The sequence below is a fragment of the Haliotis rubra genome, unplaced genomic scaffold, assembly GCF_003918875.1.
Source record: "Haliotis rubra isolate DU_JTF1 unplaced genomic scaffold, ASM391887v1 Scf125, whole genome shotgun sequence".
Lineage (NCBI taxonomy): Eukaryota > Metazoa > Mollusca > Gastropoda > Lepetellida > Haliotidae > Haliotis > Haliotis rubra.
In genome coordinates this window covers 1,606,800-1,745,692 of record NW_025765170.1, presented here as the reverse complement: position 1 = coordinate 1,745,692, position 138,893 = coordinate 1,606,800, and the positions used below count along the sequence as shown (strand labels likewise).

The 138,893-nt window shown below is 39.4% G+C and overlaps 2 protein-coding genes across 6 annotated transcripts; one reads left to right on the top strand and one right to left on the bottom strand.

Annotated features, from left to right (window-relative positions):
- The first annotated feature begins 21,470 nt into the window (after window positions 1-21,470).
- Window positions 21,471-34,310, top strand: LOC124266362. Of its 5 annotated transcripts, XR_006895747.1 has the most exons (8): window positions 21,798-22,007; window positions 23,541-23,680; window positions 24,276-24,377; window positions 24,808-24,898; window positions 28,204-28,312; window positions 29,676-29,763; window positions 33,796-33,867; window positions 33,923-34,310. XR_006895747.1 is itself a non-coding variant. In XM_046701175.1 (6 exons), exons 1-6 carry the CDS (start codon window positions 21,554-21,556, stop codon window positions 29,714-29,716), a joined length of 534 nt encoding a protein of 177 aa, XP_046557131.1. In that variant the 5' UTR covers window positions 21,471-21,553; the 3' UTR covers window positions 29,717-29,721. The 5 variants fall into 5 exon arrangements, 4 of the variants coding, with proteins under 4 accessions (XP_046557131.1, XP_046557130.1, XP_046557132.1 ...); XM_046701175.1 differs by lacking the exons at window positions 21,798-22,007; window positions 33,796-33,867; window positions 33,923-34,310 and adding an exon at window positions 21,471-21,601 and having other exon boundaries at window positions 29,673-29,721; XM_046701174.1 differs by lacking the exons at window positions 21,798-22,007; window positions 33,796-33,867; window positions 33,923-34,310 and adding an exon at window positions 21,471-21,647 and having other exon boundaries at window positions 29,673-29,721.
- Window positions 34,311-36,923: 2,613 nt separating this feature from the next.
- LOC124266340 (adenylate cyclase type 2-like) lies at window positions 36,924-138,596 on the bottom strand. The gene is given in 28 exon segments (XM_046701142.1): window positions 36,924-38,656; window positions 38,958-39,333; window positions 40,096-40,220; window positions 41,177-41,291; window positions 41,962-42,063; window positions 43,289-43,435; window positions 44,240-44,392; window positions 45,500-45,587; window positions 45,975-46,150; window positions 46,842-46,912; window positions 48,386-48,514; window positions 49,576-49,661; window positions 50,122-50,289; window positions 52,411-52,494; window positions 52,896-52,951; window positions 53,761-53,910; window positions 55,530-55,668; window positions 56,142-56,170; window positions 56,172-56,301; window positions 58,284-58,411; window positions 58,750-58,861; window positions 63,563-63,699; window positions 64,388-64,537; window positions 65,022-65,330; window positions 66,448-66,597; window positions 82,049-82,304; window positions 86,626-86,715; window positions 138,244-138,596. Coding segments are annotated over 25 exon segments (3,216 nt in total). The 5' UTR covers window positions 82,196-82,304; window positions 86,626-86,715; window positions 138,244-138,596; the 3' UTR covers window positions 36,924-38,656; window positions 38,958-39,198.
- Window positions 138,597-138,893: the final 297 nt, after the last annotated feature.

The window sequence follows — 138,893 nt, the reverse complement described above, 5'->3', positions numbered from 1 at the left end:
AATCTATAAGTTTCACTTTCCACCAACTGCCAGCACAAACGTCACATCCATATCGGACAAATATGTTAAACATATGAATACTTTCATTATCAACAATCAAATGTCTTCTTTCAAAACTATTTCAGTAGTTTATATCCACCATTGGAACTGACAAACATGGGCGTTGTTTTGGAAGTGGTTTATAAACCCGTATTAAACCGGTTTGAAATTCATACAAAATCCTGTTAGATGAATATCAGTCCTGTTGTTATTTGTAATAATATTAGTTGTGTAGGTAATAAATAACGATGGTGTTTGCTGAAAGTCGGTCTCACAGCAGGACAGACACCAAACGCGGTAAGCCATTGATTCCATTTGTCGACAACCATGGGGTGTTTGTGTGTCAAGTCTAAGGCTCCCTGTACTAAGTCCCCAAATGTATTATTTCAGGATCTCGTTGTCCATCAGGGTGTTAGCGCGATGACCATCTTAATTACAGTATTGGATTACGATAGTGGAACTCAACCGGTGACAATACCTTGATGCACGCGTGGTACAATTACACTCCATGACAAAAAGACCTTACCATTAGTATAATGTTTACAGAAAATTAAAACTTCACCCACCCTGTTTAAGTGAAAACGGTATGCCTGATCAAACGCGTTTGCTCCCACTGCGACAAAGATCCACTGAAGGTCATTAGATATTTATAGTTATGCTTGATCTGGTCAACTTAACGTTAACGCATGGAATGCTATCGATGATCCTCTAGTATCGCTGAAAGGCTGTTTACCAAACCGCAACACACTACTCTCAGTCTAAATTCACATCAAACACAAGCCTGTATAAACATGCTACACTTTAAAATGTGGACGTAGATTCAACAACGGTATATTTTCTTCGACACCAAGGCGATAGCGTGAGGCTTCGAATTAGAAAACACACAGCTATCGAATCGTACGAAGGCATTATTGTTACTTCGTGATTATTCGTATGTGTGTGATCATTAAGCTAATTACAAACCAAACTTCATTATGAATAACGTGTTTACTTGACCTTCTATTTCTGTTTATTCCAGAAATGACACCATCCGTAAAAATAAACTTGATCACGTTTTCTATTGTGTTCTGTGAAGTAATCATAAACACACGTTGTCATACATGAATAACGAATTAACTTGACATGTATCGTTAGTTATTATAAGAATGAGACCATCAGTACTATTAATCACATTTTTATATATCTTTTCTTTTAATTATCCGCAAACAATGCGTCGTCATGAATAAATAAGGAATTAGATTGACGATCCGATATGTTTACCGTTACTTATTTCAGGAATGACGCCATCTGTAATTTTCCCCCGTTTTTAAGTACGTTAGTGTTTTAAGTAAACAATGAATCATCAAGAATAAATAACCAGTTAACTTGACATGTTTATCATTGTTTGTTACCAAATGACACCATCAGTAAACAAACTACATTGTTGACCCATTACCGCTGGCGAGATTCTCTGTACATAGAAATATTCTCGCCTTTCAATCGTTTTAATATGTGCCAAAGTGAGTTGTGTTGTATTTATCTTAGCATCTTTTCCTTCATATTAAACTTATGTGCATTATGACAATGACTCTTGTTATATATGCGTACGTTTCTGTGGAAATGATTACAGCATTTTGCATTCGTATTTACTTCACAAAAACATTTCATGTGGCGTTTTGATGATGATGATGATGATGATGATGATGATCGGACTGGTGCTAACAAACCTGTAAACGTAATCAACAGGTACTGGGATTCGAACAGAGGGTCACGGGTTTCTGTTCCGCTCAAAGGACGAAACTCTGCACTGCGAATAGCTCCCACGACCGTAAGCTATGAATACACAAAACCATTTAGAGTTGCTGAGTGGGTTAGATGGCTGACTTTGTGTGCTTGCGCTGGGACTCAACCCAACAAAAGTAGTAGAATCTGTACTTTATGGAGAAAGCGTGATCCCAAATATAACGTGTCACATTTGACCACTTTCTAAATGGCATCTTGTATTCAAAGGAACCATGGCTAGAACACTCAAGTTGGTTTACAATTATACAAACATTAGAGCACCGTTAGCAGCAAGAAACGTATGCATGTACCCGCTTCAGAGACAATGGTTACAGGGATGTCATGAATGCTCGTGGAGCACAATGTCGTTGGTGTTTTTGTCGGGATTTAATGTTTCCCAAGTGAGTTGACAGCGATCTTTCACGAACCGAACCTTTTGTTGCAATTATTCATAACGTGCACATGCTTGAGATGGCAGGATAAATGTACCATGACAAAATGTCTATTTCCACGCAGCCTGACAATGCCCCCTACGAGAGCCATGGCCAGCTGCTGTCTCCAATACAAAGCATTGCTAGCTTGTTTTTCACAAGTGACCTAATAAAAAAACATCGACACCACTATCCGTTTATTTCCCAAGGGTATGATGAACTGTAAACAATGGATTACTTGGTTCACAAAATGTTATAGGTTGTTTAGATGTGGTCAAACGTTTTAGGATCAATGGATGAATAATGTATGGTGAAAACTAAGTGCCGCTGTACAAAGTGATGTCAGCGCTGAGTTGATCGTAGCTTGTGTGACTTCACATAGACGATTGTCGCCAAGGGCTTTGTTTGTTTGTTTGTTTGTTTGTTTGTTTGTTTGTTTGATACTGCACTCAGCAATTTTACAGGTATTTGACAGTCGAGTGTGGGTCAGACAACCCAGTGACTGCCGTCATGAACATCGATCTACGCAGTTGGGATCACAGGGGCGTGTCACGCTTAGAAACAGCGTTAGAAAGACATATAGGTATATAGACCCTATCCTAGTACTATATAAAAGCCATGGCTCTCGTAGGGAGCATTGTCAGGCTGCGTGGAAATAGAAATTTTGTCATGGTACATTTATCCTGCCATGTCAAGCACGTGCACGTTATGAATAATTGCAACAGAAGGTTCGGTTCGTGAAAAATTGCTGTCAACTCACTTGGGAAACATTAAGTCCCGACTAAAACACCAACGACATTGTGCTCCACGAGCATTCATGACTCCGCTGTTTCTAAGCGTGACACGTCCCTGTGTACATTTATATAGTACTAGGATAGGGTCTAAGTACCTATATGTCTTTCTAACGCTGTTTCTCTCACTCACCAGCACTGAAAACGCACCAGTCTAAAATTGTCCATATTTTCATCAAGATGAATTTCAGCATGACAATTATCAATGAATATTACTAACATGAAGTCACAGGGCATGTCCAGTTGAAATATTCTTTCTAGAAACGAGTTCCTGTTCACAATATGAAACTCCAAAACGCAACAACATGCATCCACGCCTTGAAATAAGCGACTTTCGTTCTGAAATTATGCTGACTGTGACCTTAAAAGCAGGTGTATGAGAAACGATTCTCATTTCTTCACTAACGATTGTGAAACGAGGACAGAGATGCCGGAGATAACACCTCAGGAAAGAGAACGTGCACTAGGCATGATTCAGGTTGGCACCAGCAGCAGGGATATTGCTCGACGACTTGGATGTAGCCACTCCACCATCGTTAGGCTTCATAGACGACATCAGCAGATAGGCAGGACCCGGGACCTTCCACGACCTTGGCAGCAACGTGTCAAGACGCGCAGTCAGGATCGCCATATTGTCCATGACCATGTCAGTGATCGAACGCTGCCGGCTGCCAGGACTGCTGCACTAGTTCAAGGTCGACGTGGGATCATCAGCGCCGACATCGTGCGACGTAGTCTACACGGTCCCGGGCTCCATGCTTGACGTTATTACATTGGACCAATCCTGACTGACAGACACCGTAATGAGCGTACACAATGGGCTAACAAGAATGTTCAATGGAGGTTCAACAATGACATGGTGTGGTATTCACTGACGAGTGACGTTTTCACCAACGTAATGCTGACGGCCGATTATGCGTTTGGCGTAGACGTGGTGAACGTTATGCTGATGAGTGTGTGGTTCAGACAGACTGTTGGGGTGGTGAGAGTATCGTTGTCTGAGGTGAAATAAGTTACAATCACAGGACTTCCTTTATGTATGTCAAGGGAGAGTTAATGTCCTTTACTACCGTGACCAGATTCTTCAGAATCACGTCGTACCATTCTTCAATCACCACCTAGATGTCCATACTTTTCGATAGGACAACGCACGGGCTCACACAGCTAGACTTTCCACGCTGTATCTGGCCCAGCTACACATCCAGGTTATTCATTGGCCGCACTGTCGCCAGATTTATCCGCTATTGAGCACTTGTGGTACGAAATAAGTCAACCTCTTTCGCGGCGACAACAGATGCGAAACATCCGGGAACTTGAGGCTGCCCTTCTGCAGGAGTAGAATGCCATTCCCCAGAACACTATTCTGACGCTTATTGACTCAATGAGACGTTGCACTGCATGTGTCAATGCAAATGGCGGTCACATGCGATATTGACTTTTCGATTTGACCCCACATGTGTTTGATCCTTTCTGACTGTGAAACAATTAAATGAATGAGCGTTTTTTCTGTGTTGTCGTTTTTGTCAGTCGTCCATCAGTTATGATCCACTAAGAAACTATCAATTGCATACACGTGCTTTTAGTAACCTCAACTTATGTAAGTGGTGTTTTTTTAATGCTCGTGAGTTATATAAAGGTGAAGCTTTTCTAAACAATCTTGATATCCCAAAATATCAGATCCATATAACATTATTGGTTGTATTTGCGAATCAAAGAGTTTAGAAATATTTTAGGGGAGATAATTCAAATCTTATATAAAACAGACGTGACGTTGAATAAGGCTTTCTCTGCTCTTGAAACTATATCTTCAATGCTTTTAGAAAAGTTCATTGTGTGGGTGAACAAGAGACCAAGATATTTATAATGACTATTAATCTTAAGATGTATCCCATTTGATACCCACTTTTTATTTACGGATAACGACGCGCCCTTTCTGAAAATGACAATATTTGTTTTGTCGTAATCAACCGATATCTTCTATTATTTTGTGTAACGTCAATTAACAGCATTTACGGGCAATAGGGCCGTTGTTTTGCCGATCACATTTTATTTTTATTCCAGCTATATGACGACGGTCTGTAAATAATCGAGTCTGGACCAGACAATCCAGTAATCAATAGCATGACTATCGATCTACGCCTTTGGGATACGATGACATGTGTCAACCAAGTCAGCGAGCCTGACCACCCGATCCCGTTAGTCGCCTCTTACGACAAGCATGGGTTACTGAAGATCAATTCTAACCCGGATCTTCACGGGAAACTATGCAATTATGAGAATAGCAAATTGTTTTCAGATTGGCCCACATGACACTCACTTATAGGATGATTTGTAACAAATTGTCAAGAAACGGAGATCAAAGATGGCTGGCGTGTGCCCCTCCTAGTCACCCACCCCTATGCCTTCCCCGCGACCAACTCCCTCGACACAAACACTCACACACCGGTACCGGACCAAAATCACTTACGAGGTCCGTGGTGAGACTGCCTTATTACATCCAATTTCAGTTGCATTCAACTGAATCGCGTTAATAATGTAAAACATGGATGAGTATCTCGCTGACATTAAGTACACGTTAATGTTTAATGCTAACGTTGTCCCCTGTGACTTTCACCGTTCACTTGAGCCAACGGCAGAATAAAACCCCACTTGTTATCATCAGGTGTGTTTCAGAAAGCGGTAAGATAAATTGAACCCATGGTGATTAGCCCTTATATAATGTATGTGAAATCGATTTTGTTGATTGTTTCGATTTCCATAAGAAATTACTTTTAGAATGTATTATGCAATTCAACATTCTGGCGCTCATCTTGTTCCTTTTGCGGACGTCATGGAAATGAAATTCTAGTCAAATGCAACGGTGTTTATGTAGTGTACAATGTTTTGTGTAATATGCAGCGCTTTGTGTTGTGATATATTAACATGACAAAGGGAGACAAGCCGTGTTTCTCTGGGATTTCCCTTGGGTTATCAGGCATCCCGACACTGGTACACATGCATTCTTCAGTGCTGAGTACATAGACGACACCAGTGGCCGTATGCACATGTCGGGCGTAGCTAACGTCAGGCGTAAGACACTACGTCGGGCTTAGCAGCGCCCTCCTCTTACACGTCATGCACAACGTCGGTTAGCCTAGGCGTTGCTACGCCCCGCTTAACGGATTTACGTCGAGGAGCAGTGAGCTATTTTTAGATTTTCGAACGTTTTTAAACCACTGGTAAAAGGCGCGAAACAACTTCGCGGTACATCCCTTTCAGCCGTAATCATGGAAAGCCAAAGAAAACCGAGAAAACCCAACTTTACCGATGGATCCTGTGGGGGGAAAAACATGGACTTTCAAAATGGGCTTCACCATAAATGTCGCCATATTTTACACATTACGAAATCACGATTCACAGCGTTATTTGGTGTATGTTTTCAAATGTTCAAATCGGATTACCACTCAGAAGTATTGAATTTCAAAAATAGCATATTACTGATCACTGATATTAGGTTTTCATGAAATCACTAATGATAATTCTGAAAATACACTTACACGAACGCCGAAGTGCGCTTTCCGTCATATAATTGGATAGTGTACGCCAATTACATCACGTATATATCATATTCAGCTGCGACAAATGCATCACTGAATTCCCCATACATTTTAGAATCAAATTACAAATGGGCTTTGTCACCAATAGCAACTGTCTTGATAAAATGAAACGAAAGATATTGGGTCTGAAAAGTCCAAACGAACGCTGTGCTCGAAAGGCCGCGCTTGTAAAGAAAGAAAATTCCGATTTTACACTACTAGCATTTTCCGACATTCAGCCGTCTATTCATTGCTTGCAATGGCTCAATAGCTTTAGAATATGCATCGAAAGAGTATCGTAGCAAGAAATGGGAAATTAAAAACAGATACAATGCAATCATTTGATATTTCATAAGAAATTGTCGAAGTTTCCGTGCAGCGTGACGCCATGACTAACGCAAAATCACGCAGAACGACAAAGGTAATTATCAGCATTTCTGGCTTCTTCTCTTACTTACAATGAAAACGATAAAACATATAACAATACACAGATAGTCAGAATCATTCTGATTACTTACATCTCATATTTTATAAACGAACGATCCCTGAATTAGGGAATGGTCCTCGCAAAATCCTGTGTACCCTTGTCAGGCCGCCATTTTGTAAGATATCAGTCATCGGTAGTGATGTCATACGTCAACATTGTTGTACATGTTAGGCATTTTCTTTGAGGTGAAGGCCGGTTGAACAAGAGTAAACACAATCGCCCTATCCTTCCGATCACACTTTCAGTATTATGACTGACTGACTGAGTATGGTTTTACGCCGTTTTTAGCAATATTCCAGCAATATCACGGCGGGGGACACCAGAAATGGGCTTCACACATTGTACCCATGTGGGGATTCGAACCCGGGTCTTCGGCGTGACGAGCCAACGCTTTAACCATTAGGCTACCCCACCGCCCCTTCAGTATTATGATGTATGTTTTGCGTATCGTTCAGATATGTTTTCATCAAACTAATTTCTGTATATACATTTAGCCTTGTTCAATACCATATTATACGTGGTTCTAAGATGCCTAGCGGTTAGAACAATCGAAAAAAAAATACATTATCAGACAATAAAGGTATAGTTTTTTGATGACGTAACAATTGAATGACGTTATCCCGTCACTTCGCCATTCTAGTGTGCCCCCTCGTAATCGAACCATTTTACATTACGTCACAATGTAAGCGACGTCACGATGCATGTCAGTTGTCATCGCCTCGTACGGCCTCCTACAGTAAACTACACCGTTGCATCCAGTTTCTTGGTTTGCTGTTGCTTCACGCAGCTAACATCACTTTGGAAACATTACGTTTATGTTTTACGACGGTTAAAATGTGTCATTTCGACTCACAAGTTTTCAGCGACACGGTAACGTTCGTAATGTTTACATTCCCACAATGCAATTGTGGAATGTCGCTTGACTACTCAACTTCCTCTGGATGTACTGATCTAAACTTACGCTGGTAGTAGAAATGCAACTTTCATATTGCCCCATATGGTTTACGTTAATGACAGATGTAATTAAAATAATTCAGAGAAGATTTTTAATCCGAACGTAAACCGCCATCAAACTGTTATCATTTGTTTTTTCTGGTAACGTTCGTCTTAACGTAGGGGGCAGACACATCAATAGAACAGCGCGCCAGTTAGCCCTGTGCGAGGATTCTTAATTTAGGTCACCGACACCGTCGTTTGTTTTCTGCCTTTAATTAATCGTAATTATCTTTAGAAAGTATTAAATTAGGCATCTTAGAAAAGAAATACACTTCGCAATACGCAAGCGTCCTCGTGCTTTAACTATAATAGTTCAGGGCAAAAGTGTGTTTTATTACACTATACATGGTGGTAGAGCGAAGTGTATTTCTAAAATATAGGGTAGGCGGGTTTTTTTATTCTTTGAAAGTTTTTGATTGTTTGAATAATATTTACATAAGAAATTGATACATTTATTATAGTACACCATATTTTAAACCTTTACACAAGTATTAGAAGATCACACGTAGCCATAACTGCAAAATATTTGGGTGTTGTGAAATATTATTTTTCATTTACGTTAAATTGATGCCAAACAGGTGCGCGTGCTGCTCACAATAAGATACGCAGTCAAACCGTCTAATTGTTGATATATTCGGGACACTATGTAATTGGTAAAATCATTCATTTTATGTTTTCTCTAAAGAGTGTTAAATTCTGACATAGAAGCCGAGACCTTTTATACAATTAATGGAAATTAGGTAAGATATATACTAATCAGCAAACCAATGTCGTCTTTTTCCGACGTCGCAAAATGCATAAAACAAGCAATGACGTCAACTAAATTGTTGGATTATTATCAGTAATTTCATTACATTTAAAGATATGGCTAGTACTCCGTTAATAATGATGCAAAATTAGTCATAATACATCTACACAAACAGGAGAACATGGGAATCTAAGAACTAACTTACATATCGGATAGGGTCATCCAAATCCAATTCTTAAGTAGTACATTGCCATCTTTTCTTATTAATTGTGAAACTACCAAAACGTATCAGCTCACATTGGGGAACTTTGAATTGGAATAGTTTGATTCACCGTGAACACAACATAACGAAAATATAGCGTAAGTATCCACAACAACTTTTCTCCAAGTGATCTGAGTAACATTGACCTAGTGTTAAGCATAACTCAGTTATGCCCCCTTATCTTTTATACGTGTATGACCTCTCTGTCGTCAGTTGACGTCATAGAAGAAAATCCATTTTTGACACTTATTGCGAGTCATTTTTAATGTTGAGCGTCTAACGTTATGCATTAGCACATAAACCCAATTCATATACACTCATGTCGTTCAGATATCAGGCTGTATTTTCTTCGCTCACACTTTCTGTAAAGATGCCAAATTAAAAAAATCGTAGCAGAGTGCTTTTATCGGTGCACGACAAAAAGCGGAGAAATTGACAGTTAACGCGTAACAAAATTTTAGACAACATTTAGCAGTGTCTATTTCTCAAACCGGCGAGGTAGTCGCACTTATATTTATACCAACGGATATAAATTTAAATATTCTACATTTCTGTGTAATTTTATGGCCGTACGCAGATCCAGGACCACGCGAGCGCAATTCTCGCACAACGTTCACTTTTAAAAACTTTTGAAAATGTGCGCCTGATAAAAACTCGGCGTCCAGTGCCTCCATTACAAGGCTACGCCTGCTGGGTAGGTGGCGTAAATATAGAGCGCTACGACTGGCGTAACTTTAACTACGTCTACTATGTGCATACCGGTTTAACGTTACGTCCGGGCGCACATTTTGCTTACGCCCGGACTAGAATTTACGCCCGACATATGCATACTGCCACAGGTGTTACGTTTTGTTGGTTACTTGGGGAGCATGGGGAGTTTATGTGTTGGTTACATTGACAACATGAGGAGTTTATGTGTTGGTTACTTTGACAACACGGGGAGTTTATGTGTTGGTTACTTTGACAACATGGGGAGTTTATGTCTTGGTTACTTTGACAACATGGAGAGTTTATGGGTTGGTTACTTTGACAACACGGGGAGTTTATGTGTTGGTTACTTGGGGATCATGGGGAGTTTATGTGTTGGTTACTTTGACAACATGGGGAGTTTATGTGTTGGTTACTCGGGGAGCATGGGGAGTTTATGTGCTGGTTACTTTGACAACACGGGGAGTTTATGTTTTGGTTACTTTGACAACGTAGGGAGTTTATGTGTTGGTTATTTTGACAACACGGGGAGTTTATGTTTTGGTTACTCTGGGAGCATGGGGAGTTTATGTGTTGGTTACATTGACAACATGGGGAGTTTATGTGTTGGTTACTTGGGGAGCATGGGGAGTTTATGTGTTGGTTACATTGACAACATGGGGAGTTTCTGTGTTGGTCACTTTGACAACATGGGGAGTTTATGTGTTGGTTACATTGACAACATGAGGAATTTATTTGTTGGTTACATTGACAACATGGGGAGTTTATGTGTTGGTTACTTGGGGAGCATGGGGAGTTTATGTGTTGGTTACTTTGACAACATGGGGAGTTTATGTGTTGGTTACTTTGACAACATGGGCAGCATTTGTGTTGGTTACTTTGACAACATGGGCAGCATTTATGTTGGACACATTGACAACATGGGGAGTTTATGTGTTGGTTACTTTGACAACATGGGGAGTTTATGTGTTGGTTACATTGACAACATGGGGAGTTTATGTGTTGGTTACTTTGACAACATGGGGAGTTTATGTGTTGGTTACATTGACAACATGGGGAGTTTATGTGATGGTTACTTTGACAACATGGGGAGTTTATGTGTTGGTTACATTGACAACATGGGGAGACGTGTTGGTTAACTTGACGACATGAGGAATGTATGTGTTGTTACATTAACAACATAAGGAATGCATTTGTTGGTTACATTGACAACATGGACAGTTTATGTGTTGGTTACATTGACAACATGAGGAATGTATGTGTTGTTACATTAACAACATAAGGAATGCATTTGTTGGTTACATTAACAACATAAGGAATGTATTTGTTGGTTACATTGACAACATGAGCAATGTATTTGTTGGTTACATTGACAACATGAGCAATGTATTTGTTGGTTACATTGCCAGCCTTTATTATGAGACGATCCAGTATCGACGAATGGAAAAACACAATGTAAGCATTAAAGGGAAGAAGGGGTGTGATAGCTGCAACCCATGCTTGTCGTAAGAGGTGAATAACGGGATCGGGTGAGCAGGCTCGCTGACTTGGTTGACATGTCATCGCATCCCCATTGCACAGATCGATGCTCATGCTGCTGATCACTGGATTGTCAGGTCCAGATTCGATTATTTATAGACCGACCCCATATAGCTGGAATATTGCTGAGGGCGGCGTTAAACAACAAACAAACAAAAAACAAAACCGTTGCCCGACATTGAAACAATGTGTGAAGTAGACCACGGCAAGGATAAAGCATGAGAAATTGTGCCGTTCATGCGATGTAATCTGAACACTCATTGGTCAGAGAGACCCTGATTTCCTTCTCGCGAGAACCAGGCTGTGGTTTGATTGGTTGGGTGAAAATAACCGTTACATGTGGACTACATAGCGGCTGTCAGTTGTCACGGTTGATGAATGACTGTAGTGGCGACACTCATAAAGTATTGACGATGAAGTTTTGTCCACAGGAGATTCCCAAAGTAAGTTCGGCGAGTACGCTGAAGGAGGAGACGACGGTGGTACGTCAACCACGTCGTTCTTACGTAGAGAGCAACGCACGTCGTCATGCCTGACTTCTCCTTTGTTCGACATTGAAGTTCTTTACTTTGAACACAGATTCAATGAGGAATTTTGTACTTTCCTTTCCGCCCTAAATTATCATTCCTTCGTGAAATAAAAGAAAGAAGAAAGTTACCTCCACCCCCGATAGTATTGAGAATACTTATGGTCTAAAAAAAATTATAACCGAACCCACAAGGATATGATAAATTTGAGTAAGTGAGTGAGTTTAGGTTGTTACGCCGCAATATTCCACCTACTAGTATATGGCGGCGGTCTGTAAATAATCGAGTCTTGACCAGACTATCCAGTAATCAACAGCATGAGCAACGATCTGCGCAATTGGGAACCGATGACATGTGTCAACCAAGTCAGCGAGCCTGACCACCCTATCCCGTTAGTCGCCTCTTACGACAAGGATGGGTTACTGAAGATCAATATTCTAACTCAGACCTTTACGGGTACATAAATTTGAACACAATAATTGCCCTGACATTTGTCTCAAATACACGTTCAGGTGTCCTCGAGCCCTTTGTAGTGATCATTGTCCTGCGTATGATTCTCTATGTGAAATGAGACCCAATCTCATGATATCTAAAATAGGGTATAACAATGGCGTTGGGGATTAAATATTGAGGGATTAAACAGAAGTGTTAGCAATGTAGACTCGAGCGCCATTTTGTCATCTAAAGATGTTGACAAAGCAACAGGAAGTACTCTCTCCTTCATCACTAATGCATGTGACACTTACATGCCGAACAAAATTGTAACAATTAGTTCGAGAGATACAACATGGATAAACAGTAAAAAAGTACAAAAGTTATTGCGACACCGAAGGTGCCAACACTTGAACGCAAAACGTTGAAATGTAGTTAGAGACTGGGGAAGCAAGAGACACTTTATATACAAGTGAGAGTGAGTGTGGTTTTACGCCGCTTTTAGTAATATTCCAGCAATATCACGGCGGGGGACACCAGATATGGGCTTCACACATTGTACCGATGTGGGGAATCGAACCAGGGTCTTCTGCGTGACGAGCGAACGCTTTAACCACTAGGCTACCCCACAACCCTTTATATATAAAGTGACATCGGCAGTTAGAAATGCTAACAATAGTAAAAGTTGGTTGTTTGTTGTTTAAAGACCCACTCAGCAGTATTCAAGCGGTTTGTAAAATAATCCAGTCTGTTTCTCGCGAAATGGAAACCAGGGTCTCTCTGACCAATGAGCGTGCATGAACGACACAATTTCTCATGCTTCATCCTTGCCGTGGTCTACTTCACACATTGTTTCAATATCAGGCAACGGTTTGTTTTAGTTTGTTTGTTGTTTAACGCCACACTCAGCAATATTCCAGCTATATGGGGGCGGTCTACAAATAATCGAGTCTGGACCTGACAATCCTGTGATCAACAACATGAGCATCGATCTACGCAATTGGGATACGATGTTATTTCTAAACCAAGTCAGCCTGCCTGGCCACCCGTAAGTTGCGTCTTACGACAAGCATGGGTTGCTGAAGACCAAGTCTAACATAAGACCTGTAGTGTAAATGAATGTCTTAATTATAGTGAGTGAGTGAGTGAGTTTAGACTTACGCCGCTCTCAGCAATATTCCAGCTATATGGCGGCGGTCTGTAAATAATCGAGTCTGGACCAGACAATCCAGTGATCAATAGCATGACTATCGATCTACGCCTTTTGGAACCGATGACATGTGTCAACCAAGCCAGCGAGCCTGACCACCCGATCCCGTTAGTCGCCTCTTACGACAAGCATGGGTTACTGAAGGTTCATTCTAACCCGGATCTTCACGGGTTCTTAACTATAGACCAGCAGCACTTACAAGCTGTCTGACAAAAGTTGTCTCTTAGAATGTGGATTCAAATTTCGTTAGAGACAATGACATACTAAAAAACTTACGCTCTGGCTTTATGCCTAGAGATATCTGAGATATCTGTATAATTCTATGTCAAAAGCATTACATAATAGCAAAGATGTGAGAGTCGTCTTTTGTGATATCATTAAAGGATTTGATAAAATATGACATAAAGGGATACTATCAAACTAAAAACTTGCGGCATCCATTGCAAAACATTGAGCGCAGAAAGTAGTAAGCATTTAGCGACAGTTGAACTTCAGATCTAAAACATGTTGCGGCGGGAGTTCCCCAAGGATCGGCCTTAGGACCTCAACTATTTATGACATACATTAATGATATTATCGACCAAGATGGTATCGACAGTAATATCCATCTCTTTGGGGACGAGACATCAGTTAATGGCATCGTTGATGATGCAGATATCACCGCTAAATAATAAATACTGACCGATAAACTTTCCTGAAAATTCAAATGGAAAGTACATTTCAATCCAGTTATTCTAGCGTATGGTTAAATTGAGTCGAAAGACAGTGTTTATAATGATTGGTAAGTTGCTCGTTGACGAGGTTGACAACGGTCGTGTTGGTGGCAGGGGAGTGATCTTCCTGGATTTGGTTGCTGAAGCAGTAAGTAACGGAAGTTTCGTGAAGTGTATAGCTTTTCTTGAGGAAACTAGACATGTCTCACTTCCATTCCATGGTAGAAAACATTCTGCATGACGCCACAACATACAAGAAGGACCCCGTTGTTAGGCCAGATCGTCAACATAAGGCGATCCTGAAATCCATACGTGAGACTATGTGTAGACTTACATCGTACCCTTTCAAAATCCCATCCTCAGCAACTGCCCAATGGAGACTGAGCAGAACAACCACCTATTTTCTATTGACGTGATTGTGCCCAGTACCTCCCACCAACTTCAGACTACTGAGTACAGAAACTCAACCCATACTGATGAGTACATCCACTACCACTACAACCATCCTCTCAAACTTAAGACAGGCATCATCTCTACATCAACCAGAAGAACATCTGCTCGACAAATCTACAAGAAGAAATTGAACACCTGAAGGATGTGTTTGTAGTACTTAACCGCTATTCATTCCAAATAGAAACATTGTAGCAACTCTATCACCTTCCACAAAACGACCTTAACCAAAATCTCCATTTCCTACATTGTCAGACCTCTAAAACAACAGGCAGGCATAAATACCACCTTCTCATCCACCGCCTCAACAACCTTCTTCATTTCATCGGAAGAAAAGCATCAACCGTCAACAACAACCTAAAATGTCACCTATATGAAATAGACTATATGATTGTGGACAGAGGTACATAGGCGAAACATCCCACCCATCAACACCCGAGTGAAAGAACATCAACTAATTCCGACAGCAAATCAGCTTTCTCGATCTCATCATATCAAACCCCAGTCATCAAATAAATTGGACAGACATTGCGCCATTCTTGAAGCAATCACACTGACTTCAGCAAACGCAAACTCACCAAAGCTATTCACATCCGACAACAAAACCCACCATCAACTGAGACCAAGGATATCCCATCCCATCAGTATGACCCATTCTCAACTACGTCTAATCAACTGTGTAAACATCTACTCTTTTCTAGCGATCTCTTGATTTGTGCGGCTCTGGCTTCCACCTGAAATCCGTTTGTTCATTCTCTGGCTTGTACCAACTTATTGCCTGGTAAATTATGCAGTTGCTGCACTGTCTTTGTTTGCACACAGTCAATATACATCTTCCCTTCCTCATGTCACACTCATGCTTGACAACGGTACAAGAATCTGTATCAAACGTCACACCTACGGAATAACAGAAGCTGTTATACATACATTTGTCATTATCTATCATATATATGTTTACATCTATACTGTTTGTACGATGTTGCTTCCCGGCAAAAGATAAGGCAGCAGGAGAGCTCTTTAACACTTTTAGCTACAAAGGGGCGGTGGGGTAGCCTAGTGGTTAAAGCGTTGGCTCGTCACGCCGAAGACCCGGGTTCGAATCCCCACATGGGTACAAGAAGCCAATAGCTGGTGTCCCCGCCGTGATGTTGCTTGGATATTGCTAAAAGCGGCATAAAACCAAACTCAGTCAGTCAGTTTTAGCTACAACAGCAACAACTGTTTATCAGTATAGCGAAGGCGACAGCGAGAAGGATGTGCCGATCATAGGAAATGCATGAGATTGAGCTGGAGTTTCGCTCACTTCATTTATCTCACTTCGAGAAAAGTCCCTATCTTTTAGGATCTCTCAGCAGTTATCCAGCAATTAGTACGAAACCTTCCACCCTCCCAAAATTGTTGATATGGAGCTGGTCACAGAATGTATCAGGTTACTAAAAACAAACAAGGTTTACCCCACTGTTGAAACAGTGTCCACACGTTCATAGACCAACTGCATGAATATTAACTACATGGTTTAATGGACGGTGACAAGTACTGGTGTTCAACATGGTCAAGATATGTAGTATGGGTGATAAGGCTGGATGTATCATATTTTGGTTTTGGTGCTATCTCTACATTTGGAGTAAACCTCCACTCATTGCTAACCTTATGTTTTCGGAGCGTGTATTCCAATCAATTTCTATCTGTTAATTATTGTTCATTAAACATTCCAGAACAGGGAAGGAGACGTTGTCCTTGTTTCCCCAAAAGAGCTATTCCACTGGAGACACATTCGCGTTGGCGCACATATGAACTTTTCTGTTTGACGAAATAACAACTGGGATTTAAACAGTCGGACATTGATATTTTTTTAGAATAGTAATCAGATCCATCTCGTGAAGGCCATCATTGCATTACATGGGATCCGTTACCCTCAAGTCATAAAGACATTGAGTTCAGTTCATCGCCATTTTGAAAGGTATTTCAGTCACATGGGTTCGAATCACTGTTTGGACAATAATTTTCACGTTTATGATATGTAACGAGTGTAGCGGGAGAATTTTCTAAAAAAATCCATTTCTTCACCGATTTCGTTCAAATTTGAAAAATAAGTTACTCATAACATGTAAAAACAATATACGGTTGTAAAACGATTTTATTTTTAAAAATTATTTCCAAACAGTGACTCGAACCCCTGTGATTCCAGTAATATCGCTGCGTATCATGATCAGCTTATTGTGGGAGGAAAGCCATAAGTGATGCAGGGGATCCTTTCACAAAGCACAAAGGTGATCGCAAGGTTGCTTCGTGAAAGGAGCCCCAGGTCTCAGACAGTGGTGAAACCCACGAGAATGGGTGTGGTGCTGACAGGGCTTGAAACATTTTTGGCGATCCAGGATCGAATCCAAGTGAACACATGGATAAGGGTAGTCGAATTGAACTGTATATTTGTGCACAATTGTGGTCTTTTAGTCATTGTTATAACAACACTGAAAATTCGTACAGACTGGCAGTCCAAAATGGCGGCTATCTTCTCGGTGGCTCCGATGCTGTGGAAACCGGAAGTCGCAAATTAAGATGATGCTTGGGAAGATATTGGTGACGACATCAATCACCTGTAGGTCATCAGTCATCTGATCACGGCATCACAGCATGTGATCGTTGTCTGATATGCAACAAATCTAGTACACAGATCAGATTCGAACACAGACTTTGCGGTTTTGAGGTGAAGTCAGCTTTCGATGTGTCCATCCGCGGTTAGTTTGTATCTCAGATGTGGCTGGACTGACGTGTGATAATGGTTATATATGCAGACCTATGGAAACCTTGTGTTAATTCTTCTGCAGGTGTGCGACAGCACATGAGCATCGGCGTAGGTTATCTCCCCTTGCATGCGACGCCATTTTAAATCTCCGAAATCTTCAGCAATAATTGACAAGGAATAAAGAGATTATATGCTTCTTCCAAAACTGATCCTTGTCTTCAAATAGTGAAATTACTTCCGGAGTATTATTTCTCATGCACAATGGCCAAGACATACAAACGTATTGCCCATAGGCGTGTGAAGGCTTTTTGCCAGGTAACATGAAAATCACAAAGCCCACATCCAGATCAATCAATGTGCTGATGCACGTAAAGCACACAAAGACTGATGAAAAAAAGGGACCGGAAGAAGACTTTGCATCGAAAAATTGTTTGGGAGCTGCAATCGCTGTCACTGCCGTTGTTTACTTGTACAAATAGATGCTAAGCGCACAATTAGGTGAGCGCTCCACGGATCAATGCCTGCATTTATTTGATCAATATTAGCATTACGTGGAGGATAAAGGGATGTTATTAATATTTCATTGCACAGACCATTTCTGGATTTTCGTGTCTCGGCGGACTTTGGTAATGTGGGTGGATAAAAGGACTGGTTTGACGGTAGGTCGTCTTGCCGGACTTAACGGTGAAGATAATATTACCATGGCTGAACGAGTATAGTCTTGCGTCTCTTTCTGGAATATTCCAGCTATATGTCGACGGAGACACAAAAAATGACTATTAATCATTCTGGGGACGCTTCTGGGGAATCGAACCCGGACTTCGGAGAGATTTACTTCTGAATGCTTTAACTAGTGAATCATACACAAGTTATTTAAAGTTCTTTCAAGGACCCAGCAGAAAGTGAACAAAATTAGTTAAAATGTCTATGGAAAAAAACCCTCTTTTTTAAGCACCATCGCCATTTCTAATATACTGAACAGCAAAAGTAACGCAAGTCTGGCTTTTTTGTAAAGTTTTTTAATAGAAGACAACCAAAATCATGTCTAATCATTTATTCTACAGAAAACACTGTCAATTTAAAATGTTGAAAGTTGCTGTTGACATTGAATTGCAATAAGTTCAAATTGATCACAGTCCGTCAAATGGAGATACCCCTGAACGCGAAAAGTGACAGTCTCTTTAGTAGCGCGTATAGCCACCTTGAGCTTGCACACAGGCCGTGCAACGTGGCCTCATTGAGTTCACTAGAGTCTGAAAGACTGCCTGAGGCAACTGGTTCCGCTCAAACACCAATCTGTATTCCAATTGTGCAAGTGTGAGTGGCTGTCTACCTGCCCCAATCCTCCGTCCAATTTCGTTCCAGAATGTTCAAAGGGAGCCATATCCGGGAAAGAGACGGCCATGGAAAAATGTTAACGTTGTTCTGAGCCAGATGATCCATCAACACCCTTGCTGTGTGAGGGCTGCTGGCGTTGTTGACATGTCAAAACTGGCCCCACATGGCCGTCGGCAGTGGATTCCACCAGCCCGAAGACGACGCCTAATCGTATCGCTGGACACTGCTCCACTTGACCCAAGAACTAAGGCTGCTGTTACTGTTTCTGCTTGAGTTCGGTTCTTTAGATGAGTGACCCGGATGAACCGATCTTGCGTATGAGTTGTCACTCGTTGCCGTCCGGTACGGGGACGATCAGCAGCAACCCCGGTTTGTTGATGACGTTGAGCAAGTCGTGTAATGTGGTAAGATGACAGCCCAATTGCCTAGCTACAGCGGTTGCAGAGGTCCCGCCGTGCAACTTTCCAATGGCCACTCCCCTCTGCTCAGTCGTTAGTCTAGGCTTCGTTTGTGTGGCGTGTACTTCTCCTAGTGTCAATACGGAACTGTTTTTTGACACAAACCTTTATAAAGAATACCTCAGAGTGAAATGCATGCTTTCCATCCAGAACCGTCGACGCACGTGCTAAAATTATGGTTTTGATGCACTGTTGGTGTGTTTGTGCGAATGATTCGTATGGACGTCAAATTGCATGACATCATCTCATCTGGGATCATTACGTCACTTTACCATGAACGTTCCATAAACATGAATGCTAACCTTTATGAAATTTAATTTTTTCGAAACTTGGGTTTCTTTTGCTGTTCAGTATATAATGTCCCGTTCTGAAACTCCTTATGGGGCTATGGGTTGCCTGGTCGTCTAAGGCTGTGTGTGTGAAAAGTGTCCTCGGGAAAAAAGTCCTAACTTGGCCTAGGAAATAAAGTCCTCCGGAAAAAAGTCCTACTTTGAAAAAGGAATTTTTGACAAAAGAATATAAAGTACTTTTAGTTTTTTTTAATAGTTTTTCATAGCGTTTACTGACTTTCATGTATTGTATATTCATGCAACAAATGTAAAATAGACAGATCTTGTATACATTACAGAGGTTTTCAGCTTTATTCCTAATATAGAATATTAATGAATATTAATGTCTACTGACAGCATAATCAGTGAACAAAAACGCGCATGGACATTTTGACACTTACAACTCATGCCTTTGAAAACATTGTTTTAAAGATCACAGATCAATTTGAATATCTAGTCTGTCTGTTATAATCACAAAATGTAAGTACTTCATGTACATGTAAGACACTTTGACACTTATAATTCATGATCATGCCTTTGAAAACACTGTTGTTATAACAATAGGACTTTTTGTCCGGAGTACTATTTTTCTGGTACTTTTTTACCGAGGAAATATTTTCCAAGGACTTTTTTCCTACAAATTCCCTGTGCAGAGTAATGTCCCTTAGGCGTGTTGGAATCCTGTGATTGTGTGTTCGAATCCCCGATTCACCCCGAATATGATTCCTGGTTTACAAGCATCATACCCAAACTATATGGTTTCACAAAAGCCCAATACCTGTTTCGGGGCTTTCCCCGACTATTTTAAGATTTCTCGCCGTTATACGAATGAAATAAAATTAAGTGTTAAGTAGTGTTAAGCCCAACTCTCTCACTAAAATATCTCTAAATTCAGCCAGCAAAATGACCGATAAAGGACTCGAACCTGGATCAGGCAAACCAATGTTCTACAGGGAGCAAGTAGTAGGAGAACCATATCAGGTGATGACGTGTTCCAACTGCCATTTCAGACGAAAGTGGAAAGACGAAAGTGGAACCATATTTGTCGTTTATGGAGATTATGATCCACTGCCTTCAGTGAAAACTGTAGTGAAAAGGATGATCACCCTTTTTTAGCCAATGAGATAAGAAATGGACAAGCCTTTAAAAAATGCTATAAAATTGTCATTAAATATAATGAAATATTACATTTCGTTATTTCAGCACCTCATATTTGAACCTATAACAACACAAAATGATACCTTAAGGACATAATTCGTTTTCAGGAAGTAGTTTTAAATATTTGAATTTGAAAAAGATTTTGAAAAGTCCCACCTCAACAGCCTACATTTCATTATGTACGTAGTAAGTCATTATTATATTTATCTGAAACGTTATGATCAAGTGTCATACCGCGGAATAGCAACTTGAAAGAATGTGGTATTTTTCCAAGTCTTTTGATTGGTATATTTACAGTTTCTTTTTCTGTAAAGTTTATCTTGCAAATTAATGCACTTAAAGCTCTAATAGTTATTGCATATTTTATATTTGGGATTACACGTTTTTAGTAAAGTACAGATTCTAATTCTTTTGTTGGTTCGCGTCTCATCTGGGATTCGTACCCACACCCTCAGAGTCAGGCACCTAATCGCCAGCACACAAAGTCAGCCGCCTAACCCGCTCAGCCACCGGCTTCCACATTGATAGATATTGATTCAAATATATTATTGTTTTGAAGCCAAATTATGTTGCGCCGTCTATGAGATCTTATCCATGCAACTTACGTGAATAATATGTAAAAAGGTTTATCTCATTGGTAGATGACCGTCAGAGTAAATCAAACCCATGGTCAGCTGATAGAAATTCAAATTTGAGTAATTCTTTTCACTGCAATGAATGGTCCCTTCTGTAATGATTATTTCGTTTCGTTCTCAAGTCCGAACAATTGATCACGTGACATTCGATCAGGTCACCACACGATCAGCTGCGACGAGACAACAATCAACAACCCATCCTCTTGTCGTCATGTGACAGATGACATCCGTGTTGTCTCCGGGTCAGCTGTTGGTTTGTCCACGTGATGTACGCCTCAACGATGTCATATCCTGATATACACTCATGTACACAGGTAGCCTAGCCTATAGACACACTTCCTGTCGTGACCCGAACTGTGATTGTGAACACTAGTCTTGTCTGAGAGCTGTGGCCTGAATCACCATAACAAACAAACAGCGATGTCTCGTTCTGTTCAAACAACGACAGAAACATGAACGTGATGCACTTAACTAGATTAGCATTTTTAACGTTACATGCAAACTTCTCTTATGTTTACTTCAATGTGGAATATTTATGTGAAAGATCTATGATTTTTTGCTCGGGGATTTATCAGCGGTACACAAGCATGTTTCCAGGGCAATTGCAGGCATTTCAGGGGGAAATCGTTATTTTCTTAAAAACCGGAATTTGTCTGTGTTCTTTATCTAAAAGCGTAATTGGTATTTAACAAAACAATCTATGTGAGCCGTACTGCATTCAAATCAATAAGGTAAAAGAACTTTAAACATTTAAGACTTTTCCTCTTTTTTCATGTAAGTTAATGTTATTGATGAAATTCTAGTAGTAACCTCATCACATAATACAAATCTATATAAAAGTCCTTTGACTGGTCTATAGATGGAACCCAGTGTTTTCTAAGTCTATGTCAATCTCAGTACACACAATCTTTGATCGGTCTGTATTAGTAAACCCAATCTGTTGTCTGTCTGTGTCTTTAAACCTGATCTGCAGTCCATCTGAGGGGAACCACATCCATTGTCAGTCTAAAGTGAACCCAAGGTTTCAGTGGGTATTCAGTGAACCACATCTGTTGTCAGTGTGTATCAGTGAACCACATCCATTAACAGTCTGTGTCAGTGAACCCAATCTGTTGTCAGTGTGTAACAGTGAACCACATCCATTGTCAGTCTATGGGATACAGACTGACATCTGTTGTCAGTTTACTGATAGACCCAATCTGATTGTTCACTGATAGACTGACAACAGATGTTGTTCACTGATAGACTGACATCAGATTAGTTTATGGATACAGACTGTCAACAGACTGTAACAGTGAACCACATCCATTGTCAGTCTGTCAGTGAACCCAATCTGTTGTCAGTGAACCCAGTCCGTTATCAGTGTGTATCATTGAACCCAATGTGTTGTCAGTCCCTATCCGTAAACCCAATCTGTTGTCAGTCTGTATCCATAAACCCAATCTGTTGTCAGTCTGTAACAGTGAACCACATCCATTGTCAGTCTGTCAGTGAAATCAGTCCATTGTCACTCTGTACCAGTAAGTCTACCCTATCTGTCTTCAGTCTGTACCAGTAAGTTTACCCTATCTGTCGTCACTCTGTACCAGTAAGTTTACCCTATCTGTCTTCAGTCTGTACCAGTAAGTTTACCCTATCTGTCTTCAGTGTGTACCAGTAAGTTTACCCTATCTGTCGTCACTCTGTACCAGTAAGTTTACCCTATCTGTCGTCACTCTGTACCAGTAAGTTTACCCTATCTGTCTTCAGTCTGTACCAGTAAGTTTACCCTATCTGTCTATCTGTCTTCAGTCTGTACCAGTAAGTTTACCCTATCTGTCTTCAGTCTGTACCAGTAAGTTTACCCTATCTGTCGTCACTCTGTACCAGTAAGTTTACCCTATCTGTCTTCAGTCTGTACCAGTAAGTCTACCCTATCTGTCTTCAGTCTGTACCAGTAAGTCTACCCTATCTGTTGTCACTCTGTACCAGTAAGTTTACCCTATCTGTCTTCAGTCTGTACCAGTAAGTTTACCCTACCACTCTGTACCAGTAAGTTTACCCTATCTGTCTTCAGTCTGTACCAGTTTACCCCAGCTCTGAAAGTTTACCCTATCTGTCGTCACTCTGTACCAGTATGTTTACCCTATCTGTCGTCACTCTGTACCAGTAAGTTTACCCTATCTGTCTTCAGTGTGTACCAGTAGGTTTACCCTATCTGTCTTCAGTCTGCAGCTGAAAATGTGGAGCTGAAGCGTCGCCTTCATCGACTTCGGGAGCACCGAGATGAGCTACAGAGAGAGCTGAATGTTTTCAAAGAGAAAAAGAAGGAGGAAGATTTACTCCGGAACTATGTCACAACTAGAGAGTAAGATTGTTGAAGATTACATGTATAAACAACAGACTAAATGCTGAAAACATATTATTGTCATGGAAACCAACAACCCAATATGTGTATAAGCTCAAGAGGACTTCCAGTCAAATGGGACATTCAGAACATGTAAATAATTTAGAGTTTAGACTCCATTCAGTGCTTTCAATTCACGGGCTGTAAGGGAAAATAATGGACTTCAGGGACTGTAGGATAGATTTGATTGTTGGGGATAAAAAATAATAATAATAGTCTGTTTATGTTGAGCATTTATCCATGCACGTTGCATGCTCAAAGCGCTGACATATCTGTGCTATAAGGGCACACTTAAAAGTATCTTCTTCTATAAAGTAACCCAAAATCATTTATATTTTGAGGAATCAATGATAAATTTTCTTGTTGTTTCTTTGAAAATGAACATCATTTCAAAGATTTAAAACAAATATATAAACATGCTTACCTCAGAGATTGATTCATACATGAAACGTGGGAATTCAGAACCTGAGTAGCATGTTATCAATCTCAATGAAAAGGAAGATGGAAAGCTGGGTAGGGACAAGATGTGTGCAGAATGTCCTTCCTCTGTTGGTAGTGTGTATGTGCAGACTGACCCTCGTCCCTGGCACACCAATAGGCTCGGTCAGAAGCTGGATGAGAAAAAACACACAGATCAAGAGTCACAGAAGCTGAACAAGTAGGTGGATTCCATATTGTGTTCATGCCATCTATGTACATATGAAACAAAGCAGACCCCTAGGGTTCTTCTTCTTCTTCTTCTATTCTTCCTCCTGAAGTTCGGGTTAGAACATTGATCTTCAGTAACCCCCTTGTCGTCTCTTCTTCTCACCCTTCTTCTTTTCCTCCTGCTCCTGCTTTCTCCTGGATTGTCAGGTGCAGCTTCTATTTACAGAGAAATATGCTGGAATATTGCTGATTTTGTAAACTCAACTCAATCAAAAGCTAGGTTATCTTCTTCTCCCCTTCTTGTTCTCCTCTTCTTCTCCTCCTCTTCCACAGGTGCAGCCTTTTGAGAAATATGCAGTATTTTGTAAATGCAAAAAAGCTAGGTTACACACTTTGTCCCCTAAACTTCTAGTATGGTTTCTGGACATGCTGTGTTGCAGGATGCTGACGATGCACTCTCAGCTGATGAAGAGGTATGAGAAGGAGGTGAAGCAGAACATGGCTCACTTGGAGAGCATCGCTGACCTCAATGTAAGCTCACTTGTTGAACTGAAGAAAGCAGCTGTGTGATAAGCATGCAGATGGGGAGGGGGGTCCTTTAGTCTATCCTAAATTACTACTTGAAACTAGGAATCTATACTAAGCAGCCAAAGAAACGTCAGTTTGGAATTTTCCTTCACAGAAACGGATAACTTACATGTAAACTCATTTAATGTTTTGATTGTATAGTTTTGACAACATCTCCAACTTTACCTGAGCAAAGACATTCCTTCCCAAACTCAGAATGGAGCAACAAATGGTCTCAAAAAGGCAACCTGATCTCGGAGATGGTACAGTGTTCTCCATGTTTTTCATGCAACTCATGCTGCACGTGCTGTTCACAAGGACTAGCCCTATAAAATGCACCCCGAAACTTGGTTGAAACATTCACATTACAACGTCAGCAGGATGCTGCGACTCATGACAGCTCAGAGGAACCAGGCGCTAGGAAGACTTGAAGCTGGCCACTCTGCACAAGCCGTTGCCAATCACTTCCAGGTCAATGTTCGGACCATCTACAGGCTGCAGCAAGGTTTCCGGACCACCAACACCACAAATGATAGCCCCCGTACTAGCAGACCAAGGGTGACCACAAGACAACAAGACTGCCATGTTGTGTGTCAGCATGTACAGAATCCCTTCATGCAGGCATCCGAAACAGCACGCCAGACAGTGGGAACACATGGAAGACCAATCAGTACTGATACAGTACGCCGACATCTTAACAGCGGGAACCTCCATTGCCGTAGACATTACCTTGGACCTATCCTCACCCCTCGTCATCAGCGTGAACGTCTACAGTTTGCCCTACAACACCACAACTGGTGATACGGGCAATGGAGAACTGTTCTGTTCACAGATGAGAGTCGGTACTGCTTATCAACTGCAGATGGCAGAACAAGAATATGGTGACGACGTGGCCAGCGTTACTCAGACCAATGTGTTATGGAAAGAGACTCATGGGGAGGTGTAAGCATCTTGGTATGGGGTGGAATAGGCCTTAACCAGAGAGTGGGTCCTGTGGTGTTCCAGAGCCTTGGTCCAGGGAGGGGAGGCAGCATGACAGTGGTGCGCTACATCGACCAAGCTCTCAGACCCCACGTCATACCACATTTTGCACGTCACCAGAACAACATTTTCCAGCATGATAGCGCCCGGGCCCATATTGCCAGAGCTACACGGGACTTCCTACAGCACAACGGTGTCAACATTATGCAGTGGCCAGCCCTTAGTCCTGATTTAAACCCAATTGAACATCTTTGGGATGAAATTCAGAGGAGACAGAACAATGTCATACCAAGGCCGAACACAGCCGATTTATTGCGCCATGACTTTCTCAGAGTGTGGTTCCAGGTGCCAGTGGCCTTCATCAATCGATTGGTGCACTCCATGCATAGACGCTGTGCTGCAGTTATTGCCGCTCGTGGTGGTCACACTAGATACTGAAGTCAAGGGTCTGAATGGACTGCAAACGTTCACGTAATGTCCTGAAATTGTGCTGAGTTATTCATTGATGTGTCAAGATATTGTACACAAAAAAATGTTTTGATTCGCATATTATGTCCATTTCTGTAATGATTTGATTACAATGCCTATCTAATGTTGAATTCGTACTGACGTTTTTTTGCTGCTGAGTATATTATGTTTTGACAGTTGGCTCACCTTATTGAGAATCAGGCATGCTTATGTCATGATTTGTTTCACCATCGTCCATTGTCCTTCATCCATTGTACATATTTTCTCTGAAAACACGTTCCCACCACTGAGGGAGCGGTGGGTAGCCTGGTGGTTAAAGCGTTTGCTTGTCACGCTGACAACTGATTTCGATTCCCCACAATATGAAGCCCATTTCTGGTGTCATAGCATTGCTAAAAGCGGCATAAAACCATGCTCACTCACTCATTCACTCCCACCAATGATGACACCCAATTCGTTTAAGGAACCACATTGAAAAAACTGTTATGGCTGTTACGAAGTCATCATTGTTCGAACTGTAATGACATGTGGTATAGGTGTAGTTGGTCATGTGACTCAGCATGAGTTTGAAGAGTTTTGCCACAACTGATATCTTGACGTTTCTGTTCTTATTGTACAACTGATAACTTATGTTTCATGTTCATGATATTGTGACCAGTATTTGCCCTTTGCCAAGCGGCTAAATTATCTCAAAGTGCATTGACACTACTGACAGACATTTTCGTCAGATCTACTGGCCAAAACATTACATGATTGTTCCACACCCACACTTAAGTTTGTTCAAGACATTTCTCGTCAGATCCCCTGCCGTGATGTTGCTGGAATATTGTTCCACACCCTCCAAAGTTTGTAAGTAAGTCAGTCAGAAATCTGAAACTGACTTTCAATATGGCCACCACAGCATATATGTTTCTCCTTATGATTGCATCATATTTTGTTCTAAACATTGTGTGTTAATATTGATTCAGAAAATATTTTAATATCAGTACTGGAACTTTGATTAGTAACTATATTTTGCCATCTAGCCTTTTAATATCCATTACTCAGCATGTTTCTTTGAAGATTGAAAGTTCTTCAGCAACCCATGCTTTGCCATAAAAGGCGACTGCTTGTCGAAGAGGCGACTAACGGGATCGGTGGTCAGTTTTCGCTGACTTGGTTGACACATGTCATCTTTTATCGATGCTCATGCTGTTGATCACTGGATTGTCTGGTCAGCGATTATTGACCGCCGCCATATAGCTGGGATATTGTGATGGCGTTAAATCTTTCACTCATTTTGTTCAAATGTAGTGATTATCTTTAGTCAGTAGTAAGCTGTGAACATATTTGCTTTTGCAATATTTGAAAATTCATCAAGATACATTCTTGATTCTGTAAGCAAGGCTCGATTTAGTGCTTTGTTACTTGCACTTGTGCAACCCAATATTACAAAGTGCAACCTAGTTATTTAGTCTAACTTGCACCAGCTGCAGGTCAGTTTTGAGTGGGTAAACTTCTGAATAAAACATCTAAATAATTCAATAGCATATTCTTTCATGTCATATTGTAGTAAAAGCAGTGCAACTGGAATTTGGCTGGTGCAACTAGGTTTTTATTGTAGGTTGCACTTGGTGCAAGTAGGTTAACATCTCTTAAATCGAGCCCTGCTGTAAGCTTCTCTGAAATTGAACTGAGGTACATGAATATGATGACTATGCTTTGTTCAAATTTTTATGAATTTAGTGGGTATTTTAATATGTTGCAAAATGAGAATTTGTTTTGAAAAAGCTATTGAATAATATTTTTGAATTTGTTATTTGATAAATTCCTGTTGACAGGTGAGGTTGATGGAAATGGAGAACAGGGCAAAAGAGGAGAAAGAAAAGGCCTTGAGACTCGAGGCCGAACTTGCTGGAGCCAGGGGTCACTCTGGGTCAAGGACATCAGGTAATGAATATGTCTTGTTTTCGACCAGATCATAGAAACTTTAATTGTACATCTCAGTGTTGAACATAGAAGATTAACATTATTATATGATAGATTCAGTATACCTTATAACCTCTGGCCAAAATAGAGCTCTGTGGAGCAGAAGCTGACCCTATGACCTTTGATATGGGGTATTCTGTGTGGGGAGGATAAAAACTCTGTGCTCTGTGCCTATAGCTAAAGAAAGGTCAGTATGGAGTAGAAGAGGATCCTGTTCCCATTGCTGTGGGTGGTCAGTGTAGGGGAGATTATGATCCTGTGCCCTTTGCTGTGGGTGGTCAGTGTAGGGGAGATTATGATCCTGTGACCTCTGCTGTGGGTGTAGTGTAGGGGAGATTATGATCCTGTGCCCTTTGCTGTCAGTGTGGGTGGTCAGTGTAGGGGAGATTATGATCCTGTGCCCTTTGCTGTGGGTGGTCAGTGTAGGGGAGATTATGATCCTGTGCCCTTTGCTGTGGGTGGTCAGTGTAATCCTGTGCCCTTTGGTGGGTGGTCAGTGTATTATGGAGATTATGATCCTGTGCCCTTTGCTGTGGGTGGTCAGTGTAGGGGATTATAGGAGATTATGATCCTGTGCCCTTTGCTGTGGGTGGTCAGTGTAGGGGAGATTATGATCCTGTGCCCTCTGCTGTGAGTGGTCAGTGTAGGGGAGATTATGATCCTGTGACCTTTGCTGTGGGTGGTCAGTGTAGGGAGATTATGATCCTGTGCCCTTTGCTGTGGGTGGTCAGTGTAGGGGAGATTATGATCCTGTGACCTTTGCTGTGGGTGGTCAGTGTAGGGGAGATTATGATCCTGTGCCCTTTGCTGTGGGTGGTCAGTGTAGGGGAGATTATGATCCTGTGCCCTTTGCTGTGGGTGGTCAGTGTAGGGAGATTATGATCCTGTGACCTTTGCTGTGGGTGGTCAGTGTAGGGAGATTATGATCCTGTGACCTTTGCTGTGGGTGGTCAGTGTAGGGGAGATTATGATCCTGTTCCCATTTGCTGTGGGTGGTCAGTGTAGGGGAGATTATGATCCTGTGCCCTTTGCTGTGGGTGGTCAGTGTAGGGGAGATTATGATCCTGTGCCCTCTGCTGTGGGTGGTCAGTGTAGGGGAGATTACGATCCCGTGACCTTTGCTGTGTTTGGTGAGTATGGGGCACAGAAGGATCATGTGTTCTTTGCTTGGGGAGTGTGGGTAAAAGTGCCCTGTGCCCCTTCTGGTAAGGAGTCAAAATAGGACTGACATTAGAGTCTCCAATTCTGAAGAGATTTTCAAAGTCCAAAGAACAATACACAGAAATATTTTTGTCCATAACAATTTTTATCAATTTCCCAGCAGACTCTGAACTGCGTGATATTGTCGAGAGAGGAACAAACTGAAGAAAGAGAACAAGAAACTGAGGGAAGAGCTGGACGGTATTGACGAGGTATGTCTGGACAGTCATGGTCTTGTCAGGGGAGATAACTGTGAGATAACAAATGTCAATAGTATATAACCTGTGGAGATTTCAAGTCAGAATATGTTGGATCAAGTGGTCATGCTTTGTGACTTTGTTGATTGGGTGTCATTATAGCTGAATGGCATGACTAGTTGGCCACAATGTCGGTAACAGGGTTGTGTGGCCCAGACTTAATTATATACAGGCTGCAGTATGGATTGAGCATTGCTGGGTTAAACATATAAGTATGGAATCTGGTGCAGGGAAGGTCCCCAGTGTCCATGTGGAGCACTTGTGCTAATCATTCTATATGAGGATCATTTGGTCAGAGTGTGTGACGTGGGTCCCGATCCCGATAATTCATAACGTTACGCCTGTCATAACTCTACAGCTTGCTAATGTCGTCGAGCTACGAACGCTTTGTGGGTAGGGACCCTGTCTGACAAACTGTTACTAAGCTCCATTATGTAAATCATTGCTTATCTTATCAGCCACTGATTTGCCTGGTTCAGAAGTGAGGTGAAAATGTTAAATGTCTGTCTGTGTGAGTGTCTGTATGTCTGTCACCCGTGAAGATCCGGGTAAGAATTGATCTTCAGCAACTCATGCTTGTCATAAAGGTGACTCATGTGATCAGGCTCGCTGACTTGGTTGACAGATGTCACCATATCCCAATTGGGTTGTCTGGTCCAGACTCAATTATTTACAAACCTCTGCCATATACCATATACCAGGAAATTTTCAAGGTACTAAAATTTCGAGGTTTGAGACCCCCAGAACTTTCGAGGTGATTTAAATTTCGAGGTTTGGGGACCTAAAATATATAAATATTTTAGACAATTTTAATTTCGAGGTTAGAAGAAAGTGGCCAGAAACATAACCTACCGGACCAATACTCACTGAGCTATCGGCAAAACTCCTAGTAGCCAGTGATAACTGCCATCTGACTGTTATAACTACCGGTATACCAGTCCATGGCAGCAATAATAGTAATGAAAACAAACGTTTGATCCTTTGTTGTGATAAATGACCCATGAAACACTCTGTCGGCAGAGTTCAAACATGACGCCATTTTTTCTCAGACGATATTGTTTTCTTAACAACTAACTATAAGCATGTATGCATGGGTCTCTGCTGAAACTATGTTGTTGTTAGAAAGCTGAGAAGTTGACCTCTTTAGTGAAATTGAAACCATGCGGAAGATCAAATGGTTGGTATTTGTTTACGATAGTTTATACATGAAAGTAACTTGACTCAAACGTGTCATCGCACATATGAAAGTTTGTTTCATTCGATGTCGTTACATTTGACGAGAAAAAATTAGTCTAATAGCATGGTTAAAGAAGTCTGTTGATGAACCCGAAACATTCCTTCCTAGCCCTACCAAGGCCCCATCAATGAAAATGACGGCAACTACTGTGTCTGCAGCCAACAAAGAGGTTCTTACTGCACTGTCCACACCCAAGAAAAGGAAACGCGAATCCACCTACAACTTTTATGACGACGAAACATCAGCAAAGATTGCACATTATGCTCTAGAACATGGTGTTGCCAGTCGCAGTAAAAAGTTTACCAGAAGCTGCAAAAGCCCATTAGAGAATCTACCGCTGGCTCAATTAGAGACAGATACAAAAGACGTTTAGTCAAGGCTCGCAAGACAGGGGCTAGTAATCATGAGTTAAGGAAGATTGAAACAACGCTTCCCAAAGAAAACCGAGGTAGACCATTGCTACTTAAAGACTTTGATGAACAGATACAGACCTACATCAGAGCTCTTCGTGATGCCGGTGTAGTAGTGAACACAACAATCGTCATTGCCAGAGCAACTGGCATTGTCAACTGCGTGAATCCAGGACTTCTTGATACCAACGGCGGATCAATCACCTTGACTAAAGCCTGGGCTTTGTCATTATTGAACAGAATGGGATTTTCCTATCGAAAGGCAACCACAAGTGCACGCACAGTACCAGAAAACTTCTCCGACATTAAAGAAGAATTCCTCGGGCGTATCGGTACCAACATCAAAGAGAAGAAAATCCCTGATGAGCTTATCATTAACTTTGACCAAACAGGACTTAAGTACGTACCGTGTGGGCAATGGACCATGGCAGAGAAAGGGTCAAAGCTTGTAGAGATAGGGGGACTCACTGACAAGCGAATGATCACAGGTGTAGTCGGATCAACAATGAGTGGCGATCTCTTACCTCTGCAGCTGATTTATGATGGAAAGACGGAGCGTTGTCATCCACAAGGTGTGCAGTTCCCGAGTGATTGGCATATCACACACTCAGAAAACCACTGGTCAACAGATGAAACCATGGATGAGTACTGTGACAACATCCTAGTCCCCTATGTCAACAAAGTGAAGAAGGATCTCGGACTACCCAAGCATCAGAAGTCCCTTGTCATCCTTGACATGTTCAAGTGTCATCAAAACAAAACTTTCCTCACAAAACAGAAGAAGAACCACATCGATGTTGTATTTGTACCCCCAACTGCACGGATGCCTTACAGCCCCAGGATGTTTGTGTAAACAAGCCCCTTAAAGACGCGCTCAAGTCTAAGTTCACTGAGTGGTACTCAGAGCAAGTAAAAGACTCTATGAAGGAAACAGACCTTCAAAGTGTAAATGTGGATCTGCGAGTGTCAACCATGAAACCTCTTCATGCCAATTGGATTATGTCTACATTTGCAGAATTGAAAGCCAGAGAAGAAATGATGAAGAACGCATTCATCAAACCTGGCATCGCCGATGCAGTCCGTTTGGCCAGAGAGTGACATCAAGTGTATTAACAGTTGGTTTGGCTTCACATGTAAGACACTGATTGAATTACCTAATTTTTGTAATGCATGTTATTCTGGACCAACAATTACAATTAATTGTCTCGACTCCGCATTTCTGTTGTTTGTTTATTCAGGCCGTTCAGGGTCACTGAACGTTAAGATTAGTTGTAGACAGGCATTACAGAGTTAATGCGCATGTCAGGAAGTCATTGGTTGCCAGCAGTTGAAATGCTTATCGATAGGAAATCTAACCCAAAGGTTTGAAGTTCGGAAAAATTCATGGATATAATATTTTCGAGGTTGCGTTTCTAACCTCGAAAACCTCGAAAATTAGATACCTCGAAAATTTCCCATGATACGGCAGCTGGATTATTGCTGAGTCAGGCGTTAAACAACAAACCAAACCAAACTGTCCATCTGTCTGTCTGTCTGTCTGTCTGTGTGAGTGAGTGTCTGTATGTCTGTGTTTGTTTTGTTTAACATGGGCCCCACTCAGATACATTTTACTGACACTGAGCTTAAAGGGTCTTGTTTTATCACCCCAATGTCAGTATGAGGCAGATCATTGACAAGTACCATCTTCTTGAATTGAACCACCAACCTTCTGCTCTCAGCGCAGCCATTTTATCTACTTAAAGGACCATGGAAGTGGTCAGACTTGGTAGACACATGTCCTCATATCCCAATTGCGTAGAATGATGCTTATGATGTTGATCACTGTATTGTCTGGTCCAGACTTGATTATTTACAAACCATAAAGCTGGAGTCAGGCATTAAACAACAAACCAACCAACCAACCAACCAACCAACCAGAAGAGAATGTACACTCACTCACCTTCTTCAACATCATTTTGACAAACATTCAGGGAAAATAGTTTTGTAAAGCATTTCTATCAAGGATGTCTATGTGAAACGAGTTCTGTGTGAAACCATTTGTAGGATACTCATTGTCTTGAAACTTTGATCCAATGGTATTGACCAAATATTTCAGTCAAACTTGACCTGGCTTTTGACGTGGGTACAATGTGTGAAGCCCATTTCTGGTGTCGCCCGCCGTGATATTGCTGGAATATTGCTAACAGCAGCGAAACCATACTCACTCACTTAGGGTGACCAAAATTTCTAACCTTCATATGGTGTCTTGTTACTGATGTGACCTGGCTTTTTTAAGGAGTTTGTAAAACATTTCATGATTTGACCCCAAAATGTGTGAAGATTTCTGGTGTCTTTTTACAGAGTTTCTTTGATGAGATCGATGTGTGACATAAAGTTTGGATATTCAGCAGTCAGCCCAGCTCAACAAGGAGTTTGTAAAACATGAGATTTCAAAAGGCTCTTCATAAATTGTGTCAGCTCAACAAAGTTGAGAAGGCTCTTCATAAATTGTGTCAGAAGTTTGGCGTTCCCTACCCTCATCCCGAGAAAGCCATACTCATGTCGAAAAAGAAATGATCCTTCAGGATTTTTACCTCACCTGAATGTGGATGCTCAGTTGTCTGTCCGTCCAAACTGTTCGTATTTTGTGATGCAATCTCTTATGAAACCACACGCCTGTTGAGCTGAAACTTTTATGATCCCAGCTGTGGTGTGAAAAGCTGCTCACATAATTGTCCTCCATATGCAGACATGATTGCCATTGTTTAGTCATATTTCAGGTGAGCTTCAGAACCTTGAGCCTCATTTTTTATGAATTTACAGTCAATGTACATTTGTTATATCGTTTCACCAATAAACTTTATATTGTCCAAAAAAGAACAATTTGTTTGTTAGTTTGTGATATATTTTTCTTCAAGAATTTTACATTGTGATGCTTTGACAGAAATAGTCATTGTAATGTACAGTGCAATCTTGTTGACATGTTGACAGTGAAACAAATGCACATGCAGTGCGGTATGTGATGAGCGTTAACTTAGACCAACCCTACTTGTTCTCATTGTTTCATTTAATGTGCATACCCCCTTGTAATACAAACCAATAATAGCGATTTGAAACTATGATCGTTTGATAAACAGGTTTTATCCTAAGTTGAATAAAATTCTGAGATTTAAATGTCCAATTGGCAAGGTAAAATTATGAGGATTCGCAATCAAAATTTCACTTAATTCGATATACTTTTTTGTTTGAAGTGAAATTCATCGGTACGTTTTCACTGCAAACAGACTATATATTCAACTCAGACTTCGCTCAGGATCAAATTAGTCGTCCTTGATGGAGGAACCTTCGCAGACCAATTAAGAACTGAGCATTTGGTTTATTGTGAGGATGTTGGTGACACAGATGATTCCTCACTCACTACCTCGCTCCCTCACGAGGTTAAGCGGTAGCCTTGTGGTTAAGCGTTCGCTCATCACGCCGAACCCGGGTTCAATTCCCCCACATGGGTAGTTTGTGAAGCCCATTTCTGCTGTCCCCTGCCGTGATATTGCTGGAATAAACTCACTCACCCACTCACTCACTCTGGAGAAGACATAAACATGGTAACAATAGAAATGATACTTTATTCAGTTTGTAAAAACTGTACATCATACACACGTGTTTTCTATCCATGTAGCCATTTGAATCTCAGTAACACTGACAGTGGTATGCACTGTGCGTAGAGCTAGGTGGTCAGTGTTGTAAAGGCCTGTGATTATACATGGCTATGAATAACAACAGTCGAAGGAGGATATGACACAAATCTTTCACAAATTCAGATATTATTTAAGCCATTCTTAAAACTTACTGAGTTAATAGTTAGTGGCTTGTAATATATTGCTCTCCAGAAATATGTAAGAAGTTAAAAAATCCATCTTTTAAGTTGCTATCAATAAAAATGAATTATTTGAAATGCTATTATTATAACCTTTTGAAAAAAATATCTTAAACATTTGAGAACAATGAACAATGACAGATCAGTGTAAGAGGAAAGAAGAATTGACTTCCCAGTATACATGTCCTACCTTGTAAACTTTTGAGAAAATGAAGAAAAATACTTAAAATTGAAATTTAAGTTTTCTTATTTAATTTTTCTATATATGACCAGTGCATTTAATAGCAAATTTATTACTATGTAAATTGTATGCCAAGGAATGAAATGTTACAAAAAATTGTGTTCATGTAAATGTAATGGTCAAACTGATATCAATCCAGGAAAGGACAAAAATTGAAATGATTAACAGACATACTAGGATGAATTTGAAAGAAACTTTTTGATGGAAATGTGTATACATGGATTCTGAACCTTTTGACACAATGATGGAATATGTTACCTTGAAATACGAACTGCTTGACACAATGCTGGAAAGGTTTAACCTGGGGTTCAGTTTTGCAGAAACAATCACAGAGTACTGAATTCATTTAGTACAATCTGGACATTATTATTGCTGCTCTATGCCCTAATCGACATTAAGTCACACACTTTCCGCTCTGGAGGTGGTGGGGTAGCCCAGTGGTTAAAATGTTCGCTCATCACACTGAAGACCTGGGTTTGATTCCCCGCATGGGTACAATGTGTGAAGCCATTTCTGGTGTCCCCCCACTGTGATATTGCTGGAATATTGCTAAAAGCGGCATAAAACTAATCTCACTCACTTTCCACTCTGCATGATGAGTCACAGCGATGCAGATGTGTCATGATCTGATGGCCATGGGTTTGAATCCACTGAACATCCTTGATCTATCAGCAGCAAACCCTTTCTTCAATCTACATCAGTTTGTATTTCCTCCAGCACAAGGTGATGTACCATGCCAATATAAGTATGTTCAGAGAGGGAGCAAAGGGGTAGAAAAGGGGTTAAAGTGTTCGCTCGTTGCACCAGACCTGGATTTGATTCCCCACATGGGTATAATGTGTGAAGCCCATTTCTGGAGTCCTCCGCCGTGATATTGCTGGAATATTGCTAAAAAGCGGCAAAACATAAACTCCCTCATTCACATTCAGAGAGGCATTGGGGCGGTGGGGTAGCCTAGTGGTTAAAGCCTTCGCTCGTCAAGCTGAAGACCCGGGTTCGATTCCCCACATGGGCATAATGTGTGAAGCCCAATTGTGGTGTCCCCCGCCGTGATATTGCTGGAATATTGTTAAAAGCGGCGTAAAACCATACTCACTCACTCACTCAGAGAGGCATTAACCCAACTGACTCCCACTTTAATGGACACTGTCATGCAGTCAACGTTCTTCACGCAGCTATTACAGTGAGTATCCCTCAGTTCCAGAAACTGAGAGTTCAGTGGTTAACAGTGGCTGCAAACACTATGTAGAAGATCAGGGATTCATGTTTGGAACATGTAAAGGCTTCAGTCTGGCACAAACATGAAGGATGTTTGAACTGCATTGTGATGCATCACCTCCAGTGCTCGGTCAGTGCAAGACCATCATTCTTTTACCATTTTCTGTATAACAGTCACAGAACGTATCTCTAACAATGTCTCTATCCTGAAAATGTTTTGACCATTTTCAAGCAATGGCTTTTGACCATCATATGTGAGTCAAAATGTGATATATGGATCTTGAAATCATCCAAGAGTACAATCTGCAGGTGACATATTTTGCTGAGACATATTCTGCTGATGAAGTGTATCCCTTGAGTTCGTTGCACCAAGTTACCTGTATAAATAACTGAAGTTAGACATGAACTGCTACTCAAAGGACAACATGTACCGATGGAGGACATCATCGCAAGGTCCCTATCAATCAGTATTTCCTTTGATTAACAAATATATCAATGACGTTCACTGTGCCATGTTTGCCAACAAAAACATATTGAGTAATTTTATGTTTTCAGTAAAAGGAACTTCTTTGTAACATTTCAATTGATGACTGTAGACTTGTAGTCCTTTCAATCCATCAGGTACATCTCACACACCATGAAACACAGTTACTCTGTTGTCCTTCTATTTCATAGGGGACAGATCACAGACCATGATACACAGGCACTCTGTTGTCCTTCCTCTTTCATCACACACCGTGACACAAATCACACACCATAATATGCTCAATCTTTGCTGTCTTTTCAATCCATCAGGTACTTATCACACATGCAATGATATGCTTGTCCTCTGTTGTCCTCCCATTTCATCTTGTACAGTTCACTGTTGTTGCAATATATTATATTACAATCAATCATTCATCATCCTTCATTATCAATACATCACACATTGGTCAGACTATGTAAATTAACTGTCAGATTTTCACAAAGAAAACCTTGTATCACTTCAGAGATGTGCGTATACTTTCATGGTCAAAGACAGCAAAAGTAGTCTTTGTTTCCTTGCTAGTTCTGAACACCTTCAGCAGATACACCTTGCAACTCAAATCTGTTTGTCTATGAACAGCATAGGAATCATTCAGAATTATCTTCCAAAGCCAGTGGCATCAATCTATAATAGCCTCCAGGGCTTGATGGGCTGGTATGGCCATTTATCCACTGACTTGACGGTGGACCTTCATCTTCACTGAAGTGGTCTGTTATCAGTTTAAATCTGGAACTTCAGAAGCGCCATCATCAGGCCTGCCTGTAATGTAAGGAGTGGTCTATTGTCCTTTCAGATCTGGAACTTCAGAAGCACAATCATCAGGCCTGCCTGTAACGTAAGGAGTGGTCTATTATCCTTTCAGATCTGGAACTTCAGAAGAATCATCGTAAGGCCCACCAGTAGTGTAAGGAGTGGCCAGTTGTCCTTTCAGATCAGGATCTCCAAAAGAATCACCACCAGGCCTGCCTGTTTTGTAAGGAATGGTCTATTGTCCTTTCAGGTCAGGATCACCACAAGCATCTCCATCAGGCCTGCCTGTAATGTAAGGAGTGGCCAGTTGTATTTTCAGATCTGGAACTTCAAAAGCACCATCATAAGGCCTGCCTGTATTGTGAGGAAAGGTCTATTGTCCTTTCAGATCAGGATCTCCAAAAGAATCACCACCAGGCCTGCCTGTATTGTAAGGAGTGGTCTATTGTCCTTCAGATCAGGATCACCACAAGCATCTCCATCAGGCCTGCCTGTAATGTAAGGAGTGGCCAGTTGTCCTTTCAGATCAGGATCTCCAAAAGAATCACCACCAGGCCTGCCTGTATTGTAAGGAGTGGTCTATTGTCCTTTCAGATCTGGAACTTCAGAAGCACTTCCATCATCACGCCTACCAGTATTGTAAGGAGTGGCCTATTGTCCTTTCAGATCTGGATCAGGAATCATTCAGTGTAAAGCATTGTCCTTTCCATCAGGCCTGCCTGTGATGTAAGGAGTGGCCAGTTGTATTTTCAGATCTGGAACTTCAGAAGCACCATCATCAGGCCTGCCTGTATTGTGAGGAAAGGTCAGTTGTTCTTTCAGATCTGGAACTTCAGAAGCACTTCATCATCAAGGCCTACCAGTAGTGGAAGGAGTAGTCTATTGTCCTTTCAGATCTGGAACTTCAGAAGCACTTCCATCATCACGCCTACCAGTAGTGTAAGGAGTAGTCTATTGTCCTTTCAGATCTGGAACTTCAGAAGCATCATCGTCAGGCCCACCAGTAGTGTAAGGAGTGGCCAGTTGTCCTTTCAGATCAGGATCTCCACAAACATCATCATCAGTTCTGTGGGATGGATAAGGTGTTGTCGGTTGTGTAGGAATGGAAGCGATGATGAGAATATTGATAACAGTAGCAACAGTCATGCTTTATTGCTATAAGTGTGTCACTACATTATGTGGAAGTATAAAATAGGTTATCATGGGCTCCTTGCCCTTCAGACTTGTTAATCCACGATATTCATGTTCATATCCTTTCTTGATTAAAACTTGGGCTGTCTTTTCTGCCATCTGAAATGAATCAAAGGACACTCATGAGGATGTTTTACAATCATGAGAAAATTTAACCAAACTTTAAAACATCATTATTGACATTTTAGTGGCACAACTTTTGAAATTATTTATTGAATGTTTTTGATTGAATGTTGTTTTAATCAATGTCTCCAACAGGACTGACAGAATTTAAGTTTTAAAATTAAATCATTCTTTATGTTAAGAACTTCTGGACAGATGTTTTGTGAGGGTTCATAAACTTTTGTCCCCAAAATTCAGGCTGATATGTTAAAAATATATAAGAAAAACGTCCCTACTTCAAACATACTTTTTGTATTTCCTCAAAATGTTAGATAAGTAGGGAAAAAAATATTGTGCAAAATTAAGTAGTGATGGGAATTGAAACAAATACTTGTAGATCATTTAGAAAATGCTAATGGATAAATAAAGTGACGAATTTTACTCTTTAAAGTTACAAAAAAGTGAGGCATAAAAATGGTCAATCTACACTTGACACAATACAGTAAATTGTCTGGGATAGGTACAAGCAGAAGTCAATCGTACATCATGGTCTTGTGAGACTTCCAGCACCTCTGATGAATGTTACATACTTACACGGGGCAGTGGGGTAGCCTAGTGGTTAAAGTGTTCGCTCGTCACGCTGAAGACCTTGGTTCGATTCCCCACATGGATACAATGTGTGAAGCCCATTTCTGGTGTCCCTTGCCTTGATATTGCTAAAAGCAGCGTAAAACTAAACTCACTTACTCATATACTTACATGTATTTTACCCTGTTCACTGCTACTGTCCATACGACTAGCTACATTGACAGTGTCGCCCCAGATATCATACTGAGGCTTACGAGCACCGATGACTCCCGCTATGACTGGACCATCATTTAAACCTGTGGGATAAACAAACAAATACTTGATCTATTTAGGTTGCCATGAAAAATACTTCTCTGTTCATAATGGTTTAGTTTTGATATATATTCTTATGTGGCTGTAGAGATTGTTGTGCGGTTATTTGTAATGATTGTCTTTCACATCAGGCCCTTGAAGATCTGATTTAGAATTGGTCTTCAGCAACCCATGCTTGTTAAAAGAGACAATTAACGGGATCGGGGGGTCAGGCCCTCTGACTTGGTTGACACATGTCATTGTATCCCAATCGCGTAGATCGATGCTCATGCGGTAGATCACTGGATTGTCTGGTCCAGACTCGATTATTTACAGACTGCTGCCATATAGCTGGAATATTGCTGAGTGTGGTGTTAAAGAACCAACCAACCAACTTGTACACCAAATCACTGAATTAGTCGTAAAATGTTCATGGCAGTTGACCGTAAAATTAGTAGTGAAGTTTTAATTTCACATACCCGGTTTCGTATAATCAAACGGAAGGAACGTTCACGTGGTTAAATCATTCCAATAGGATCATCATTTTCCGCCGGTAGACAATAAGTGCGTCAAATCGCAAAGGTATTAAAATCAGCTTCAGATTTCTGACAGACAATTTTGCTACTTGCAATGATTCCAGTTCAAATATGTCATTAAATTTGATGAATGGAAGGTAAGTGAAGTCCAAAAATGTCTTTAATCGACAAAAATATATCTGAATTTTAATGAATTTTCTTCAAATTTCGCAGAATTTCTAGTGCAATCGTATTGGCGTAGTGTCAGGCAAAAATTGATAGCGACTACGATTAAATCGTAGAGGTTGGCATCTCTGCAGTCGTCGTCAAATTTTAACAGGAAGTTGTTGGCACTATCTGTTCCTAGTTGATATGATCCAACATGGATTACTTGGAAAATGGCTCACAGTTGTTGATTTCTGAAAAGAATGTGATGGGACACTCACCTATCCTGAGTTTGAACTGGTTAAAAGAATGTTGATTGAAATTGTCTAGCTTTTCTATCATTGAAAGCGCAAAGTCAGTCATCTTAACAATGTTTGCTTCATTCTCCACTGAATCCTGAAACACAAAAAATAATGTACTAAACATCGTGAAACACATAGAAATACTGTGTAAACACCACAAAACACATAAAAACAATGTAGTAAATATTGAGGAACATAAATATAATGTAGTAAACATTGTGAAAGACGTAAATAAGGCAGTAAACATTCTGAAACAAATAACAATAATGTAGAAAAAATAATAATTTGCTAATTTTCGACTTTGATGGTGGTCAGGATCAGGTCCTTCGTTGATTATGTGTCTCTATGTCCTGATGCCATGGAACACTGTTCATAACGTTAACCCTTTGGTCTGACCCTACACGTCAAGCTACCACATCATTACATAACCCTAATAATGTTAAGCAGCTATCATGGAATAATAATTCATACGAAAATTTGTTATTAATTATAACCACTACCAGCAATATATTAGGATTCAGATATTAGGAAAATATAAATATAGAATATTAGTTTCATCATGCATCAGTAATGATGTTATTTTTGTTCTTGTTAATAAAATTGTAATTAGCTTCTTGTGACTTCGGACTCTTTGCTGAGCTAATTCCCCCAAGCAGAACAGCACGCCAGTTAGATAAGGGGTTTCACCAGAACCTTCACTTGGACCCAAGACCCTTATCATAATACAGCACTAAACCGATTCCCTTGACAGGATGGTGCCTCACCTCCTTATCTTCCATGCCTGGCTGAAGTCCCGTTGCTGCCATATATGTACTGCCAATTGTCTTGATCTTCTCCACACAGTGAAATCTTGACTGGGTCAAAAGCTGAAAGAAGTTTCAAAATTAAATTAAGAATAATATTTCTGGCAATATACAGGTCTTTTCATAATTTGTTTCTATCCAGCTATTAATAAATAGGGTGTAAAATAAAAATATGTTGTACCTTAAAACAGTTATTTATCATTTTGTTAAATTAAAACTTGTGTTTTTTTAAAGATACATTATACAGTTAATTACATATACCTTACCATCTTATATTATTTTATTACACAATTTAATTAAGGTACTTGGTTAATGAAAGCATTTAGAGACCTGAGAGTTCAAAACAATTCTGCAATTACTTTTTCATCACTTTTATTGAATTTTCATGTTAAGTCAATGTAAATATATAGAACGTCATACTAGTGCATTTGGATGTTTTGTATTGAACTCAAAGATGTCATGGGAACAGAGAAACAACGAGTTCGAAGAATGAGTTGTTATTCTGCTCCAATGACATCTTCGAGTTCGATACAAAGCATCCAAATGCACTAGTATCAGTGTATAAAATAAGCCCAAAACCCAGCCAGACATCAGGGCTGGTAACTTCAAAATGTTACCAGCCCGAAATGGATTTAACCAGACCAGACACCAAGATATTGTGAATTTACTCAGATGTATGGAACATTTAAAAAATTTTACCAGACCATCGGACTGGCTAGCTGTAAATTTAGACTGTCCGTCAGAAATCTAGCCCGTCTCTGGTGGTCGGACGGGCCTTATTTCATACACTGCCAGTATGACGTTCTATATTTATTATATACCCTCTTATCTTGCATTAATCTGTTACTTTATAAAACAAATCACATCATAGTGATACATATTTTCACGCCTCTCGATACTTCCGCATTCAGGTTAGTTTGACATTAAGTATCACTCCGCAAGTGGGCAGATCATGCAACTGACCTAGATCATACATTCTTCCGCATAACGTCATGAATCAAGTCCCACTTTCACAACTTACCACAGGCAAACTAATGACGCCATTCTAATGAAATTCATTCATATTTTAATACATACAAACTGGTATGATGGAACGAAAAAGCTATTCGACTTTCAAATCCGAGCCGAGCTCGGAGAAAGTAGGACCGGCAGGGGTTCCATACAGAATCTGGGGTGCAATACGGAATGTGACCACGTCATCCGTATTGCACCCCCTGTATCACTATCTTAAGTCTACATGGGTATATAATAAATATAGAAATTGCGTGATTTCATAGTAAAGCCTCACAGTGTCAAAATCTGAGATGATTTCGTTGAGGACTCGTATACACTCAAGACCATGTCTGTTGGCAGCGTTTTGTTGGTAGAAGTCCTTGAAGTTCGGTATAGAGGCGAACATGACGCTGACATTGGGGTAGTACTTGTGATACAGGTCCTGGAAGTAGAGAAGCATTAACTGATAAATATCACAGACTAGGACCCTCTTGTAGAATGAGATTTTAGCACTGCATTGGTCAGAACTCTAAGATTCAATCATAGACTTAAGTTTGACATACTACAAAGATTGTTTGTTGCCAGTTAAGTGAGTGAGTTTGGTTTTACGCTGCTTTTAGCAATATTCCAGCAATATCACGGCGGAGGACACCAGAAATAGGCTTCACACATTGTACCCATGTGGGGAATTGAACCTGGGTCTTCAGCGTGATGCGCGAACGCTTTAACCACTGGGCTATCCCACCGCCCGTATTGCCAGTGGACTCTGTTGCAGCTCCTTTCACAATGACCTTTGATTAGAATTAATCCTTAGCAATCCATGCTTGTTCTTAGAAGCATCTAATGGGATTGGGTGGTCAGGCTCGCTGACCTGGTTGACACATGTCATCCTATCCCAATTGCATAGATCGATGCTCATGCTGTTGATCACTGGATTGACTGGTCCAGACTCGATTATTTACAGACTGATGCCATATAGATGGAATATTTCTGAGTGCAGCATTAAAAAACAAACAAACTTTCACAAGGTGATTGTAGCAGTACCGGTATGTTGATCGTAACTCTTATACTTTAACTTTGCTTTGTTGCATTTATAAAACAGGACGCTGATCCACAAGATCTGTAATTTCATTAACTCAACATAGCCTGCAGGAATACCATAGCAAAAACAAATCAAGGTCAAGGTATTTGAGTCCTAAACACTTAACTACGAGTTACTTCATAAAGCAATATTTAAATTCCTTACCTCATTTTTTCGAGATGCCCTCAGAAAATAATCTGCCACATGAGCAGGTAGAATATTCTCCAGGATGATTTTGTTGATGGCAGCTGTGACCTTGACCTCATCAGGATCCTTTCTTGTCTTCCAGAGAAAGTCTACTCGCTGTGTATACTCTGTCTGTAAGAATTAAAAAAATGAGTGAAGGTGTTTGGCGCCATGTTACATGATATTCCTGCAATATCACAGCAGGGTTCATCAAGAATGGTTATTGCACAAATTACCAATTATATTATACATAATCATTGTACAAATTACTCATATTGTACATAATAATTGCACATATTACTTATTCTACTACCGCCTCCGTGGTGTAGTGGTTAGAGCGTCCCCCCGGAGAGCGGAAGGTCGCTGGTTCGATCCCCGACCGCGTCATACCAAAAGACGTTAAAATATGGTACTTGTTGGTCCCTGCCTGGCGCTCGGCATTAATGGGTACAACAAGGACTGGTCGGCTCGGAGTCAGTATAATGTGTCTGAGTGGGGTATTCATGCTTCACTGCGGCATGGTATCTCAGTGGGCTAGCACTATAAAACCAGCTTAAGTCTGGGCTAGTACAAGCAGCCGCACATACACATACACACGCATGCACGTCGTCATATGAGCGAAATATTCTCAAGCACGACATAAAACCCAATTTCACCTCACCTCACCTCACTTATTCTACTACACATAATTGTTGCACAAATTATTAATTGTTACACGTACAAGTATCAAACTCAGGAGTTTTGTCATAACAAGAAACACCTCAACCATAGTGCTACCTCTGAACGACAATCACATGAACTAAAGGCAAATATTCAACACTGATATACACAGGAAGAAAACATCCTCATCTTGATTGTCTACACTACTCAAAGCATGTCAAAGAACACCCCAATCTGAAAGTTATGTGTTGTAAAACCCATTAGTCAGGACCAGTTAACTAAGGTTATAGGACAAAGTTTAGTGATCTTTAACTGTATTGAGTACTATATTTGTTTCAAAATTCTTATGCTTTAAACCCATAAAACATCTTAAATAAATCAGTCATTTACTCACCTTAATTTTTTGAATATTGGCAACATTAGCAGGTTTCAAGTTATCTTTGAACTTTTATGATTTAATGATAAATGTGTTGTATCACTCCAAAGACATGTAAGGAAATATATAAGTTCTCAGATTTAGTTTCACATGTTCAATTCATTCTAAGAAACAAATGTCAAGGTGGTATAGTCATCACATACCTGTCGATCCAACACATGTAGAGCTATGAACATTAAAGCCAGGTGGACTGTTGCCATAAGTCGTATATCAGCCTGCAATTCATTGGGTCTGAAATTAATGATGATAAAAAACTGAAATAACCATTCTTGAGAATGAAGACATGAACATTTCTAGATAAATGATGATCATGATGATGATAATGAGTGCTTAGATTTTACTTCGGACATTTACTGGGCGTTCATATGACATTACATTCATGAAAGGAAGAATGAGTGTGTGATGATGGTTTAACACCGCTTATATATTATATTGCAGCAACATCACAGCGGGGGGCACCAGAAATGGGCTTCACTCATTGTACCCATGTGGGGAATCAAACCCCGGTCTTCAGAGTGACGAGCCAACGCTTTAACCATTAGGCTACCCCACTGCCCGAAAGGAAGAGTCCCAGTAATGTTAGAAGGAACCTGGTGCCAGGCGTCCAACTTGACTTACTGTGTATCTTTGTTGACCAAGTTGTTGAACTTGATGAAGATGTCCTGTCTTCCGAGATGAAGAATGAGGAAGTACACTACTAGTGCCACCGACATCTCAGCCAGCTTGATGATGAAGCTGAGGTGGACGAAGACGCTGCATGATGTCAACCCCAGCATAAAACTCAGGATGTAGTACTGGAACACAACAAAGATGCTATAATTAAAATGGATGCTCTCTTACATTTCTGCATTTAAAACAGCCATTTTGGAATAATGTTGCAGGTTCTTCTGTAAAGCTCAAGAAAGCTGCTTTCTGATTGGCTAATGACAACTTCTTGTTTGTCATTTCCTTTTTGGTCAAAGTTTGCAGGATGTTCTTCTGATGTGACCAGTAATCAGAAGTCCTCAGATGTTTCTTTAATGGTAGCGAGAACACAGATCTGATTCTTCTGTGAGCAGGAAATAAGCATAAGGCCAGACCAATTTTATTTCTTGTTTTACGGATCTGCCGGTCGTATTTTTTCAAGAATAAGAAAAACATTTAATTAATTTTCCCTGCTCAAAATATAAAATTTTAATATTTTTATTGGCCAAAAATGTAAATGTGCAAGAAAATGTTTTTAGATTTTTTTGCCCCATATACACTTCATAAATTGCCCAAAGTAAAATACTTTTAGTATTTAAAAGGAATATTACTCTGACTATTGAATTTTATTTTCATTTTCTTTTCCCTCCTGCCTTTAAGTTTTCTGACGAGAAAAATCCGTAAAACAAACAAATTAAATTGGTCTGGCCTAATCAAATAATGTTTAAAAATTCATTGTTAACCTATTTCCATTCACTTACATAAGAACAATTCCTTAAAAGATAGAAAAGAAATCCTTACAAGTGGATAATCACAGCTGCTTTCTCCTGGCTCAGTGGATGAAGTGTTTTCCAACTCCGGCATGTGAAGTTCTGTATTGCAGGAGATCTGAAGAATATAGAGATTATACTTTAAAGTTGAAGTGAGAAATTAGGAACCATAAAAATACAAATTGTATTAAATTGGTAATGCATCATTTATTCTGTTCTCCTCTGAAAAAAATGTGAAAACAATGAACTAGATAGCTTTGCATGATTCAACTGCAAAACAAAACTTTAAAATGGACAGATGAATACTGTTGCTATAACATGATTGTAGTTGTTGAGAAGATTGATGCTGGACAGAAATTGCTTTAGGTTCTCTATTGTTGAAGCTAATTATGGAGCAACAACTGCCATGTGTTATAGTATAAGTGTTACAATAAGGCCACTTACATAGCGCTGAACTTCACACCGCACGGGCATGCCAAGACTAAGAGCCTACAACATCATGGACATTATTGCCCTGGATAACCCAAGTGGCCTGTGAGGTGCTGGAAGGTTAATAGTTATGACTTATCCCACCGGGTACCCATTTTCTGCTGGGTGAACAGAGACAATTTTGAACAAACTCACTTGCCAAGACTAAGAGCCTACAACATGATGGACATTATTGCCCCAGATAACCCAAGCTGCCTGTGAGGTGCTGGAAGGTTAATAGTTATGACTTATCCCACCGGGTACCCATTTTCTGCTGGGTGAACAGAGACAATTTTGAACAAACTCACTTGCCAAGACTAAGAGCCTACAACATGATGGACATTATTGCCCCGGATAACCCAAGCTGCCTGTGAGGTGCTGGAAGGTTAATAGTTATGACTTATCCCACCGGGTACCCATTTTCTGCTGGGTGAACAGAGACAATTTTGAACAAACTCACTTGCCAAGACTAAGAGCATACAACATGATGGACATTATTTTCCCGGATTACCCAAGCTGCCTGTGAGGTGCTGGAAGGTTAATAGTTTTGACTTATCCCACTGGGTACCCATTTTCTGCTGGGTGAACAGTGACAATTTTGAACAAACTCACTAGCCAAGACTAAGAGCATACAACATGATGGACATTTTGCCCCGGATAACCCAAGCTGCCTGTGAGGTGCTGGAAGGTTAATTGTAATGACTTATCCCACGGGTACCCATTTTCTGCTGGGTGAACAGAGACAATTTTGAACAAACTCACTTGCGTAAGGTGAGACTAATGTGCTACCTCATGGGCAGGGCAGAAGTGCCAGAAACTCTCAGGAATCTTGCTGCCAAACAAGGTCACCCATACAAAGACTCGCCATGCAAAACTTCAACTGATTTGTGATCTCTATGCACAAGAGGCCGGTGGGATAGCCTACTGGTTAAAGCACTTGCTCATCACGCCGAAGACCTGGGTTTGATTCCCCACATGGGTACAATGTGTGAAGTCTATTTCTGGTGTCCCCTGCCGTGATATTGCTGGAATATTGCAAAAACCGGCGTCAAACCATACTCACTCACTCACTCTGTGCACAAGACAACACACCATGGTAGTACTCACCAGACTGATGCTGGAGGCAAACAGGATGAGACTGGTACAGCAGACAGAAATGACCAAACGGAGACAGGTGCTGTAGGTGATGCATCGGCTGAACTTGACCAACACACTGACCAGCTTGTTGCCTGAAGACTGTACAAACAGAAACAACAATTGTTGGATTGTCATTCCGGAAGTTGGTGCATCAATCTTTTCCCCATCCTTACAGAAATCAACATTACCCATCTTGAAGAAGAAGACCTCTCAACATCCCCAATCCAACCTGTCTGCGGGTATAGGAAGGTGGAGGACACGTTTGTCATCCTTACAAAAGACCAGGATCCCTCCTCAACACTCTAGACCGCCTCCGTGGTGTAGTGGTTAGAGGGTCTGCCCGGAGAGCGGAAGGTCGCGGGTTCGATCCCCGACTGCGTCATACCAAAAGACGTTATAATATGGTACTTGCTGGTCCCTGCCTGGCGTTCGGCATTGATGGGTACAATAAGGACTGGTCGGCTCGGAGTCAGTATAATGTGTCTGAGTGGGGTATTCATGCGTCACTGCGGTATGGTATCTCAGTGGGCTAGCACTATAAAACCAGCTTCAGTCTGGGCTAGTACAAGCAGCCGCACATACACATACACATGCATGCACGTCGTCATATGAGCGAAATATTCTCAAGCACGACGTAAAACCCAATTTCACCTCACCTCACCTCAATACTCTAGGAGCAAACACCCAACATCAGTGTATCAAGTTTCCCATGGAGACAGAGAGAAGCAAGAAATTCCCCTTCCTAGATGCCCTTGTCTCTTTAGAGACAAAGATCCAAGCCATAGTATACAGAAAAACCACCCATTCTGACCAGTTAAATTATTTCAACTCTAACCATCCCGCTAAAATGAAGTCAAAGCAAGCAAAGAACATCAGCTCCAGGAGTCATAACCAGGAACATGATAATCTTCTACAGCATGTCTTCACCAACCTCAACCAGTATCCCACTAAGTTAAGAGGGCCATTTCGACCACTCTCCAGTCCAAATTTAAACTGACCAGACCTGAATCTACCCCCATCAGAATCACTCCACACTACATGGGCAAGGTCCTCCAATCAGCAGGCTACTTAATCACCAAGGTATCGACACCATTTTTATTGCTCCAATAACAAAATGGAGATATGATAAACTTGATAAATGGGATTGGGTGAGCACTCACAATGCAGACTTCGGCAAACTGTATCACAGATATGAGCCCAAAGGTCACGATCCCTACAATTCCAACCACCAGGAGGGGGGATATCTCTGAAAGAAAGAGAGAAGACTTGTATAAATTGGATGTATTTGACATAGGGATAAATACAGGAGTGCATATCCAATTTGCAATAACAGTCATGGACGACTTGATGACACTTAATGTGAACTATCCATGATGTTTTCACAATGTAAACAAGAACCAGGGGTGATTCCAAGGGAGCTGCCATCTTGTTTTCAAAAACCTGTACAGGTATTTGCTTTGAATGTGGAATCTTTATTCACGTAAACTATTTGCTACAAAAATATTATGGACTTTAAGTGATTAAGGATAGGTTTGGCATGTAGATTTTAAAAATATTTTATGATTAGTAGCCAATCAAAGATGTCTAAGTGTCCTGAATATCCAACAGTATGCATTGACAGACATTTTCATAGCTCCCAGTCATGACATATGTAACAACTGATGTTAGATCCGGATGAGGGATGTTGTAACGGCAGCTGGACATACCTGGGCAGCATGATGGCTTGGATGATGACGACACAGAGGAAGATGACTGCACAGCACGCCACCTGGTACTTGAACATCAGGTCAGCCTGGTGCATATAGCTGTATTCCTGTTGTCTCTGCTTGAAGGTCAGGAACACCCTGTTGACATCTGTGTTGTTGGGGAGACACCTGATGGTCGTACAGGAACATTAACACTCACTAACTCAGATCTGAATGGGTTGAATGCTAGTAGATGCCTGAACCCAATGCAGGTCAATGACATGATTGAAATAGGCTGATCTCTTGTAGGTTGTGATGAAAGACATTAAACATGGCTTCCTTGGTCAGTTTCGGTTTGCCTGTTGTCTAATGCCTAGCAATGTTTCAGCTATATGGCAGCAGTCTGTAAATAACTGATTCTGGTCCAGACAATCCAGTGATCACCAGCATGAGCATCGATCTACGCAATTGGGAACTGATGACATGTGTCAACCAAGTCAGTGAGCCTGACCACCCGATCCCGTTAGTCGCCTCTTACGACAAGCATGGGTTACTGAAGGCTCATTCTAACCCAGATCACCAGCATGAGCATCGATCTAGGCAATTGTCAATAAAGTGAGCCTGACCACCCGATCCCATTAGTCACCTCTTTTGACAAGCCTGGGTTGCTGAAGACCATTTCTAACACGGATCTTCACAGGTTCATTGGTCAGTAGTATCAATTGAGAACAAATACAAGACTACACAGCCAAAATCAAAATCAATATTAAATGTTTAGACATGTTTGTCTATGTTTATTTCACCAAATTAAGGATGATAAGACACAGAGTTACTTTCTTTATATTCCCCATCCAGAAACGGTACAGATTTGGATTGAAACATTATTATTTACCACTACTACAATTTGGGCTGAATGCGCTTTCTCTCTGTTACAAAATATACACAATCATACAGTACATGTCTTTCATTCAGCATTACATTACAGTGTTTACAAATGTAGGAGTTATTAGTAAAGACATTTTTCTTACTCAGATATCCACTTCTAAATAAAGTTAATACACGTCTATGCTCATGGGAACTAATGTTTAACAAATATTTTTCACAATTAAGCAAAGACTTATGAGAATTATAAAATGCTTAGAGAATCACTCTGAAGAGAATAGTGCCAGTTCTGATAAGCACATTCTTTAACACGTTGACTAAAGATATAAATGAAATGATCTGGATCCCCAACCTCTTGGCTTATCCAAACAAAACCATAGCCATAACGAAAAAGTAAATAATTTACTTGATTGGACCAACTCGGCCTTTTTCTCTCAAGAATGGACAACAGCATATTATAACATTGGAAAGCATATCTTTGACGTTGCATTCTTTAACAATCGTAGCCAATACTTAATACATTTAATATGATAGGAAACATAAAGTGGATATCTTCCACACTCCCCGTATGATACAGCATTCAACGATTTATAACTAATATGGAGAACAAATTTACAAAACTTCCTATGAATAATTTCAATATTACTCCTTTCTTCCCAACCCCAAATTTCAGCCCGGTATATAAGAATTGGAGTAATCTTTTTATCAAATAAAAGAAGCATCTTTTACTGTAAATTCAAAACGTCTGATCAAAGATTTTTATAGGCCATAATGCTTTACTTGCCTGCTCGCTAATGTTTTACAGGCTCTAGTCCATATCAATTTAGGCGTTATCATTAACCCCAAATATTTATATGCATTTACTATTGCCATAGGATTCCCATTAAAGAAGAATGTTTCATATTTTGACAGAGGCCCACCCATTTTAAAGACAATTATTTTACTTTTAGCTAAATTAATGTCCATACCCCATCTATAAGAATAATTATGTAGTTTTCGTAGGGAGCTTTTAAATAGTTCCGATTGAGTCATCAGTGACAGTTCTGATTGGATCATTATGTGTAAGATGTTTGTGTTTTTAAAATGTATATCCACCCAGTAATTTAAACCAAACATATTTTATAATATTCCCTCTTTTTTTAACATGATGACTTGACCTGATGCTGAAAGTGACACAGGTATTTTCAAGTGGTTGCCATTTTGTGCAGTAATGGGGTTGATCTGTTTAATTTCATGTACTCAGAAAAGCAGCTGGTTGAGGTGTCATTATTTTATTGCTACTTAATGGCTTAAATTAAGTTAACATTACAATAGAAGTCAACAGGGAAATATTTGGTTTCATGTAACCTATTAAACCAGTTACAAATTGAACCACGTGTCCACACTCTGTTTCAGTCAGAAAGGTCTTTGGTACTACCAGACACTGACCTGCCGCCACCAAGTTGTTCAAGGCGTTTACCCAGCTCCACCTTCACTTCCTGTTGTAGATACATGTCTCCCGACAGTAGACTGCTGAAAACAGCACAGCCTCAGAGTTATCTCCCTTGATGTGTTTTCATGAAATGATATATGTTCCCAAGCTGACAGTAAATGGCTTAAAAGACCTAAAATGTAAACTCCTTTGACTTATTCTTGTATACAAGAGTTATCTCCCTTGATGTGTTTTCAAGAAATCAAATGTATCAACAGTTAAAAGAAGTTCATGTCTGGGAAATAAAATGACTCACTTTTGAATTTATTTATGTTATTTCAAGAAATCTAATCCTCACAATGATTATGAAACTGTCATTTTTAATGAGAATACCTTTTTCAGGCAAGTTTTGTCATTAATGATCCATGATAGTGCCAAAAAGGTGTGGAATTATAGAAATATTTTGGCACAAACAATGGGTCAAGCTCTATTCCTGATATACCTTTGATCCAGTCCACTTGAATTAATGATGAAGTTTGTATCCACTAAGGCCAGACTCTGTTGAAAATAAGACAAACATTGACTTATAAACCACTCTCATAATAAACCTCATCATTAGCATGTTTGCTTTTATGCTGCCTTTGCCGCTCTTTCAGTTACATCACAAAATACCATAGCAACAGTAAAACAAACCTATTCATTTCAATCAAATGAGTATTGAAGGCTTACCTTGAACACTGAATAAACGACAGACACCTAATGCCTCTCTATGAAATATTGTTAATAGCTTTCGAATATTATAAAGGCAAAAAAAATTAACAGAACTTTAACCTTGTCCTATTTGATCTTAGCTACACATTTCAGTGTCAATAACTCAACTAAACTGAATGAAAGTACACATTTAAAAATTTGCTTTGAACAAAAACCTTTATCTATCTTTTATTAAGCAGAGAACAGTTGCCAAAACACTGAAAATATAAGGTCTAAAACCAAACAATGATATTGATATGAAACACATCACTGGCGAATACTCATTTCAAGTTTCTTTCCTTAGTAAGTGAGGTGAGGTGAAATGGGGTTTAACATCGTACTTAAGAATATTTCGCTCATATGACGACGCACATGTGCGTGTATGTACAGCTGCGTGTACTAGCATGAATACCCCACTCAGACACATTATACTGACTCCGAGCCGACCAGTCCTTGTTGTACCAATTAATGCTGAGCGCCAGGCAGGGACCAACAAGTACCATATTTTAACGTCTTTTGGTATAACATGGCTGGTTTCCTTAGTAACCATCATCAAACATGAGTATGTTTCCCCCGCAGTTTCTGCGTCCATTTGGTGGTGTAGATGCAATACTTACAGTGAGACTGAGGACGCGAGACACCATGGACGTAGACTGGAGGTTGGCGAAGGGTTTGTCTATTCCCCAGGTTTCCAAGTATTTGGTAACTTTCAACGAGGCTCGCATCGTGTGTTCAAATCTTGTCCTCGCCAGCTTCTGTCTCCTTGGCTGAAAAATCAGCTGATGTTATAAAACCATTTCACAGTCAGTATCTTTACATTGGTGGTTATAATCAGATATTAAAATGAATTTGTTAATTCAGAAATTTATTACATGCTTTCATGGGTGATCGTGTAACTAGCTACAATTGGTTCAATTTTCTACTCAGTAATTGATGAAATAGTAATAATAATTTTTTAAATTGTTTCAGTTCCTGTCTTATCAATAAACACACATTTATGTGGAGGAGTAAAACTTTGTTCAAAAGGTTGAACTTATCTTGAGATATATAATGAATTACCATTGCTTGCAGGGTAATTTATTTACAGCAAACTATCTTTATATAACGACATAACATGTTTGTTAGTTCTAACCACTTGTATATATTTTTTTAAATACGTATAATGAACTATGATTACAACAAACTAATAGTGCTCCCTTTGTGTTCATTGTAACCGTCGTCACGATATGGCTGAGATATTGCCAATGTGACGTTAAATATTAACTCACTCACTCACTCATTGTAATATACTTTACCGTATTTACTGTGTTAAGATATGAGTTATGGGTGGTCATTGTGTGATAACAATAGCACAGCAGGACACAAATGAAACTAACTTTTGCAGCAACATAGGTGAGGTGAAAGTGAATTTAACTTCATATTAAGATCACTTCATTAAAAGTGATGTGCCCTACTTGTCCTAGTACAAAGTGATTCTGGTTTGATGGTGCTATTCCACTAAAGTACTTTGCCACAGTTTAACATGACACATAAAAATCTCAGTTAGAATTGGTCTTCAGCAACCCATGCTTGTTGTAAGGGCGACTAGCAGGATTGGTTTGTCAGGCTCGCTGACTGGGTTGACACATGTTATCATATCCTATTTGCATAGATCGATGCATATGATGTTGATCACTGGATTGGCTTGTCCAGACTCGATTATTTACAGACTGGCAGAATATTGCTGGAATATTGCCGAGTGCACCATTAAACAACAGACAAACAGAAATAGTTCAATATGGATGCCCCATTCAGACAGTAACAGGTGAACCATAAGTACAACATTATATTCCCTTTGGATCAAACGCACCTGGCATCAAACCACACACATTCCAATTTCCAGCAAAACACTATCCACTAGACCACAGTGCTTGAATAAAACTAATTTCATTATCCACACAGCAAAGTGAACATGTCAGAAGGTTATCTTTCAAAAGTGATTACTGTGATCACTAAGATGTGCCCTTTTACAATGTGTGAATTTTTGTGTCTCTCAAGTGATTGAAAACAATTTGTGTGGCAGAGTGCTGTGTACTATCGATTGAAAACTGAAAAACATTGTTGACAGTTGTCAGTCTTACACTATCCTCCAAACTCTCCCTGTCCCATAATTCCTCATCCGCCTGTCAACAACAATTGCCATCATTCAAAGGCACTTATGTTTCCAGGCACCAAAACAGATTGTAAAAATGAAGATGAACATGTGTTGTAAAAGAATTATGTTACTAATATTATCTTGTCCTTAAAAGTACTGATATTTCTTCTTAAGAATTCCTGAGAATTCAGTCGTAATATTATATACGATAAACTAATTTATGTATATATTATGGATGGAAGCATCACTCACCCTTCTCTCAAACGGCACAACAAGGAAGGTGTTCATGTTGTTGTCGGCAATGAAGCGACTCCTGGTGTGAGCATTGCCCGGCTCTACCTCGTATTGTCCCCCTAGACTGTCCAGGGTCTGCTGGGAGATGTGAACACGCCTGGGGATGGAGGAACAGAATGTTAACAGGACACCTGGGGCACAAACTTCTGACATGTCGTGTCTCATTGTTTGAAAAGAAATATGCTTCTTGTCAGAGGACTTTTTATGTAAAATAGGTTTTAACCGAGTAAGAGTTGACTCCCTTTGTCTAACTGACTGTGTTTTCAAGATTTGTGTAAAGTTGAGAGTTATCTCCCTTGGTCACTTGTTTCTTTCTGCTCATGGCATATAAGAAACAGCCTTTTTTCTCACTAGCAATTTTAGCTAATTTTGCAAACTTTGTATATTTAATCAGTTGCTGATAGGGCATTCTTTGCAGAGTATATCAGTTATACATTGTTCAATATCAGTTATTGGTTTAAAGAGCCCTACCCAAATTTGGCAAAAACATAAAAACTATATTAAAAAATGCTGTTTTGTGACTCATGTTTTCTTTGAAAACATCATTTATGTGTGAGTTTGTCTCCTTACCCTGGCACCCCCGATGACTCCATGTGGTTTGGCAATGGTGACGTCATCAGACCACACGTCATACTGCCACTTCCTCCGGCCCAGAACTCCACACAGCACCGTACCCGTATGAACCCCAATACGCATGTCTACATTCACACCAGTCGCCTCCCTCACTTCCCTGTAAGGAAAATTACCATCATTAGAAGAAAAAATACCTTGTAAATCTCTTTAATACGCGAAAGATATGTCTCATGCACGAAAAGTGAATGCAAAACAATTGTGACCTTCTGGTCATCATGTGCAGCCTATTTATACTATATAGTATAGTATCTGACATGTATTTACTAAGTATCACGTGCCACGGGCAGTTGTGAGAGAGATGTTGGCCGAGGCAGAAAACATGCTATCATTCAGGCATAGGGCTACATGGTTTTCAACCGTATTTCAGAGTAGTAAAGTGTTTTGCATTGTAAATATGTGTAACTGTAATAGGCCTGAATAAAGAAGTGGAACAACGTCCTGTGTTTGTGGAAGCTATAATATGATTCCAATAACATGTCCTATCTGTCCACAAGAAATAAAGTGATAAGGCCAGACTGAAATTTTATTTCTTGTTTTACGATTTTTGTTACTCAGAAAACCTAAAGGCAGGAGGGAACAAAATAAAAATAAAATCACCAGTCAAAGTTATATCCCTTCTAAATATTCGAAGTATTTTACTTTTGGCAATTTATGAAGTGTGTATGGTGCAAAAAATTAATCTAAAAAACATTTTCTTGTAAGTTTTTGGCCAATAAAAACATCATGATCTTATTTTTTGAGCGAAAATTTATTATTATTTTTTTTTCTTATTCTTCAAAAAATATGACTGGCAGATCCATAAAACAAGAAATAAAATTGGTCTGGCCTAAAAGAAATTATTAGCACACTGTCCATCCTGAGTACGTGGTTAGTGTTGTTGCAATAACCTGCTATACTGTATGCCAAAAAGTTGGAGGATATAATCAAAGTGTCTTCTTTTCAGGATTAAAAGGGGTGGGTTAGCCTAGTGGTTAAATCGTTGGCTCATCACGCTGAAGACCCGGGTTCAAATCCCCACATGGGTACAATGTGTGAAGCCCATTTCTGGTGTCCCCTGCCGTGATGTTGCTGGAATATTGCTAAAAGCGGCATAAAACCAAACTCAGTCAGTCAGGATTAGAAAGAATAGTTGTTTGTGCAGAAAGGTTTGGAAGAGTTTCCTCCCTTGGTGTGATTTTACATCACCTTCGTGCAGTTCAATGGTTTGACATTTTTACCCTGTACAATACTTTTACTGCTTTCATTCCAGCAAGATCATGGGCTTCAGCGTGGCGAGCAAACACTTTATAATCTCTATTCTACCTCACCACCCATGTATATCTGAATCGCAGCCTCAAACTGTTCTTGAATATGATTCATAGTATAAGACATACGTACATAATAAGAGTTACGCTCACATCCCATCACACACAGTTTATGTAACACATGTTAAATTTAGGGTTACACGTTCTTGGTGAAGTACAGATACTAGTATGCTATTGGGTTGAGTCCAATCCAGGATTCGAACCCACACTCTCAGTGTCAGGTGCCTAATCGCCAGCACACAAAGTCAGTGATCCAACCAGCAACCCAATCTGCACCATTCTGAGAGTCTGGGTTCAAATCCGAGATGGGACTGAACCCCCAAGAGATCTTGAATCTGTACCTCACTGACAAGGTGTAATCTGAAATGCAACATGTTTCACATTTGACCACTTTCTAAATGGCACTTCCTATTAACAGATTTAACAAATTAAGGCGTGAACATTCCCTCTGGATTATGGTTGCCTAATTCTGTGGTTTCCACAGACACATACAGAATGAAGTGAAAATTTTAACACTAAGTCATAGCTATCCCTAGTGGTATGCCCTTCCAACTGACAGAGTTACCTCCCCCTGACTTAGATGTCACTGTATAGTAGTTTGATAATCCTCACAAATTTTCTGTATGGTATACACTGTACACGTGTATAGAGTGGAGTGAAAATTTGACTTCTATCAGCTTGTTTTCTACACTGATCCATCCCTATATAGGTTAGTGTTGTCGGCATTAGTACTTTGGACATCGTATTTGATTTTATTTTTAGCATTTCTAATGACCTGATAGCTTCAATCATGCGTAGCCCCATGCGGACGCAGTTGGCAGCGTTGTCCTTGTCAGCGGATGGGATGCCAGACACGCAGTAGTAGCAATCCCCCAGAATCTTGATTCGCATACAGTTGCTCTTCTGAAATCAGTAAGAGAGTTTGGTGTCAGGCTGCTAATGGAATCACATCCAGTCGGGACGGGTTATTTTCAACACTGCAAGATTCTCAAATTCACCTGCCTGGTGGTCGGGTTAGAATTTAGACATGTATATGAAGATATTTTGCGGGCAAGTAAGTTTTGGTCAGCTGACTAGTTTTACATCTAACCAGTCCTGTGGTCTGACTGAAATTTTGGGGAGTTTCATTATACCCTGATATTGCTAAAAGCGGCATAAACCCTCACTCACTCTTTGTGGTTGAAGATTTTGAGGAAATACTGCTCAAATCTGGAGTTAATCAATGAAATACAGAACAATACCTTGGCTAACTGATCAAATCTGCCAAACAGCTCATTCAGCATTTTAACAAGTTCAGCTGCTGTGCAGTCGGAGGCCAGCGGTGTGAAGTTGACAATGTCTGCATACAGGATACTGCAAGGAGAAAGTGCATCGTCAGTACCTCACTGGTATGTATACACCACCTTCCTTCATCATCTGTGAATATATATAACTACATGCATCCATTAGGTAGTGTAATATGGATGTTTTTATTTGTTGTTTAATGCCGCACTCGGCAATATTCAAGCTACGTGGTGGCGGTCTGTAAATAATTGGATCTGGACCAGACAATCCAATGATCAACATCAAGAGCATCGATCTATGCTATTGGGATACTATGACATGTGTCAACCAAGTCAGCGAGCCTGACCACCCGATCGCGTAAGTCTTTTTTCACAAGCATGAGTTGCTGAAGACCAATTCTAGCAGGACCAGATTTTCATGGGTCTAATAGTGATAAGGGCCTTGTAAAGTGATAATTTATTGGGAGGGTTGGAGTCATGACAAAAGGGCACAGCAAAAGAGGAGAGTTGCCAAAATCATTCCCAACTATATATTTTTGCATGTGGGAGTTGGGCAGTAAAAAATGACATTTCTTTTTTTCAGATAAAGAAGGTCATAAATCTAAATATTGTTTACAGATTCGAGGAGAAGAAGGAGTAGAACAGGAAAAGAAAGGAAGAGAAGGAGAAGAGAAAAGAGAGGAGGAGATAAGAGGAGGAGAGAAGAAGAGAGTAGAAAGGAGAGGAGGAAAGAAGAGAGGAGAGAGGAGACAAAGAAGAGGAGGAGGAGGATAAGAGGAGGAGAGAAGAAGATGAGAGAGGAGAGAAGAAAGATGGAGGAGAAGAAGAAAAAGGATGAGAAGAGGATGTGGAGGAGAAAGATGAGGAGAAGAAGATAAGAGTAGGAGAGAAGAAGAAGAGGAGGAGGATGGGGAGAAGAAGAGGATGTGGAGAAGAAGAAGAAGAGGAGGAGGATATTTTTGGGCAGCGATGAAAATATGTTACATGAAATGTGGGAAAGGCTAAATATCAGCTAAATATGATACAACCCCAAGCCAATCCCAACAGCACCCACACCCTATAACAAATGACCAATTCCTAACTGACAGTTGTTACAAGCTTCCCTTACACTAGCACTGTGTCCTGATTCATTATCTACATGAACATCGCACCGACCAATGGTATAAACAGATGATGGAAGAACTTATACAGTCCGTATACAGCCATGACTGGCTGTTCCGTTTCTGCAGTTTCACCCCGCCGCGACAGATAACAACTTTTGCATTTTCAATTATGATAGTTTCTTAAAGAACTTTTTTGGTGGAGTCCAGAAAATTTTCAAATATAAGAAAGCTGTTGGGTATTAGTAAATGATAAACATGTGTACTATTTATATTTATGTGGCAATTTTGTACAATGATAAAATTTGTAATTCATCGATCGGTCCGTTTCTGACTCAAATGGACTGTAAGTACAAGGACTGTCATTGTCACAAGTATATGATAACAGCACTCCTACACATACCGGTAGTCAGTATGATGTATTTAAACACACAGTCATATGAGGGGAAATACTAATTTCCATCTATCTATAATCCATGTGATCTAATTCTAAGCCACCTTACATAGTCATGTTATTATCAAGAGCAACGTCGTCAGGCTACATGGAATTAGATGCTGCTGAAAGAATGAGTTCCTGCACTTCCTCACTGTCTTTTCCAGACTCATCAACCATGCCACTACAGTAATCACGTTGGCATTAGGAGTATGGTCGACAGAATCAATAACTCCTTCGTGAAAAGAACTTCTATTCAACCAATGTATATGTATTCATTTTGACAAATAATGTGATTTTCTGTGTTTCTAGTTAATTTACTCATAAATGAATGTATAAACTTCAAAAGGATACGTCTTCCTGAAACAGCAGCAATATATATAGCCTAATTAGATGTGGCAGTAATCAACTGCTTCATTGAATTAATGATGATTCGGAGGCTGCTGGTGAGATACAGATACCACATCCCTCTGGGGTGAGGGGGGTGGGGGTGACATTGCAGAACATGGTGGATCTATTGTTTCACTGACCTAGTTACAGAAACTGATTAGTGCTACTGGGTTATGTAGTGCAATATACATCAGCAGACATAATAGATATATACACTGGCCAGCTGATACAATAGATATATACACTGATATTGGTGATATGTACACCAGTCAGCTGGTACAGGTCATTTATGTGGTGCACATCTGTAAATAAAGGTGATGAAGTAGTGTTTGTGCAATCCAGGAGTAAAACATATTAGGTTCTTTCAAGGATTTCCAATAGTTATTGACTGACTGGAAAAGTAATTGGGTTGCTGAAGATAAAGGTTCTCTTTGGATACATTCCGTGAGAAAGATTAATGGGATTTAGTCATGAGATTTTGGGACATTGTTTTTTAAATTGAAGTATTTTAGAATTAAAATTCTTCAGGAATGGAATGTTAAGAATTTAATTCTGAAAATACATAGCTATTTAAAAAGAGGTTGTTGGGCTTCGCATCACTTTGAAACCTTATGATAGCTTGCAGGTAAATATGTAAAGGGGTTAGGTGACGTGTAATGGGGTTTACGATTACAGAGATCTGTGTAGTGTGTGACTCACCTGACATCAGTGTAGTCCAGGACACACCTTACATCACTGTAGTGCAGGACTCACCTGACATGAATGTAGAGCAGGACTCACCTGACCTCTGTGTAGTACTGGACTCACCTGACATGTGTATAGTACTGGACTCACCTGATATGAGTACAGTACTGGACTCACCTGATATGTGTATAGTACTGGACTCACCTGATATGAGTACAGTACTGGACTCACCTGATATGTGTATAGTACTGGACTCACCTGATATGTGTATAGTACTGGACTCACCTGATATGTGTATAGTACTGGACTCACCTGATATGTATAGTGTGTCACTGATACTGACAGTACCTGACTCACCTGATATGTGTATAGTACTGGACTCACCTGATATGTGTATACAGTCACTGGACTCACCTGATATGTGTACAGTACTGGACTCACCTGATATGTGAGACAGTACTGGACTCACCCTGTATGTGTACAGTACTGGACTCACCTGATATGTGTACAGTACTGGACTCACCTGATATGTGTATAGTACTGGACTCACCTGATATGTGTACAGTACTGGACTCACCTGATATGTGTATAGTACTGGACTCACCTGATATGTGTATAGTACTGGACTCACCTGATATGTGTATAGTACTGGACTCACCTATATGTGTACAGTACTGGACTCACCTGATATGTGTATAGTACTGGACTCACCTGATATGTGTATAGTACTGGACTCACCTGATATGTGTACAGTGCAGGACTCACCTGACATCAGTGTTGTACAGGACTCACCTGATATGTGTATAGTACTGGACTCACCTGATATGTGTATAGTACTGGACTCACCTGACATCAGTGTTGTACAGGACATCAGTGTAGTGTGTGACTCACCTGACATCAGTGTAGTGAGGGACTCACCTGACATAAGTGTAGTGGGACACACCTGACATCTGTGTAGTGAGGGACTCACTTGACATCTGTGTAGTGAGGGATTCACCTGACATCTGTGTTGTACAGGACTCACCTGACATCAGTGTAGTGTGTGACTCACCTGACATCAGTGTAGTGAGGGACTCACCTGACATCTGTGCTGTACAGGACTCACCTGACATCAATGTAGTGTGTGACTCACCTGACATCAGTGTAGTGCAGGACTCACCTGACATCAGTGTAGTGTGTGACTCACCTGACATCAGTGTAGTGAGGAACTCACCTGACATCTGTGTTGTACAGGACTCACCTGACATCAGTGTAGTGTGTGACTCACCTGACATCAGTGTAGTGAGAGACTCACCTGACATCAGTGTAGTGAGGGACTCACCTGACATCTTTGTAGTGTGTGACTCACCTGACATCAGGGTAGTGAGGGATTCACCTGACAGCTGTGCTGTACAGGACTCACCTGACATCAGTGTAGTGTGTGACTCACCTGACATCAGTGTAGTGAGGGACTCACCTGATATCTGTGTTGTACAGGACTCACCTGACATCTGTGTAGTGTGTGACTCACCTGACATCAGTGTAGTGAGGGACTCACCTGACATCTGTGTTGTACAGGACTCACTTGACATCTGTGTAGTGAGGGACTCAACTGACATCTGTGTTGTACAGGACTCACCCGACATCTGTGTTGTACAGGACTCACCTGACATCAGTGTAGTGAAGGACTCACCTGACATCTGTGTAGTGAGGGACTCACCTGACATCAGTGTAGTGAGGGACTCACCTGACATCAGTGTAGTGTGTGACTCACCTGACATCAGTGTAGTGAGGGACTCACCTGACATCTGTGTAGTGAGGGACTCACCTGACATCTGTGTTGTACAGGACTCACCTGACATCAGTGTAGTGAGGGACTCACCTGACATCAGTGTAGTGAGGGACTCACCTGACATCAGTGTAGTGAGGGACTCACCTGACATCAGTGTAGTGAGGGACTCACCTGACATCAGTGTCAGTGTAGTGCAGGACTCACCTGACATCAGTGTAGTGTGGGACTCACCTGACATCAGTGTAGTGAGGGACTCACCTGACATCTGTGTAGTGAGGGACTCACCTGACATCAGTGTAGTGACAGACTCACCTGACATCAGGGTAGTGAGGGACTCACCTGACATCAGGGTAGTGAGGGACTCACCTGACATCAGTGTAGTGAGGGACTCACCTGACATCTGTGTAGTGCTGCACATACAGGTCCTGGAAGGGGGAGGGTTTGGGTGCCTTGCTCATCATCTGCTTCTGGAGATCCTCCTTCATCTGGTTCATCAGGTTGCTGGGGATACAGCTGATGAGAAGCTCCTCCTAAGGACCACAAACATCAGCATCTCAACTATTCCAGGAGCAAGAAAATTGGCAAATTCTTGTACCAACTAAAGCAAAATGAACTCCAGGACAAAAATAAAAAAATAAGTTACCTCTTACATTTACTGCAAGGTCTTCTCATTTCAAGAGAATTCAGTGTTACTTAATTTCAGAGCGAATGTAAATGAACTGATTCCTGGAAGAATAGGAATCACATTATAGGAATAATATAAATAGCATTCAAACTATTCAAGAATTTCAAGAGGCTTTGTGATACCATCTGATGTTAAAGTCTTTCGCTTAAAAGTATTTTTCTAGTTAAAAAACTGACAAAGAGATTGGCCCTCTATTGGTGCTGCAGATGTTCAAATCCTGACACAACATGACAGATTGGCCCTATGTTGGTAATGAAGATGCTCTAACCCTGACACAACATGACGGATTGGCCCTATGTTGGTAATGAAGATGCTCTAACCCTGACACAACATGACAGATTGGCCCTATGTTGGTAATGAAGATGTCCAAATCCTGACACAACATGACAGATTGGCCCTATGTTGGTAATGAAGATGCTCTAACCCTGACACAACATGACAGATTGGCCCTATGTTGGTAATGAAGATGCTCTAACCCTGACATAACATAACACAGAGATTGGTCCTCTGCTGATGTCACTAGAGCTCCTCACCTGCTGTTTCTTCTCCCTTTCCAGTTTGATGCTTGACTCCACAGAGTTCCTGGCATCAAGGAACGCTCGTCGGTGAGCCAAATCGGACAGTGACTTGTGGTAAAGACCAACCAGATTGGCACAGAGAAGCATCACAGCATTAGCAACGAGCTGAGGATGAAATTGCAAAATACGGAGCAGTCAGATGTATTTTGTTCTTTTAATTCACAAAAAATCTAAAATATAATGTGCTGTATGTAACAACAAGTTACTAATGCATAGTATAGGTATACAATATTTACAGGCAGACAATACTTTGAATATTGTTCCCATGACAACTACTGGAATCATAAAGGTCAAGGTCACAGATTTCCAATATAACTGCCTCTATTGCATTGTCCTCAGTCTTCTTACAGTCCCTTAACCACATTATTTTCCCTCCATCTAGCCCTTTCTGCAATGCTAAAGCCCTAAATGAAGCAAGTCTAGATTTCCTCAGATTCTGAATCTCCCATCTCACTGGGGTTCCTTTTCAATTTAATGGAATTATTTGTTTCTGTCAAAATTATATACATTCAGAGACTAAGTACCATCTGTCTACATTGTCCTACCAACCTGTTGTGGCAGATGCAGAGTTAATCTATCCAGACAGAACCCCGGACAATACAAGCTCCAGGACCAAAGACAGAGATCCAACTGCAAACGACCATTTTTTGGACAATGGCAGCACCATATAGCCCACCAAGGTGATATAGAACATGACAGGCATGTCATCAGCGTGGGTGCGGCGGGGGCTGAAGCTGTAGTAGAGGGACATGAGTGACAGGATGGAGAGCCACACAGCAGCTGAAAGGAGGGAGGTGTGTTTCTGGTAGATCTTCTTCAGGGTGGTGAAGACAATGAGGAACACCTTCAACAGAGCACCACAGCCTAGTATGGACACTTGGGCAGTCTGGGAAGGACTCTGAAACAGAAGGAGGAGAGGTACTGATCTGGATCATTGATCTTATTTCATTTGTTTTGTTAATACTTCATAGTTTTTTCTAGCCTGTATTTGTTTTCCTTCTTGGTAGCCTTACAATCATACCATGTAATTCCAAGTTTGGTCTCATTTTGGTCTGTCTCATAGTCCCAGAATTGCATTACTTTAACCTTCTGCTGAGCCCTTTCTGCAATGCTAAAGCCCTAAAAGAAGCAAGTCTAGATTTCCATTCCTTGTTTCATTGCAGTAGCCTATCTGCAAATCATGAAATAGTACAAGATGCCATCTTGTTTTCTAACAAGCAAGTCAATATTCATATGATGAGCCAATATTTGAGGTCAATGAAAGACATTATTTGGCAGTCTACATTTGATCAGATTGCACAGATCCACCAATGAAATTGCAAGATTAGTTAATAGAGGTATAGTATAGCAAGGCTGTTTGTGTATTGTACACATAGGAAAACTGATTTGTATGGATAGTCAACTTCTTTATTGCAATGAGTGCGACGTTTTGGTGTAGGTACTAACACCGTTATCACTTGCTTGATAACGGTGTTAGTACCTACAACCAAACGTCGCGACTCATTGCAATAAAGAAGTTGACTATCCATACAAATCAGTTTTCCTTCATCTTCACAACTTCTAAAATGCCTCTCAAAGAAAATATTGTACACATAATCTGACCAATCGCTGATCTGAGGACGTCCATCTTTCTTGAACCAGGCAAGTCGTAATTTGATAATAGTTAAATTCCTTTTAAAGATGCTTGTCAATAGTGAGTGAGTTTAGTTCTATGCTGCAATATTCCAGCTATATGGCGGCGTCTGTAAATAATCGAGTCTGGACCAGACAATCCAGTGATCAAAAACATGAGCATCGATCTGCGCAATTGGGAACCTGACCACCCGATCCTGTTAGTTGCCTCTTACGACAAGCATAGTCGCCTTTTGTGGCAAGCATGGGTTGCTGAAGACCTATTCTACCCCTGATCTTCACGGGTCAATAGAATATGGTCTGATGTAGTAAGTTTCTGATGTTACTGATGCAGTGAGCAATCTCAGACAGTTCATTTTTTGGTTTAGAGTTGTCTCCCCTACCTTGTGTGCGTCCCCGTGTGCTAGATGGATGATGATCATTATGATAGACACTGCCACGTCCAGGCCGAGGTACATAACGATGAGGGACTGTTTGATCTGGATGCTGTACTGATGGTACATCTCCTCCAGGTCAAGTTCCTTGAAAGAGATCTGCAAACAGAACATAGATGTAGCTTGTTAGGCATCCTGACTGACCAGTGTATTCATTGACATCTCATTACAATAGCCAATTTGGACCAAATGTCCATTTTGAGTAAAGGTCAATCACATTCAATATAACTAGTAATTTGACATGACTGTACTGTCAGAAACACAGGAGGTGGTCAGGCTCGCTGACTTGGTTGACACATGTCATCATATCAGAATTGCGTAGATTGATGCTCTTGCTGTTGATCATTGGATTGTCTGGTCCAGACTCGATTATTTACAGACTGTCACCATATATTGCTGAGTGTGGCATTTAACAACAAACCAACCAGAAACACAGCAGGAATGTCTTCCAGCATAAAGACTGCCAACACCTGTTTTCATCCTCACAAACACAAATATTCCAACAAAATGTTCATTTATAGCAGTCTTCTGATTTGATATATTAGCATATCAATGGTTCACATGAGTTGGTTTTTAAAGTAAGTGAGCGAGTTTAGTTTTAAGCCGCACTCTAAATAAAATATATCACAGCTATATAACGGCGGTCAGTTAATAATCGAGTCTGGACCAGACAATCCAGTGATCAACGTCATGAGTATCAATCTACATAATTGGGATATGAAGACATGTGTCCACCAAGTCAGCAGGTCTGACCACCCAATGTCGTTGGTCGCCTCTTACGACAGGCAAGGGTTGCTGAAGATCAATTCTATCCGGGATTTCCTCAGGTCATTTGGGATACGAAGACATGTGTCATCCAAGTCAGCGTGTCTGACCACCCTATCCCCTTAGTTGCCTCTTGTAACAAGCATGGGTTTATGAAGTCCAATTCTAACCCAGAATTTATTGGTCCTGTTTTTAAAGAAGATCAATGCTGGACTCGAGTTCAGAAGTGGCATTTGGATTTGTTATTGATATCAAGGTCATGAGCAAGAGATATTTCTTGCTTTGAAGAGATGCAAGGGATGGTGATGTCATTTCAGTAACAAAGAAATGGTGACCAATGGATGTAAGCTAAATATACTTATAGGGTCATGTTCCGACATATATGGTAGCTTTCCCAGATAGAACAAGTCATAAGAAGTACAGTATATAGAAATTTATTTAAATGAACATCAGAGAGAGATAAGGAGAGATGAGAGAGAGAGAGAGAGAGAGAGAGAGAGAGAGAGAGAGAGAGAGAGAGAGAAAAGAGAGAGGAAGAGAAAGGAAGAGAGAGAGAGAAGATACAGTGGGAGCATTAATGTTTGATTACGTTGGTACATTCAAACATTGTTCCAGTTAGATACTTAGTGAATTGTTTAGGTAACAATGCATATATGGTCTGATATTTATGATAGAGAGCATTGTAATGACATCATATTTAAATATTACATGTATTAAGGCACATTTTATGCGTTATCCGGGGTAATAAGAATCAGATTCTGATTAAGCCGTGAGCAATCACTTGGTGTTTGGAAACTGTGTGCTATAGAAGATGACTTATTATTAGTATTATTTTATGAATAGCTGCCATTAAAGGAGGTTTAACATTATGTTTCATTGCAAACCTGAGATTCATAATTGATACCCATGATTATATAAAGAGGATGTGATACTCTCAGTTATTGAGAATCATGTTTTTTGTTACACTGTGCAACTTCAACAGTCAAATGTCAGACAGTTCTATATTTTATCTTTTACCAATGACACTGTGCAGCTGAGAATCACTTGCTAAAAGTCAAATCGTCACACATAAGGTGTTACATATCAGACAAAAGTTAATTGAATCCCATTTTACAACAAAAACAGTTTTTAATGGAGGTAGTGCTGTGCAGTGTTCTATCAGTTAAGGGGGCTGTGGGGTAGCCTAGTGGTTAAAGCGTTGGCTCGTCACACCGAAGACCCGGGTTCGATTCCCCACATGGGCACAATGTGTTAAGCCCATTTCTGGTGTCCCCCGCCGTGATATTGCTGGAATATTGCTAAAAGCGGCGTAAAACTAAACTCAGTCAGTCTATCAGTTAAGTGCTTTTTTTATTGTAACCTGGTACCACATTACCACATTCATAGCAATCTTAACTGGAGCTTGTTGTATACACTACAAAATTGAAATAACTAAAAGCAGTCGGCATAACTACTTCAGTGAAGCCATATTTTCAGGATATCCACAAGTAAAGATACAGGCATATTTATACAGAGGAGGTACAGATTTTGTCAAAATGGGCATGAAAGAATGACAGCAAAAGGAGTAGGGGTGTGGGGTGCCACCAAAATTTATCACCGTTAGGCCATGAAAGAATACTCTATTTCTTTTTAAATAAAATATTTTAAATCCAATAGGAAATTATTTTTTTTCCAGTATTTCTTTTAGAACAAATTATTTCTGGCAAAAGTGAATCCAAGGACCCTATTCAAGAATATCAAGCATACAAAACCATGGTTCCGTTACATCATGTGAAGACAATTCTTGGTGACTCCACAAGATTTTGTTGGAACTGTCAACACGTAGATACGCCCATTTCTGGTATTCCCCACCACAATATTGCTGGAATATTGCTGAAAACGGCGTAGAACCATACTCACTCACTCACTATTCAACAGGGTAAGCTATACCCAATGATCATCCAAATAGGCAACAGAGATGGTGTTCTGCTTGTCTCAGTGGCAGTGTTACTAGGACAAAATACTACCAACTTGGCAGAAGAAAAATCCATTCATTCACAGAGCAAATATTGTAATGATGTGTATGAGTAAAGGTATAATGCAGTTTGCAGATCATGTTTACTCAAGGTATAATGCAGTTTGCAGATCATGTTTACTCAAGGTATAATGCAGTTTGCAGATCATGTTTACTCAAGGCATAATGTAGTTTGCAGATCATGTTTACTCAAGGTATAATGCAGTTTGCAGATCATGTTTACTCAAGGTATAATGCAGTTTGCAGATCATGTTTACTCAAGGCATAATGTAGTTTGCAGATCATGTTTACTCAAGGTATAATGCAGTTTGCAGATCATGTTTACTCAAGGTATAATGCAGTTTGCAGATCATGTTTACTCAAAGCATAATGTAGTTTGCAGATCATGTTTACAGTTTCAGTTTACTCAAGGTATAATGCGATCATGTTGCAGATCATGTTTTTTATATCAAGGTATAATACAGTTTGCAGATCATGTTTAATCAAGGTATAATACAGTTTGCAGATCATGTTTAATCAAGGTCTGTATCGTATGTTTGTCTTCAGGCATTGTCACAGCTCTGTCAGGCAGTATCTGGAAATATAGGTCAGTTTCTTTTCAATTGTTGACATCTTCCAAGTCAGGGTCCCAATTCACAAAACATTTCTAACATTACGACCTGTCATGACTTTATAGTTTATCATCGTTTACAAATGTTGTAGTGCTACGAATGTTTTGTGGATCGAGACTTGTAGTCCATCCAAATCAGAATTAGTTTCTTCCAGGTTGGCAGACTGGCATCCAAAGTAACTGTGAATAACTTGATTTTATTACACTAAAGAAGAAAACACCATAGCCAGCACTGGCCTTGAATAGATCGTCTGGTCCATGAATATCCTTGAAATCGTGGACACCTCATGATTTCACCAAAGATGGGTATCTTGTCATGTCAGGACTGTGTAAACCACACAACAGTGCGCATGCCTTCTTGGGAGTCTGATGATTTGCCATCTTGTCTTCTTCTTGGGAAGACCTACAATGCCTCCTGCTTCCAGCAGAAATCCCTTCAGCTTTACATTCTCCTTCCACAAACTCCTCAGAGTGCCTCATGGGATGACTATGCTGTGGGTGATGGTGGTCTTTGATTTTCCATTTATCACCCTTCTTGATCTCCGCAGTGCCCTTGGCTTGTCGTTTGCTCTTATCTTATTATTGTTATGCAAACCTGCAACCTGCACTTTTATACCCAGTGTGGTTTCAGCACTCACTTCTCCTGAATGTGGTCATAGCATAGTTTCAACCAATATGTGATGATGATGATGATGATGATGACAACTGAGATGATGACAATAACAACGATGATGATACTGATGATATTGATGATGATGATGATGTCTTTGAATGGCATTTAGAAGTGATATCCTTCTCTTGTTGATGATGATGATGATGATGATGATGATGATGATGGCATGTAGAAGTGATATCCTTCTCTTCTTGATGATGATGATGATGATGATGATGATGATGATGATGATGATGATGATGATGATGAAATGATGACAATAACAACGATGATGATGATGATGATGATGATGATGATGATTCTCTTCTTTGATGATGATGATGATAGATGATGATCGATGATGATGATTCTTAATGATGATGATGATGATGATGATGATGATGATGATGATGATGATGATGATGATGATGATGATGATGATGATGATGATGATGATGACGACGATGACTTGACCCTTAAAACTACTCTTGAAATTTCACAGTGCTGATCTCATTTATTTACTCAAACAACAAATGATGATGTCAACACATGAAACATCAATATGGCAAATGGTTGTTTAACAATTGAAGTTCAGTTGACGATGTCAGGAGTCAGATCCCAATGGGACATATGTTTTTAACAAATAAAACAAACTGTACACAGCTGACTGAACATTCATTTCATTAGGTCATCTCCGCACTCTCACAAAATACATTTAATCACATGAGAAACATCAGGACTTCTATGGGAGCCAATGATTTGACTACATCTACGTAGTGTTATTGAGAGGCACAACTGTATAATTGTTTTGCTCTCACTAAACACATTCTCTGTTTAAAGCAACAAGCATCACGGGAGGATGACAAATCTCTTGGCTCTCACAAATTAGAGAGCACAAATCATCTGATCATTACAGCAAATCCTATAAGAGTGATGAGAGGACTATGTAATCTATTTGTCCCTGTACAAGAGTAGTTACTGAGCTATCAAAACACATAAATTGGAACCAGGGTCAAGAATTCGTCAGGTCCTTTTCCTCAGTGATATGAGTCAGGGGATATCGGACAATAATTAAAATTATAATAAATTCTGTCAAAGATTAAAGGCACCAGTTTAATATTTGGCCATTGGGTGAAGAAAAACAGTAGATTTGTAGACACATTCTGAAAAAAAGTACCTCCCTGTCAACTGATTCATAATCAAACTTTCTGTGAACATTGAATGACTGACTGACTGACTGACTGACTGACTGACTGACTGAATGAATGAATGAATGAATGAATGAATGAATGAATGAATGACGCCGCCGGACTCAGCAATATTCCAGCTACATGACGGCGGTCGCTACACAAAGTTTTGCGGACATCTCTTTATAGACAAAAGGTGAGAATGTTTGGATGTCACCTTCTTTATCAACAAGAGTATCTACTTACTCCTCATCAGCTCATTCACCTCGTAAAGGATTAAGACTGATTGATTGATTGATTGATTGATGCGACTAACGGTAACGGGTGGTCAGGCTCGCTGACTTGGTTGACACATGTCATCGGTTCCCAATTGCATAGATCAATGCTTATGCTGTTGATCACTGCATTGTCTGGTCCAGACTCGATTATTTACAGACCATCGTCATATAGCTGGAATCAGTCAATCAATGGTTTCATGTTCACAGTATGTTTGATTATGACAACCAATCAACCAACCAACCAACCAACCAAAGCTTATTTTCATTTCACAGCTTTTGGTTTCATTTCCACTGAAAACTATCAATTACTGGGTCAGTGGATACTAAAACAATATTCCTAGAACATTCACCCCTCCATCCCTCACCAACAACCCCAGCCCCCACTGAAAATTGAAATGTTGATCCCAAACAGCCAGTCTTCACCCCAAAGCACCATGATTGGCAGCATTCCACTACTTAAAACAACAAAGGCAGAATATCCATTTTAAAAAAATATAATTTAGATATTTTGTAACTTTTCAAATTCTTCATTTAGCATTTCAAACAATACATCTGAAACAAGGACCTGTTTTGAATTTATTTAAATTGCCATAACTGCCAACTGTGAACTTTCAAGGGAAGCCATTGATGTCAGGACCTGATCTCTTTTTCCCAAAGTGAAATAACCAAGGTGTTTATCAGGACTTTCAGCTATTGATGTGTCATGGCACTCAGAAATAGACAGAAGTGACACCTTCTTGAAACTTGGATCTGATTCTAAGTGGACTGACCTAATAGAAATACAATAATAGAAATATAAAACATTTTTAACCATGGTTGACAGACGATGATATACTTCAGAAAAGCTTTTACCCCTTGAAGATAACTTTGGTCCTAACTACAAGAGGAACTTGTAAGCTCTTTGGCTTTATGTAAATTCAGTGATTATTATTTTTCAGGATATGACGTCATTTGGGAATTTAAAATGTAGGCCAGTCTACTTTTAATTGAAATGTCACAGAATTTGACAGAATCCCTTGACGTCAAGCATAATTTTCATTCTCTACGCAAGACCATACTTTTTTTAGATACATTTAGAATACATTCAAATGAAATCAATAAGAAGGGATATTACTCTGTAGGAAAGATACCTACTGTGTCTCTGCCGGATTGATTCATCAGTCTGAGTGTATCAGGGTATATTAAGGCAAACAATGTTTTCATCAACAGTATTTACAAATGATATCATCTATTAAGATCTGAGCCTCCTTTCACAAAGCACTAAGGTGATCGTAAGCCACAAAGGTAACCTTAGTGCAATGTTAAAGAATGGGAGTTAAGGCTAACCTTAGTAAAGGTTGCTTCGTGAAAGGAGCCATTGGTTAGAATTGGTCTTCAGCAACCAATGCTTGTTGTAAGAGGCGACTAACGGGATCGGGTGCTCAGGCTCGCTGACTTGGTTTAAGCATGGAATCATATCCCAATTGTGTAGATGGATGTTCGTGAAAGCAAAGTAAAACAAAAAAAGACATTAGATGATAACGAGGTTATCACACCAGTGATTATGGGATATTGTCTGAATGGGTAATTATTAGGTAAAAATGTTTTGTGGCCTGCTAAATATAAATGTTAATTCCTAATGCTTGTAATTTACCATCCTAAAATACACTCGCGTAATGACAGAATACTCTATAGATCTGCACAATCACACATATATAGCATTTGCCCAGTCAGTAATTTGTGTTCTCAAAGATCAGTAACAAATGTGGGCAATCAGTTAGGGCCTCGTCTTAAAATATGAACCTGTGTTTATTTACAGGCTTATAGATACAGTCAGACAAGGACTTAATTAGAACTCACAGCCATGCTTCTGTGCTTAACAATTTACAAGTCTCTGTACTTTTACTGTCAATGAATGCCAATTCAAGTTTAGATGCAAAGAATTTCAAAAGTATTTGAGTATGCAAAGAGACTGGAGGCAAGGTACAAATGAAACAGACATTGTCAGGTTTGTTTTGGGATTAATGTGTTCCAAAATTGATGTGCATATTACAATGTGAGAAAATATTGACTTTTTATCACATCTTAAATAAGTTTAAACAAGCTGGTAAATAACAGAACAAAACACAAAATGATTTATGATCTTAGAATTTTGGCAACTAGTGGACCTTGTAAAGAATTAGATAAAAAATAATAGTGTTATTCTGGTTTTATATGTTTTTCAGGGCGGTATCCCATTTAGCATCCTGGAACACCGGGGTTCTGGGTTTGAATCCCAGATTCGCGCTGCTGGGAATTCTCAATGATCCTAACCCTTGTGACAAACAGTGGTGAGTGAGTGAGTTTAGTTTTACGCTTCTTTTAGCAATATTCTAGCAATATCATGACTGGGGACACCAGAAATGGGCTTCACATGTTGTACCCATGTGGGGAATAGAACCCAGGTCTTCGGCATGACGAGCGAACCACTAACCACTAGGCTACCCCGACGCCCCTTGTGACAAACAACATGCATTGCTTCAAGTTGGGTTTCCTCATACATGGCTTGTTATTATAACTTTCAGGCATTGTTTACTAGTCAACTGTTAGTAAATAGTTTCTTGATGCTAAACGCTGCACTAAGCAATGTTCCAACTATATGGTGGACTGGGCAACCTAGTGATTGACACTATGAGCATTGATATATACAATTGGGATCAACAAAGTCAGCAAGCCAAACCACCTGATCTTGTTAGTGAGTGAGTGAGTTTAGTTTTATGCCGCACTCAGCAATATTCCAGCTATATGGCGGCAGTCTGTAAATAATCGAGTCTGGACCAAACAATCCAGTGATCAACAGCATGAGCATTGATCTGCACAATTGGGAACTGATGACATGTGTCAACCAAGTCAGCGAGCCTGACCACCCGATCCCGTTAGTCGCCTCTTATGACAAGCATGGGTTACTGAAGATCAATTCTAACCCGGCCTTCACGGGTATGATCTTGTAAGTCTTTTATGTGTATCACTTCTAAATGCCCTTCAAAAACTTTAAATTAAACATGGTTAAATCTACAAGTAACATAGCTCTTCATTCATAGTAGGGTTATGTTTTCACATACCGGTATATACATTGATAATATGTTGTCATTTATAACACACCAGACTTTCAAAACACCTTCTAAAAATGTCAAAACAAAAATGTAGTTTAATAAATTTTGGCTGATGCATCATTTTTCAGATACTATGTGCCCCAAGTCAGTTAAAATATCGATAAAATACCACCTTCAATTATCTAGGAAATATAGCTTTTAGAACGATATTCCATAAGTTGGAATTGACATTTTCATGATCTGAGTAGAATTTTACATCTCTGAAGAATTCTGTCTAAGATCAATACCTATCATATGAGGTCCAGTCTGTTTGATGTGAGGATAAAAATTGGCCAAATTTAAACGAAGTATCTTGCACACATCCCAGAGTGCCAATCATCCCGCTTAAAGATTATGAAATCATAGTTATTGCCCCTAAATTGGACCCTCCTTGTAAGATTAGGATGGGCAACATCTTATGGAACTATTCTAGATACCGTGTGGGCTATAAATGGATACACAAAATATTTCTGGGAGTTCATTATAGAGATTCTTAATCCAATGTAAATGAGTTTCTGATACATTCTCATTAAAATCAGATATTTCATTCTGATGTGATACCTTGAGTTATTATGACTGACCATGAGAGCATGTAACATAATTTGCGCCATTATATTGCTGTTGACAATTTTCACACCCTGTCATTTCTAAACTTCATGACATCTGCACATAGATGGTAGTATGACTGAAATAACTTTTGAGTGATGCATGAATTTTCTGTTGTAACATTAAAACTTCTGAATCAAGGTGGTTAAGAAATGATGGAAAATTTTAGAACTCGAACATTTGAAGATCCCACGGATTGTTTATTTAGACTTGGTGGTCACACATTAATGCTGCTATGGAGTGAGTGAGTGAGTGAGTGAGTGAGTGAGTGAGTGAGTGAGTGAGTGAGTGAGTGAGTGAGAGTGAGTGAGTGAGTGAGTGAGTGAGTGAGTGAGTGAGTGAGTGAGTGAGTGAGTGAGTGAGTGAGTGAGTGAGTGAGTTGAATGCCACTTTCAGCAATATTCCAGCAGTGTCAAGAAGGGGTACACCAGAAATGGGCTTCACACATCGTACCCATATGGGGAATCGAACCCGGGTCTTTGGCGTGACCAGTTAATGCTTTAACTACAAGGCTACCCCACTGCCCAGGTTTTAATGAACTCGAAGGGACCACTAAGTTTAGTTTGTTATAATGTATTATGTGGATTTGGACCAAGATGTACAGCAAGCAGCTGGGACCAGTCTGTCAGTCATTATAAGTGTGTTCTTTATAAACATAGTTTACGGTATAAGTACTTCAAATGCCTGATTGCTAAAAAATACTTGTGTGTGTAATACCTGTTGTCTAATTGTTAAAATGATTAGTTAGACTATCCTGTTCTGATCTGTTTAAACCCTCAATGGGTCAAAATTCAACAACATTGTTTAATGGCCAAAAATGGGGAAAATCAACAACATTGTTTAATGGCCATATTTTAAAATATATTCAAGTGTCAAACGGGGCGACTAACAGGATCAGGTGGTCAGGCTCGCTGACTTGGTTGACACGTGTCATCATATCCCAATTGCAATGATTGATACTCATGTTGTTGATCACTGGATTGTCTGGTCCAGACTCGATTATTTACAGACTGCTGCCATATAGTTGGAATATTGCTGAGTGCGGAGTAAAACTAAACTCACTCACCAAAAATATATTCAAGAACTCTATGAGAGCACTGTGTGTCCCCATGCACAATGCATATAAAATATTTTGCATCAGCTTTTCACATTTATCAATAACCTGAAATATAACATTTGATAACCCTCATTGAAATCTTTATGGTTTCAAATCCTAATGGGGGCGGTGGGGTAGCCTAATGGTTAAAGCATTGGCTCGTCACGCCGAAGACCCGGGTTCGAATCCCCACATGGGCACAATGTGTGAAGCCCATTTCTGGTGTCCCCCGCCGTGATGTTGCTGGAATATTGCTAAAAGCGGCGTAAAACCAAACTCAGTCAGTCAGTCAGTCAAATCCTAATGGCAACAGATATTTTTGTCACACTGTTCTATCAGAACCAAATATAGAAATTAAAATGTTTCATCATTGTCAATTAGGTTAAACTAACAATTCTGTTAGTGCCTAATCAAAGACATAAAAGCCATTATAATTTAAATTATGATTAGATGGTTATAACGATTAGTTAAAGGAATCAATGATAACAAAATCGTATTATTCCATCGATCACCTTCCTTGTTCAATAACATCATAAACTACCAACATCTCAGACTGGCGAAAAACCTCCAATATTCTGTCTGGGATAAAATACTAAAAATATCTTCTGTAATATTTGGTTCAATATAGAACATGAATTATGAACTATATTAACCAAATCTCAACATTCCAAGGCATGAAAGAAACATTTGTGACCACTGCCTCTAGGTTTAATTTTGTCTCCAACTGTGAGCAACACTAGAAACTGCAATGGCCAGTGATGAAATTCTCCAAAATTCAATACAGTTTGTGGTCTCCTGTAGGATATAAACATTTTATATTCCGCACACAAGATCAAATTCTAATTCCCCTCTCCGAGAAGGAACGCTTGTTGATGTTCGAGATCGAATTTGTATGACAATGTGAAGTTTGACATTGTCAAACTGTATACTTAGAGTTAGATTATGTACAAAGTAAATGCACAAAATATGCTACTCATCAAAAGTTTAGACTCACTAGTGTAAATGTAGCCACTTACTTCAGTCAACTGTTCTAAACTAGATTTTCAAATTATTCCATACTGTTTAAAGGTACTGTTTACACATGAACTGATGTACTGCAAAACAAATTCGTAATGTTGAAAAATTATTGTCATGAGTTCAATAAATGATGAAGCTCAGTGAATATTAGCGAATTCTTAACAAAACTTTATACTAAAACGCAGCTGTTCACATGCATGGTATTTGCTTTAAGTGAGTCTAAACTTTTGATAGGTACTATATATGCCACACATGTTGCTGTTCAGTTGACTCTCTCTATATATAATTGTCTCCATATTTGAATAATCAGTAATAGATTTGTTTTTAAACATGTCAAAGAAATTGAATTCAATTCCCCACATGGGCACAATGTGTGAAACCCATTTCTGATGTCCCCTTCCATGATATTGATGGAATATTGCTTACAGCGGTGTAAAACTAAACTCACTCACTCACTGTTTTGTTAAAAGAGGAGGGGGTAGAGGGTCAGTAGGGGTGGGGAGAGAGTATGGGGTGGGGGAGAGGTACTTTATCAATATGCTGGTCTCTGCAGTCTCTTTAGGAATTAGTACATTTGATGGAGGTAAATTACAATTTTGTACATAACCGTTTCCAGTGGGATTTTGCTTATGTAGCAAACACACAAAAAAGACAATTTTTGTAAAATGGTAACATATATTGACACAAAAGTTTCCAAAACTTCCCCAGTTTCATCATACAGTGATGATAAAATTTACTACAAAACAAAAAAAATATATGAAAAGTCTTTCCCATCATTTCAATATTGATTTGGATGAAGGATTTAATACATTTTTAGATCAATTCCACAGTAAACATTTGCAAATCTTACTGAGTGATAAATAAGAAACATTTCCCATTCTCAGTGCTCTCTGTCGCTACACAAAGTTTTGAAGACTTCACTTTACAGATAAAAGGTGAGAATTTATGGATCTCACCTTATTTTTATTATGAAGAACACAATCTTTCGGATTATCTACTTACTCCTTTGTCATCTCATTCATCTCATAAGAAAGAAGTAAGAATATACTGTGCATCAGGTCAATGAGTGTAACTATACTCCGGAACATAACACAGAAGTTGACATCTATAAATCCTCACCTATAATGTGTATCACCACTAAATGCCATTCAAACATAAGAAAAGCAAGATTTATGGATGTCAACTTCTTTATTGTGAATAACACAACGTTTTGGAGTGTATGCTTGCTCCTTCTTCAGGCCATTCAAACACTTCTTCCCTTTACAGGTCAGGTCAGAATGTTTTCTTGCAAATATACTTGCTTAGCACATCAAAGACTATGTACAAATTGCAATCTCATTAAAATCATATCCCAGTGTTCTACGTCGCTACACAAAGATCTCATGACATCCCATTATGGGCCACGTCAGAATGACCTGTCATCCGACCAACGCCAGAGCGTGAAAGTCAAAGTGCGATTGTGTTTTCTAATTATTCAAGCTTGAGGCATTCTGATTGACATTTACGGCCTGTCAATCAAATTTTGTAAAGGTCATTCCGATGTGATCTTTGATGACATGTCCAGGATCAATGTGTAACCACAGCTAGCACTTGGATCAGATTCCAGTGAAGCCACAATTTGTACATGGCTTAGTTTGTTGTTTAATGCCGCACTCAGCAATATTCCAGCTATGTGGTGGTGGTCTGTGAATAATCGAGTCTGGACCAGACAATTCAGTGATCAACATCATGAGGCCAGACCAATTTTATTTCTTGTTTTACAGATATTTGTCTTCAGAAAACCTAAAGGCAGGAGGGGAAAAAAAAAATCACCAGTCAAAGCAAAACCCACATGAATTTCCATGTTAACTCTTTTGGTTTGTTTATATCAACTAGATATAAGTTGAGTGAGTTTAGGTTTCACGCTGATTATTATTAGGATTTTATTTTTTGAGCGGGGAAAACAAATGTTTATTTTTGTTCTTATTCTTGAAAAAATATGACCGCCGGATCCGAACAAGAAGAAATAAAATTGGTCTGGCCTGAGCATCGATCTACACAATTGGGATCAACAACATGAACAATTGGGATATGATGACATGCGTCAACCAAGTCATGGGTTACTGAAGACCAATTCTAACCCGGATCTTCATGGGTCTGTACATAGCCTTTGATGTACTGATGTATTTGTAATTTGCAATATTTCATTACAGAAAAGCAACACAAGTGGCATTAGGTCTGCAGAATTTCTACAGCAATTCCTCTGTGAAATAATAGCACATCATTTATGAATCAGAAATTCTGCTTAGACTGGAAAAAATATACATGGTCATAAGACAAGGGAGTTGAAGTTAATGATGTATATTGATGATTTGATGTTGTTCGGTAATTGTTAAATAGTCATTTTCTTTGCACTAAGTTACCAAAATGAAACAGAAAAACAGGAGAGCAATCAGACAACCTCATCTGTTTCATGTTTAAACTACCCGTGAAGATCCGGGTTAGAATGGTCTTCAGCAACCCATGCTTGTTGTAAAAGGAAACTAACGGATCGGGTGGTCAGGCTCACTGACTTGGTTGCAACATGTCATCGTATCCTAATTGCATAGATTGATGCTCATGATGTTAATCACTGGTTTTCTGGTCCAGACTGATTATTTACATATAGCTGGGATATTGCTGCTGTTAAACAACGCTGTTAAACAACAAACAAACATGTTTAAATTGATGTTCAGAGATTCCCAGTGACAACAAAATTAAACAAGATTGTACAAGAAGAATAATGAATTCAACTTTCCAATACTAGACTTTTAATTTTAGTTGAGTATTGTTCCAATGGCTCCAACCTTTGGTGTTTACATTTCGAACTTTTGATGTGCAATCATGAATGAGTGAGTGATCACAGTTTTACGTTGCTTTAGAAAATTCTCCCAGCAGTATCAAGACAAGGGATACCAGAAATGTGGGTCGAACCCAGGTCTTTGGCGTGACGAGCAAACGATTTAATCACTAGGCTACACAGCTGCCTGTTGAGGTACAATTGAGCATGCCCATTTCACGGAAATATTCAAAACTTTTTTATCTGGGTCACTAGACTCAAGGTCTCAGTAATGTGAGTGGGTGAGTGAGTTTTATGCCGCCTTTAGCAATATTCCAGCAATATCATGGTGGGGACACCAGAAATGGGCTTCACATATTGTACCCATGTGGGGATATTATACCCATGTGACAAGCGAATGCTTTAACCACAAGGCTACCCCCTGCCATGACTCAGTATAGTTGTCAAAAAGTTGGATGGTACACAAGGGGAGGATATTTCCATATTTTGATGCTCCAGTGTCCAAATGTCATTCGTTTTGATTTATACCCCTGTGTTTGCTCAAGCAAAAACTTAACATGCCTTTGCATGTGTTTGTGATGTGGGGGGCAGGATAAACTCTTGATTTTACAAACACTATTTGATGGTGATTCATAAACACATGTGTATGATTTATTTGGAATCACACAATGATTGCTACTTTTAGTAGAAACTTCTTCCAATTTCGGAAAGGCTTTTATTTACATATTGAAATAACACGTCAGTATGAAGATTCCCTTCATAAGAAACCTTAACTGAGTCCTTTTTCATCATCAGTCAATCAACAACACTATTGAAAGGACAATTTGATGCTCATGCTGTCAGTCACTGGGTTTTCTGTCCCTCTAGTTTAGCTGCCTTTGCCTCAGTATGTTGTTTGCTTGAAACAACTAACAACCATAACACAGACCGTAAATCTGGATTAGACAAACCAAGGGTTGATATCATGAGCAACAATTCAGTTTTCCATCAAAACCAAAAATCAAGAGAATCGCAACAATTTCATAAAAATTGTCATCACTTATCTGTAATCAGTCAATCAATTAAACATTTTCTGCTGTCTTGGTAAAAATATCAGCATATAGGAATACCCTTACCTGGTCCTTGATCTAGCCAGAATGGCACATAAATGGTGAAAACATCAAGAATTTGTGCCGCAGTAATTTCCACAGATTCTACCAAATCTCTTAAGCTCTCACAAGATGTTCTCAACATCAATGGCCTTGGAGAAAATTCCCGTGAACCACCTCAGCTTTCCACCTTATTAAGTTAAGACATTTTCACATGAAGATATTGAAAATTACTTTTTGCATCCTCCACTCATTTGAATTTTATACTAATTTCATAAGAAAATGCAACAAGTAGAACCAGAGTTTTACCTTCATCTCTTTGAGGGGGACGTCTTCAGAGGAAGATTTTCTGGTAGTGCTCTCTTCCTCTGCCCCCTTGACCAGCTGCGTCCGGCTGCCGGCAACTGATGTGAGGCTGAAAAAACTCTCACATGCCTTCGGGCTCGTGACTTCCATTGTGAGAATGCGGAGAGGCAGATTGGACACTCGGAATCCCCAGAGGAAAGTCCTTGACCTTTGCCGTTCATTCAAAACAACCTCTTGACATGGAAGTGGTTACTTGTATCTGTGATAAATAAAATGAATTATTGGAATGTTACAAATATGTTTTTCTCATCTTGACTCCATTTAGTGTTGAGATGAACAACATGCCTCTTATCTTATGTGATATAACCTTCAACAAGGCCATGCAGAAAGTTGCAGACGGTCAACTGTATATGTATTGATTGCAATTTTGATTATCTCGTTTTGTGTACCATATTATCTGAAATATTTCAAGAATATATCACAAACATCAATTAATAAGTACACCTGCATACCAAATAAACAAGAACAAGAACAGCTTGTCCTGATTCACACAGCGAGTGAGTGAGTGAGTTGGGTTTTACGCTGCTTTTAGCAGTATTCTATCAATAGAACGGCAGAGGGCACTAGAAATTCTCCCAGCAATATCAATGGAATGGAATACTAGACAAGGGATACTACAAATGGGCTTCACACATTTGTACACGTGGGGAATCATACCCAGGTCTTTTGGTGTGACAAGCAAATGCTTTAACCACTAGGCTACCCCACTGGCCCCAACTCACTTAGATCATCATATGTCGGACAATAATCCATGGAAAATGGAAGTGTCCTTTGTGATGATCCTTAGAACACTTAATCTCAAGGTGGCAAGTTTATTTTCAGATTAACATGCTGTCTGTAGTTTTAAGGTTTTTGTGTTGTGTTTAGCATGATGTCAAGTGTTTTGTTTCCATACAGCAGCAGTTTTAGCAACACACTGACATATATATGCTGGTGGCCTGGGATTGTTGTCTGAGACAGTTTTCACAGTGAGTGCTTCAAGTCAAACAATTGTTTGTATTCGCACACAAAAGGGATCTACACTCTCACTCTCACATACAAACAGCTGACACAGAGACACAAACCCAAACAGGCACAAGACTACAGGCACACATGCACAAACAGGCACAACAAACATGTGCAGACACAGAAACACTTCCAGAAACACATATGGAACCCATGCACAAACAAGCAAACACACTTTTTTTGTTAAAACCTCACTCACTCACTCGCTCACTTACTCACTCACCTTAAAAGCAGATTCATGTGAACCATTGATATATATATATCATACCAAAAGATTATTATAAATGAAAGTTTTGTTGGAATGTTTGTTTTTGTGAGGATGAAAACAGGGATTGGCCTAGACTGACTGACTGAGTTTGGTTTTATGCCGCTTTTAGCAATATTCCAGCAACATCACGGCTGGGGACACCAGAAATGGGCTTCACACATTGTACCCATGTGGGGATTCGAACCGGTGTTCGGCGCCCTTGTTTGTCCATGTGGGGATTCGAACCAGGTGTTCGGCGTGACGAGCCAACGCTTTAACCACTAGGCTACCCCACCGCCCCAGATTGGCCTAGAAGACATTCTGGCTGTGTTTCTGACAATCGAGTCTGGACCAGACAATCCAGTGATCAACAGCATGAGCATCAATCTACGCAATTCTGATATGATGACATGTGTCAACCAAGTCAGCGAGCCTGACCACCTCCTGTGTTTCTGACACTACAGTCATGTCAAATTACTAGTTATATTGAATGTGATTGACCTTTACTCAAAATGAACATTTGGTCCAAATTGGTTATTGTAATGAGATGTCAATGATTACACTGGTCAGTCAGGATGCCAACAAGCTACATCTATGTTCTGTTTGCAGATCTCTTTCAAGGAACTTGACCTGGAGGAGATGTACCATCAGTACAGCATCCAGATCAAACAGTCCCTCACTCACTCCATGCACACATGCACAAACATAAACATTCACAAACATTTATTATTATTCATTATCGGATAACGGATGAAACATTACAGGTTTGTCCTGATTCCCTAGTGCACTTGTACATAGTTCCCCGAGGGAGTTCCAGTACTGACTAGAGATGGCATCGTCCGTGGGGCATAACTCTTCATGGATACGCCAACGGCCTAGTGAGTGTAAGATCAAAGGCTGACATGACCCATTTCTCTGACTATATGTGTCATGAAAACAAGCAACCTAATGACAATAATAACAGCGATGTGTGAGTGACTGTTGTTTTGCGTATCACATTATTCCAGCTAAATCGGTGTGGCCTCTAAATAATTGAGTGTGGCCCAGGAGTATCACAGGTTAATGCTCTACCAACTATCTATACCATCAGGTCATGTACAGCCAGCTGACAGGGTGTGATCATCGGGAGCAGTGTTTCAAGCTGTCATGTTGATGCTTACATGGAGGACATATTTTGCCTCAGAATCCCACTTAGGGAAAAAAGATGATGGATGGTAATGATGATGACGTCATCAACGACTGAGGTGACATTAATGATGACCACAATGATGATGATGATGATGATGTTGAAATGATGATGATGACAACAATAATGACAATGACATTGATGATGATGATGACATCAACAACTGAGATGACATTGATGATGATGATGACATCAACAACTGAGATGACATTGATGATGATGATGATGACATCAACAACTGAGATGACATTGATGATGATGATGACATCAACAACTGAGATGACATTGATGATGATGATGATGACATCAACAACTGAGATGACATTGATGATGATGATGATGATGATGACATCAACAACTGAGATGACATTGATGATGATGACATCAACAACTTAGATGACATTGATGATGATGATGATGATGACATCAACAACTGAGATGACATTGATGATGATGATGACATCAACAACTGAGATGTCATTGAGGATGATGATGACATCAACAACTGAGATGACATTGATGATGATGACATCAACAACTGAGATGTCATTGAGGATGATGATGACATCAAGAACTGAGATGACATTGATGATGATGATGACATCAACAACTTAGATGACATTGATTATGATGATGATGACATCAAGGATTGAGATGACATTGATTATGATGATGATGATGATGACATCAAGAACTGAGATGACATTGATGATTATGATGATGATGACATCAACAACTGAGATGACATTGATGATGATGATGATGATGATGACATCAAGAACTGAGATGACATTGATGATGATGATGACATCAACAACTGAGATGACATTGATTATGATGATGATGACATCAACAACTGAGATGTCATTGAGGATGATAACAACAATGATGATGATGATGACAATGACATTGATGATGATGAATACGACATCAACAACTGCACTGACATCGATGACAGCAACAATGATGATGATATTGACATGATGATGATGATGATAATTGTGCACTTAATGATAATAAATATCATGATAGTGATGATGAAAATGACACTTTGCATTGATATTGATGGTAATAGTCAAATGTTTCTATACTATTCTGAGGAGCAGTTGGGGTTAAAGCATTTGCTTGTCACACCAAAGAGTTAGATTCCCCACATGGGTGCAATGTGTGAAGTCCATTTCTGGTGTCGTCCGTCTTGATATTGTTGAAATATTACTAAAAGCATCATAAAACCATACTCACTCCAGTTTAAGTAAACTTAGGCTCAGTATTATTCGTTACACTGCTATACTGAGTCTAACAAACCCTAGTAGAAGGTCGCGTCAGCTAAACTTTTGGACTGACCAATCAGAACATAGCTTACCAAATCATGAAAGTTAACATTCGCACATACCGTTTGAACGATCGCTTCCGATTGATACACATTGAGGACGCAATGAGTAAACTGAAAATAGCGTTTTTGTCAATTTTCAAGGATGTTATCATGCAGAAATATAGGCTAATAGTAACCATGCCATTAAAAGCCCCTAAGCGTATATACTGCAGGTCAAATATCTGTGTTTTATGCGGATTTACGCTTGTTGATAGATCAGTGTCAGCGACCAGGGAAGAGAAAATCCAAAAAACCATTTTGTAAGTCCCGCCAAACCCAAACAAGTAATTGTTGTCTGATTTGTTAAATTCATTCTGCTGTCTCATGTTTGATTGGTCGGTCATAGGTCGTTCAAAGGTTAGCAGACACGATCTTCTCCTAGGGTTTGTTAGACTCAGTATAGCAGTGTAACGAATAATACTGAGTCTAAGTTTACTGAGACTGGTACTCACTCACTCATTATACTGAAGAGTGAGTGAGTGAGTTTAGTTTTACGCCGCTTTTAGCAATATTCCAGCAATATCACGGCGGGGGACACCAGGAATGGGCATTATACTGAAGAAGTTGAGCCATGACAGACTATACATAGTAATATGAAAGAATCAAGTGTTCCTTAATTTCACTTGAGTAATATAACTGTGATAACACCATATAATCATTACCACAGAATATTATTTGATTGATGACATTCTTTATCTTAATCTTATTACCTTTCAAGCTGTGTCTCCACCGAGCATGGTCTCATCCGTTAAATTGAACGTCTTGCTTCCTTTCCTGGTTCCATTCAGAATAATTTCAATCTGCAAACAAAAAAGGTTTAAATACAATTATGTTGTCCTTTTTTATCCTGACGGAAGTGACTGACAATCACTCAGCCTATGGACGACATCTCCCTAACAACTGATTAAATATTAATGAATTCTGACTGACAGAATCACCTTCCAAATCTTACATTATTCAGCTACTAAAGCTTAGAAAATCTTTTTGCTTTGATTAACAAAATACAGATACATAACATACACTAACTGATTAGTATTCACGTTTGGGACGATACATAAGTGCCTTAGTTTCCTAGTAATTGGATTTATTAATGGTCCACCTATGAAATCAAGCTCTTCCGAGGCCGTCATTAAACCCCAACTTAAGAGTATCATCAGCAATTATTTTCCTTTTCTATAGATCTGTTTTTAAAGTAATGATTGTAAAAACTACTTTCTATAAGAGAGAAAAGATCTGTAAAAGAGGAAAAAATAAAGATCTTCTTTCTTAAAAACCTGATCATTATTTTGAAGACATATTTGTGAAATACAAAAATTCTTACAACTTTTTTCAAAGTGTAGCGTGATGTTGCAACATACATCTATCAATGATACTTGCTAATACTTCATCACTTCAGAAGAAACAGCAGATATTATAGGAAAACATTACATATTAAACATTCAATTTAAGGTCATTTTGGAGCTAAAGGTCATTGTCAAGTATTTGCAGTGATTAGTAACTTGTCTGATAAAAGCATCAGACATAATCAATGGTTCAGTTTAACTTACACTAAAGTACAGATTCTAGTGTTTTTGTTGGGTTGAGTCCCATCCGTGATTCAAACCCAGACTCTCCGAGTCAGGGAGTCAGGTGCCTAATCGCCAGCATACAAAGTTGGCTGTCTAACCCACTCAGCCTGCGCAACTTCCACAAAAATCGAAGTCAAACAACTGGTAGTCGAGCCATAGATGCTGTGTATCCTTCTGGTAATTGTAAATTGGCACGGCTCCCATGGCCGAAAGTTATGAATACATAATGCCATTTAGAAATTGATCAAATGTAACATGTGTAATACATTTCACTTACATCACAATATGCATGCATATGTATGTAGCTGCACATGATTACGGCCTGCTGAGGACCTAATAAATACCAACCATGAACAGACCACACACAGGTGCTAGAGAGTGAGTTTATTAGTTTTACGCTACTTTTAGCAATATTCCAGCAATATCACAGTGGGAGACACCAGAAATGAGCTTCACACGTTGTACCCATGTGGGGAATCGAATCCGGGCCTTGGGTGTGATGAGCCAACGCTTTAACCACTAGGCTACCCCGCCGCCCCTACTCAGGTGCTGACCGCCTCCTTGGTGTAGTGGTTAGAGCGTCTGCCCGGAGAGAGGAAGGTCGCGGGTTCGATCCCCAACCGCGTCATACCAAAGGACGTTAAAATATGGTACTTGTTGGTCCCTGCCTGGCGCTCGGCATTAATGGGTACAACAAGGACTGGTCGGCTCTGAGTCAGTATAATGTGTCTGAGTGGGGTATTCATGCTTCACTGCGGCATGGTATCTCAGTGGGCTAGCACTATAAAACTAGCTTCAGTCTGGGCTAGTACAAGCAGCCACACATACACATACACACGCATGCACGTCGTCATATGAGCGAAATATTCTCAAGCACGACGTTAAACCCAATTTCACCTCACCTCACCACACTCAGGTGCTATATTTGGTGCCCACTTGACCATGACTATAATGCACATCCCGTACACTTGGGTACAAGATTATGAAAAAATTGCTATTTGGTGATTGATATCATGAGCATCGATCTATACAATTGGGATATGATGACATGTGTCAAGCAAGTCAGTTTGCTTCACCACCTTAGTCGCCTCCTACCACAGGTATGTGTTGCTGAAGATCGGTTCCAACCAAAGATCTTCACACATTGATGAACTTTAAAACAAGCATCTACAGGATGTATTTTAAAGCTAGGATGATCTCCAGGGAAAGTGGAGCAGTGGGATAGCCTAGTGGTTAAAGCGTTGGCTCATCACGCCGAAGGCCCAGGTTCCATTTCCCACATTGGTACAATGTGTAAAGCCCATTTATGGTGTCCCCTGCCGTGATATTGCTGAAAGCCACGTAAAACCAAACTCACTCACTCAAGGGAAAGTATTTTATCACAGGATGTATGAATACATGAAAAACTCAATTAACATTGATGCTATAGCAACTGGAAAATCATTAACATGTATAATTAATTTCTGTGATATGTGTAGAGCATCATGCATGATAAATTTCAGATTTCAGAGTGAGTGAGTGAGTGAGTTTAGCATTACACCGCACTCAGCAATATTCCAGCTACATGATGGTAGTCTGTAAATAATGGAGTCTGGACCAGACAATCCAGTGATCAACAGCATGAGCATCGATCTGCGCAATTGGGAACCAATGACATGTGTCAACCAAGCCAGCGAGCAGGGAACACCCGATCCCGTTAGTCGCCTCTTAGGACAAGCATGGGTTACTGAAGGCTCATTCTAACCCGGACCTTCACGGGTTTTAGATTTCAGATGTTAAATGAACACCTATTATGAACATCCTGTATTCTTGGTTCAAGTTTAGGGAAACGTTAACGTTTGGCATATTGTGCACTATCAGTTATCATTATCCACGCTGTCATAACTGTCATTTTCAAACCAAACCCATTATTGCCCATACTTCCAGCAAGGATCAAAGGGACATTTCCAGGAATTATTGATAATGAATTTACAAATTCCATCAAAAAGTTAAAACACATAGATTATTTGAACCTCTTTTGCTTCAAATATTTTATCGTCAAACACATTATCCGACATTTGGAAACATTTTGTTCTGATAAAGGCAATAATTATTGGAAATTTATGAGTACTCTCATTTGAGATGAAATTTCCCTCTGTGGTTGTAGTTCTCACCTGAATCTTCTTGTGGTTGATGAAAAATTCATAACTGAGATTGCAAAGAATTGTTATATCTTGAAAATGTGTTTCCATAGAAATGTTAAGTAGTCATATCTTTTTACAAAATTAACACAAATTATACCGCATATTAATTTTTTAAAGACTTTCCTAAAAGAGATTTTCAATGTTGTCAGCAAGACATGGATGTGCACTCAATTGGCAGTTCATATAAACAGTGTAAGACATTAAATATAGGCAGTTTATCAAGACAGTGATCAAGATCATGAGCATCGATCTACGCACTTCGGATACGATGACATGTGTCAACCAAGTCAGCAAGCCTGACCACCCGATCCTGATAGTTGCCTCTTATGACAAGCATGGGTTACTGAAGATCAGTTCTAACCCGGATCTTCATGGGTATGGTGTGTACGGGCAGTATATATGTGAATGATACAACACATCTATGGATTATTGGTGATTGATATCATGAGCATAGATCTCCACAAGTGGGATACAATGACGTGTCAACGAAGTCAGTGTGCCTCGCCACCCAATCCTGTTAGTTGCCTCTTACGACAAGCATGGGTTACTGATCAGTTCTAACCCGGATCTTCATGGGTATGGTGTGTACGGGCAGTATATATGTGAATGATACAACACATCTATGGATTATTGGTGATTGATATCATGAGCATAGATCTCCACAAGTGGGATACAATGACATGTGTCAACCAAGTCAGTGTGCCTCGCCACCCGATCCTGTTAGTCGCGCTTCACGACAAGCATGGGTTACTGGTCAGTTCTTACTCTTCACAAACTTCTGAAGTGAGGTGAGGTGAGGTGAAATTGGGTTTAATGTCGCGCTGGAGAATATTTTGCTCATATGACGACGTGCATGCGTGTGTATGTGTATGTGCGGCTGCTTGTACTAGCCCAAACTTAAGGTGGTTTTATAGTGCTAGCCCACTGAGATACCATGCCGCAGTGAAGCATGAATACCCCACTCAGACACATTATACTGACTCTGAGCCGACCAGTCCTTGTTGTACCTATTTATGCCGAGCACCAGGCAGGGACCAACAAGTACCACATTTTAACGTCTTTTGATATGACGTTTTGTCGGGATCGAACCAGCACGACCTCCGACAGCTAATTATTCTTCGGGCAGGCGCTCTAACCACTACACCACGGAGGCCGTAGCCAATGAACAGAGGCTGGATGAACAGAGGCAATTTTGAACAAACTCCCTTACCTAAGGTGAGACCACATGTGTTTCATTGTGGGGCAGGACTGAAGTCCTAGAAACTCTCAGACCACAAACCACCAGAAACAAGACCACAAACCACCACTGATGATATTTCAACCGATACTACATTTGAACAGAGATGAGATGGATCGTGTAATATCTTCTCGTCGATTGTAATTTTCTATTATCAGTTTCAGTATCAAGATAATTACTCTCAACAAATGATGATGGATAGCAAATGTATTCTTCACCACAGAACCAGTTAAATAGCAAGACCAATTGGCTGATAATAACTAGGTCAAGGTCAGATGACTAGAGCTAAAGATGAGGTTAAGGATGATAACTCTGATTTATGCAAAATCAATTTGACCACAATCAATCCAAAAATAGGTCATATGTAAACACAGATTCACTAGGAGAGATGATGACCTGTCATGTGACGACTTGTCATATGGTCTGTCACTGTAATATCTGGGTCAGAATTGGTCTTCATCGATTCATGTTGTCTTACAGCTGGAGATTGGTTGTATTTTGGTCTCACACAACCAATCCGGAAGTTTACAGTTATGTTCCGTCTTCATCAACTCATGTTGTCTTACAGTTTTGGTCTCACAGACAGTTATGGAAGTCTTCACTCATGTTGTCTTACAGCTGGAGATTGGTTGTATTTTGGTCACACACACACAATCCGAAGCTTACAGTTAATTTGGCGTCTTCATCGAAGTTTACAGTTATGGTGGTCACACAACCAATCTGGAAGCTTACAGTTAATTTGCGTCTTCATCAACTCATGTTGTCTTACAGCTGGAGATTGGTTGTATTTTGGTCACACACAACCAATCCGGAAGTTTACAGTTATGTTGGGTCTTCATCAACTCATGTTGTCTTACAGCTGGACATTGGTAGTATTTTGGTCACACAGAACCAATCTGTGAGTTTAAAGATTTATGTTGTGACAACATGACCTCATAATGCTGTCGCAACAAAAAGCCATTGTCACAATGAAAATTTGTTCGCTTGGATATTGCTGAGTTCATCTAATAACATTAAACAACAAACAATCAAAAACGCTTTGGGGAAACTTAAAAATTATACATGGGTTTCAGTAAGACTGATTTTAACTCATGGACTTGCAATAAATAACAAATGCTATCATGATGCAAACCCATCACAAACACATGCAAAGGAAAGTCAACTGATCATCTAAAAATAGTCAAAATGGGGACATGTTTATGCATGAGTGAATGTTGTTTTACTCTGCTATCAACAATATCCAGCAACATTTAGGACACCTGTGAACAATCCAGTCTGGGACAAGCAAACCAATGGTTGAAAGTATCAGCAACATTCAGGGCAGGATGACCTTCTGTCAGTATGGTCTCACATTGTAACCAACTAATCTGAAGAAATAAAAAAATACAAATCTTCATTTTCACACAATTGGGGTGCTGACAGAAACTGGGATCCAAATTCAATATTAGAATCCTTGAATGTCTAAGGGAGACAACTCTGCATCATGAATGGCAGCACCTTTAATCTTGCAATCAGTCAGCAAAGCCTTTTGGACCAAGAATACAGTCCAACTTCATGTCTTCAAGACCCTTAATACCTCATCATTTGAAATAAAACAGGTTGTGGTCATTTCCATTTCAGGAATCCCATAAATAGTGGCCCACTTAATTCTCCCATGTTCCAACAGAATGGCATTGTTTCAGTTCCTGAAGGTGATCAGAACATCAGAACAGGTAACGCCTTTAAAGAATTCATGACATGTGTCAAACTGTATTGGTTTTATGCCATATGACAAAAATCAATAGCCCAATCAATCAGGCCTCCACATGGGGCCTCAACTCTACTACAGACACACATCTGCAGGCACAGCTGGACAGGATTAGATGGAATCAGTCCAGGATGACCTGTTGTACAGTACTAGTGTATGTCATTTAGGAGTGGGTGAGTGAGTATGGTTTTATGCCGCTTTTAGCAATATTGCAGCAACATCACGGCAGGGGACACCAGAAATAGGCTTCACACACTGTACCCATATGGGGAATCGAACCCAGGTCTTCAGAGTGACGAGGCAATGCTTTAACCTCTAGGCTACCTCACTAGGCTACCCCACCGCCCCATGCCATTTAGGTGATAGGGGTGAGCGAGTGAGTGAGTTGAGTTTTATGCCACACTCAGCAATATTCCAGCTATATGGTGGCGGTCTGGAAATAATCGAGTCTGGACCAGACAATCAAGTGATCAACAGCATGAGCATCGATTTGCACAACTGGGAACCAATGACATGTGTCAACCAAGTCAGCGAGCCTGACTACCCGATCCCGTTAGTCGCCACTTACGACAAGCATGGGTTACTGAAGGCCAATATTCTGACCCGGACCTTCACGGGTAATAAGGGGTGCTTGTTTGTATATTCTGTAACATTTATAATAATAATAAAGCTATTTATAAAGCACCCATTTCCATGCACTTGTGCATGCTCAAAGCCCTAACACATAATTACTGTATATTACCGTCTATAAGCCAACCCCATAGATAAGCCGACCCCCAAACTTGACCTTTAAAACCAGTGTCAAAATGGTATGTTTCGTACATAAGCCGATCCCCTCGCAATGGGGGTCCTAATCCTGGCAAACACAGACCACAGACAACTGGCAGTTACCAATAATTATAACTTTGGTCCAAATTATTCAAAGATTCACAATCATATTGTGTCTACTCACGCATCTAAATGAATTGTCCTGGACAGAAAATGGATAATATGTTTTGTTTCGCTAAATATCATACTTATTGTAGTTCGATCACATGTCAACAAACTGGGGAACCCCATTCCAGGAATAAGCCGACCTCTCTACAGACGGCTTATAGATGGTAATATACGGTACTCCGGATAAACCAAGCTGCCTCTGAAGTGCTAGAAGGTCATATGAATTACCCACGAGGTACCCATTCACTGCTGGGTGAACAGAGGAAATTCATTAACAAACTCACTTGACTAAGGTGAGACCACATGTGTCATGTGTGTTTCGTTGTGGGGCAGGACTGAAGTCCTAGAAACTCTAAGAAGTCAAACTGACAAACATATCACCCATCCAAGGACTTTCAGTTAAAGTGTTGTTAACTTCAAATGATTGTTCATTGTCAGGTGACAATAATGTGTAGTTATGATCCACCAAATTCAATAAGTTAAGTGATTGTTCATGTTGGTATATATTATTCTCACCCTGGTCAATGGATTGGTGTGTTCTCGATTCATTCTCCAAATACCAGGTTGAGACAGCCGGGAGGACTTGAAATGATGTGGTACCACATGATGCATTCATATGTACTAATGGAAAAGAGTAACTATGTTTCAGATAAAGTGGTGTTAATGTTCTGTCATCAATAAATAACAACCATATGTTATTTGTCCAACCCAAATGTTGAGACAGGAGAAAGAGCAGCATCTCTTCAGAGAGGGATAGTCAAATGTGGCTCCAGTATGTTGTCTCAAAAAATGTGTCACAGATGCTGTCTACACAACCCACTTGCGTAGATTGATGCTCATGCTGTTGATCACTGGATTGTATGGTCCAGACTCGATTATGTACAGACCATCGCCATATAGCTGGAATATTGCTTACAGACCACTCACTCACCATATCAGCTGGAATATGGGGTAGCTGAGGTAGCCTAGTGGTTAAAACTAAACTCACTCACTCACTCATAGTAGGGCTTAGATGGCTTTGTGCAAGTGGACCCAGGTTTGTCATCAGTAAACAATAAGTAAATATACTGCCAGAATAACCTGTTCTGCACAACTGCTTTATACACATATTCAGTCATAATTAACTAAACTAAATCTAGACAAAGGGATGATTGATATCCCTGTGGTTAATGGTGCAGCTTGTCATGCCTGAGGCTTGGGTTCAGTACCTAAACTGGTACAGTGAATCCCCTTCCTGGTGTCCCTCACAGGCTTGTTGCTCATTATTGCTAAAAGCGGCCTAAAAATACAGTCTGATAAAGATCAGCTGCCTCTGGGGCAGAGTTTCTGCCAAGAGAGCAGGTCAGTGGTTGGTCAAACTAGATGTTTAAAAGATGGTACTTGTTGTTACCCTGGCTATTGGAGTTCATATGTTCTGTCTGATTGTTCTGTCTACATGGCTTGGCAGTTCAGATGGCTTGCACAACACACACACACACTTCACATGAATTACCTTCCTAATCAATGTGTAATACATCCTAGGTTTTGCCTTCTAGTCCAGGAGGAGAATCTCAAAAGGGGCCTAGAAATAGGATTTCGTAGCCTCCCCAGTACTGATTTTGTTTGACACTAGTTTCAGTTAGTATGATGTCTTGGGCTCATGAAAAGGCCTGTAATACTCTCAGATTGTGGTATTATTTTTTTTAAAGGCCATTATATTATGTGGGGGTCTGCGAGCATTTTCGTCACGTTTGGTTTGCTGCCCGACAACACCTCAAAGTTAATCATTGATAGTTTTACTACTATCAATCTTATCACTTTCATTTTGACTTCTGTGTACTGCTGAAGGATGTAGAAATTATTTGACATAATTTTATTTTGAAACAAAAATCAAAATGGCCGCCATTTTGGCCGCCATTTTGTTTTGTCGTGTTTTGCCTTCCCAGCACTTAAATTTACATAAAAATGAACACCAAATGTTTCCATTTACATCTAAAGTTGACACTTTTGATGTTTTTTGACACTTGTTTCTCTCCCAATTGGCATCTACAAGACCAGCTGCAATAAAATATAATTGTTAATGCAATCTTTTGTCTGTTAGTTTAGACCCCATTGGTCTTATATCCAGGATACCAGCATGTAAAACACACACAAACACACGCTACACACACAAGACCAGTGGCACATAAATACACACATGCACACATGGATTTCAACTTCTTTACTCTTTCAGTGCTATAGTTCAGTCCAAATGAGAAGATCGATGCTCATGATGTCAATCACTGGATTGTCTGTTCTAGACTTCATTCGTCTTCAGTGAAGAAGTTAATGCTTTAGTGTGGAGGCTAAACAACCGGGTTCTCAAATCTAGATGTCAACTCCGGTCTCCAGTAATACTAACATTCCCCTTAAACCCTCTGCACCTTCATCCACAGTCTAGTATCCTTCCTTCCAGTCTAGCAGCATCAGGTAATACAAAGCCACAAACGAAGATTAAAATCTACTGGTAATAATGCTGAGAGGAGCTTAACTTGACATGGTAAATCACATGGTAAATCACATGGTAAATCACCAGCCAGCATGTTGAACGCTAAGTGTTTGTGTAACACATGCTTTGTATGTTATATACACCACCAATCCAAAGTTTAGACTCACTTAAAGCACTCACTAAATGTTATGTATATATATGGTTACATCGAAGATGAATTTCTCCACTAACTTGGGGGAACCAACTGCAAACTTAATGCAGATGAATTGCACAATGATCATACATCAAATTGCTGAAAAGCATGTGCAAATATCGTGCATGTGACCAGCTGCGTTTTGGTGTAAAGTTTTGTTTCAAATTCGCCAATTTTCACTGAGCTTCATCATTTATTGAACTCATGACAATAATCTTTTCAACGTTACAAATTTGTTTTACTATACATCAGTTCATGTGTAAACAGTACCTTTAAACTGAATGGAATATTTTGCAAAATCAAGTTTAGAACAGTTGACTGAAGTAAGTGGCTACATTTAAACTAGTGAGTCTAAACTTTTGATGGGTAGTATATATGGGTTAATAATGTAAACATTTTATCATTAAAAAACATCATATAACATTTAATTTATTCAGCTGGTTCAACTATGAGGAAAATAATTTTTTCATATATATATCATGCCTCCCCACCCAAACCCCATAACACCCCACACCCCCTCCAATAAAAAAAAATTGAAGGGATGACAACCATTATTGGCATAAGTATGTTTCATATGATGACTGGTTTTAATATCATTGCTAATAACATAAAAATATTTACACATACTACTTACATGAAATTCTGATTCTTACTTGATTCTGTCATGTTACTATGACTGGGTGTTGTTTAACTTCTTATAACACCCCATGACATCATACATACACTGAAACGTCGCTATATGCAATAAACAAGAAATTGTTATCCATAAAGTTGTATGCTATTCTATTGACTCACCAATTCTAGACTGACTGACTGACTGAGTTTGGTTTTATGCCGCTTTTAGCAATATTCCAGCAATATCACAGCAGGGGACACCAGAAATGGGTTTCACAAATTGTACCCATGTGGGGAATCGAACCCAGGCCTTCGGCGTGACGAGCGAACACCAATTCTAGAATGCTGATGAAACAATCATTCATCTATTGTTGATCACCTCCAATTATGTAGCAACAGCGAATCATATTCTTTTTATTGTTTAATTTTCATTTACAATTTTTCAGACTAAAATCTACCGGTAACAACACCAAAGTACAAACTGACCCAAGAGCTGAAAAACCTTTTGCAAATTCATCTCAAACATAAAAGAAAATACTCACAGAAATGTCCCTCATCTTAATAATCCTGTTAGAGGGCTGCAAGCAGCCAGTTCCAAGTGATGTATCTGTGTGTATGTGTTCAGCCTAATCTGCCTTACAACTTAGCCTCTCAGCTCTGTGTCTGTGATCTACTTATTGTGTGCACATCTGGGTAATAACGTGTTGATTAATCGTATAAGCCGGCTGAGAGTAGCTTAACTTGACGCGGGCATAACAGGTAAATCGCCAGTGTGTTGAACACCATGTGTTTGTGTAATATATACATTGTTGGTGATATATGGGGTAATAATGTAAACATTATGTTATTAAAAAACATTATAAAATATTTAATTTATTCAGCTGGTTAAACTTCAAAAAATATTTTTTCATATATTTATTTCACATAATGAAATATATTGGTGCTAATTACATAACAATATTTACACATACTATTTAAATGAATATTAATGAACACTTGATTCTTTTGAGCAGTATATATGAGTGAGTGAGTGAGTGAGTGACATTTCTACAAATTTCATTATTAAACAATGAACAACAAATCTACAACAAAGGATTTATTATATTAGGATTCAGATATTAGGGGGAAAAAATTAGTTTCATTAACTGGTTATAGATAAAAAGATTTAGGTTTGGTTTGGTTGATGTTTAATGCCCACTCAGCAATATTCCAACCATATGGCGACGGTCTGTAAATAATTGAGTCTGGACCAGACAACCCAGTGATCAACATCATGAGCATCAATCTATGCAATTGGGATGTGATGTCATGTGTCAACCAAGTCAGTGAGTCTGGCCACCCGATCTCTATAGTCGCCTCTTACGACAAGCATGGGTTACTGAAGACCAGTTCTAACCCGGATCCTCATGGGTTGTTTTGAGGATGGGAGGGGGAGGAATTAGGAATTTTGGTAGATAAATAGATAAATTACTAGCCTACAGTACAAGAACACTTCTTCCACACACAGTATTCAAAAGGACAAAGGTTTGTCTACATAGTTTAATAGACACTTATAGATCAATACAAGATGTGGGAAATGTGAAGATATTTATTCACCTTATTAAACAAAGATTATTTGACAACCTTCAACAATCGTGTAGTTCTGTCAACAGTTTACTGATTCATTCTAGTATAAGCATTAAATCACCGGTTTAAATGTAGAAAAGTATCTTACACTCTCTATCCCTGAACATCTGAGACTGTGCAGGACTTGTTTCAGATGTAGTAGGTTTAGACTTGCAGTCGATTTTTGGAGATACACAAATGTCCCAAACACTGAAAGACTTTGTAAATATTGTATATCAAGGGGAAGATCTTTTGAGAAGTATGTATCTTAAACCATAGGCAGATCTGGAGAAGGGGGGGGGGGGATGCTGCGATGGCAGGGGTGCGCACCCTCCCTTTTGTCCTGAAAGTTTATTACATGACCATTGAAACTTGTGAAAAGGGTGAAAATGAACCGTGGAACCCCCCCTTTTTGAAAGGTACACAGAGGTGCCAGCCCTATTTTGGGCCTAAGTGTAATACTGGAGGTCAAAAAGTGTAATTTGGACCTAAAAAGTGTAATACTTAAAACACTTACATAGTGAAAGGTGATAACTTTATAAAATTACTTGTAAGAAGGTTTATTCACAGGAATAGGAAATATTCTAGACATAAATACATGTGACCAATCATTATGAAGCTTCATACATCAAAAATTGTTGGTCATGTAACACAAAATACTTTAATTCCTTACAAGTTAATTGGAATGAGCGCGATGCTAAGAGATAAGACCATTTCTGAACCCCTGTACTGGTGCGTTACGAAAGACTTCCCTGTGACATTTTATCCACTTTATTGATTTTCATAAAATGAGTAGAAAAGCATAATTTTCGCAGATTAAGTGTAATGGCGTAATTAATGGTCAAAATCGTTATAATTACGCCCAAAGAGTAAGGGTTGGCATCTCTGAGGTACAACCCCTCCCCTTTCTCAAAAAGCTGTATGACCTCCCCTGTCTTAACTATATCACCCCTGTAACATCTTTTATGGAAATTCCTTCATCTGAAAACTTTGATACTGTATATAACTCGTGTCTATATTTATATAAAGTCCAAGAACTAAGAGAACCTTAATCAATGACTTCACTGGCATGTGTTATTCATGCAATCAAACATCTATATTATGCACCTATGGCCTTGTTACTGAATAAACTACCGGTATCTGTACGTCTGTCTATAGATTATGAGATACCAGCCTGAGGTAACAAAACCCCATCTCCCAGACATACCACAAAACAAAAGCTATGTCTACATAATTAATTATAAATAAATTGCCTTGATGTATTGTATGTAAGTAAACCTGTCATCACCGTTATCAGTATACCAGTAAAGTAATGCTTCAATTTAGTGACATTTAGATTTAGGTGAGGTGAGGTGAAATTGTCGGTTTATCGTCGTGCTTGAGAATATTTCGCTCATATGACGATGTGCATGCGTGTGTATGTGTATGTGCGGCTGCTTGTACTAGCCCAGACTGAAGCTGGTTTTATAGTGCTAGCCCACGGAGATACCATGCCGCAGTGAAGCATGAATACCCCACTCAGACACATTATACTGACTCCCGAGCCGACCAGTCCTTGTTGTATCCATTAATGCCGAGCGCCAGACAGGGACCAACAAGTACCATATTTTAACGTCTTTTGGTATGACGCGGTCGGGGATCAAACCGGCGACCTTCCGGTCTCCGGGCGGACGCTCTAACCACTACACCACGGAGGCGGTCGTTTAGATTTAGCCCCAACACAGGGACTTCTATCGTAATATCACAATCTTCTTCCAGGCATCTAGTAATTATATCAAGCAGATTAGTGGCAGTTCAGTTAGCAGGATAAGAACACCTTTTGTCTAGCCATTCATCATTAATATAGCATACGACTTCATGGATAACAACTTCTTGTTTATTGCACAGAGTGACGTTTCTGTGTAGAATCGTACACCATTTTCAATCTGTTGATGGTGTTGACTGTCATGGAAGTGTAGGCACATGGAATGACCCATATGAACACGAGACAAAACGAATTTAGCAAGAGTTTATTTGAGTCATTTTAAAAAAATTGTGCATTTATCCGTCACAAAATCTGTCCTTACTGAACAAAACTTGTTGTGTGCCTCGCCTTGATGTTTTCAACCGTGTAAGTATCTACACCAAAACCAACCCAGCTGTGAAATTGCTAGTCTGTCGTACAGACCCTGAAGCAAATATATCCAAGAAAGCCCATGCAAGTCTAGAATATGTGGCAAGTCTAGATTTCCTCAGCTTAAAATGAAGAAAGTCTCAGGGCTCCTTTTCATTATATATATATTTATTTACTATGAACGTTTTTTTCAGTAAAATATGTTCATTTCAGAGACTAGTTGTTAGTCTATGAAATTGCTGGAATATTGCTAAAAGTGGCGTAAAACCTCACTCACTCACTCACTCACTCACTCAGATGTTCAGCTGACTACTGCTGGCACAAATATAACCAAGGTATTGAAAACTACATTTTACTTTAAAAGTTAAATAAAAATTGAAACATTCATTTCTGCTTGTTAGTTTTTCATAAACCTCACAACATGATGTACATCATCCATATAGCTTCCTGGGTTTAACAACCTTGAAGACAATCAGACTGTCATCTTTTGTGGGTTTGTTAGTATTTGTAAATAAAAAATAAACAATTGTTGCAGCTCCTCCACATGTGGTAAATTTTCTCAATGTGCCACACAGTGGGAGATTGCAATTCAATTATTTTTGACATCACAAAAAGTTATTTCAGAGAAGAGCATTGTAGAAAATTAATGAGCAGTGCTTACTTCAAGATTCCATGAAGATTCCAAAAGAAACAGGAAATGTTCCAGCAGCGCTGAATTTTAGTTTAAAACTGCAAGATTTTATAATGCTGTTTATAATATATACTTTGTCGCTTTGTTCTCAGTTTAGAATTGTTTCATGCAGTCTCATCATTAGAGTGATGTCGTACTGATTTATGGGTGTGCGTTGTGTAAGATTATTTCATTGCTGCAGTGTCAGTTTGTCGTGAAAAATGAATATGGATTAAGTTTCCTTATTTAGACATAAGATATTCTTAGTGTGCTTATACAGATAAAGAGATACTTTTATCTTCATCAACTGACTGACTGACTGAGTTTGGTTTTACGCCGCTTTTAGCAATATTCCAGCAACATCATGGCGGGGGACACCAGAAATGGGCTTCACACATTGTACCCACGTGGGGATTCGAACCCGGGTCTTCGGTGTGATGAGCCAACGCTTTAACCATTAGGTCCCACCGCCCTATCTTCATCAAATGCTTGATGGATATGGGTATTTGGGTGAGTGAGTGAGTGTGGGAGTGAGTGGGAGAGTGAGTGAGGAGTGAGTGGGAGTGAGTGAGTGAGTGAGTGAGTGGGAGAGTGAGTGAGTGTGAGTGAGTGAGTGAGTGAGGAGTGAGTGAGAGAGAGTGAGTGAGTGAGTGTGCATGAGAGTGAGTGAGTGAGTGAGTGAGTGAGTGAGTGAGTGAGTGAGTGATGTAATTTTAAAGCAAACGACTCTGTGCAATAAACAAGAAAGTTGTCATCCATAAAGTCGTATGCTTTATTATCAACTCACCAACTTCTAGAATGCTGATCAAACAATAAGCAAATCCTTATTCTAAATGGTTCTTACGAATGTGAGTGAGTGAGTATTATTTTATGCCACAATATGCATTATTTATTTAGTTATATCTTGTGGCCTATCAGTAATAACTTCAGCAAAGCTACAGGGTACTAACGGTCTATTCTGTCTTGGAATCTCCACAGGGAGGTAAGCATGGGTAGTTGAGACTGAGCCCTGATAGGAATCTCTACAGGAAGACAAGAACCGGATACAATAAAGGGACAGATTCTTGTCAGGAATCACCACAAGCATGAGTTCTGGCCCCCAATTCTTGTCCAGGAATCCTGACCGAGAGACAAGTCCGTACTGGTGACCTGCTCTGCCCAAGAGTCCAAGGGAGGTTAGTACGGGCTACAACAGACCTATTGATACAATAACAGAGGCGGTGGGGTAGCCCAGTGGTTAAAGCATTCACTCGTCCCGCCGAAGGCCCAGGTTCGATGCCCCACATGGGTACAATGTGTGAAGCCCATTTCTGGTGTTCCCCACCGTGATATTGCTGGAATATTGCTAAAAGTGGCGTAAAACCATATTCAGTCAGTCATACAAGAACCCCTACAAGAAGATAAGTAATGAGTGCTTGTAATATTCCTGAGAATTCCTAATGGTAAACAAGCTTGAGCCAATACAGACTTAATCCAAAGAGTTATCCCCACAAGGCAACAAGCATGGAGTATAAGGGACTTATTCTGCACTAAGATCCTGACTGTGTCAAAGCATCAAATGATTCAGGATTCAAACCCAGACACTGACCATGTTATCTAACAAATAACTACTGCTCTAAATAAATTCAACAGCTAGTTCTAACAAGTCAATTTAATGAAATAAAGCCAAGCAATTTGTACGTCACACCAAATTTAGGATTAGAATCAAATTCATTTTCAACATAAATCCTTTTTTCCTCGACAAAACAGCATTTAATCACGCAGGAACAAGAAACGTAATCTGCAACACAAAGACATCATTCACAACTAAACCACCACAAGGAACCGTTATAATCACTCTGTCTAGCCAGGTCAGCACGTGAAAAACCAATTGTATGCCTGACCTACATACAGCTTGTTGCAGGAGAATGAGGAGAAATCAAATATTTAACCAGATCGAATCTTCCAGCTTTAAGATGACCTACCTTGATCAAACTCTAGACATGCTGATGTATTTTACATGACATGTCCGATAAGCATTGAGATTCAGCTGATAACATTCCCGATAGCTTAAGGGGTTGGTGGGGTAGTCTAGTGGTTAAAGTGTTTGATTGTCATGCAGAAGGCCTGGGTTTGATTCCCCACATTGGTACAATGCATGAGCCCATTACTGGTGTCCCCCAACGTGATATTGCTGGAATATTGCTAAAAGCGGCATAAAACAATACTCACTCACTCATCCTATAGCTTACATCACCATAATTTAATTCATTCCTTGTGCCTTGATCGTTATTTGATATTTATACGTCAAATTTGCATATTTTTGTCTCTTTTTGCAAATTATTTATAAATGAATGAGTGACTTTAGTTTTACGCTGCTTTCAGCAAAATTCCAGCGATATCACAGTGGGGACACAAGAAATGGGCATCACACATTGTGTCCATGTTGAGAATCGAACCAAGGTCTTTGGCCACTAGGCTACCCCACCACCCATATAATTTATGAACCAAATGTCATTGATATCGGGTTTAGTGGTTCTAGGTTTGAATCCAGTACTTACCATGAATGTTGAATGTTTTACTCTAATTCTCTGTTTGGAGACTGACAACTCTGTTATTGGAAGCATTTCAAATTAAACTTTAAATTGTTAAATCATTTTTAACCATTAACACTTCAGGTTCCACAGTTTGGGTACAAGTTAGTGAAACATTCAGAGAGATTTCTGTTTGGAAAATGAACTTAAACAACCAGTTCCAAATGTAAATAAAAATGCCTGATGATCATTTTGTTGATGTTGATATTGTTGATGATACACCCTGTCTATGACATGGCATCAAAACATAAATAGAGCATCATCAAATGAATATTTGTTTTGTTGTTCCTTTGTTAAAATACATATATCTGAATCCAGGTAGAAAAGAAATGAAGCAAACTGTTTTTAGAAAGCTTAAATCTGATTGGCACAAGTACCCAGCATCTTTCATTAGTTTTGACCTTTGATAGAGTTGTTGTTAGATCTTCACATAGAAAGGTACGTATTGCATTTGAGTAAACAACTGATTTTAATGAGAAGTCACTGTTTTAACTGATGACTATGAATTGATTGTACACACAAATCTACACACAAAACTGAAAACAGAGCAAAACTTTGTAATAATTATTAAACATGTTCTTTCATTATCCTAAATATAAAAACAGTTGTAAACTTAGAGATATGAGATAGCCAATTCATAAAATATAAAACATAACATTTCTAGATAGCAGTACATGAAGCCATTTTGAGATAAAATTGAATTCTTTTAGACTTTTACATTGTTTCTGCTTTATCAAAATATGAAATCCAAAGAATTAAGAAATTAAAAGTTGCAAAGATATTCATGATTTTTGTATTGTTCTTAAAAGCTAAAACATTTATACTAGTTAATTGATGAATGAACACCTTCAAAGGAACTTGTCCTGCATGCTTATCACACTCTGTCCAATAGTTATTAAATCCTAAACTATATTTATATTCCTAAGAGAGCCTCACCAAAACATCATAACGAATGATGGGATCCTTGAAAATTAGATCAGCGGACATATTTCCATATTTTCTCACACAAAGCATAAGCCAGCACATAAGATTCCTTTTAATTAAATCAATTATACATTGCCAATTTTCTGCTACCAGAGCACTGAGGAGTTGGCAGGAATTGGTGCTCCATGAGGATGAACCTCAGCTGATTTCTCTCTGACTTGAATTCTGATGATGGCATCACAGTGTTTGGAGAGGTCAAGAGTCCAAACTGACCAGACAATGGACTTATTGAGGATGAATATTCTGTAGAAGCATTTATTTAAAGACCATAGAAGAGTTAGTAACAGGAATTGGAACACACTTCCAACAAAACCAAATCATATCCTATATTTGATATGGTAAACCAGCAGCAAGTGAAAACATACAGCCATATTTGATCTGGCTACACGTGAAACAGGATGAGGTTATTTGTGGAAGATGTATTTGATAAGGGATCATGGTGTCAGACTTTCAATTTGCTGCATTTTGGAACAGTTTTCAGCTAGGTATCACTTTGACAATGTGGATAATTTGGGGGTCATATCCAGGTTTCAAGTGTACACTTTTTACATTGAGTTCAAATACGCAGTTCCTGTAAGCATAGTGCATTTTTAAACTCAAACTTTTAATAAATAATAATAAATAATAAATTAAGATTTTATCATCCATAGTTTTTACCATTCATATGCTGTCTTCTTCTCGAGAAGTTCTAACAGTGTGAGATAAGTAAATTTTGATAGGCTTGAACAATGTTATGTATTGATATCTACTGTTCTTACCTACTGCTCAGGGGCAGTGGGGTAGCTTAGTGGTTAGTGTGTTTGCTCATCATGCTGAAGACCCAGGTTCGATTCCCCACACGGGTACAATGGGTTTCTGATGTCCCTCACGTTGATACTGATGGAATATTGCTACAAGCTATGTAAAACCATACTCATTCACTAAATGATGCTCTTTTTCATCAAGTATTTGACCAGTGGTATTAGCTTGTAATTATGTATTGTAAACCAAAGTTCACTGTGCTCTTTAATATCATTGGTTAAAAAACATGATCGAATGGTATTCGATTCCCTGAAATTGACAGATATTCGCTGCGTAATAATATGTACAAATATCGCACACAATTGTATTGTTGCGTCGTCATCAGCGGTTATGTCATTCAAATCATATTGTGACGTAAAGTCGGAATGACGTTACAAATAAGCAGTTCCAGATGCTACCATAGGATACAGCCGAAACGGTCGGCCGATGACATTTCACTGCTGTACCCGTACTCGATGTCAATCGAGTGCAGAAAACAAAACCGTGTGTGGACCTTTAGGTTTACTTTGTGTTCACAGTGTCGGTTCCAAATCATTTCCAGGTAATTGGCCAACACATTATGTTTATCTCCTAATTATTTACTGACCATAAAGTCAAAAGACCAAAGATGGCAGCATGGTTGGTGACTGGCATAACTAAATTGTGTAAATAAAAGTGACCACCCTTGACCAGAGAGCCAGTCTATTGTGTTTTAGTACCACTTTTGAACAGTATTCCAGTTATGTCAAGCTGTGTCTGGTAAATGTTGGAGGAAAACCCAAAGTAACGCAGGCCTCAGACATTAATACCACTTTGATGAAACAAGCATAAGTATAATAATAATTGTGGAATTATAATGCGCCGTTTCCATGTACAAGGCACATGCTCAAAGCGTTTACACACAATCTGATTATCATCACCCCAGATAACCCAAGCTGCCTGTGAGATGCTAGAAGTTTACTTGTCACATGACTCATCCCACCAGGTACCCGTTTTCTGCTGGGTGAATGAAGGTAAGTTTGAGGCGATATGTGGTTCGTTGTGGGGCAAGTCCTAAAAACTCTCAGAAATCAAGCTGCCAACATATTCACCCATCCAAGGACTCTCGGCGCCCAAAGTTGCTTAACGTAACTGATTTGTGACCTGAGCTCTACGCAAAGGACCACACACCACCACCAAGTATAGTACTAGCAAGCCTTGAAACTAAATTTTGGGTGAACTAGGATCTGAACCCATGACAGTGAAATATTGGTTTTATATTTTCAACTTCATATAGATTACATCTCTACATACACAATTTAAAAATGTTACTGGTAAATGTATTTTTTTAAATGTGAATTACAGTCAGATATTGATAATATATACTAAATTCTCTTGAAAAAAATCTCGAAATAAAATAGTATCTATAGTAGTATATAATTTTAACATGGTTTTTCCCCTTTAGGCCAGACCAATTTTATTTCTTGTTTTATGGATTTTTGTACTCAGAAAATCAAAAGGCAGGAGGGAAAAAACATAAAAATAAAAATAAATAAATACTAAATGTTTTTACTTTTGGCAATTTATGAAGTGTATATGGGAAAAAACACAATCTAAAAAAACCTGTCTTGTAAATTTACAGTTCTGACCAATAAAACATTAGGATTTTATTTTTTGAGCGGGGAAAATTAACTTTTATTTTTTTGGTTATTCTTGAAAAAGTACGACCGGCAGATCCGTAAAACAAGAAATAAAATTGGTCTGGCCTTAGCTTTTTTACATGGTACATAAATACTGATAATGTGGTAAAACAAGTTTTTATTTGAAATATTAAAAAAATAAATAAATATATTAACAAAATCTCATGATGTCCATAAAAAAATATCAAAATGAATCATTAGCATACATATTTATAGCAATAGTTCGGGCAGGATAATGTCTTATAAATAATTAAGATTAATTCTCATATCCATACATGCTATGAGGCTCCTCATAAATTAGAAAACAGAAATACACAAAAATGTATGAAAACTAGAAAAAAGATTAACATGTATGGTCCTGAAAACTAGAAAACCTAAAAGAAATGTCTCTAAAACTGTTTAACACAATAATTATTTAACATAAAGAGCAGTCTTCAACAGAAGTATGAAGAGTGTAGGAAAATATAGGAAGTCATAAGAAAAAAAGTCATAGATTTGGGTAGGACAATAAGTCATAAGAAAGTCATCAGCCAAAAAAATCAGTATTAATAATGTATTATTCAACAAGTCATAACAATATCAATAGCACTACATTTTTTCCATGACTTTTTATCCTGTGACTTTTTTTCTGATCACCAGTACATACAGTATGACTTCAATAATGAAATATGGAATATATCATAAATGTTCATATTATTGTGATATATGATACGTAATTTAAAGAAAGTGATTTTCTTCCTTACCCTGACTTAAGCCTGATGTGTTAACGCTATCATTATTATATCAACACAAGCATCAGTCATATGTGAAGGAAATGACTGAAACGTCATGTGCCGTATTACTTCCTGTTTATGTAGTAGCATCCATCATGGAAGATATCATAAAGTTCATTTAATAATGTAGTGTATCAGGAGGGAGTGTGTGTAGGGGTGATTGGAGGGGGGGATGGGGGATGGGGAGAGATGTACTACACTGGCAGGGCAGGGGATTGTTCAAAGGTACATGCCCATCTTTTTCCACCTCCATATACATACTTAGTTTATTAAGTATCGTGCTTGCTTTCAAGCTTGTTTGTTTGTTTCATTCTTTCTTTCTTTGTTAATGCCACATGCAGCAATATACGAGTAATAAGATGGCGATCTGTTGATTCTGAACCAGATAATCCAGTGATGGGCATCATGTTTATCAGTGATCTGACATTTGTAGGAGTGAGTGAGTGAGTTTAGTTTTAAGCTGCACTCAGCAATATTCCAGCTATATGGCGGTTGTCTGTACATAATCGAGTCTGGATCAGACAATCCAGTGATCAACATCATGAGCATTGATCTATGCAATTGGGAATCGATGACATGTGTCAACCAAGTCAGCGAGTCTGAGCATCTGATCCCATCAGTTGCCTCTTACGACAAGCATGGGTTACTGAAGATCAATTCTAACACGGATCTTCACGGGTCAATTGGGATACAATGACGAAGATCTTTGATTGTCAAGACCGCCTCCGTGGTGTAGTGGTTAGAGCGTCCGCCCGGAGAGTGGAAGGTCGCGGGTTCGATCCCCGACCACGTCATACCAAAAGACGTTAAAATATGGTACTTGTTGGTCCCTGCCTGGCGCTCGGCATTAATGGGTACAACAAGGATTGGTCGGCTCGGAGTCAGTATAATGTGTCTGAGTGGGGTATTCATGCTTCACTGCGGCATGGTATCTCAGTGAGCTAGCACTATAAAACCAGCTTCAGTCTGGGCTAGTACAAGCAGGGGCACATACACATACACTCGCATGCACGTCCTTATATGAGCGAAATATTCTCAAGTACGACGTTAAACCCAAATTCAACTCAACTCAATTTGATTGTCATAATTCAATGTTAAAATAAGGGAACCATCATGTTTCAGTGTTAATGTATGGATGTAACAATTGCCATAATTCAATGTTAAAGTGTTAAGATTACCTTAGTGCAAGACCACTTTATGAAACAGGGACCATTATTCATTACTCCAAGATTCAAAGCAGAGAAAGCGCCATTGACACAGCCCGAACCCATGGGAGAAACGCTCACAGCCTGCACAATGAAACCGTTTCTGAATTAGACCCCAAAGATCTGGCGCCATCATTTTCCGAACCCTATGGGCTACGCTGGGATATATCTGCCCGTCATGTCTGTCTGGTGGTTTTAGTGTAATGCATATAATAAATATGAACTCATTTCATCCCTCGTGTCATAATTCACTACAACTGATAGTTGCAGGATGCAGACCCTTTCATCTGCAGCATGTTTATGATTTATTATTATTAGTATAGGATGGATGGGACGAAACTCGTTACAACGTTCTTTGGTCAGTGCGCGAATAGAAATCATTGGGTTACACTGTAGCTAAATTAAATTTGTAATTTGAAAACTATTTCTGGTTGTGATGATATTTTCAAATAAATCAATTGCTGCAAAGGGCAGAGAGTATGGAAAAATATTCTTCAGAGCCATATTGTCTCAGGAAAATATGATAAATGTGTTTTGAGTTTAATGTACAGTCTCCATGTGAGTGAGTGAATGGGTGAGTGGGTGGGTGGGTGAGTGAGTGAGTGGGTGAGTGGTTGAGTGAGTGGTTGAGTGAGTGAGTGAGTGAGTGAGTGGGTGGGTGAGTGAGTGGGTGGGTGGGTGGGTGGGTGGGTGAGTGGGTGAGTGAGTGGGTGGGTGATTGAGTGGTGGGTGAGTGAGTGAGTGGGTGAATGGGTGAGTGAGTGGGTGAATGGGTCAGTGATCAAGTCATTTTGATTCATAAAGATATTTTTAATATATATTGATGAAGAAAGATCAAATTGAGCTGTAACACGTCAAAACAGTGTTTCCATAGTGATGAAGAAAATGGATATATGAAAGTGTTCTATTTCATATTGGAAGGGAATTTCAGGGTGGGCAGGGGGTGTATCCTAATGGTTAAAGTGTTTGCTCATCACGCCGAAGACCCAGGTTTGATTCCCCACATGGGTACAATGTGTGAAGCCCATTTCTGGTGTCCCGTGCCATGATATTGCTGGAATATTGCTAAAATCTGCGTAAAACCATATTCACTCACTCAGGGTGTGCAGGTGGTGGTAGGAAACAGAGGAAAAAATACAGCCTTTAAAACTGTGTGGCTTAAAATAATTAGCTGTTAGGATCAGTCTCAGGTCTCAGTACAAATAACAACCTGCCCTCCTTAAACGAACTTCATCACCTTACTTAGCATTATGAGATGACATATAATGCTGACAAACTGTAACGTTCATCATCATACACTATCACCTAGCAACACTGGGATTTCGGTATCTGGCATCAAGCCCTCTAAGATTCCTTGCTTTACCACTACTTCCACAATCAAGAGGAAATTGATATGTTTGTCCACACTGGTTTCTGTAACCTCTATGACTAGAGCATGTAGTGAACCGTTATCTTAGGTTTTGGAGTTGGTTTCAGTTTAATTTTTAAAAACAGAATGGTAATTGGATAAAAACAGAATAATTCTTTTGACATGAATCTGATTGTGTGGTATTTCCCCAAAACACTCATGAATCATTTTATTGTTATTCTTTCGGAACTATGATAACAAATCTCAGCTATATCCTGTTGTTTGTAATGTGGTTTTAGGATTGTATCATATTTAACTTCTCTCCACTCCACAAATATATCTAACCCATTTCTGGTTCCGCCGCCATGATAATGCTGGAATATTGCTAAAAGCAGCGTAAAACAAAACTAAACCACGCTGGCCACAAGACCAAGTGGACTAAGTGTTCAGCTCAGTCTCTCAGATGTAATTGGACCTCTAACAATTTCAATCACTGAGGATTGTCTGGTCTAGATTATTGGCAAGTTGCCATCACATAGCTGGAGTATTTCTGAGTAAGGTTGAAGAAAAAACAAACAATAATGAATCAAATTTGAAAATATACTGGATGCTGAATTAGGCCAAATAGAAAAAATGTTGTGGTTCCGATTACACCTCTTTAAAATTTAGGGTAGGTAGGTAGGAATTCTCTTTTTTATTAATACTCTTTTTGGGAAGTAAAGTATAAACTAATAACACATTTATCAATGTATAATTGTTTATTCAATCAAGCTTGCGGCCATCATGTCGACTTTCTCTATCAGAATGACCGATGTCCATTGGTGCTGGGCAAAAACAATGGTATCTGAAAGCTTATTTCATTCATACCCTTAAAAAAACTAGGGTCTGCACCAGAATTCAAGGGTCGGTTGGGTAATCGGAACCACAACACATTTTTTTAGGCCTTACAGGAACAATTCTTGAAAAACTAATTGGATTACAAACATACACCAATATACAGTCAAAACCTTGTTTCGAGCTTACAGATGTCATGAAGTAATATCTCGGTGCCTAAAAAATTACTTAATTTAATACTCATTATTTTGAGGTTGTGTCAAACATCAGATAACTCGGAGTAATTACAAAAGGTCCTTCACCTTCAACACAACAGAATTTGACCTTCAATAAGTCATTATAATACACACCCACATAGGAGTCAAATCAAGGCAGCAACAAACGGAATCACTATCAACAGCTAAATACCTAGGCACTGGTTTCATGTTCTCTGTCCATGACAACCACAGATCGTGTTAATGCCAAATTGGTGGCTTACCATCCTCATTAGCACTAATCCAGAGACATATGAAAGGTAAATAAACGATCTTCACGACAACAGAGCATATTGATTCCTATTATTAGATTTGCTGGCGCTAAATGATATCGGCATTGGACGTTGTGTTACATGGGTTCGGCTTCAGCAGGTTCCCCCCGTATTTACTCAGGCAGTGTACACATTGTTAGGGATCACAATAAGTGAGAAAAGTTCATACAAAGCCACAAATTAGCTCAGGTTTCCATGGAATTTGCAGAGACAGAACGCCACAAATGCTGTTTTTGTCTGATCATACTAAGGGTTGAGATTTTGTTTAGGCCCTGTTTTTTATGTATTTTTGTTTGTTTGGACATATTTTATTGTCTGGCTGATTGAGTTGGGTTTAATGCTGCTTGTACAGTTTTCCAGTTATATCAATGTCAGCTTAATGAGGGGGAAAAAAGGATTCAAACCCCTGGCTCCTGGTGTGCCCAAGGGATGTAACTCTGCACAGCTAGTCGCAGTACCTAAGACAAGACACTAATGTAGTGCAATCTGCTTTCAGTGTTTGGTCTGTTTTTGATGGCGTATTCATCCAATTACACTCAAAATTGATGTATATAGCTCTATCTCTCTCTCTCTCTCTCTCTCTCTCTCTCTCTCTCTCTCTCTCTCTCTCTCTCTCTCTCTTTCTTCTGTCTCTCTCTCATGTACAAGGCTCAAATGATAAAAAGACAAACCCATGACATATTAACTTGTCTCATATTGAACGAATAATGGTTTAAAGACAGTTAAAAGGCAAAATTATGAAGATATGGCAAAGATATTTTCAATGTAAAGTAATATTGTAACTCACATAATAAAATCAATATTTTAACCTATTTCAATGTTTCAGCTTTATAACATGACCATATAACTAATATTAATATATGGGTACTGTTTTGTAGGGATGGATAGCCTTGAGAAACTTGGTTGAAGGTATTACAATGCACCAAGGTTTGTGACAACTAGTGTTATCTAAACAGCACAAAGCACCAGACAATATCCTTCCTTGCAGCAACATTTCTTTTCACCACTTCACTTAATGTCTGCTTCCAATCCTTGACTCCCACTTGCCCTGTAATAATTGAATTGGTCACCGGAGGGCGATGTGATATCCCATGATATCATATCTCAATTAGTTGAGGTCTGCAGACGCTGACAGAACATATCTGTATGCAAATGGGTCGGTGTGAGAACCGACGCCAAGGTGGAGGTGCACGATGTGATCGGAAAACCTGAGACATTGTCACTCACTGTCCTGTTGGTTAAGTACAGTATCGAGTGAGTGAGTTTGTGTGAGTGAGTGAGTGAGTGAGTGAGTGAGTTTGTGAGTGAGTTTGTGTGAGTGAGTGAGTGGGTTTGAGTAAGTGAGTGAGTGGGTTTGGGTGAGTGAGTACGTGAGTGAGTTGGTATATCGGTGAGTGAGTGAGTTCAGTGGTTTTGGGGTTGGTGTTGGTGTGTGAGTTAGTGAGTGAATAAGTGAGTGAGTGAGTGTGTGGGTTTTGGGTGGGTGTTGGGGTGTGAGTGAGTTTGGTTTTATGTTGCTTTTAGCAATATTCCAGCAATATCACGGCAGGGCACACCAGAAATGCGCTTCACACACTGTACCCATGGAGTGAGTGAGTGAGTGAGTGAGTGTGTGAGTGGGTTTGAGTGAGTAAGTAAGTTACTGGGTTTGGGTGAGTGAGTAAGTGAGTGAGTCATATGTGAGTGAGTGAGTGTAGTGGGGTTTGGGTGTGTGTGTGAGTGAGTGAGTGAATGAGTTCATGGGTCAGTGAGTGATTGGGTTTAGGTGAGTGAGTGAGTATGTGAGTGAGTGAGTGAACAAGTAGGGGAGTGAGTGTTACCAACCACACAGCTTAAATACAGTGAGTGAGTGAGTGAGTGAGAAATTCAGTGAACAAAGAAGCAACATGCCAAATCCTATTGAGACACCAACAAATATTTTAATTCAGGATAAAGGCTCTTTTATCAAAGTACACATTCTAGTATATTTTGTCTTCGAGTTCCATCTGGGATTGAAACCCTCTCTGAGAGTGAGGCACCTAATTGCACCCAGTGATCTAACCCACTCAGCCACCACAACTTCTGGAATGAGTGAGTGAGTATGGTGTTACATCACTTATGGCAATATTCCAGCAATATCACAGCTGGGGGACACCAGAAATGGTCTTCACACATTGTACCCATGTGGGGAATCGAACCCGGGTCTTCAGCGTGACGAGTGAACACTTTAACCACTAGGCTACCCCAACACCCACTTCTGCAGCTTATCCCACAACTGGCAGTCTAGATCACAAACTTTGTGTAAATATAATGCCACATCTCCCACAACCCACAGCTGTGAACACAAAATGTACCTTTTAGAGTAAGTGAGTGAGTTTGGTTTCGGTGTACCGTTTTAGAAAGACATCAAACCTAACAAACGTTTCATGGTAATCAGAATCAATGATTCGGTTGACAGCATGTCAAGGTGGAATATCTCGCATCATAATAATCACTGGATTGTCTGATCAGGTTTGATTATTTACAAGCTGCCCTCATGAAGCTGAAATATTGAGTGTGCATGGTGTCTGAGTTACATCCCTACGGTTTGAATAATACATACCACAAATATTACTGTGAAGCATAATTAATTTTACCTTCACACTAACTCGATATACCAATTAGATGATTTCCCAACAGAATTAACCATTATATATTATTTAGCATTAATAACAGAATGTCAGATGAATTGTCAAACTGGACAGAAGGTGTGTAAATAAACTGGTCACTCACATCGAACTACATGCCTGTCTAGATAACTATGAAATGGCTGGTAAGAGACGTGGCTGAAAATCATCATCATCATCATCATCATTAATCGAAATTTATAATTAATTCATTATAATACAATTTTAAAAAATTAAAATTTCCAATCAACTTTTGACACACATACTCAAGTTTTTTTGTTTTTCTTATCATCTTTTAATACTGAGAAAATATATATGTTTGAATTTTTCAAAATCATTTTAAAGAAATTTCTGTGTCCAATAATTGTCAGCCAGAGCAATGATACACCGTATCTGAAAAGGTTTGTTCTCACTCGTCGCGACTTGTAGCATGCTCAGTAACAACTTGTAAGTTGAGTTTTACGAAATAGTATTTGTCCTAATTCCTACTACAAGTCACAACTCTCGACTAATCAGGTCTGTGTTCACCTCAGAGTGACCTCCCTTTTGTTTATGTTGACATCTGGTGTTGGAAAAATGACTGAAAAAAGATATACCTTACCAGAGAAGAAACTGATTGGTTTATTGGTGTTTACTTGTCACAAGAATGTTTACAGAATGCTCCGCCTAAGAATCCAGTTGTGGACCCTGACCGATTTAGTCTTTTTCTTCTTCTTTTTCAGTGACTGCGATATGTAGACTGACGTTAACTTTAGCATTTCTTCTTGTTTTTGTACATGACATGCAGGGGGGTCACTAATTTTGTACATATATTTTAGGAGGGGGGGTCATTCCCATTGTACATGCTTCTCCATAAAAATCATCATCACCCCCTAGGCATAAATTATAAAGCGATCCCTTACTACAAGCCCGTATCCTACAAGTTGTTACTACAAGTTGTTGTTACTACAAGCCATATCCTACAAGTTGTTACTACAAGCCGTATCCTACAAGTTGTGTCCCTTTAACTATCCAAAGTTGTTTAACTACAAGTCGCACCGTGGGAACTCATCTTTAACCAAACACTTCACTGCTCTGCATAGCAGTTTCAAAATCTCATAAATGTTGGATAAAATCCAGTCTACTAAACAAAATTCTGTAGATTTCATTGAGCCATGATAGCCATTTGCAAGTGTGACTGGTATCGTTAACTGATAGTTTTTAAATTCTACATCAAAACAATCCTTAAATTGGTCCAATTGTGTGGAATGCTTTGTTCTCCCTCATTTGTCAATAACTCAGTGAACGACACAGGAAATTATTGACCTAATGAAATGTATGACGATGACAATTTATGACACAATATTCTTTGAGGCGTTAATAACCAAAGGGTCAAATCAATAATGAAATTAACACAAATTGATGGATTTCAATATGGTTTGCATATTGTCCAAACCACATACCTGTCATAAGTGGCGATAAATCAATTGTCATTGTCATCTTGACATAAACAGTTCAATTATTCCCATCAAGATACTTGTTCAATGCATCAAATCATTTAGGCTATTGACAGCAATCGACGCCTTGCAAGGAATATTTGTCTTATATGACAGCCAGGTGAAAACTCTTTCTGTTCACAAGCGTCATTGGTTAACAGACATTAAGCCTATTGATTTGCAAGCGATTGGTTTATATGGCTCGTTGCATGAATTGAATATAATTGTTTTAGTAATATTGATGCCAAAAGCCCTCTCTGGTGTGTCGGCTTTCGAACAGGCATTCTTAATTAGAATCTGTCTGGATTTCAAAGGATGCAAAAACAGTTGGTATCGTAATAGAATCTGATACTGCATGCTGAACAAGGCGGTATCAATTTAATGTATTGAACAAGAGGCTGATTTAAAAACGGAGATAAAAATATAAATTGTTTGGAGAATCGTTTTGAAATGGAAAGCTGGTGAAAGTTCACTAATCTGTAATGTTAGGGCAAATTCATTCTAACAAAAGTCTTTGAGGAAGGAACATCAACAAAAACAAGTAGTAAACAACAGCAGCAAAAGTAGCAGTAGCAGCAGTAGTAGCTGTAGTAGCAATAGGAGTAGCTGTAGCAGTAGTTAGCTGTAGTTGCTGTAGTGGCTGTAGTAGCTGCAGTAGCAATAGAAGTAGCAGTAGTAGCTGTAGTAGCAATAGGAGTAGCAGTAGTTGCTGTAGTAGCAATAGGAAGATAGAGTTGCTGTAGTAGCAATAGGAGTAGCAGTAGTAGCAGTTGCTGTAGCAAGCAGTAGTTGCTGTAGTAGCTGTAGTAGCAATAGTAGAGTGTAGTAGTTTCTGTAGTAGCAATAGTAGCAGTAGAGTTAGTTGCTGTAGTAGCAATAGGGTAGCAGTACTGTAGTGCTGTAGTAGCAATAGCAGTTTCTGTAGTAGCAATAGTAGCAGTAGTTAGTTTCTGTAGCAAGGAGTAGCAATAGGAGTAGCAGTAGTTGCTGTAGTAGCAATAGGCTGTAGTAGCAGTAGTTAGCTGTAGTAGCAATAGTTGCTGGAGTAGCAGTAGTTGCTGTAGTAGCAATAGGAGTAGCAGTAGTTACTGTAGTAGCAATAGTAGCAGTGGTTGCTGTAGTAGCAATAGTAGTAGCAGTAGCAGCAATAGGAGTAGCAGTAGTTGCTGTAGTAGCAAGTAGCAGTAGTTGCTGTAGTAGCAATAGGAGTAGCAGTAGTAGTAGCTAGTTTCTGTAGTAGCAGTAGTTAGCTGTAGTAGCAATAGGAGTAGCAGTAGTTGCTGTAGTAGCAATAGGAGTAGCAGTAGTAGTTGCTGTAGTAGCAATAGGAGTAGCTGTAGTAGCAATAGGAGTAGCAGTAGTTAGCTGTAGTAGCAATAGGAGTAGCAGTAGTTGCTGTAGTAGCAATAGGAGTAGCAGTAGTTTCTGTAGTAGCAATAGGAGTAGCAGTAGTTGCTGTAGTAGCAATAGGCTAGTAGCAGTAGTTGCTGTAGTAGCAATAGGAGTAGCAGTAGTTAGCTGTAGTAGCAATAGGAGTAGCAGTAGTTGCTGTAGTAGCAATAGGAGTAGCAGTAGTTGCTGTAGTAGCAATAGGAGTAGCTGTAGTAGCAGTAGTTGCTGTAGTAGCAATAGGAGTAGCAGTAGTTGCTGTAGTAGCAATAGGAGTAGCAGTAGTTGCTGTAGTAGCAATAGGAGCAGCAGTAGTTGCTAGTTAGCAATAGGTAGTAGCAATAGTAGTTGCTGTAGTAGTAGCAGCAAGCTGCAGTAGTAGCAGCAGCAGTAGTAGCAGCAGGAGTAGCAGTAGCAGTAGGGGTAGCTGAGTAGTAGTAGTGGTGCAGGTATTGGCTTCATCGGCTATTTAGTTGTGATATCAGCATCAGAATCAGTATACAAGAAATAGCCTCTAAAATCAATTTGAATCAATATCATAATACCTCAGTCCTTAGAGACGAACAAAACATCTTCAGCAAACATCTTTGTATCAAATACAAAACAATCTAAACCCAACAAACGTCCCACGTTTATCCTCTACAACTAAGTCTCCGCCAGAACATGCAAGCAATGATGCCTAATACTCACTGAGTCCATAGCTACAACTGGGTGTGGCGAACAGCTTCAGACATAGCTATGCTCCGTGTTATGAAAGTGAGTCTATAAAAAACATCCTGCAGATAATCAATTGACCTTTTTTTCTTTTTCCCCAGCTAACCACATGCAATGTGCTGGACTTTGTACAACAACTTCGTGTAGCCTTCGTGTATCTTCCACAAGTTGTTTGTATGATCCATTTAATACCACAACCAGACAGTGTCAGTTATTCAAGCCTACACTAAACCGACATTTCAATTTGAATTTGACAGAACTATTTGTTTTTTGACACTAATGTGAATGATTTTAAATTTTGTCAGGGAAAATATTTCTGGTCATCGGGGTATGATTTAAGGGCCTAACAGCTGATCTCCATTGCAGCTATACATGACGGGGAACTATTGTCAAGATTTTTTAGGCCCGAAAGACTTTGAAGATAATATTTATTATGTTTTGTGACCTTGCCTTGATGATAATGATGTTTGTATTGAATTACTACAGCATGTTAGATAGCCCTTTGATGAGAAATGCTGTCAACAGAATCGATTTAGTTCTTGATTTTATGACCAGAAAGTAGATATGACATTGTAGAAGGCTATTAAAGGTTGTAAGCTGATGGCAAGGGTGCTTAAGTAACAGTTTGATTGCGATTGATTTTTCAAGTATTGGCTTTATGAGATCAGGAGTAAAACAGATTTGTAAATACATGTTTTAAAATTGTAATTATGGAGAATTAGGGTTATTGGGTAGTCAGGTGTATAAGCAATTGTTTGTTGCACAGAGGACGTGGTTCAAGAGCCTCCTTGAGATTAGTACGTGATTCCAATTGTATGGCTATTGTATGGCTGTTGTAATGCATGGTTATAGTATGGCAATAGTGTGGTTGTTGTATGGCTGTTGTATTGCTGATGTGTAGCCGTTGTATGGCTGGTGTATGTCTGTGGTATGGCTGGTGTATGTCTGCTGTGTGGCTGTTGTATGGCGTTGCAACATATGGCTGTTGTATGGCTGGTGTGTAGCTGTTGTATGGCTGATGTATGGCTGTTGTATGGCTGGTGTATGTCTGCTGTGTGGCTGTTGTATGGCGTTGCAACATATGGCTGTTGTATGGCTGGTGTGTAGTTGTTGTATGGCTGTTGTATGGCTGGTGTGTAGCTGTTGTATGGCTGATGTATGGCTGTGGTATGGCTGATGTATGGCTGTGGTATGGCTGTTGTATGGCTGATGTATGGCTGTTGTGTGGCTGTTGTATGGCTGATGTATGGCTGTTGTATGGCTGATGTATGGCTGTGGTATGGCTGTTGTATGGCTGGTGTGTAGCTGTTGTATGGCTGTTGTATGGCTGTTGTATGGCTGATGTATGGCTGTTGTATGGCTGTGGCTGATGTATGGCTGGTGTGTAGCTGTTGTATGGCTGGTGTGTGCTGTTGCTGTTGTATGGCTGTTGTATGGCTGATGTATGGCTGTTGTGTAGCTGTTGTATGCTTGGTGTGTAGCTGTTGTATGGCTGTGTGTATGGCTGGTGTGTAGCTGTTGTATGGCTGTTGTATGGCTGGTGGTATGGCTGTTGTATGGCTGGTGTGTAGCTGTTGTATGGCTGGTGTGTAGCTGTTGTATGGCTGTTGTATGGCTGGTGTGTAGCTGTTGTATGGCTGTTGTATGGCTGTTGTATGTATGGCTGTTGTATGGCTGTTGTATGGCTGTTGTATGGCTGTTGTATGGCTGGTGTGTATGGCTGTGGTGTATGGCTGATGTATGGCTGATGTATGGCTGTTGTATGGCTGTTGTATGGCTGCTGTATGGCTGTTGTTGTATGGCTATGGCTGGTGTGGCTGTTGTATGGCTGTGTGTGGCTGTTGTATGGCTGTTGTATGGCTGATGTATGGCTGTTGTATGGCTGGTGTATGGCTGTTGTATGGCTGGTAGCTGTGTATGGCTGTTGTATGGCTGTATGTATGGCTGTTGTATGGCTGTTGTATGTGTAGCTGTTGTATGGCTGGTGTGTATGGCTGTTGTATGGCTGTTGTATGGCTGTTGTATGGCTGGTGTGCTGTTGTATGGCTGTTGTGTAGCTGTTGTATGGCTGTTGTATGGCTGGCTATGTATGGCTGTTGTATGGCTGTATGGTGTGTAGCTGTTGTATGGCTGTTGTATGGCTGTTGTATGGCTGTTGTATGGCTGGTGTGTAGCTGTTGTATGGTATGGCTGTATGGCTGTATGGCTGTTGTATGGCTGTTGTATGGCTGATGTATGGCTGTTGTATGGCTGTATGGCTATGGCTGTGTAGCTGTTATGGCTGGTGTGTAGCTGTTGTATGGCTGTATGTATGGCTGTTGTATGGCTGGTGTGTAGCTGTTGTATGGCTGATGTATGGCTGTTGTATGGCTGTTGTATGGCTGGTGTAGCTGATGTATGGCTGTTGTATGGCTGGTGTGTATGGCTGATGTATGGCTGTTGTATGGCTGGTGTGTAGCTGTTGTATGGCTGGTTATGTATGTTGTATGGCTGGTGTGTAGCTGTTGTATGGCTGGCTGTTGTGGCTGTTGTATATGGCTGCTGTATGGGCTGTTGTATGGCTGTGTATGGCTGTTGTATGGCTGTTGTATGGCTGGATGGCTGTTGTATGGCTGTTGTATGGCTGTTGTATGGCTGTTGTATGGCTGTTGTATGGCTGATGTATAGCTGTTGTATGGCTGTTGTATGGCTGTTGTATGGCTGATGTATGGCTGGTGTATAGCTGTTGTATGGCTGATGTATGGCTGTTGTATGGCTGTTGTATGGCTGTTGTATGGCTGATGTATGGTTGGTGTGTGTAGCTGTTGTATGGCTGTTGTATGGCTGTTGTTGCTATGGCTGTATGTATGGCTGTATGTATTGTATGGCTGATGTGTAGTGTGTATGGCTGTTGTATGGCTGTTGTATGGCTGTATGGCTGTTGTATGGCTGTATGGCTGTATGGCTGGTGTGTTGTATGTATGGCTGTAGCTGTATGGCTGTTGTATGGCTGTTGTATGGCTGTTGTATGGCTGTTGTGCTTGTATGGCTGCTTGTATGGCTGTTGTGTAGCTGTTGTATGGCTGTTGTATGGCTGTTGTATGGCTGTTGTTGATGTATGGCTGTTGTATGGTATGGCTGTGTATGGCTGTTGTATGGCTGTGTGTAGCTGTTGTATGGCTGGTGTGTAGCTGTTGTATGGCTGGTGTGTAGCTGTTGTATGGCTGTTGTTGCTGTTGTATGGCTGGCTGATGTGTTGGTTGATGTATTGTGTAGCTGTTGTATGGCTGTTGTATGGCTGATGTATGGCTGTTGTATGGCTGTGTGTATGGCTGTTGTATGGCTGTTGTATGGCTGGTGTGTAGCTGTTGTATGGCTGTTGTATGGTATGATGTGATGTATGGCTTATTGTATGGCTGATGTATGGCTGTTGTATGGCTGTTGTATGGCTGTGTGTAGCTGATGTATTGCTGAGATAGTGAGAGAGTATGCAACTACTCTCCTTTTAGCAATTTTTTAGCAATCTCATGGTCAAGACACAAGGCATGGTCTTCACACACAGGGAATAGAATGTATTCACCACAAAGCTGCCCAACTGTTCTTTAAACATTTTAGGGATGTTTAAAGCAGCTAATTCTATTGACATAGTATGATGAATTCACTGGACAATGGTCTCTCATCAGTGACATCTGATTTGCATGGATTACTATTGGCTCAGTAACTGGAACGTAGGAGTGTGTACACATGTACTGTGTGATGTAGTGAAATTGAGTGAGTGAGTTATTTTAACGCGCCTTTTAGCAATATTTCAGCGGGGAACACCAGAAATGGGCTTCACACATTGTACCCATGTGGGGAATCGAACCCGGGTCTTCGGCGTGATGAGCGAACGCTTTAACCACTAGGCTACCCCACCGCACCAGTAGTGAAATTGGTTAAATGCCATTTTGAATAATATTTCTGTTGATTCACCAATGGCAGCATGATACAGAAGGAAGTCTCAAGTGATGTAGGTCTGATTGTTTAGCCCTCTGTTGAATACCATGAACACAGTCGGTGCAAACAGACCTTGAAACATTATGAGGAACACTCTGGGCTTCAAACCCATGACTATTGTTATCTGGAATGCCTAAGGAATGTGGTAATACACAAGTGGACCATCCTTGATCCCCACCCCATGATACAATGGGAGTGAGTTGAGTTTTATACCACACTCAGCAATATTCCAGCTATATGGCAGCAGTCTGTAAATAATCGAGTCTGGACCAGACAGTCCAGTGATCAACAGCATGATCATCAATCTACGCAATGGGATACATTGACATGTGTCAAGCAAGTCAGCGAGTCTCACCACCCGATCACGTTAGTCGCCTCTTACGACAAGTGTGGGCTACTCTCAAGATTAATTCTAACCCGGATCTTCACGGGTTGATACAGAGCTAGGGACCATCCTTCCAGCATGACATCCTATATAACCATTGGGACTCTTTGACAGGAACAATCCCTTTTCCCCTTATTTTTCCAAATTACCCACTCCCAGTCTCAAAAAGAGATCTTAAGTAAACACCATTATTTATGTGTTTGTTCGAATGTTTTTCTGCGTAATTCTTTAAAGAGAGTTGTCTGAATAACCATGTCTGTGAGAGGGCCAAACGGAACAGTTTGGACAAAGTTTACAACCGACTTAGGTATTGATCTCAGATACTTGATATCTACAGTCACGCAGTTCATCAACAGGCTGGAGTGGTCGGAAGCTGTGGGTTATGTCTCCTAAACAGTGACCAGGCCTACCAAAGAAAACTTTCCCACTGTGCAGAAAAACGCAGAAAAGCCCACATTAATCGTGGAAATAGCAACATAAACATAATACCTCGTTACTGAAACAGTAAAAATGGCAACGAAAGACTATAAAACTGCAAAAATTTATATCAGCAAACTTTGACCTCTACTGCGCATGCGCATTACGATCCACGCTTCTTTCCAATTTCTGAGCAGCTGAGAATCGCCTTGCAGAGAAAAGTATTAAATATGCTGATTGCTGTCAATCATTTCATATGAATGGAAAGTAAACTAAACAAGTGTGAACACAGAAATACTTAAAAAGGGAATGTAACTTTTGTCCAAGCTGGAAAATGTAGTTTTAGTGATTTAAAGTTTATTGATAAAGTAAGGATGGATGAAGTAAGGGTAAAAAATAAAGATGGATGAAGTAAAGATGGTTGAAGTAAGGACAGATGATGTAAAGATAGATGAAGTAAGGATAGATGAAGTAAAGATGGATGAAGTAAAGATGGATGAAGTAAGGACAGATGATGTACAGATAGATGAAATAAGAACGGATGATGTAAAGATAGATGGAGTAAGGATAGATGAAGTAAGGATAGATGAAGTGAGGATAGATGAAGTAAAGATGGATGAAGTAAGGATAGATGAAGTGAGGATAGAGAGATGAAGTAAGGATAGATGAAGTAAGGATGGATGAAGTTAAGATGGATGAAGTAAGGATAGATAAAGTAAATATAGATAAAGTAAGGATAAATGAAGTTAAGATGGATGAAGTAAGGATAGATAAAGTAAATATAGATAAAGTAAGGATAAATGAAGTAAAGATGGATGAAGTAAGGATAGATGAAGTAAGGATAGATAGATGAAGTAAGGATAGATGAAGTAAAGATGGATGAAGTAAAGATGGATGAAGTTAAGATGGATGAAGTAAGGATAGATAAAGTAAATATAGATAAAGTAAGGATAAATGAAGTAAAGATGGATGAAGTAAGGATAGATGAAGTGAGGATAGATAGATGAAGTAAGGATAAATGAAGTAAAGATGAATGAAGTAAGGATAGATGAAGTAAAGATGGATGAAGTAAAGATGGATGAAGTAAGGACAGATGATGTACAGATAGATGAAATAAACGGATGATGTAAAGATAGATGGAGTAAGGATAGATGAAGTAAGGATAGATGAAGTGAGGATAGATAGATGAAGTAAGGATAGATGAAGTAAGGATGGATGAAGTTAAGATGGATGAAGTAAAGATAGATAAAGTAAATATAGATAAATTAAGGATAAATGAAGTAAAGATGGATGAAGTAAGGATAGATGAAGTAAAGATGGATGAAGTTAAGATGGATGAAGTAAGGATAGATAAAAAGTAAATATAGATAAAGTAAGGATAAATGAAGTAAAGATGAATGAAGTAAGGATAGATGAAGTAAGGATAGATGAAGTGAGGATAGATAGATGAAGTAAAGATGGATGAAGTAAAGATGGATGAAGTTAAGATGGATGAAGTAAGGATAGATAAAGTAAATATAGATAAAGTAAGGATAAATGAAGTAAAGATGAATGAAGTAAGGATAGATGAAGTAAAGATGGATGAGTAGAGATAGAAATAAGGGATGAAGATAAAGTAAGGAAGTGAAGATGGATAGATAGATAAGGATAGATGATGAAATAGGAAATAAAGATGGATGAAGTAAGGATAGATGAAGTAAGGATAAGATGAAGATGAAGAAGTAAGGATAGATGAAGTAAAGATGGATGAAGATAAAGATAGATGAAGTAGATAAAAAGATGGATGAAGAATGGATGAATAAGGATAAGGATAGATGAAGATGGATAAAGTAAAATGGATAAAAGTAAGATATGAAGTAAAGGATAGATGAAGTAAATGGGAAAGATGGATGAAGTAAGGATAGATGAAGTAAGGATAGATGAAGTAAAGATGGATGAAGTTAAGATGGATGAAGTAAGGATAGATAAAGTAAATATGAAGTAAGGATAAAGTAAGGATAAATGAAGTAAAGATAGATGCAGTAAGAATAGATGAAGTAAAGATGGATGAAGTTAAGATGGATGAAGTAAGGATAGATAAAGTAAATATAGATAAAGTAAGGATAAATGAAGTAAAGATAAATGAAGTAAGGATAGATGAAGTGAGGATAGATAGATGAAGTAAGGATAAATGAAGTGAAGATGAATGAAGTAAGGATGGATGAAGTAAAGATGGATGAAGTAAAGATGGATGAAGTAGGGATAGATAAAGTAAATATAGATAAAGTAAGGATAGATGAAGTAAAGATTAATGGAGTAGAGTTGATTGATCTGTTGAGATTTATAACAAAGCAAGGATCAGAAGTAAAAGCACATGGATAGAAGAATGTAAAGACGGAAATGGTTGATGGAATGGTACATTGCTGTAAATATGTAGCCAAACTAAAGTACAGCAACATCATTGAGTTGATACTGTTAGGAGATGGACACTGGCACCTAGACCCAAGGTCATCACGTATTCTTCACTGAATCAAATGAAAGTCCAACAAGACATAACACCATGCTGCAAGGTACAAATGGTTATAATGCCTCGTGTCAGTAAAGTGTGACACAAACCTGTTTCCTAGCAATGTACTGATAAGGCTGCTTGTAAAACAATCACTTACTCATCATCCCGGATGAAGCTATACACACAGTGTTCATCAGCTGTTCTGTCAGGGCCAGAAATGTCTATTAGCTTCAAGACTGACAATTTTGAAATGACAATGAGACTGAAACACATAGAAACTAACCTTGTTTTGGATAACCTTTGTTGCAGTAATATCATTGTCCACAATCCCTAAAAAATGTCACATGATCAAATTTATTAATATTTGTTCTGGAAAAAAGAAAGCTGATTGACCTCTGATCACTGTTGAAATCAACTAATGGAATTAAATTCAAGTGTTCTGGTGAGTGAGTGAGTGAGTGAGTGAGTGAGTGAGTGAGTGAGTGAGTGAGTGAGGTAGTGAGTGAGTGAGTGAGTTTGGTTTTACGCCACTTTTAGCAAAGTGGGGACACCAGAAATGGGGAATCAAACCTGGGTTGCAGTGATTTCTATATTGCAGTACTAATTGACCTTTGTTTGAAATGAAGAATAACAATAATTGAATACGCTTGACTATGGCTTACAATCAGCTAAGCAGCTACCTGCAGATTTGTTTAGGATTTCCAGGAAAGATATATGGGCAAATTGTTTTGAAGGGGCTAGGGATGGGCCTTTCCTTCAAACTGTAACATGGAAAATCTGTTAAATATGTGAAAACATGTACTCAATTTCAGTAAAACAGAGCAAAATAACATAATTCTGAGTTGCTAAAACAGCTCTGTTAACTTTCAAAAGTAACCAACACATGAAGATCTGTGTTAGAATTGATCTTCAGCGACCCATGCTTGTCGTAACAGGCGACAAATGGGATCAGGTGGTCATGCTTGCTGACTTGATTGAGGCATGCCATTGTATCCCAATTGCATAGATCAATTCTCATTCTGTTGATCACTGGATTGTCTGGTCCAGACTTGATTATTTACAGACCACCATCAAAGACACCTAATATTGCTGGGTGCAGGGTTAAACAAACAAACTAACCACCAGAGGTAACCATCTTTGCAAGGTCAAAGAGTTAACTGACTATAAAAGGTCTGTTTCTATCCTTGCCAGACTAAGCGAGAATCACATCGCAAAAAATTGTAGCAACACCGGTTATATTCTCCTTATTACTACCCAATCTGGGGAGGTGGGGTAGCCTTGTGGTTAAAGTGTTCGCTCACTGAACACCCAGGTTTGATTCCCCACATGGGTACAATGTGTGAAGCCCATTTCTGGTGTCCCCCACCATGATATTGCTGGAATATTGCTAAAAGCGGCGTAAAACCATACTCATTAACCATTCCAAATCCACCTCAGGGTCACTAGATATGAATGCACATATTGTATTATAAATCCCATCTTAATTTGCTAAATGCATAGTTAACAATTATTAAAAATGAAAAGATTTGGAAAGTTCTTGTAAACAGCTGATGCTACATATATTTTGATAATACAGTCAAATGGAATCTGCACGGCCATCACCATGGTGCTTAAAACCAGATGGTGTTTTGTTCAGCGATTGTTTTATTGGACTATGCTTAGATTCATCTGTCCAGCTAAAATATAACTCAGGTGTTCCAGACATAGTTTTATAGTCTCTTGATGATGCAGCTCAGTATTAAAAAAATGTGGGTAATTAACAAACAAAAATAGATTATTGATAAAAGCTGACATGTACAAGTCAATTAACATTAATGGGCATTACAGATGTGACGGCAGAAATCCCATCTCCAGCTTCCTCATTCACTGCCAAGCCTTTCACACATCACTACACAGCAGCTGTTGTCGGTTATGAGTAATTGCGTACATCACAGTACATTTTTGCAATTGATCATTATATGAAACAATAAAAAAATAATAATAATAGTAATAATAGTCCATTTATATTGCACGTTTATCCATGCACATTGCATGCTCAAAGGGCTGACACATTACCCCTGGTCAATGAGTACAGAACACTCCATGTGGAGAATACAACCGGTCGCCTGTCAGACGCTCAAGGTTCAAATTCAGACTACCATCGTGTCATACCAGGTACCCAATTTTACTGCTGGGTGAACAGAGGCAGGTTTGAACAAACTCACTTGCCTAAGGTGAGACTACATGTATCACATGTGCTTCGTTGTGGGGCAGGACTGAAGTCCTAGAAACTCTTAGTAGTCAAGCTGGCAAACATGGTGAGCCATCCAAGGACTCTTTGAACCCAATGTTGCTTAACTTCAAGTTTTTGCAATCTGAGCTCTACGTACATGCACAGGACCACACCCCGCCACGGAACACATCAACTCTAACTTGCTGCTATAGCTGTTTGTGTATCTAAACCTAATTTATACCAATTCTCATGAAGAAATATTTTTCAGTGACAGTAAATACTGAACTGAAAATATTTTCTAATTACCTTAACTGTGAAGGCAAATGGCCCTGGCATGAAACTATCATCTAATGTGCAAACATTTGTTGTATAGAGTTATATCCATTACAGTTTTGTCATAAACCTCAAACCACAGGGCAATGAGCATCCAAGTCATCTACAAGCAATTCAATTTACTTTGCAGGGTTGTGTCCCTTTGCCATGACAGGAATCTATGATTGTAGTTTAACATCCTTGTCAGCACCATACCTGTGCTCATTGGTTTCACTGAAGTAGAACCCGTGAAATAATCAAATGTGGACCAGACAATCCAGTGATCAGCATCATGAGCAACAACCTTCGCAATTGGGAACCGATGACATGTGTCATCCAAGTCAGCGAGCCTGACCACCCGATCCCGTTAGTCGCCTCTTATGACAAGCATGGGTTACTGAAGATCAATTCTAACCCGGATCTTCATGGGTTCCTACATTATGTTCACATCTAAGCCTATCTGACTCAGGGTTTTACACAGACTTTTAAAATGGGAGTCATGGTGACTCACAAAATTTATTTTTGGGAGTCATTTTCAATATTTGGGAGTCATGAAAATTTTAATATTTCTTTGAGTTAATCATTCTCAGTATGTAACTGTGTATGTCACACCACCAAATGAAACTACAGCATTGTTCAGTTCAAACAGCCAGGATTACTGTCTCCTCTGAGTTCTCTGGAACAATCTGACAGCTCTGTAAAAGTCAAACTATCATCGAACAATATCATTTTTTGCTTATCAAATTGATTTTATTGAACTGAATTGTGAGGGCCACCCATAAAACTTGCGTCAAGCTTGACTCATATGATAATATTTTGAGAGTCATTTACAAAATTGTTGCGTCAAATATGCAGGAATCACGCATCATGTAAAACCCTGCTGACTCCGAATTACAAGCATCATAGGAAACCAAAGTGGTAAACACAAAAACCTGCATCACTTTTTGACAAACCACAATATGACCGACACACTAGTACCGTTCAAAATGGCAAAAGATCTATTAACTCACTCCTGTGTAAGAATCAATCGTAGAGACTACATTCTGTTCACATCTAAGCTATTTGACTCCAATTAACAGCATCATAAGAAGCCTGTATTTCGATTTTATGAAAAATTCAACAACCCATTTTATGAAATTAGGGACACATGAAGAGAGTAATAACAAAATACTTTATGGCTGACAATTTCTTTGTTCTCTTATGATGCAGCTTTTCATACAGGTCTTTGTACCATTGTCTAGCAAAACAATTCATACCCTTGTCTACAATAGCAGCATTCAGTGTTGACAAAATATTGATTTCGTCGATTAGTCAAACAGTTCAAACACCTCCAGATGTTCCTTGATCAGTATATCAAACATCAATCATTACCGTCAATTACACAATCACATACCAAGAATTTCTAAAGACATCCTTATCACCTAATTACCTGAAGCAAAGTAAACTGACGTACAAAAGAAAGTACACACCTGGTGATTTGGGATTATTTGAAGAGTGCTGTGATTTTGCCCGGCAACTTCGCAATTGGACACGATATCTGTGGTGTTTTGGCAGCATATTATTAAAGTCTGTGACTTATATATCACTGTAAAAACTCTTTTCAAAACATTTACGTCGCTTTTTGGAAAGCAATCCAAAAGCACCAGGTGTGTACTTTCTTTTGTACGTCAGTTTATTACTTATGAATGAGCCATTTGACTATTAATTTGAAGGGAATTGATTAAGTACGTAACTTGAGTGAGTGAGTGAATGAGTGAGTGAGTATGGTTTTAGCAATATTCCAGCAATATCAACCAGAAATGAGTTTCACACATTGTGGCCATGTGGGGAATCGAACCCGGGTCTTCGGTGTGACAAGTGAACACTTTAACCACTGGGCTATCCCACCGCCTCTGTATGTAACATGAACAGAAAAATGTCTGTTAATAGTGTGAGGGCCGTGATAGAGACGTTATGACTCTTTTGCTATATTTGCAGCATCATGTCAATGGAATGGCTTTCCCACTGAACTCCGTACTTTTCTAACCTATTCCACTTTTACAACAGCTCTCAAGACCTATCTCTTCTTCCCCTTGAACAACGAATTTCTCAAACCTATTCCACCTTCAGAATTGTTCTCAAGACTTATCTCTTCAATCAAGCTTTTAACTGAACCTTTCTTCCCTTGCTGCGCTTTGAGTATGAAATTCAGCATGGAAAAGTAAATACAAATTTACTATTATCATAGTTATGTTCTACAGATTAAGTGAGTGAGTGAGTGAGTTGAGTTTTTACGCCGCACTCAGCAATATTCCAGCTATATGGCGGCGGTCTGTAAATAATCGAGTCTGGACCAGACAATCCAGTGATCAACAGCATGAGCATCGATCTGCGAAATTGGGAACCGATGACATGTGTCAACCAAGTCAGCGAGCCTGACCACCCGATCCCGTTAGTAGCCTCTTACGACAACGACAAGCATAGGTTGCTGAAGACCTATTCTATCCCGGATCTTCACGGGTCTCTACAGATTAAGATACAATGCAGCTGAGAGAGTGGTCCTGGCACAGACAGCCTGGTAAGGCTCATCATAAGCTCAGGTACCCATACCCCTTCTACACGCAGCCCAGACAGTGAGTGGGCCTTCTCCCAGGAAGCGGAGCTTATAAATATTTGACCACCCAAATTTGTCTGTGAACATGATAATAATAATATTAATGATAAAATAATATTGGCCGTTTATAAAGAGTCTGTTTCCACACACTTGTGCATTGTCAAAGCGTTAACACATTATTACCCCGGATAACCCAAGCTGGAAGGTTATGGTGACATGACTTATCCCACTGGGTACACATAAATTTCTGCTGGGTGAACAGAGGCAATATGGAGTGAGTGAGTGAGTGAGTTTAGTTTTACGCCACACCCAGCAATATTCCAGCTATGTGGCGGCGGTCTGTAAATAATCGAGTGTGGACCACACAATCCAGTGATCAACAGCATGAGCATCGATCTGCACAATTGAGAACCGATGACATGTATCAACCAAGTCAGTGAGCCTGACCACCTGATCCCATTAGTCGCCTCTTATGACAAGCATGGGTTAGTGAAGATCAATATTCTAACCCGGACCTTCACGGATAGCAATATGGAGACACCCCAACACTGCAGCCTTCTCTACTACCCAGAGAGTCAAAAGAGCTGTGTAGTCCATGTGGAGAACCTGGCACTCCTTTTATAATTATTACCATCATTATTCATTTCCGACCTTTTCCATGTTGTTATAAAACAAACATATTGCCACCATCTGTCGCACAACTGCATAATAATTTGACAACATGGTGTACAGGTCTAAATCACTGCAGCCATGGCTCAACGCCACCCAAATCAATTTCACACAAGGACATTCAAACAATCAAGTATGATTGAATGACATCATCAATCAAAACCGATACACTCAACCCTGATGAAGTAATGACAGATCTCACAAGCAGGTCAATTAAAATGTCACCCCTCTGGACTTATGTCATAATTCATCATTATCTGGAGGTGGGAGGCATTAGGTGGACCATTAACTAATGGGCCAAACTGACCTGGACACTAGTTGGTCATCCTAACAGTAATCAGCTTCCTACACAGATGTCACGCTGCCTTGAGGGGAGACATCCTTCCTGTTGTGGCTCCCACACTGTCTATCCACACTTTGGCTTACTGCAATGTTCGGCCTTATAACTTGTTTTCGTTGGTTTTAGACTGACTAAAAAACATGAATAAACTCACTTTTGAAAAATATTGTTTGCAGACTCTTTTCACTCTTGGCAAATTAGAAGCCGACATTTATCATTGCTCTTAGTAAGAAATGGTGAATAATATGAATAAAAATCATCTTTTTAACAAAATAACAAATCATCTTAAGTATATACATCCTTGCAATCATACTTCTTAGATGGTGTGACTTAAGACGTTTTATTCAGTATCAGTATTTTGTACTTTTTGTATCAGTACTAGTTGTAAATTTTAACAAAATACTTAGCTTTGTAAACCAACTAATTAATATGTGGCCTAATGTTAAATCAAATTATATCAGACATATCATTCTTGAAAAATCTGTTTGATTTCTGGGCATTTTTTCGATAATTATTTTTATGAAGAAATTTATTTATAATTTCTTATTGCTTCTTAATGTGAAATCCAAACATAGTTATGTTCATAAAACAAATACCGTACTTACCATTATGAACACCCTGAGCCATACATATAATAGCACCTCCTGTCCAATTTCTTGACCAGTCTGTATGTACTCTTTAGAATAACCACCATATAGAAAACCTTTAATTGCATAAATCCATATTTTCTTATGTAATTTACAGATTTGTTACAAAAAGCAATTAATATATAATTGCCACAAAGCTATATTTGAATGTTTTTCTTCATTTGAACATTTGAACTAAATTTGTTAACTACGCCTTAATATTTGGGAGGGGAAGGGAGGTGGGGTAGCCTAGTGGTTAAAGCGTTCACTCACAATGGTGAAGACCTGGGTTCGATTCCCCACATGGGTTTAATGTGTGATGCCCATTTCTAGTGTCCCCCGCTGTGATATTGCTTGAATATTGCTAGAAGCGGCGTAAAACCATACTTACTCACTCACTCAATCTCTGGAAACAAATTCAATTTGTTGTATTTAGATTCAACAACCTCTCCTCTTTGTCAGTTTCCCCTAAATTGGTGAATTATTTTAATGATAACCCTCTTGTGATTCCCACTGACACCCCACCCACCATCATTATCAGTTTCCTTATCAATGAGTCACCAGAATCAGCAGCAGAACATGCACCCTCTGAAACAGATGCCATTTATACCTTCCCATTTCGAAATTTCAAAATATTCAAAATCATTGTGATCATGGATGGCCCAATATTAGGTTGGTCAGCACCAATTCCTGTTGGTTTCACATAAGTACAGTATAACCAGAATTTAAAGATTGTAAATTTTATATTTTTTTCACTCATTACTCACGTATTAAATGTGAATATTAGCAGAACATAACTCCAGATTCAAAGACAGGTGAACAGTTAGTATTTTGTCAAGTCACCATGGGCAGCAATGCAGACTTCATTGCGGCGGGGCATACTACTGATCAAAGAAGTTAAAAAGTCGTGGTAAATGCTGTCTCAATATTGGACCAACTCTTCTTTCATTTCAGCAATATTTGTCAGATTTTTCTTATTGACACTTTCCTTCATAAGTCCCCAAACATTTTCTATTGGATTTAGGTCATGGCTATAGCTTGGCCAATCTAATAATGTCATATTTTGTGTCCAAACCCATGCCTGTGAATGCTTTGAACGATGTTTTGGGTCGTTGTCCTGCTAGAAAATCAAAAAATTTCCATAGAACACGTGAGCAGATGGAAGTAAATGTCCTTCGAGAATATCTGTGTACCGCTCACTGTTCATATTCCCTTCAAATACACAGAGGGACGTTGCCCCTAACACAGATATGCCACCCCACACGTTAAATTTCAGACTGTACTTTGGGCGCTGATACAAAGGTTTTTCTGTTTGTTTGGTCCACAATTTCAGTGTATTAGGAAACAGCCACACAGAACTTTCATCTGAGAAAATCACATTGTCCCAGTTAAAATTATTATGCTCTAAGCACCAGTTCAACCTTCGCTCCTTTTGTTCAGGTTTCATGAACGGTGATGGAATTCCTCGACTTTTCTGCCAACCCATTGCATGCAGCTTAGTTCTAATTGTCTCCTTACAGACAGCCACAGTTCCTCTATCAATCATATCCAGCCTTAAGTTTTCTACACTCCTTCATCTGTTTTTAAAAAAAGAATACCAAGCCGCCTCCTGTCAACGACAGTCAATTTTCTGGGCCTACCTGCGCCTCCCTGGTGCTCAAAGCCATATCCATTTGCAATATTTTTCAAAACACAATAAACAGTGGACAAAGGGATGCCTGTTCTACTTGAAATCACTTTAGCTGATCTGATGTCCTTGTTATATAATACTCTAAAATCAACTTCCTCTTCTCTAAATCATCCATACTGAGTATCACTGAAAATGTCGTCTGCTAGCAAGTAAACAAAGGGGGATAACTCTTCACAAAGTAATGAAAAAGGATTAACGGAGTTGTCTCTCTTGAATGAAACCAAGCACTTGATAGCTGGTCAAGGTTGTTTATACTAGAAATCCAATTAAACATATTCCTAAAATTCTCAATAATTTCTGGTCATACTATAGTATGTGTCTATATCACTTTAGGCTTTTCTCCATCAAGACGACAGTGACATACTGTCACAAGTCCCTCTCACTCACTCACTCACTCTTTCATTCACTCAAATAAGGGTTTCCTTCAATATGGTTTCAATCAATCCAATCCATCGGTGACTCCACCTCCACATCTCCTAATGACAGTACTACTAAAAGCATCCCCATCTTGCAGTGACAGAAGATACAGACTGTATAGTACTGTATGTAATTGTACGGCAGAAAGTTGTCTAGCTGGCTGATCTAGAAGTCCTGGGCTATTATCAAACAATAATTGAACTCAGTAGCTGTGGGAGGAACATAACCATCTTCTTACTTTTTCGTTAATTGTGTGGCTCTGCTGTCATCAATAACGGTCCGTTGCGGAACAATTTGTCTCCAGACTGCTTCTAACACTGAGGTGACAGTAGATGGGTTTAAAGTGGGTTAATACATTAACCCCTTTTTCGCGATTTGACAGTCTTGTCTACGAAGAAATCATGGCCACTATTCAGTAAGACAAACTGATTTATTGCTGCTGCCTGAGACTGACATTAAACCCCAGAAATAAAGTTAATTAAAAATAATCTACAAAATAAATCCAATTGGAGCAGAGAACAATCCTAAATTTCTAAAACTGAGGCAATACAGACTTGCCAAATCATTGTAGACTTGAATAGCACTCCTATTTATTTCATTGTCTTGGGTCTGTTTGTTTGTTGTTTAATGCCACATTCAGCAATACGCCAGCTCTATTGTGGGATCTGTAAATATTGTTTAACGCCACATTCAGCAATACGCCAGCTCTAAATAATAGAGTCTGTAAATAATAGAGTCTTGACCCAGTCTCAGTAAACTTAGGCTCAGTATTATTCGTTACACTGCTATACTGAGTCTAACAAACCCTAGTAGAAGGTCGCGTCAGCTAACCTTTTGAATTGACCAATCAGAACAAAGCTTAGCAAATCGTGAAAGTTAACATTCGCACATACCGTTTGAATTTTTACCTCGAAAACGTTTGAACTCAAATGATTCCGAATGCTATTTTCCACACGATCGCTTCTGAGTGATACACCTGTGGGATGCCATTATTCACAACAGTGAGCAAACAGTCGCTGAAAGTAGCGTTTTTGTCAATATCTTAGGATGTCATCTTGCGGAAATGTGAGCTAATAGTATTGTCATAAAAAAAACCTAAGCGTATATAATGCAGGTCAAATATCTGTGTTTGTTGCCATTTTGTCCCGCTGAACCCTGAAATAGTAGCCGTTGTATGATTGGTTAAATCCATTCAGCCGTCACGCATTGGATTGGATGGTCATAGGTCGCTCAAAGGTTAGCTGATGCGACCTTCAACTAGGGTTTGTTAAACTCAGTATAGCAGTGCAACAAATAATACTGGGTCTTTAGTTGTACGCCACACTCAGCAATATTCCAGCTATATGGAGACGGTCTGTTAATAATCAAGTCTGGACCAGACAATCCAGTTATCAACAGCATGAGCATCAATCTACGTAACTAGGATTACGATGACATGTGTCAACCTTAGTCAGCGAGCCTGACCACCGATCCCGTTAGTCGCATGGGTTACTGAAGATCAATTCTAACCTGGATCTTCACAGGTACTTTTAGAAATGAACAACAATGGAGATAATTACTCCATCTGCTGTAATATTACTTATATACCATATACCATAGTTTAATATAAGTGGCATTGGAATGTCTGGATTTACCACTGTTCCAGACAACATTGTGTTGGGTACGCTACATAAATATTTCATGCATTCTTCCTATACATTTGATGGTTTACCTTGCTTGATACAGGTCATAAATCATAATAATAATAAATCATAATCGTGTTCTTATTTGCTTTATCATATGGTGTTGAAATATGAATATTCATTCCATAAAAATATTGTAATATCCATGTATATTGTGATTCTAATACATTGTGATTTACATTTTGTAGAGCTGAAAGATTTGATGCTTTAGGAAATGACATCAAAGCTCTTTTAGAAAACAAATTGTCTATATATTATTATGAAATTACACTGGCATTGATTATGGGCTGTAGATTCACAAAATGAAAACTTTTGAAATATTTGTAAAACTTGTTTATCATTCCTAAATAACAGTAATGTTGAAATTCTCACATTACAATTGACTAGATCTGGCCTGAATGGGCATACAGTTTAAGAGAATTTGAATTTAAAGAATGTATTCTTACATCCCATATGAACCATTTAATTTTTTCAGTGTTAATGTCAAGTCAATATTTAATATGCATTATATGAAAACACATATGTAATTTATTTGAGGTAATATATTATGATGAACTAACTCTCGGGCAAAATGTCAGAAAATATTCAGTGTGCATTGATCGGAGAGTCACGATGTGGGTAATTCTTGGGGCCCGCTGACCATTGTAAGCTGATTACAATGCATGAGTGGGAGGAGTGAGTGAGTGAATTGAGTTGAGTTGAGTTGAGTTGATTTTAATGCCGCACTCAGCAATATTCCAGCTATATAGCGGTCTGTAAATAATTTGTAATGCTTAACAGATGTATGTTCTGTTTAACTAAAGACCCCATAGTGAGTGCGTGAGTGAGTGATCATCAATGTCTCTAAATAGCATTACTTTGGCCTTTCTTCATACGAAGTAAACACATAAATCAAATATTGTTCAAAGTTTGGTAAAATTAATCAGTCCTTTTCCACAAATGAACCATTACCCATTTCAAGTTCCTATAATCCTGAATTTGAAACCACTGGTTTTGTAATGATCAGGAGGAGAAGGTGGGAGATGAAACTGATGATAATCATCCTCATTATTATTGCCATCATCATCATCATCATCATCATCATCATCATCATCATCATCATCATCATCATCATCATCATCATCATCATCATCATCATCATCGTTGTCATCATCATCATCATCATCATCATCATCATCATCATGATTCAATATAATAGTAAACGTGACTTTACCCTGTTATCCCTGACACGCCAATATACAAGATGATAAAACCACTACCTGAAGCAGAGTGAGATCAAGTGTTCCCCCATTACCTTTCAATAACAAAACAATCTTGGGCTCAGATATACATCAGAGCTATTTATCATGTGGGGTCAAATAACTATGAATCAATCTGAACTATTAACACAAGGTCCAAGGAAGTGGGGCTATTTCAAGTACTGCCACAAATCTTGGGATCAAACACTTGACCACAGTGTCAGCGATATATTTCAGATTTATTTCACCAGGAAGTTATGATCTCTACGCATGTCAGAATGTTACAGAATTAAACACAGACAATAAAACCAGCAGGAAAAGGAATTTAGTTGAAAATAACCACTGTGAAATTTTCTAAAATTAAATGCCCTGCATAAATAGTTTTTTGCGTCAAGGAAGACATATTTCATTGTGACCGGTCACATTAACACACAAACATGATGTGGCCATAATTACTATTAGAGTTATTTTAGTGCTATTTCCTTGACACACACTAGTTAGATATTCAAATGTTTGGCTAGTGACATTTATGGTAATAATTTGATATGATAAGCACATAAATATTTGATTAATATCAAAGTTGCATTTCTCGAAATAACTTGAAAAGCCATACTTAGCAGTAGCATTTTATCAATTTTTAATCATATTATCAAACCAGAATTACTTTCTATTTTGTTTTCATGACATATGTGATAAGTTGAAATACATTTATCATTAAAATTAAGAAAATATAATCTTTAAGTCAAATATTTGATTTTAGCTCAAACTCATATAAAAAATTTGATTCTGTCATTTTGGATAAAAAGAAAAGAAACATATCCAATATAACCTGAAATGTAAACTCCCATATCAGTGATAAAAAAGAATATTAAATGTATCATCATAAACTTCAAATAAAAATCATGTATCTGTGATAGTACACAAATATTAGTTAAATGATTGTAAACCTGAAAAGATCAAATTATGTATCTGTGATAATACAAACATCAGATAAACATCATAAACATGAAATAGAGCTCACATACCTGTGATCACCTGGCGCCAGATAGACCAAACATCGGAAACACTACAAACAGGATCCTACTGTACTTAAGCCCTCTATATTGATTCGGGTAGATCCCCCAACCACAAGTTGATCACGATCTTCACACAATGCCAGTCCTCTGGTTAAAACATTCACAGCCAAGAATCCGTGTTTTGTAAATTCCTGTGTCCGTTGTAGCGATGTATCTGTTCCCACCGACCTATTGGCATAATTACTGTGGAATTGTCCGCCTGACACTGTTTGAATATCAACAACACATGCTTCCACCTGAAGACTAGCCACAACTGCCGACCGTGGGCTGGTGCAGTGATGATAACCGCGTACGCTGTCAGAGTGATGAGCGTGTATGTCAACTCTCGATGTTAGCCTGCATTAAAGGAAGGACACACTTGCTAAGACCAGTGGAGGGTGCCTGTCAGCCTCATAAATTGCCAATCTGTTAGACTGAGTCACGGGTTTGGATATCTACACGAGGGGCAAATTAATTATTGTTAATCCCCTTGTTGGGGAAATAGCTCATAATCTTTTAATCTTCCTGGGGGGGTTGTTAGGAGATGTCACTCTACAAAGCAGCCCCAACTTAGGTTTAGTTATCAGGATCATGCTTATTTGGTAAATTTAATAATATAA

Coding starts and splice junctions, on each gene's coding strand:
- LOC124266362 (XM_046701173.1), top strand. CDS start 21,882: ATGATTTTTTGCTCGGGGATTTATCAGCGGTACACAAGCATGTTTCCA. Junction 23,681..24,275: donor AACTATGTCACAACTAGAGA/GTAAGATTGTTG, acceptor CTCTGTTGGTAG/TGTGTATGTGCAGACTGACC. Junction 28,313..29,672: donor CTCTGGGTCAAGGACATCAG/GTAATGAATATG, acceptor TCAATTTCCCAG/CAGACTCTGAACTGCGTGAT.